A 144,179-nucleotide genomic window follows, 5' to 3' on the forward strand; every position below is an offset into this window, starting at 1 on the left:
CCATCCACTATTCCCCTTTTCCCTGCTTCTTCTTTAGTTTCTTTTTCCTTTGACTAAAGCAAAGAAAATTAGTATTCCCAATATTGGCTTTACTCCACTATATCAATTCTATATTCCACCATCAGATTAATATTCCTGAATCATAGTTCAGATAAGTAAATATCCAATTCATTTGGGTCATGATGGCTATGCTCAAATTTACACACTTTTATGTGGCTTGTACAGCCACTATCATAGTCCTCCCGCATAGTAGACTAATTATAAATACACCTCAAATGAATAAATGAAGGGATGAATGATGGAATGAAACCTCTCTTCACACTAACACGTTTGATTATATCATAGCAATAAGTATATTACAGACACAATTATATAAATGCTGATATTATAGAACCTCTTAATGTTTGGGGGTTTTTGGTCTTGTCCTCTGGTATGTAGCCCCACATCAAACAATGAATGTTAAATGTTTCATATTCTTCAAGGCTCAAATGAAATTTTTACCTTCTCCTTGATGGTTTCTAAGATGATTTCAAGTAAAGTCAAACTTTGCACCCTTGTATTTCCCTTGCCATGCACATCATCACTGTCTTCCTTGAAGAGTTATTTCGGTATGCAATCGGAGTGTTCTGCTTCTACTACTTTTATACATAGTCATATTGACAATAGTTTCTGGATTCTACTCCTGAGCACTTACCTCACCACCACAAAAATGGGAACCTTCCTGCAAAATCGCTATTCCCAATGCATTTCTAGATGTCCCCAAAGGTATGCACACCAAACTTACTAAATCCAGTTCATTCCCATTCCCAGACAATATTTGACATGATCTGCCTTTGCTGGTTCCGCTTACACTTATTACCACTTAAAGAAGCCCACTGTTCATGCCCATTTTGAGAAAAATACTGAGTATGTATTTCAACTTCTCAAGGCTCTCAAAGTTTCTGATCTCCAGAGGTCAAATTAGTGAATGGTCTAGAGCCAAAAATGGAAATAATGATCTCCCCCTAATTCTAGGCCTTGCCCACATCTGAACTTTAATAATGCAGTACTGTTCAAGTATGAAAGCTCTAGTAAAAAAAAAACAAACATACTTTTATCTTCTAGTCTTAACCCACTCACACCAAGAGAACACTCAGCCCAACAAAGGCAAGATTAGCTGAGCTTTTCCTAGACCAGATTATTTTGCAGGACAAGAATCTCATGGTCTGTAAGCTATCAGGGCTCATGCCAGCCCAGGGCCTGAAGCTCACTGAAACTTTGCTTCCCTAATTTTCTTTCCAGAAGATGAGGCTTTCATCTCCCTCTCACAGTGTCAGGTTATTTCAGGATTTTTCTTACGCTGACTTAATCAGTCAGTTACATCTAGGTAGAGTAGTCCTTAACTTAGTAACCTGTTTCCCATTTCCCCTTATCTTGATCTTTTTCTCTAAAGACTGTGTGTGAATGGATGACTATTTCTAAATGAGTTTATCATACCTTTGATATATATTTTTCTGTATTGTTCATTCTGCCCAGCCCTAGACCTTCCAAATTTCTCCTTTCACCATTTTACCAGTATTTTTTGTCTCTCATTGTTCCCCAGTAAACATTTTCACCCGCAGTAGTCTCATTGCTCAGTCCATAAAAGGTAAGCATCTGTCTCTACTCTCTACAATTCTCCAGAACTTTGCGAATGCTCTTTCTCTTGCTACAAATGCTCCTTCTTCTTCCTCCTTCTTCCACTCCATCCAGAGTCTGTTCATCCTTGATGATATCCTTGATACGGTACTACGTATCATCTTCTCTGTTTTGCCTCTACTAAGCCACTGAATGCTTTTGACTTCTTATCATAACGAGTGTATTTTTTATTCAAAATAAAAAAAGAAAACTCTGTGGCAGGGTTTACACCGTATGCCTCTTTCATATTGATTATGACATGATGTGATGACAAATGCTCATTAAATGGAATGGGGCCAATCCATAATAAACTTCTTTGGGAAGCTATCCTAGGATGTGATGTTTAAAAGTTTGTAAATATATATCATTTAGCCTAGACACTTGTGGCAGGACAGAACATAAGGGATGTGACCAGAACCTGGGGAAGTAAACTCAGGAGAGTATTCCTGGTATTAGATGCTGATTTGGATGGAAGTTGGAAGATCATAAACAGTTTAGGCCAATGGTTGGTTGTAAGAGGCCCAGAATAATAGCAGGGCGTGCCCATGGGCAGGAAGAAAGGGGAAATGACCCTGCGGCAAAAGTTCTCAGAGGTCCTGGCACGGAAAGAGGAAATTCACTTCTGATGCATGTGCTTGAAAAAGACAAGCTGTCCCTCTTCTTCAAGTTTGAAAAGCTATCAAATCAGAAGATTGAAGAGAAGAAATTATTTGAATTTTCATTTCCCTCACAGGCCCTAGAATCAAATAAGACACTTACTAGGAGCATTGAGAAATGTCCTCTTTTGAGACAGAAAAGCCATAATTTTAAATTTTAAGTTCCTAGCAAGAATTTTTTTTTGCATTTTAGGCAATTTTCCATTAGATCACAAGGTGTCAATATAGTTATTAGAAACCAAATATGCAACCTAGATAGACTAATAGATTCTATTTTAACCCTGATCATTCCCTCAGGAGTCTGGATAGCTCTTCCGAGGAAAGGTTACTTCTTCTTTTAATTATATTTAGTTTTAGAATTAATATTTTGGAATTACTTCTGGCTTCTAGAGCCTATTCTACCTTAAAACCTTATGGGTAATTCTTATTTCATAAATAAGGTGGAAATCTTGTAGCATCAAAGCTAAGGAAGAAAATAAAATCATGGAACCTAATAGCATGGCCAAAATGTAGATGTGCTTATTGTATTCGTTTTCTAGGCCTTCGATACCAAAGCCTCACAAACTAGGTGGCTTAAAACCACAGAAATGTGTTGTTTCACAGCTCAGGTGGCTTGAAGTCTGAAAGTAAGGTGTTGACAGAGCCATGATCTCTCTGAAACCATAGAGACATCCTTCCTTTCCCCTTCCTAATTTCTGGTGATTTGCTGGCAATCTTTGGCATCCCTTGGCTTGTAGCTGCATCAGTCTTACCCTTCATCTTCACACACATTCTCTCTCCCATATCTCTTTGCTTTCACATAGCCATCTTCTTATTTTTTTTTAATATTCATTCATTTATTTATTTTGGGGGTGAGAGAGAGAGAGAGAGAGAGAGAGAATCCCAAGCAGCCTTCACACTGTTTGTGCAGAGTCCAATGGGGGCTCAAACTCACAAACCGTGAAATCATGATCTGAGCCAAAACCAAGAGTCTGATGCTTTAGCCGACTGAGCCACCCAGGTGCCCTTACATGGGCATCTTCTGATAAGGGTGCTGGTCATCTTGGATTAGGGACCTACCCCACTGTAGTATGATCTCATCTAACTTAACTAATTTCATCTGCAACAACACTGCCTCCAAATAAGTTCACATGTTGAGGTCCTGGAGGTTAGGATTGCAATATACCATTTTTCGGTGGACACAGTTCAATTCACAACAATTAAAAATCAATGGAGCTGAGTGACCCACTGTGTTTACAAGGCTACAAGGTTAATACTGATACGAAAGTTCTAAACATATTCAACATTTTCAGCAGCAGATACAAAGGCTGTAGCTCTGCAGGGGAGGGATGTTGATAGAAATAGGATTCTTTGGGATGAACAAGCTTTCAAATTATAGAAAAATTTTGGAGAATAGGAAGTTCTATATTTTAGCTATGTCAGTGCTTTAGAAGGAATACATATTCAGTAAATTATTATTTAAATGATATTTCTTTAGCTTCATATTGACCATATTTCTCATATTTCTTTTGGGGCTTAAGAAAGAAGAAGTCATGCTGAAACTATGACATCTTCTGCCAGAAATAACTGCATATAAAATCTACAAGGCACCAAACAAGAGGTTACCATGGGAAGATAGGCCAAAATAATAAATTCTCAAGCTAAGAATAAATGAATAACATCTATGCTGCTTTCATTACTTTTGTTCCCTGTGACAAAGATAAAGTTAATTATTCAGAGATAGCAAAGAAGAGTGTTTATTAAATGTGACATGCTAGATGCAATTCTGGATTGCAGTATATGGTGATACTAAAGATCAAGCAACTTTTAATCGGAATCAAATATAATTTTTAATTGAGTCCATTTATTGCACATGTGAGCTGTATTGAAAATTCTCTCAAACCAAAAACTCAGTAAAGATTATTGCAGTTAAAAAATGAATCTAATAAGCTGGACCTTTTGTGTTCTTTGCTCAGATTCCTTTCAAAGCGGTAACGTCTTAAATCAGTTATAAATTACCTTTGTTAAAACTTAAAAGTTGATTTAATGTTAAATATATTTCTCTTTGTAAATTTGTCCTCTTTCTTTTTGACCTCTAGTTTGTTTCACATTCTTCACCTTTGTTAAAAATAATCCATTGATACACTGTGTCTATGTGATGCGATGACATCTGAATGAAAGATTTGATATTTGTCATCCACATGCTTTGCCTTCTTGATGCTGTCTGGATATTTGGCCTTGTACTTACAAACCATCTGGGTTTGTTACTATTCTTTCCACTTTTCACCCAGATGTTTTGGCATTGTGTGGACAAAGCATGTGGTATTGTCTATAAAATGTAATTGCATAAAAGTAAATAACACTATGTAAGCAACTAAAGGAGCAACATTTTCCCATGTACAAATCTTAACATTTTCTCCTCAGTAATACAGTCGGGGAAAGAGAGATTTTCCTTGCTATGTTTGAAAACTTTAAATTTCATTTCTGCACAATAAAAATCAACTGTAAAATGTTCTATCAAATTCAAAGGAAATTTCTAATATTTTCATTCCTAACAGAAAAATCTGTGATTTAAGGTATTTGTAATTTTATGTATAATGAACTTACTAACTTGAATTTGTTGTATCTATGGAAATCTGACTGTAAAAGTCATAACAAAATATATTTAAACTCTTCCAAATTAAATTCAGTGTTATAGGAAAAGTTATCTAAACCATATTTTATAAAAATCTGTTGTAGAAATCATTCATACACACACATATATTTTCCTTAAACATTTGCTTAAATCTCTAATACAGATACTTATTTTCATAATTCTAGTACCAATGTACCTATACATCTTGTACTAATGCTCTAGTAGAGAAAAAAAATAGGATACTACTCCAGATTACCACAGCAACTAATATTTCTGATTAGATTTACTTTCAAATATCCATATTATTTAACGCGTGAAGTTTGTATGTTGTATAATAAGCAAGCATTTCCAAAGAAAGAACAAGGTAAATGTCAGCTAATCAAAATGTGATAAATACATCCTAGAAGCTTCCTGGGGTCACTTCTAAATTCTTTGCAAACAAGTGAGAATATATAATCTTATGAGTTCACAGTGCATTTTGGCCAAATCTTCCTCTTCATGTGGCATGAGAGTCTCATTCAACTGGCTCAGTGCATCTCTGGTGCGATAGGTTTAACTCTGGGTCCAGAATTTAACGGTGGTGGGTGATAATAAATATGAAGAAGACATTGCTTGAGATGGGCATAGACTGGAAGCCCTAATTTATAAGTATTTCCGAAATCAAATATTTAGCTTAAAAAAGATAAGATTTTCACATTAAGAGAGAACAGAGAAATAATGAGAAAATATTCTTCAAATACTTAAGAGTTATAATAATTAAAAGATATTAGAAGTTATTTATGTATTCAAGGACACAACTGGAGCTAGAATATTAAAAAATAAAGTTTGCTTCAATACAATTGAAGAATTACATGATTTAGGGAGTGGGCTTCCTGTCACTAAGAGATTCATGTGGCAACTCAAGTGAAAGTTGAGAAGTTGATCAGATGATTGCTAGGTTTTGCTCAAAAAATCTTTAATGTTTTCAGTGTCCAAAATCTTGCCCAACACATAATTGGTGGTTAACACTTAGGTAACGAATAATTGAATGAAGTCTAAATGTTTCAGGTATCACTGTTCTAATGAATCAAGCAGATTTGTTGTGATCGTAATTTCGCCATTTGCACCCTCCAGGGCACTCCAATTGAATACAATGTGAAAGTTACCTTTTGGTTTGTACAACCAATGGACTCTTTTAGAAGCTAATTATCTAAGACGAACCAGGTAATATGATTTTATGTGGTGGCAAAGTTTTGAGGTCTGTGGGTAAGATAAAATTAGATTCACAATTAGCAAAGAAAATCTACTACCTTAAAGACCAAAGTATTGTCACTCAAAATCCAACAAAGAGAGTGTTGTCCATGGCACTAAAACAATCTGTTCAGCTGAGTAACAGATGAAGTAGCTGGCTTCCATTTAGGGGATATTGTGAAATAAAAACACTCATATTTTAAACTTTACAATAGGATTCAGTTTAGCAAGATGTGCCCAGTATAGGAGGGCCTTGAGAATGGAATCTCATGGTTAAGCACCATGTTCCTGATCATGCTTATTCAGGAAAGATGCACAATAAGGGGGATTGACCACATTGCATAAACATGAATTGCTATTTCTCTATCTCCTTAGCTAAATAGTTGATTTTGTTTAAGCTAAATATATGCATGAAAAAATTTCACCCGATGACCTTTAAAAAATGTAATTGCCTCATTGCTATCTACAGGAACTGTGCATGTTTCTCCCAGTTTCAGACCCAAATAACTCCCATGCACACACAGTCATATCGCTTAACTGGAGTCACCAGGCTACCATAATGAAGATAGAGTAGTCTCATTTGCAGAAGATTTACCCTTGATTCATTTGAACAAAAAGAGAAACTTTTTCCCTGTCACAAACATAGAAATGAACTTTTTCAAAGGATTACAATTCCAAAACTCCTCTCCCATTGAAATATTCCTTATAATCCCTCCTTTTTCATAAACTCCTTCATAATTGTAAAAAAAAAATCACTTCCCCAAATAAGCAGTAAGGGTATTATGAAGGGATACCCATTTATCCATGAGGTCTTATCCTAAGCGCTTATTTTCCTTTTTTTGATATGTTATGATATTTAGCACCAGACAATCATCCCTTAAAAGGTTGTCATCTCAGTCAGTGCCCTCTCTACATCTTGTCCCAGGATATATTCCTAAGAGTGGTATGAGTCCTTACCACATGCAGCATAAAATACCAAAGAAAAGGCAAAAACTAAGCTTAAATAGATCTTACATCACATAGAGGAACAAGATTTCAATTCTAATTAATTATTTTCCAAATGCAAGAGAAAACTACAAATTGTTCTTTTTTTTATCTTTGTTCTCACATTTTTTTTAAATTTTTTTTTTTATTTTTTAAAATTTACATCCAAATTAGTTAGCATATAGTGCAACAATGATTTCAGGAGTAGATTCCTTGGTGCCCCTTACCCATTTAGCCCATCCCCCCTCCCACAACCCCTCCAGTAACCCTCAGTTTGTTCTCCATATTTATGAGTCTCTTTTGTTTTGTCCCCCTCCCTGTGTTTATATTGTTTCCCTTCCCTTATGTTCATCTGTTTTGTCTCTTAAAGTCCTCATATGAGTGAAGTCATATGATTTTTGTCTTTCTCTGACTAATTTCACTTAGCATAATACCCTCCAGTTCCATCCACGTAGTTGAAAATGGCAAGATTTCATTCTTTTTGATTGCCAAATAATACTCCACTGTATATATTGTACCACATCTTCTTTATCCATTCATCCATCGATGGACATTTGGGCTCTTTCCATACTTTGCTTATTATTGATAGTGCTGCTATAAACATGAGGGTGCATGTGTCCCTTTGAAACAGCACACCTGTATCCCTTGGATAAATGCCTAGTAGTCCAATTGCTGGGTTGTAGGGTAGTTCTATTTTTAGTTTTTTGAGGAACCTCCACACTGTTTTCCAGAGTGGCTGCACCAGCTTGCATTCCCACCAATGTAAAAGAGATCCTTTCTCCACATCCTCCCCAACATCTGTTGTTGCCTGAGTTGTTTATGTTAGGCATTCTGACAGGTGTAGGGTGGTATCTCATTGTGGTTTTGATTTGTATTTCCCTGATGATGAGTGGTGTTGAGCATTTTTTCATGTGTTGGTTGGCCATCTGGAAGTCTTCTTTGGAGAAGTGTCTATTCATGTCTTTTGCCAATTCTTCACTGGATTATTTGTTTTTTTGGGTGTTGAGTTGGATAAGTTCTTTATAGATTTTGGATACTAACCCTTTATCTGCTATGTCATTTGCAAATATCTTCTCCCATTCTGTCGGTTGCCTTTTAGTTTTGCTGATTGTTTCCTTTGCTGTGCAGAAGCTTTTTATTTTGATGAGGTCCCAGTAGTTCATTTTTGCTTTTGTTTCCCTTGCCTCTGGAGACGTGTTGAATGAGAAGTTGCTGCGGGCAAGATCAAAGAGGTTTTTGCCTGCTTTCTCCTCGAGGATTTTGATAGCTTCCTGTCTTAAATTTAAGTATTTCTTCCATTTTGAGTTTATTTTTGTGTATGGTGTAAGTGGTCCAGATTCATTCTTCTGCATGTCGCTGTCCAGTTTTCCCAGCACCACTTGCTGAAGAGACTGTCTTTATTCCATTGGATATTCTTTCCTGCTTTGTCAAAGATTAGTTGGCCAACGTTTGTGGGTCCATTTCTGGGTTCTCTATTCTGTTCCATTGATCTCATTGTCTGTTCTTGTGCCAGTACCATACTGTCTTGATGATTACAGCTTTGTAGTATAGCTTGAAGTCGGAGATTGTGATGCCTCCTGCTTTGGTTTTCTTTTTCAAAATCGCTTTGGTTATTTGGGGTCTTTTCTGTTTCCATACAAATTTTAGGATTATTTGTTCTAGCTCTGTGAGGAATGCTGGTGTTATTTTGATAGGGATTGCATTAAATATGTAGATTGCTTTGGGTAGTATTGACATTTTAACAATATTTGTTCTTCCTATCCAGGAGCATGGAATCTTTTTCCATCTTTTTGTGTCTTCAATTTCATTCATAAGCTTTCTCTATTTTCATCATATAGATTTTTCACCTCTTTGGTTGGATTTATTCCTAGGTATTTTATGTTTTTTGGTGCAACTGTAAATGGGATTGATTCCTTGATTTCTCTTTCTGTTGCTTCATTGTTGGTGTATAGGAATGCAACCAATTTCTGTGTGTTGATTTTATATCCTGCAACTTTGCTGAATTCATGGATCAGTTCTAGCAGTTTTTTGGTGGAATCTTTTGGGTTTTCCATACAAAGTATCATGGCATTGGCAAAGAGTGAGAGTCTGACTTCCTCCTGGCTGATTTAGATGCCTTTTATTTCTTTGTGTTGTCTGATTACAGAGGCTAAGACTTCCAATACTATGTTGAATAACAGTGTCTTGTTCCTGACTTTAGGGGGAAAGCTCTCAGTTTTTCCCCATTAAGGATGATATTAGTGTTGGGTTGTTAATATATGGTTTTATGATCTCGAGGTATGCTCTTTCTATCCCTATTTTCTTGGGGGTTTTTATTAAGAAAGAATGCTGTATTTTGTCAAATACTTTCTCTGCATCTATCAAGAGTATCATATGGTTCTTGTCCTTTCTTTTATTGATGTGATGATCGTGTTAATTGTTTTGTGGATATTGAACCAGTCCTGCATCCCAGGTATAAATCCCACTTGGTCGTGGTGAATACTTTTTTTAATGTATTGTTGGAGCTGGTCAGCTAATATCTTGTTGAGATTTTTGCATCCATGTTCATCAGGGAAATTGGTCTATAGTTCTCCTTTTTAGTGGGGTCTCTGTCTGGTTTTGGAATCAAGGCAATGCTGGATTCAAGAAAGAGTCTGGAAATTTTCCTTCCATTTCTACGTTTTAGAACAGCTTCAAGAGAATAGGTGTTATCTTTTCCTTAATGTTTGGTAGAATTCCCCTGGCAAACCATCTGGCCCTGGACTCTTGTTTTTTGGAGATTTTTGATTACTAATTCCATTTATTTACTGGTTATGGGTCTGTTCAAATTTTCTATTTCTTCCTGTTTCAGTTTTGGTAGTGTGTATGTTTCTATGAATTTGTCCATTTCTTCCAGATTGCCCATTTTATTGGCATACAATTGCTTATAATATTCTTTTTTTATTGGTTTTATTTCTGCTGTGTTGGTTGTGATCTCTGCTCTTTCATTGTGGATTTTATTTCTTTGGGTCCTTTCCTTTTTCTTTTTGATCAAACTGGCTAGTGGTTTATCAACTTTGTTAATTCTTTCAAGGAACCAGCTTCTGGTATCATTGATCTGTTCTACTGTTTTTTTGGTTTCAATAGCATTAATTTCTACTCTGATCTTTATTATTTCCTGTCTTCTGCTGGTTTTGGATTTTATTTGCTGTCCTTTTCCAGCTCCTTAAGGCATAAGGTTAGATTGTGTACCTGAGATCTTTCTTCTTCTTTAGGAAGGCCTGCATTGCTATATACTTTCATCTTATGACTGCTTTTGCTGTGTCCCAGAGGTTTTGGGTTGTGGTGTTATCATTTTCATTGACTTCCATATACTTTTTAATTTCCTCTTTAACTGCTTGGTTAGCCCATTCATTCTTTAGTAGGATGTCCTTCAGTCTCCAAGTATTTGTCACCTTTCCAAATTTTTTCTTGTGGCTGATTTCGAGTTTCATAGTGTTGTGGTCTGAAAATATGCACAGTATGATCTTGATCTTTTTGTATTTACTTAGGGCTGATTTGTGTCCCAGTATATGGTGTATTCTGGAGAACGTCCCATGTGCACTGGAGAAGAATGTATATTCTGCTGCTTTAGGATGAAATGTTCTGAATATATCTGTTAAGTCCATCAGTCCAGTGTGTCATTCAAAGCTATTGTTTCCTTGTTGATTTTCTGATTAGATGATCTGTCCATTGTTGTGAGTGGGGTTGAAGTCTCCTACTATTATGTTATTACTATTGATGAGTTTCTTTGTGTTTGTGATTGATTGATGTATATATTTGGCTTCTTCCACATTTGGTGCATAAATGTTTGCAAATGTTAGGTCTTCTTGGTGGATAGACCCCTTGATTATGGTACAATGCCCTTGTGCATCTCTTGGTATAGTCTTTATTTTAAAGTCTAGATTGTCTGATATAAGGCTGACTATTCTGACTTCCTTTGTTGACCATTAGCATGATGGTTCTCCATCCCCTTATTTTCAATCTGAAGGTGTCTTTAGGTCTAAAGTGGGTCTCTTGTAAACAGCATATAGATGGATATTGTTTTCTTATCCATTCTGTTGCCCTATGCTTTTGATTGGAGCATTGAGTCCATTGACGTTTAGAGTGAATACTGAAAGATATGAATTTATTGCCATTATGATGCTTGTAGAGTTGGAGTTTCTGGTGGTGTTCTCTGGTCCTTTCTAACCTTTGTTGCTTTTGATGATTTTTTTTCATCTTTTCTCCCCTTGGAGAGTCCCCCTTAAAATTTCTTGCAGGGATGGTTTAGTGGTCACAAACTTCTTTAATTTTTGTTTGTCTGGGAAACTTTTTTATCTCTCCTTCTATTTTGAATGGCAGTTTTGCTGGATAAAGAATTCTTGGCTGCATATTTTTCTGATTCAGCACACTGAATATATCCCACCACTCTTTTCTGGCCTGCCAAGTTTCTGTGGATAGGTCTGCTGCAAACTTGATCTGTCTTCCCTTGTAAGTTAGGGACTTTTTTCCGCTTGTGGCTTTCATGATTCTCTCTTTGCCTGAATATTTTGTGAATTTGACTATGATATGCCTTGTTGGTGGTCGGTTTTTGTTGAATCTAATGGGGGTCCTCTGTGCTTCCTGGCTTTTGATGTCTGTGTCTTTCCCTATGTTAGGAAAGTTTCCTGATAGAATTTGCTCACATAACCCTTCTACCCCTATTTCTCTCTCTTCCTCTTCTGGGACCCCTATGATTCTGATAGTGTTCCTTTTTAATGAGTCACTGATTTCTCTAATTCTTAAATCATAGTCTTTTGCCTTAATCTCCCTTTTTTTTTCCTGCTTCACTATTCTCTATAAGTTTGTCCTCTGTATTGCTGATTCTCTGTTCTGCCTCATCCATCCTTTCTGCCTCTGTATCTATCTGTGATTGGAGCTCAGTTACAGCATTTTTAATTTCATTCTGGCTATTTTTTACTTCTTTTATCTCTAGAAAGGGATTCTAATCTATTTTTGACTCCAGCTAGTATTCTTATTATGATTCTAAATTCTGGTTCTGACATCTTGATTGTATCTGTGTTGGTTAAATCCCTGGCTGTCGTTTCTTCATGCTCTTTCTTTTGGGGTGATTTCCTTTGTTTTGTCATTTTGAAGGGAGGAAAGGAATTAATGAGGTAGAAAAATTAAAATTAAAAAAATTAAAATTAAAAAATTAAAGACACACAACACAATAATCGAGTAATTGATGCTAGATCCTACGGGTGTTTTGGTTTGGGTATTGAAAGTGGTTTGACAGATTAGAGAAAAAAAATGATGGGGGGCAAAAAAAGAGGAAATCATTTGAGAATTTGAAAAAATGAATACACTGAAGTAGACTAAAATGAGATGATGGGAGTAAAATAGAATTTGAAAAAATATACACAGAAGTAAAGAATGCAGTAGAGAAAGTTAAAGAAAAATATTTTTAATAAAAATTAAAAAAATATGAATTTTTTTCTGTATCCAAGAAAAACAAAAAGAAATGAAAAAGAGAAAAAAGGTAAAAAGAAAAAAGGGAAATCATTTGAAAGTTTGAAAAAGTGAATACACTGTTGTAGACCAAAATAAAATGATGGAAGTAAAATAGAATTTGAAAAAAATTACATAAAAGCAAAAAATATAGTAAAAAAATTAAAGAAAAAAATTTTAATAGAAATTGAAAGTAAAAATGAAGTTTTTTCTTTCTGCTTTCAAGAAAAAGAAAAGAAACAAAAAAGAGGAAAAAAGAAAGGAATAAAAAAAGGAAATTGTTTGAAAATTTGAAAAAGTGAATACACTGTAGTAGACTAAAATAAAATGACGGAAGTAAAATAGAATTTGAAAAAATACACAATAGTAAAAAATATAGTAATAATATTAAATAATGTATTTTTAATAAAAATTGAAAATAAAAATGAATTTTTTCTCTTTCCGTTTTCAAGAAAAAGAAAAGAAGTATAAAAGAGAAAAAAAAAAAGAAAGAAAATTGAATAGATGGACCTGCTAACAGATTGAAGTAGGACTGAAATTACTTCCTTTTCCCCTAGAAGTCAGTCTATGTAGCACTTTATAGTCCATAAACTAAGCCAGCGGTGACACGTCTTCTTGAAGAGTGAAGTTGGCCCAGTTGGGTGGAGCCCAGTGTAACGGATACACTCTCCACTAGATGGCGCTGCTAGCCTACTGGGGTGGAGTGTCGTGGTGCTCTTAGGTGTGTATGCGCATGCACAGGAGCCGTAAAAATGTCACCACCCAGCTACCAGTCTGTTCTCCCGGATTAGCAATCGCGCACCTGTCCTTTGTCTTCAGCTTTCATCTACTCCCCGCTTTTTCACTCTCCGTGTCCAGGCCCCAGGCTGTACCTCTCTCCCGAGTTCTGCCTCAGATGCGGCCGTTTTCCCCCGCCCCTTACCTCTGAAGGACTGAGGCTTTGACCCGATCGGCCCCTCTTCGGGAGGGTCTCACTGAGCAATGGCCGAATGAGCACTGGCCGAATGTCGGCTGCACCCAGGAACGCTTGCTGGACCCTGCTGCTGCCAGTGCCCCGAGACTGCGGCCAGGTTCCAGCCCGCCAGAAAAAGTTCGCGAGATAGTGTAGCAGCAGCATTTCAGGGATTATGGAAAATCACAACACACATCTGGCACCAGGCTTCACCCTTAAGGACCTTGTTCCAGCACCAGTGAATGTGGCCATTTTCTGGGGTCTGCTGGGACCAGGTGGCTCCAACAGTCTCTACCAAATGTCATTCCAGCAGTGGAACCGCTTTTCCCGTGTGGCTCGAGAATGTCCCAGACCCCACTCTGTTCCTGGGGATTCGCCCTTCCCACCAGAGCACAGCCAGGTATGGAGCTGCGGTGTTGCAGCCTTTGTTCTTGCCTTGTTTACTGTCTTAATGGAATTTAAACCCTCTCTTCTCTCCTTTCTCCCTTTTTAGTTTAGTCCCTGAGGCAGTTTCCAATTTTCCACTTTCTCTCCAGCTGCTTTTGGGGAGGGGTGCTTTTCCCATATTCTCTCCCCCCCACCCCATGTCCATCTTCTCTCCGCTTGCAAAAACACCTCCCTTCCTGCGCCTTCTCACTCCCCAAATTCAAATTCTCTCCACGACATGTACCTGCTGAATTCTGTGGTTCAGGTTGTGCAGATTGTTGTGTTAATCCTCCAATCAGTTTTCTAGGTATGTAGATGGTTTAGTGTTGGCCTGGCTTTATTTCATGGACACGAGACACACAAAAAACTTCATGGTGTTCTGCCATCTTGGCTCCTACCCCTACAAAATGTTCTAAGATGGAAGGAAGAGCACTGGGCAAATACTACAAATAAGAAAAGGCTCCATCCAGATGGGCAAATTGCCCTATTCAAAGAGAAGGGACACAATCAATTCACTGAGGCAGGAGTGAGATTTCCACTGTGTAACTTTGCCCTGCAACTAAGGAGACAGACAGTAAAACACTCCGCTCTTTTTTGAGTACTTAATTATTAAATTTGATAATTAATCTATTTATTCAACTATTATTTTTGAAGTACCTTCTACATGTCAGACACTGTGCAAGCACAGGAAAAACAGCATTAAGTAAGATAGATTTGGTCTTCATTTGCAACAGGCTTGGATATTTGTAAGATCTGATGGGGTTAAGTGCATTGGACCAGCTAGTGGACCACTCCAGCAGACAAAGTCAATATCCTGCTTAGGCACCAAAAATCAATCTATTAGGAGAAGTATGCTGTTGGTTTTGGATGAGCTCTTTATTCGCTCTAGAAAACCTCGAAGAGAGACAGGGATAATTGAAAGAGCATCCCAAGGGAGACTCAGGTTGACCTGCAAAAATGGCCACCGGTGGGAGATCTCATATATACTCTGACGGAGTTTGTTAGGAGATTGAATGCCATTGTTTAGCACATTTTTCCAACCAAATTGTACACATCTAATCTGCATATAATTTTTAAAATAGCAGTCACCACCACTCACTGAAGAGAAAATTCTCAAAGTATTATTATCAATGTCTATCAAACTCTTCAGTGGTAACTGAAACAATGTGCTTTTTGATTTAGGAGTTAACAATTGGTCATGTAAGGTATCAAAGAAGGCACTTGAAGTGGTATTAGCAGGATCATTGAGATTGATAAAAATTGCCTGGTGGAGGCCATCCAATTACTGCTTGATAGCGTAGAACTTATGCTACATGCTCTCGCTTTGAATCAAGTTTAGTTTTTTTCCCCAATGTATGTATGTATGTTTGTTTGTTTGTTTATGAAAGAGAAAGAGGCAGAGAGAGCGAGAGACAAAATCCCAAGCGGGCTCTCTCTGTCAGCACGGAACCCAACGCAGCGCTGGAAGGTAAGAACCATAAGATGATGACCTGAGCTGAAACCAAGAGGTGGACGCTTACCCAACTGAGCTACCCAGGCACCCTTCAAGTTTAGTTTCAATTCAAAGTAAGGCAAGGCCTTGATCTGCCCAGATGTCACAGAAGGTTGTACTGCACTGGACATTGTAAACATTCTGATACAGTATTTTGAGGGAAAAGTCATCCTCCTCATATGGAGAACTATGATATAATGTTCAACATAAGGCAATGATAGGGATAATAAAGGGTGTGCTTAGATGTTGTCTCCACAACATAACACTGGGGCACAACTTGGAAGAAGAAATAAAAATGATCAGAGTTATTATGATTCTCTGAAAAATGAAACATTATCACAATACTGAAGGCCTGCCAAAGATAAAGAAAAGAGAATGTTTGAGGGCCTCTTCTACATTGCTGTAGGGGTCTTGGAAGCTGAACTTTCTTGGCTTCAAAAGGACTTTTTTTCTGGGGGAGGAAATAATAAAAAATATTGGATTCAAAATAAAAGCTGACTGCACCAGGGATTTGCTCCCCCATTCTGGCTCCATTTCCCTTGACACTTTCTGTAGGTGTTTCAGAGACTTCTAAATTGGTGTCTGAATCTGTGCATGACCTATGCAGTCCTCCTCAGGTATTCATTTGACAAATATTTACGTGTTCATACTGCATCAGGCACAGTTTTAAGCAAAGAATAAAATACAGCCATTTGCATAGTGACTGCTCAAGGCTTACTTGTTGATTGGATGTTCTCTGGGTCTAATCTTTCTCCTCTATAACCTGTTGATATCAGTCATCACCTTACAGAGTTGCTTTTCTATTTTTAAAAAATTTTTTTCAACGTTTTTTATTTATTTTGGGACAGAGAGAGACAGAGCATGAACGGGGGAGGGGCAGAGAGAGAGGGAGACACAGAATCGGAAACAGGCTCCAGGCTCCGAGCCATCAGCCCAGAGCCTGACGCAGGGCTCCAACTCACGGACCGCGAGATCGTGACCTGGCTGAAGTTGGACGCTTAACCGACTGCGCCACCCAGGCGCCCCCAGAGTTGCTTTTTAAGTCCTTTCCTACCACTGCTGAAGCACTAAGGTGACAGTGAGCATCACTTGAGTAATCATCCTAAGCTAGTTTAGCAATTTTGTGAGAGATGGTTTTAATTTTTAAATCTTCTTTCCTTTTTATATTTGTTATGTTTTTACCATAATGAAGACCACAAAGAAAACAAAAACAAAACAAAAACAAACAAAACTAGAAAAAAAAAAAAGAAAATGGTTCTTCACTGCTCCCTCCAGAGTAGCTTACTTTACATCTGTGGGTCCAAAATTCTTGACCCATTGTAAGATGAGGATAACAATAGCTATCACGGTTACCTACCACAAAAACCAGTGTAAGAGAACATTGGGAGAGTATATATCACAGTACTTGAGATGTTATAAAACACCATAGAAAATTATAGAATATTATTGCTCATTTGAAATGCCACAGAACAATCAAATACGTGTTAGAGAGTGATGGGAATCATCAGACCTTTGCAACATCTCCGTTTTGACTTGTGACTCTTCCTGTTTTGCCAACTCCCATTACCACCCTGTGCTTCTTTATACAGAAATCATACGCTCAACTCTCAGGTCTCAGTTGAGGTGTCCCCTTGCCCAGAAAACTTCCTTTGCACTGCCTGTCCCTGATTCATAAAGAACAGTCACCCGCCTCCATAGGCAACAGTGCCCAGTTCCATCAGAGCATATCAACCCTGACTCATCGTCACTTACCCTTCCTGGGCTCCCACTAGAATGACATTAAATCCACTTTTATCTTCTTGGTGTTCTGCAGTTAATCACTTACTCAAAATGAATATTTTACCCCCTACTATGCTGCTCTTATTGTTTTTAAGGATCTTTTCTTTAGCTGGTTAAAATTTACTTGTAATTTGATTAAAATCAAGCTTAGGCAAGGGGAGAGAATAGTGGAATGTCATTACCTATAAAGTGCTTCTCAGGGCTGCCTGAGTGGCTCAGTTGGCTAAATGTCTGAGTTTGGCTCAGGTAACGACCATGCAGTTCATGAGTTCAAGCCCCACTTCTAGCTCTGTGCTGAAACTCAGAGCCTGGAGCCTGCTTTGGGTTCTGTGTCTCCCTCTCTCTCTGACCCTCCTCCACTCGCTCTCTCTCTCTCTCTCTCTCAAAAATAAACATTAAAAAATTATAAAAAATAAATTAAAAAAAATAAAATGCTTCTCAGTAGAAGAAGAGATCATCATCATTATTGATGACACGTGCATTTATAAAGCACTGATACTTTTGGGAAAAGTGCCTAAGTTCAATACACTTCAAATTTCCATGTTTTCTACAGAAAAAAAATTATCAAGAGAAAAGGAGGTATCACGTTAACCTTAGGCTGTTTACTAACACCTCAAAGTCTTTATAATCTTGAGAAAGCAACAGAACTATGTTAATTATATGGCTAAAATTATAATACATTATTTTTATTTTTTTATTTATTTTTTGAGAGCAGGGGAGAGGGGCAGAGAGAGAGAGAGAGAGGAAGAGAACGAAACATAAGCAGGCTTCATGCACCATGAGATCATCACCTAAGTCAAAATCAAGAGTCAGAAGCTTTATTGACTCAGCCACCCAGGCGCCCTCCCCCGCCTTGTTTTGTTTGTTTGTTTTGCTTTTGTTTTTGTTTTTGTTTTTGTTTTTTTGTAAAGGGAATTTTATGTCACGTTTACTGGGTCCTCCCCCTCCAAAAAAAAAAAAAAAGAATTTATATCTACCCAGAATCTCAGAATATGACTTTGTTTGGAAATGAGATCTTTGCAGAGTTAATTAAATAAGGTGACATCATAATGGATTAGGGTAAACAATGACAGGGAGATGGTAGCCACATGAAGATAGAGTCAGAGATTGGAGTTATGCTACCCCAAGCCAAGGACAGCCTGGGACCAACAGAAGCTGGAGGAGGCAAGGAAGATTCTTCCCTAGAGACTTTTCAGGGAGCATGATACTGCCAACAATTTAATTACAGATGTTTAGACTCTAGAATTATGAGAGAATATATTTATTTCGTGTTAAGCCGCCTGGTTTGTTTTAAGCCACCACTTTGTTACGGCAGCTCTAGAACACTAACACGCCATGCTAAAGACTTGTGGAGACTTTGTGAGATTGTCGGGACCACTGTTATTGTGACTGGCTGAGCAAAATATGTAAGTAAGTACATAAAAATATAGACAATAAATAAATACAGGTTATTTCAGAGAAAGCCTCAAGCACCTGATCAGGTAGATAAGAAATGTCTTTCTGAATTTTAAGAAGCTAAACAGTGATGAGGGATGAACAGAGGGCCTTCAAGGCTGTGAAGGAAAAACATCTGCAATCCAGAAAGTGAAGTTCAGCCAAGGACTTAATAGGCACCATTTGGGCGACAGGAACAAAGTATTGCAAACAGAGAACACAGCATAATTCTGTTAAATTTGTGCACCTGCGATTCTGTAGTGTTCTAGAACGTCAGTCGTGTGTATAGTCTTTTCAATGCTAGTCTTTCGTCTTTTTCACAGGTCTTTCACCTCCTTGGCTAAATATATTCTTGGGCATTTCATTCTTTTTGATGCAGTTGTAAATGGGATTGTTGTCTTGATTTCTCTTTTTGATAGTTTGTTATTAATGTATAGAAATGTAGCAGATTGGGTGACTGGGTGGCTCAGTTGATTGAGTGTCCAACTTGTGATATCGGCTCAGGTTATGATCTCATAAATTGTGATCACATGCTGATCATGGAACCTGCTTAAGATCTCTCTCTCTCTCTCTCTCTCCCTCCCCCCTGCCCCTCTCCCCAGCTCATGTGCTTCCTCTCTCTCTAAAGTAATTTAAAAAAAGAAAGGAAACATGACACATTTTAGTATATCAATTATGTATCCTGAAACTTTAATGCATTTATTCCTTCTTAAAATATTTCTGTCATACATATGTCAATCTTCCTTTAATTCTTCATTTTATCCACTTTTTGTTATAAATGATACCTTGAATGATTTGTTTTTTAACTTTTATTACTTTCCCTTTCTTTTTTAATAATATGTTTTTTTTTAATGTTTATTTATCTATTTTGAGAGAGAGAGAGCACACGTGAGAGATGGGCAGAGAGGGAGAGAGAGAATCCCAGGCAGACTCTGTGCTGTAGAGCCCAACAAGGGGCTCGATCTCACAAACCATAAGATCATGACCTGAGCTGAAATCAAGAGTCAGACAATTAACTGACGGAGCCACCCAGGTGCCCCTATTATTTTCTCTTTCTGTGGTCAAGTTAATATGAACGCTTTGTGGAAGTTTAAAAATTAGCTTATCAGGATATTTTCTCTATTCTAGAGTGTCTTTCAGAAGCATCAGTTATAAGCATTCTTCCTTACCATAACTGCTCCTCACCCCCAACAATGAGTCTGGTCCATTGTTTGGTCATACACAGCATGACTCAGAATCTGTTCTTTAGCTCACGGTTGTGGATTATGAGAATGGAACCACAGCGGCCCACAGTGTGTGGTGATTCATGATGACTCTGCTATAAGAAGGACTGATAATATATCCAACGTAGATCATGTCTTGTTTTTGACTGTATCCTCAAAGACTTAACACCTCTGGTCTATTACGTATCGGGTTCTGATAAAGGAATGAGAGACCATTTAAGAAAGGATTATAGGGTTGATCTTTGTAAAGACAGACAGTGATCTGGGTACTACTTGGAATTTTTAGAACTATTAAATATAGGGACAGGGCTTGAGCTCCTTGTCAAGATAATATCCTCATGGTATGTCGGAGCCTATTGCACTGTCAGATCTAGGTTTGGAAATAGTACTGAGCGTTTCAGGGCTGCAGTAGGTAGCTATTTTCAACAATTAGCAGAGTGAAAGAAGATAAAAAGGGAGATATGGGGTCTCGGCTTCTTGCTGGTTTTGAAAACCCTGTCATGAAAAAAGTTATACACTACAAAGATAGAGCAGAACTCAGAGGTTCCATGTTTATCAGTAAATTTGTAGGTAAACTCAGAGGTTCTCTTCAGGGACTTGACTGAGGAGGTTAGTTTGATTTTACATTGATAAATGAAAGGTGGTGACCCAGAAATTCAATGTGTACAAGGAGAACTCCTCAGAAAGAGGAACAATGAATTAAATAAGATGAACTGAAATTATCTGACATGGCAGGTATTGTCTATTTTCATTAACGTGTTTTTAGGGCTTACTGAAAACAGACACTACACTAGGCACCAGGACACAAAGCCTTCAGGGACTTGCTGCTAAAGGAGTTATGGCGTGTGACAGGATTATAAACAGCAAATTGCAACAGTGTGATCATTCATTCATCCATTCATGCATTTAGGCCACAAATGCTCATTAACACCTTCTATGGGTCAGACATTTGTACCAGGCTTTGAGAGATGGAAAGACATGGTCCACGCCCTCAAGGAATTCATAGTGAACAAATAATTACAAGTGCTCTAAACAACTAAAAAGAAGTGCAGCATGCCATAGGAAGATTTAACATGTGAACAGACCTTATCTTGGTGGCTGAATAAGGTTACCTGAAGGAAGGCTGCATAAGTTGAACCAGAAGGATAAATAGGAGTGAAAATTTTGGGGAGTGTCCAAAGCAAAGGAATAGCATGTAAAAGACCTGCATTAAAAAATATAAACTTCTGGGGCGCCTGGGTGGCTCAGTCGGTTAAGTGTCCAACTTCGGCTCAGGTCACGATCTCCCGGTCTGTGAGTTCGAGCCCCGCGTCAGGCTCTGGGCTGATGGCTCAGAGCCTGGAGCCTGCTTCGGATTCTGTGTCTCCATCTCTCTCTGGCCCTCCCCCGTTCATGCTCTGTCTCTCTCTGTCTCAAAAATAAATAAAAACATTTAAAAAAATAAATAAATAAATAAATAAACTTCTAGGGGCCCCTGGGTGGCTCAGTCGGTTAGGTATCCAACTTCAGCTCAGGTTATGATCTCACGGTCCATGAGTTCGAGCCCTGCATCAGGCTCCATGCTGACAGCTCAGAGCCTGGAACCTGCTTCAGATTCTGTGTCCCCCTCTGTCTCTCTGCCCTCCCCAGCTCACACTCTGTCTCTCTCTCTTCTCAGAAATAAATATTAAAAATTTTTTTAATTAAAAAAAATTATATATATACTTATAAGGGTGCATGGGTGGCTCAGTCAGTTAAGTGTCTGACTCTTGATTTTGGCTCAGGTCATGATCTCGTGGTTGTGAGATTAAGCTGTGTGTCAGGCTCTGTGCTGGGCACGGAGCCTGCTTGGGATTCTCTCTCTCTCTGCCCCTTCCCCATTCTACCTCTCTCTCTGTCTCAAAATAAATAAATAAACCTTAAAACAAACTATAAACTTCTAGAACTGAAATGTATTCTATTTGACTCAACCGTATATTTTTAAAAAGATAAGGGAGATAAAAGAGGCTAGGTTGGCAGGCAGGTGCCAAATCATGCACCTTAAAAACTTGTTAAGAATATGTGCTCTAATCTTTAATTCTTTTTTTTTTTAATTTTCTTAATGTTTATTTATTTTTGAGAGACAGAGCATGGGCAGGGAAGGGGCAAAGAGAGAGAGGAAGACACAGAATCTGAAACAGGCTCTAGGCTCTGAGTTGTCAGCATTAGAGCCTGATGTGGGGTTCTAACTCATGAACTGAACCATGACATCATGACCTGAGCCGAAGTTGGACACTCAACCGAGTGAGCCACCCAGGCGCCCTTAATCTTTAATTCTTAAAATCTAAATCCGTATAAACAATAAGCAACCATTGAACCAAAGAGGTGTAAAATGACTACATGTGCATTTTTAAATGTCACTCAAGGTGCAGTGTAAGATCTGAGTTCTAGGGAGTCAAGAGTGGAAGTTGGACAACCAGTAATGAAAGTATTATAGTGTCCATGAGAGAGATGATGGTTTAGACAAGGACAATGGTGCTAAGAGAGAAGCAAATGGCTTCAAGGGATATTTAAGAGTTAGAATTTAGAACTTTGGTGGCTCATTTGGTTAAATGTCCAACTCTTGGTTTTGGCTCAGGTCGTGATCTCATGGTTTGTGAGATCAGGCCCTGTGTTGGCACTCTGCATGGAGACTGCTTGGGATTCTCTCTCTCTCTGCCCATCCCCTGCTCATTCTCTCTCTCTCTCTCTCTCTCTCAATAAGTAAATAAATAAACAAACAGACATTAATAAAAGTAACAGAATCTTTAAATAAAAAAAGTTAGAAGATTGGTGACAATAGATTGAGCAGATGAATGATGGGGAGACTAGAATGATTCTTAAATGTCTGACAAACAATGGGTACCTGCTGTGCTACATGCTAAAAGAGGAGAGGAGTTTGTGGCATGTTAAAATGATGGTAAAACAGCAGAGCCATGATCTGAACAGGCAACTCCAGGCCAGTTGGTGCAGCATCAGTCTAAACTGCCTATAGGTGCAGAGGTAAATCCTAATTTTCCACTTGTGGAATTGAAGTCTTTTTTATTGTTTAATTTCCATCCCTTTCTTCTGTGAAAGCATCTTTCGTCAATTTATAAAATGTTGTCATATCACCCCCAAAGCTGCAATGTTTATACTGACCTCACTACTCTGGTCTAATGAAAACCATCTGGGATTTTTGAATGTAGGACTAGTATCTAAGTCAATCCCTCTTAGATGGAGGTGGACATAGATGAGAACCCTGGAGGAATCGACTGCCATTTCCTTGTTGCAGAGGAAGATGGTTCACGTAAGAGAGTGGGAAACGGGATGGGGACATTACCACTCCCTGTGCAGAGCAGCAGTAGCCACTGGAGAAACCTAAATGATTTAGTGAATGTTGTGTATGTATTAGTTAGAAAGAATATTAAAACACAGACACACAGAAGCATAGAAACTTATGGTCTGAAATGAAAGATATACCAAACTATCCTTAGCCCATGTTGCCAGAAGAAGCAAAGGTGACACTACTAACGTAACAACATTACATTGACTGGCATTACCTGCTTTCCCCTCTCTGTTTCTTGATGTCTCCCTGATATATTAAGAAAACAAGAAGCTCTACTCTTGTTCTGTGCTACTCAAGAAATCTCACCCTTAAGGATTATTTCCTATACATCCAGTTTTTGGTGGTAACCTAATTCATAACATTTTTATAAATTTTTTTAATGTTTATTTATTTTAGAGAGAGAGAGAGACAGAGCACAGTGGGGAAAGGGCAGAGAGAGAGGAAGGCACAAAATCCAAAACAGGCTCCAGGCTCCAAGCTGTCAGCACAGAGCCTGACGCGGGGCTCGAACCCTCCAACCATGAGATCATGACCCGAGCCCAAGTCAGATGCCTAACTGACTGAGCCACCCAGGCGCCCCTAATTCATAACATTTTTAAAATGTTTTATTTATTTTGAGACAGAGAGAGAGAGACAGAGACAGAGCACAAGCTGGGGAGGGGCAGAGAGAGACGGAGACACAGAATGTGAAGCAGGCTCCAGGTTCTGAGCTGTAAGCACAGAGCCCCACATGTGGTGGGGGTGGGGACTCAAACCCAGGAACCTCAAGATCATGACCTGAGCCGAAGTTGGATGCTCAACTGGCAGCCACCCAGTCGCCCCCATCATAGCTCTTGAACATAGAAATGATTGTGTACGTTGTGGTTTGGGGGACTATCCTATTCTTAAAAGACCTCAAGTTCTACTCCAATATACATGATTTTGGAGAAAGTTAAACCTTCATAAAAATAGCTAAATAGGAGAAAGAGCTACTGATTTACATTGTTGCTTTTAAGTCCTGGAGAATATATAGAGATGCACCCCATCTAGCAATGATCACAACTAACCCTCTTTCCCAAGTTTCAACCTGGTTTAGGAAAAATGGTTCACTTTTTTTCCCTTATACATACAGATCATTTCAAGATTCTCATAGAAAAAGTTTTATTCATATATTGCCACTTTTTTTTTTTTCAACGTTTATTTATTTTTGGGACAGAGAGAGACAGAGCATGAACGGGGGAGGGGCAGAGAGAGAGGGAGACACAGAATCGGAAACAGGCTCCAGGCTCCGAGCCATCAGCCCAGAGCCCGATGCGGGGCTCGAACTCACGGACCGCGAGATCGTGACCTGGCTGAAGTCGGACGCTTAACCGACTGCACCACCCAGGCGCCCCTATATTGCCACTTTTAATAGTTTGGGCTATCCCAGGGCTACCAAACTTGCTGGGAATTGTCTGCCTTGGAAAATCAGTGAGTATTGAAACCAACCTAGATCTCAGCTGACCTATCCAAAAATAGTAACAAAATCACAGGTTCTGCCCAGCATTTGTGTTTATTTAGGCAGCTGTGTGACTAATTGGAAATGAGATGTGCTCTAAGTTAAAATACATCAGATTTCAGAGATTTCAGCTGAAAAAATAAATTAAATAAATAAATAAATAAATAAATAAAATCATTATTTAGTTTTCAATATTGACTATATGTTCAAATAACATTTCAGATATATTGGTTTAAGTAAAATATATCATTAAAGTTACAACTATTTTGTTTTACCATTTTTAATGTAACTACTAGAAGGTTTAAAATCTTTATTTTGAATTTATGTGTCATATTATATTTCTATTGGACTGTCAAGTGGCTTTTTGCAAGGGATTAAGTGGAATTATCACAGATTTTTAAGTATGTGTTGTGGGAAGGGTACGTTATGACAAGATTTGTTCTTTTGGTTTTTTTTTTTTTTTTTTTTTTTAGAAATTAAGTGACAGAAGCATATTTGGATAAGGGAAAAAACAGAAACATGGAAATCAGTTATCTGAGTTTTATAAGGGTCTAAACAAGAAATGACAGGAAACTGAACTGTATTTGTGTCCTGGAGGAAAGGTAATGGATTTAAGGTATATTTTTGGTTTAGGATTGGGAGCACTTGGGGTTACGTTAAATGTTTTGATTTAGGAAATTTGGGGAATTAAGAATGTTATCTCCAATGTCTGAGTAGATGTGGTAATGTGATAATGTCTTTAACGAAAAGACAAAAGGCCAAAAACAAATTTCTTATATCCCCAAAGGGAACAAAAGAACTGACTTGAGTGTCAATGGCAATTGGTCAACTAAAAACCAACTGTCCTACAATAGCTTCAAGTAGTTCACCCCAATTTAAAATCCTAAATGTAGTGAAAAGATTTAGTAAAACATCTAATAAATTTCTTCTTCCCAGAAGAAGTTTCTGGGAAGAAATTGGTAAAGCAAAAACTTTTCCCTAAAGCAGAATTTTCCTTCCTTCCTTCCTTCCTTCCTTCCTTCCTTCCTTCCTTCCTCTTTCTTTCTTTCTTTCTTTCTTCTTTTCTTTCTTTCTTTCTTTCTTTCTTTCTTTCTTTCTGTCTTTTCTTTCTCTCTTTCTTTCTCTCTTTCCTTCTTTCTTTATCTCTCTCTTTTTCTTTCTTTTGTATAAAGAAATAGTATAAGTGTGATATACAAGCTAACTAAATATAATTACATTATTAGAGTTGTAACATCATAAATGAGCCATTCAGACCTGTAACATAAATAAATTGAACTTTCACAATGGGTAAGTTAGAAAGGGGAAATAAATATGTTCAAGAGTGGCTACTTCTTGGGGTGCCTGGGTGGTTCAGTCAGTTAAGCATCCAACTCTTGATCTCAGCTCAGGTCATGATCTCATAGTTCGTGAAATCGAGCCCTGTGTCAGGCTCTACACTGCAGAATGGAGCCTGCTTTGGATCCTCTCTCCCTCTCTTTCTGCCCCTTTCCTGTTCACGTGCTCTCTCTCTCTCTCTCAAAATAAATAAACTTAAAAAAAAAAAGATAAAAAAGAATGGCTACTTCTTTAAGTCAAAAATTCAAATAATTGCAATTAATCTCAGCAGAATTATTTTTATAGTTTATGTTTCCTCATATTACTATGCTGATTGGATTGAGCAAATACTATGTTGAATCCCCAAATGTAATATTGAAAGAAATATTAATTGCTTCTCTCATGTAATCAACCAATATTTGCCTTGTACCTACTATATGTGCTGACCCTTTGGGATACCATAGTGAGTGGAACAGACTTATTGTGTCTCATGCAGTTAGTAGTTTAAGCTTGAGAGAAAAATCATTATTTGTAGTATGTTTTATAAGTGCAGTAATGAATGTGAAGTTGCTATAGGTGTACTTAGAAGGGGCATGTAATCCAGGCTTGGAGAGTGTCTGAAAAATCAAAGTCCTCTCTAGAGAAAACAACATCTATATTGAGAATCAAAGGAGTAGGATTAAGCTAGTTAATAGTTACAGGTGGAATGGAATGAGGACAATGTGCAAATGAGCTAAGAGAGAATGTGACGCATTCTGGATTTAGGAAATTGGTGATTTAGTGAAACATTGAGTCTATAACGTTGGGTTGTCATTCATTTAAACTGGAATGAATGGGAATCACATTAAAAAGGGCTTTCTAAATCATAGTAAGAGTTAGAGATTTTTTGCCAAAATCTTCTATTTTCATTTTATGCCTTTGATACTGTTTATTTTTAAAGTACATGTTCCCTTTTTAATAATAAAAGTTCCAGTAAGAACAAATTACATAACTTCCAAAAAGATAAATCTCCATGTATTAACTTGGACAGATGTCTGGACTTATTTTTAAAGAAAACAACTGGTTGTACCACAATTTGTACAAAGTAAATTATGCTTTTGTATGCAGAGAAAATTTCAGGAAGGATAGCCACAAACTGTTTCTGGGGAGTGCAATGACTACTTCTGGGGCGTACATTTGGGTGAGTTTGATGGAGGAAATGTATGCAATCTAGAATGATTGAGCGGGTGTAGAAAGAAATAAGGAAATGTTTATCATCCCTATAGTGAACAAGAAAGAAGAAAAAATGTATTGCAACACTTTAAATATGGTAGAATTCTAGGTATTATTATTACTGACAAAATTTTAATGGATTAAATAAGCCCATTAAAAACCAAATGGCAAAAAATTACAATAGATTTTAAAAATCCAGCTAGCTGGTGTCTATAGGTGACACATAAAATACAATAACAGAAGTAAAAAGGAAAAAATGTGAAAGAGAAATTTTGAATAGACCTCTAACAAGTATAAAGATTGAATTAGTAATTTATAAAACTTTCTATAGAGAAAACTTCACTGGTGAAATCTACAAACACTTAAAAAACACTTAATTCCAATCCTTCACAATTTCTTCCAAAAAAATAGAGGGAATACATCTCAACTCATTCTATGAGGCCAGCATTATCTTTTATCGAAGCCAGATAAAGATAACGTATGAAAATAAAACTACACAACTATATCCCTTATGATTATATGTACAAAAACTCTTGACACAATACTAGCATACTAAGTCCAGCAACATATAAAAAGAATTATATACCGTGACCAAGTAGGATTTATTCCAGGAATGCAAGTTTTATTTAACATCCAAAAACTGATCAATATAATACACCATATCAATAGAATAAAGGCCAAAAACCACATGATCTTTTCTTTTTTTTTTTTTTTTTAATTTTTTTTTTCAACGTTTATTTATTTTTGGGACAGAGAGAGACAGAGCATGAACGGGGGAGGGGCAGAGACAGGGAGACACAGAATCGGAAACAGGCTCCAGGCTCTGAGCCATCAGCCCAGAGCCCGACGCGGGGCTCGAACTCACGGACCGCGAGATCGTGACCTGGCTGAAGTCGGACGCTTAACCGACTGCGCCACCCAGGCGCCCCCCACATGATCTTTTCAATGAATACAGAAAAAGTATTTTACAAAATTGGATACCCTTTCATGATAAAAAGATTAAAAGAATGAGGAATATAAGGGAACTTAGTCAATCTGATAGAATCTCTGAAAAACCTACAACTCATATCATACTCCATGGTAAAAGAGTGAATGTTTTTCCCCTACAATCAGGGAAAAAATACAATAAACAAATAAATAAATGTGTCTGTAATCATCACTTGTATCCAATATAGCACTGGGAGTTTTAGCGAAGGCAATTAGAAAAAAAAAAGTAATGAAACACAGATTGGAAAAGAAGTAAAACTATCTCTTTTTTAATGTTTATTTTATTTTATGTTATTTTATTTTATTTTATTTTATTTTGAGAGACACAGAAAGAGCATGCACAAGTGGGGGGGAGGGGCAGAGAGAGGAGAGAGAGAATCCCAACTAGCCTCCATTCTGTCCATGTGGAGCCCAATGCAAGGCTCGATCTCATGAACCATGAGATCATGACCTGAGCTGAAATCAAGAGGCAAAAGCTTAACTGACTGAGCCACCCAGGTACCCCAGACATAAACTATATTCGCCGATAATACTATGTTGTATATAGAAAATCCTAAGATGTCCTCAAAATAAGTATCAGAACTGATAAATATACAAGATTGCAATATGCTAGATCAATATAAAAAAATCTACAGAATGGTAGAAAATAATTGCTAACCACATTTCTGATAAGTCACTTATATCCAGAATATATACAGAACACCTGCAGCTCAACAATAAAAATGCATATACCCAACTTAGAAATGGCTAAAGGATACAAATAGACATTTTTCAAAAAAAAGATAAACAAATGGCCAATAAGCATATGAAAAGAGGATTAACATCATTAGTTACTTGGGAAATGAAAATCAAAACTGCAGTGAGATACCACTGCACACCCACTAAGGTAACTATAGCAAAAAAAAAAAAGGAAAAAAAAAAAAGAAAGGCAGATGATAATAGGTATTGACAAATATGTGACTAAATTGGAAGCCCCATACATGGCTGATGCAAATGTTAAATGAAGCAGCTGCTTTGGAAAACAACTTGGCAGTTCCTCAGATTTTTAAACACAGAGTTACCATATAACTCAGCAATCTACTTCCAGATATATTCCTACGAGAAATCAAAGTAGTGAAATATACACAGGCAAAGATTTATACATGAATGTTCATAATGCAGTGTTATTCCTAATGGCCAAAATGTGGAAACAAACTAAATGCCTATCAACTCATGAATGAATAATCAAAAAAGATATATTAATGCAATTAAATAGGATGTGGCAACAATAAAAAAAGGAGTAGTGATATATGCTAAAACATGGATGAATCTTTAAATCACTTTGCTAAGGGAAAGATGCCAATCACAAAGACCACATATTGTATGATTCCATTTATACGACCTGTCCAGAACAGGAAAATACATAGAGAAAAAAAAAAAAAATAGGTGAGTGGTTGCCTAGAACTAGAAATGGGGGTAACAGAAGTGTCTGCTAATATGTGTGAGATTTTCATTTGGATGATGAAAATGCTGCTGTGTTCGGAGAACTTCCTTAAGCCTTTACTTCAGGGTAAATTTACTAGCTACAAATTCTCCTAGTTTTTCTTTATCTGAGATTGCCGTGTTTTCCCTTCATTCATGAAGAGTAGTTTTCATCACATTCTACATTGACAGTTCTTTTCTTTCAGCACGTTTGAAAGATATTTGAAATTGGGAATATTGAAAATATTGAAAAATGTTGAAAAATATTGTGCCACCTCCTTTTGGTCTCTATGGTTTCTGGTGAGAAATCCACTGCTGTTTAAACAATGCTACCCCCATATACCCCACCGACCCTGTAGATAAGGTATCATTTCTCTCCTACTCTTTTCAAGATTTTTTTTTCTTTTATCTTTACTGTTAGAAGTTAGACTATGATGTGTTTTGGTTTGAGTTTCTTTGGGATTATAGTGTTTGGGATTCACTCAGCTTCTTCAATCTGCGTGTTTATGTCTTTTGCCAAATTGGGAGAGTTTTCAACACTAGACACTAATTATACTTACCCCTATATTTTAACATGAAAAGACTAGCATATTCTCTTAATAGTGGAAACTAAGTACAGATGTTCACTGTAAGTACTCTTATTTCACTTAGTGCTGGAAGTTGCAGCCAGTGAAATAAAGCAATAAAGCAAATAAAAGGCATATGAACCTGAAAGATTGAAATAAAACTGTCTGTCCTTGAGATGACATGATTGATTATCATCTTTGAAGAAAATCTCAGGTAATACACAAAACAAAAGAAAAACAAAACAAAAATCTCTCCTAGAATGAATAAATGAATTCAGCAAGGATGTAGGGTGCAATATAAACATACAAAAATCAGATGTATTTCAATATGCTAGCAATGAGTATATGAATAACCAGAATAAAAATGCAATGCCATAAACAGTTGCTTGAATAGAATGTAATACATATAAATCTAACGATATATATACAAGTTGTATGCTGAAAAGTAAAAAAATGTTGATGAAGAAATAAAAAAAATATTTAAACAAATGGAGAAGCATACCATATTCATCAATTGGAAGACTCAGATAGTAAAGATATCAATTATACGCAAGCTGATACACTGCTTTAATGCAATTCTTAAAAAAAAAAAAGATGTGATTTTTTTCATGTAGATATAGACAAGAGTTTTCTAAACTTTATATGGAAAGGTAAAGAAGCTACATCAGCTAAAATAATTTTGAAAAGAAAAAAAGAATAAAGTGAAAGAAATCAATCTTCCTGATACCAGTACTTATTTTCTAGCCATAGTAATCAAGATTGCAGTATTGGCTGAGGGCTAGACAAATCTATCAGAGGAACAGAATAGATACCCTGTAATACATCTACACAAATATGATGAATTAAAAAAAAACGTTTTAAAATGTTTATTTATTTTTGAGAGAGAGAGAGCGAGAGAGAGAGAGCTAGCAAGTGCACACAGGCAGGGGAGGGGCAGAGAGAGAGGAAGACACAGAATCTGAAGCAGGCTCCAGGCTCCAAGCTCAGCACAAGAGCCCAGCGCGGGGCTTGAACCCATGAACCATACGATCACAACCTAATCCAAAGTCAAACACTTAACCGACTGAGCCACTCAGTGACCAAGTGATTTTTAACAAAAGCGCAAAAACAGTTCAACAGAAGAAAGGTAACCTTTTCCATCAATAGTGCTGGAATGACTAGATACCTATAAGCAATACATTCACACATATATCTTACTTTAAGCATGACACCATATAAAAATGACCTGAAATTGTTCTAAATTCTTCACATCCCCACAACACTTTTTCATCTTTTTTTTTTTTAATTAAAGCCATCCTAAAGATATCTCATGTGGTTTTGATTTGTATTTCCCTGGTAATTAGTGAGACTGAGAATCTTTTTATATACCTATCAGCCATTTGTACATCTTCTTTGGAGAAATGTCTACTTGAGTCCTTTGCCCAGGTTTTTTTTTTTTTTTAATTTTTATATTAATTTTTTTTTACATTTATTCATTTTTGAGAGACAGACAGTGAGCAGGGGAGGGGCAGAGAGAGAGGGAGAAACAGAATCAGAAGCAGGCTCCAGGCTCTGAGCTGTCAGTACATAGCCCAACATGGAGCTGGAACTCATGGACCATGAGATCATGACCTGAGCTGAAGTTGGACACTTAACCGACTGAGCCACCCAGGCGCCACTCTTGGCCCAGTTTTTTAATCAGGTTATTGGATTGTCGGCGTTCCTTATGTTTTAGAAATGAAACCCTTAGCAGATTATGATTTACGAATATTTTCTCCTATTGTGCTGGTTGCCATTTAAAAAAAATTGTTTTAATTTATTTATTTTGAGAGAGAGAGACACAGACTGTGTGAGTGGAGGAGGGGCAGAAATCGAGAGATTGAGAGAGAGAATCCCAACCAGGCTCTGCAATGTCAGCATGGAGTCCCATTTGGAGCTTAAACTCACAAAACTGTGAGATCATAATCTGAGCTGAAATCAAGAGTTGGACACTTAACCAACTGAGCAACCTAGGCGCCCTTGTGCTGGTTGCCTTTATACTCTATTGGTTATTTCTTGCGCTGTGCAGAAGCTGTTCAGTTTGATATAGTCCTACTTGTCCAATTTTGCTTTTGTTGCTTATGCCTTTGGTATTTATACTGGTATGCCGGTTTATATAAACTTATCAACTCAGCAAAACCTAAAGTCTTTTTTTCCTTCCATCCACTTGCTCTCCAGCTTATAATAAGTCTATCGGGATAAGCAGGTAGGACAATTAAGAAAATCTGCAATTTTTAAAAATTTCTTTATTGTTTTCATTTTTTGCTACACATTCTCAGCTTAAGAGAAGAATCACTAAAGTAAACTGGGCAAGTTAGTATTTAATGAGTTGCCATTAAATTTTTTTTTTCAACGTTTATTTATTTTTGGGACAGAGAGAGACAGAGCATGAACGGGGGAGGGGCAGAGAGAGAGGGAGACACAGAATCGGAAACAGGCTCCAGGCTCTGAGCCATCAGCCCAGAGCCTGACGCGGGGCTCGAACTCACGGACCGTGAGATCGTGACCTGGCTGAAGTCGGACGCTTAACCGACTGCGCCACCCAGGCGCCCCTAAAATTTTTTGAGATCAAGTTAATTTTTAAGAACTTATTATGAAAATAATTTAAAATTATATATATTATATATGATATGTATAATTCCATGAGACTTAAATGGGATGATTTCCATATGGAATGCATTTATCAAGCACTACTATAGTTTTAGATACTGTCTGCACTATTAACGTTTTCTCTATCCAATCCATAGACAAAATTTAGGACAAGTATCTTGACGTTTTAGATAATATTCTGTATTAGTGTGTTGAGTTTGCCATAACAAACACCACAGACTAGGTAGCTTAAACACCAGAAGTTTGTTTCTTACATTTGTGGAAGCTGCCAGTCCAAGATCAGGGAGTCTACAAAGTTAGTTTTATTCTGAGGCCTCTCCTTGGCTTGTAGATGGTCATCTTTTCCAGTGTCCTTGCATGATTGTCTCTCTCTGCATGCATGTGTCTGGGACCTCTCTTTGCATGTCCTAATCTCCTATTATTATAAGGACACTGGTCATATTGGGTTAGAACCCACCCTAATGGCCTTATTTGAACTAAACCATCAATTTGCAGGCTCTGTCTTCAAATGCAGTCACATTATGAAGTACTAAGAGTTAGAACTTCAACATGTAAACTTTGAAGGACACATGTTCTGATATCTTCAGTCACTTGCCATAAGAAACAGTGACTCAGTTTAGTAAAATTATTCCTGGTTTATGGTAATAATCACATTTTTAAAATGAATCTGAAATCACAGTATTACTTCCTCCTATAATTAGGGCTATGAGTGGCCTGGCTTCTGAGAGTAAGAAAAGATGAGGATCAGGTCTGCTTCTTGCTTTTCCCATCATGAATCCTACCTTTCTTCCACATCTTCCTAACTCTAGCTTGTGATTTTATCCAGGATTGTACTCACCATTTATATTTCTCAAGGATGAATCATGTCCCAAGGCATGTGTCTATAAAACTTCAAGACACACATGCCATGTTCTCTGAATGATTTTTAAAAGTCCATCTTTTGGGGTGCATAGCTGGCTCAGTCCATTAAGCATCCAACTCTTGATTTCAGGTCATGATCTCATGGTTCATAAGATCAAGCCCTACTTCAAACTCCATGCTGTCAGCAGAGTCTGCTTGGGATTCTTTCCCCTCTATCTCTCTCCATCTCTCTCTGTCCCTCCCCTGCTCATGCTGTCTCTGTGTGTGTGTCTCTCAAAACAAATAAATAAACCTTAAAGAAAAATTAAAAAAATAAAAGTCCATCTCTTGACTTGGGATGAGAAGGGACTCCACACAGCCCTGTCTGTTGGAGGTGGAGTTGAGACTCACACGACACTAATAACTCTTCTAAAGATCTTCTGCAAGTGTATAGTCCTCTTCAGTCTTCCTAACCTCTTTCATAAACTGAAAGCAGTAGTCCATTAAAAGAAAAAGAATTAATATCCTGATTTCTCATTTTTTACATCCTACATAGTGATCTCACACCTTACAGTAGAAAATTGCATCTTTTCTTTGGGTCTTCAAAGTAATTGAAACATTAGAGGTTTTATCTTAAATAACTTGCTCCTTAGCTATTATCATGCCATAGGATTTGTGAATTTTTCCAAAATAAATGTTTTTAAAAGGAATAAAATAAATAGGTCATACTTCTTCCCCTTGCCATGCAATCATATGTCTAAGACAAATGTACAAATAATAAAATTAGTATGTAATAATTTCGTTATAGGAAAATTATTGGTTAAAATGGAGCTAAAAGACTCAAAATACACATTATTCTTGAAATAATTTTTTTTGAAAATTAAGAAAGATAGAGATTGCCACAGATTTACTAATGCATACAAAGATTTTACCTCTTCTAAGTCATTTAAGAATAGTAAGCATCATGGAAATAATTGGAAGCTTAGCTCATGAATAAAATGATGCTTTGATATTCAGTCTCCCTCTGAGGTGAATTTAGAGGGTCTGAATGTTCATATTTAGAATGCAAGTTAGCAGTTGCAAGGACCCGTAACCAGTGGCAGAGATGGAAGACGAAGCCACGGTCTTGCCCCTTTCTGTTACTGAAGGCTATGTGTCTATATAGAGGCGATGGTGCAATGCACAGATGGTTAATCAATTCCAAGTGTTCTCCTCTATCTGGCAAAATGCCACTCAAACTCAAACTCAAAATGACACTCAAAAAATGATAAAATGGTAATTTGGCAACCTAAGGCATCTGTTATACACTCCTGTCATCAAAGAAAAGAGAAAGTATGTCCATTTAATTACTCGTTCACTTACTCAATTCACACAAAAGCTACTAAGCACCCATTACATGCCAGACAGGCATGAGACACTATAGTGCTACCCAGAAGCATGTTGAGATCTAAAGTACCTTGTATAAGACAGGTAACTTGACAGGCATTTGTAACCATTTTTCTCATTTAATTCTGTGTGTGTAAGCACCGTGCAAATAACCTGCTATCTAGAGTCACTGATATCTTTAATCCCTAGGTTCAGCATTGTTCCACTTCTGGATTCTGACCAAGAAAGACCATATTCAGAAGGTCAGTGGTGATGGTGGAGATAGGCATTGAGAGTTATCATTATTACTATAAGGCTGCTATTTTGTACATCAAGAGAAAACCTCTAGGCAGCTCCATGGTCACTGAGCCATAGCATTCCCTCATACTTGCAAGGTTTGCTTGACTCTCATAACTGGGCCTGTCTTAGTCTCCTGTTTATATTCCAGCCTCCTGTGTACATAGAGTTTACTTTTAGGAGTTCACAGTCAGGTGGAAGAGAGAATCATATCTTTGAAAATCAATGGAAAGAGGTGTGAAGATAGAAAGATAAACAGATGATAGATAGATAGATTACACTTAAGTTTATATGTTATTTATATATTGTTCCATTGAGCAAGAGGTAACTGTGTGGTGAAGTCATCAATACTATAAACGTTATGGTTGCTGCTGTGATTGTTTTCTAAAAAGGAGAAATTTAAAAGAAAATAAACCTGCTAAAAGAGAGTGCTCTCTAGGCAACATAACAGCATTTTAGGATTAAATTACCTAATATTTTCTACCTAATTGCAGAATTCTATAGGGACCATACAACATATATTTAAAATGTATGTGAGGGACACCATTCATTAAAAAACAGGAAAAAGTAGTGGAAACTTTATTAAAAATTGACTAATAGGCACTTGAGATAATTGAAATGACAGCTTGTTTTGACAGCTGCAAGCAAAAATCTACTTGTTCAAAACAGTGAGTGTAAATCTTCTTAATTTCCAGAAAGAAAAAATGATGTACAGGTTTAACTTAATTCAGTCAGCTCATAAAGCGTAATAATAAAAGGCAACTCTTCACCTGACTAGTGAAATTCTGGTAATTGGAGGTCCTGCCAATCACTGCCCAGTGGGGCTGGATGTGAAGACCTTTGAAGGCCCTCAAGTGGAAGAGTTAATTTCCTCCAAGATCCTCGAGGAAACGGAAATCAACCCAGGAGCAACCAAATATCCCCAGAATAACCTTTTAAAATACCACTTGGTATCAAATTTGGAGATCATGAAACACTTCCAGAAGTGTTTGTCACCCAAATCTCCGAACAAATAGAAAGAAGTGAAAGCACATTCGTCATCTATGCCATGGCCCCATAGGCATTTTGTAAATTATTCTGTAAATGCTAAAGAATGAAATTTAAAAAAAAATAACAGAGGTAAGTTTTCTAATCAACAAAACAAGTCAAATCTCAGGTCAAGAATAATCCATGTAACGTTAAAGTGCACCGGTTGTCCTTAATTAGGACATGGCTTCTTTATTTTACTACATTTATATTCATAAGGGAAATAAAAAGGGGAAACAAAAGCAGTTTATGAATCAAATCATGGCTTTTCAAACTCACTTTATATCCGATTAAAAAAGGAAAAGTGAAACTTAGCTGTCCAGCCTCAGGATCTGAGCTACATGCTTCCCTGATGTGTTTATTTTATTTTTTATTTTATTTTATTTTATTTTATTTTATTTTATCTTATCTTATTTTATTTTATTTTTTTATTTTATCTTATTCCATTTCACTATTTCATTTCATTTCATTTCATTATTTCATTTCACTTTTAGATTTAAATAGTCATTTTATATGAGACACAACCAGTTAAGAATTAAATTTCATGTTTATCAGTTTTAACTATCCTTTTGCTAAGAGAGTATACAACTGAACCTACCAAAAACTAAAACCAATTCATGAACGGGATGTGATTGTGTATTTTTAGATTTTATCTACACTCTATGTGGGAGAGTTTGGTATAAAATACATTTGTTTAAAATGTTACAGAGCATAGAATTGCCAGGAACAATTTAAGCTCCATAAATGTTTCCTCTAAATTGAATCCAAGATGGCTGAGAATCCTATAACACTGTGTGGAATCCAATGCTTAGTTTTTAAATGAAACAATTTCAAAAATTGGAGCACTGCCATCATTTACAGCCATCAGGATCACTGTCATACTAGAGAGCCTTGATTTTTCTGCTCATTCCTAGTTCACCCACACTGAAAGTTTTACTTGTAATGCGCACAGTGAAGCAGAAGGCTGAAAAAGTGCGTGGTTTAGATCATTTCAGTAAATGGTCTTTTCTGTTCACAGGTAAATCTATTCCCTTACTTAAGCCATAACCTTTTGACCTTAGAAGTGAAAATGTTCTGTTAGTTAAATTTCTCAAGGCTTTTTAAATCACTCTGTATTCATTTCTTTGTTCATAGTTAAAGATTTACATTGTATATATTTAATATCTTATATATAAACAAGGGCCATAAATTATTGATTGCTTAACATGGTCCATGAATGAATGCACTTTTCTCAAAGTAGACTGATTTTATTATTAACAGAAGAGAACCAACCTAAATCCTTAATGTCTGTGAGGTGTTACACAGGAAAAATGCTTTTAAAATTTAATAACAACAAATGGGAATGTGCATTAAGTTAGATTGTCCCTGGTGAAAGGGCATTCCATTCAAAACTTTTATTAACACAAAGAGTTGTGTTAATATATTAAATGGTGTTAAAATGTGCAGTCACATTTATAGAGATATTATAATACCTATTTAACCATTACTCTAATGATATAAATTAATTTTTAAAAATTCACAAGCTAATATTTGTTTTAAAAAGCAAAAATGGAAACTAAGAGAACAAATTAGATGTAGATAAGTACATGTATAATACATAAAGATGAACTAAGGAATTCAATTGATGCCAAAAACAATCTGGAAATTCCAGAATGCAGAAATTGACTGCTGCTTCAGATTTAAGATGACAGTAAAGATCAGATACAGAGGGGAGCCTGGGTGGCTCAGTTGGTTGAGCATCCAACTTCGGCTCAGGTCATGATCTTGTGGTTTGTGAGTTCAAGCCCTGTGTCAGGCTCTGTGCTGACAGCTCGGAGCCTGGAGCCTGCTTCGGATTCTGTGTCTCCCTCTCTCTCTGCCCCTCCCCCACTCGTGCTCTGTCTCTCTCTCTCTGTCAAAAAAAATAAACATTAAAAAAATTTTAAAAAAGAGATCAGATACAGAGACAAGTGAACCCATGGAATGGGGAAACTGTAACACTTAACTGTATATTGTGTCTAATACGTAAAATGAGGAAAGGAGATGGATTTGCATTGAAAGGTAAAATACATGGTAGGCTAAAAATACATTCTAGGGAAGGATTGCAGCAAAGGTGAAAGACATTCCTCTACTGCAAGCCCTGGACACGTGGAAGTGCAAGTAGGGAAACTCAAATTCTTAACAAGTTCAGAGATAGTGGAAGTGGACCATCGTGATTATTAGGAACAAGGTTGGCCATTCATAATAATAATTATTATTGAAAGAAACAGCTGGGCCAGTCAGCTTTTCTCCCTAGTTTTTCCTTTCCCACTTTTCACAGCCAATATAAAGAGGCAGGCAGCAGTAGCATTAAAGCTAAATGTGGAGGAAAACTGTGAAGATAATAGCAGACTTGCCTGGGGAGGTTTAGAGTGGGTGTGCCTTCAAGAGAAGCAGTAAAAGGATTGACATAATTTTAGAACTCTACAACAGGCACAGACAAAGAAAAACGAGCAAAACGTAGCTATTTACAAGACAACAGCATACTAAACATTTTTATACTAAAATAAAGTTTGTTATTATGTTTTCACTTTTACTATGTATGAGATATAGGTCTAAATATTTTATATGTAACTTATGACAACCCTATGTTGAAGATTCTATTATTTATATTTAGCAGAGAAGAGGCACAGAGAGATAGAGTAACTTCTACCAAGTCATGGAATTTATCAGGGCAGAGCCAGGATTTGAACCAGACATACTTGTTTCCAGAGCCAGTGTGCTTAACTCTGTGCTACTTCTCCTTTGTGATGCTGGGGGAGGGACAAGTCCAAGCCTGTCTTCCACTCTCCCTACTTTATTTCCTGAAAATGAATTATGCATGCAACAGCCCCTTAAGGGATCCCAAAGTCACTTTAAACTTTCTTTTCCGGGGAAGGAAACTTTAGGAAGTGAACCTAAAACTCTGCCCACGAACCCCCTTCTTTGGCGAACCCAGTTCATTTTATAGCCATGAATGACTTAGAAAGCATTATTTACTATTTAATGGAAAACAACAACACAAAAGAGAAGAATAAAGAGAAATAGAACTAGTGAATATCCTCACAGCAAAGTGATTATTTAATACCAGAAGAAAAACACAGTAAAAAATATTCATATTATCTCCTGGTATATAAAAATTTAACAGCTTATTTCATACATAGAATAAATAGATACTTCTATGGAAAAGGTGCAAAGGCACAACAGAGAAAGAGGTGTTGAAATTTAAAATGTGACTGATAATTTTTTTAAGTCAGTAAGATTGAAAAATAAAATGGAAATTTCAGAAGGTCAAATAAGTGATCTGGAAGGTCAAAATGTGGAGATTTCTCAGAACAGGGGAGAGGAAAAATATATAATTATTAAAAAAAAAAAAGAAATGAGAAAAAACTTAAGAATCAAGAAAGGGGCGATTAAGGATGGCCAACAACCACTTAGGAATTCCAAGAAAAATAATTAACCCTAACCCTACCCCAAAATGGTATTTATTACTATTCAAAATGATATCTATTACTGTTAAAAACTCAATACTTAATGAGTGAAATGAATGAATGAACACATATTTGCTAGTTGGTTAAAATTTAAAAATTTCAAGAATGAAGTACAAAGCCTACCAAAAGAGAAAAACAAAATGAACTAGCAAATACACACACAACGAAACACATAAAAAAGAAAGAGAACCATTGCCTTCAAACTGGCATTAAGAATGCCAGATATAAAAACACATTGGAGCAAGGCATTCAAACATCTAAAAGCAAAGTTTCTTGAAGGTAGATTTTTAGACTGAATTTCTCATTAACAAAGAATAAGGGAAGATTAAAACATTTTAATACATACACTTTAATATGTAACAAAAGCTTGGCATCCATGTGGAATTTAATGAAAACATATCCAAATATATACAGCATATTGAATGAACATTCTAAAGAAAAATGTAAAATATATGAAATAGTGATCTTAACTCATTATCCCATGAAAGACATCCAAAGAGGATAGCTGTACATGGACCTAGCAAGTAATTCTTGTTTAAACTAAAACAGGAAGATACAGGCTTCATGAATAATATATATCTTTAATAAGAAAGTGGAAAACATGCAACAAATATTTTATTAAGGGACCGCCTCCTCCTGTATCTTTTCTAATGGCAACAAAAAGGCAGAACTGCAAATTAAAGCTAAGAAAAACAAAACAATTATGACCTTAATAAAAAAACTAGAATATGATATGGTTCTGAGCTGTTGAAAGGAGAATGCATCTGACACTGATACTTTGAAAATTCTTTGGAAAGCAAAGTTTAAGGGAATAGGTTATAAATCCCATTCTAAAGACCCATAGAATAAAAATATTTGTACACATATAAATGTTTAGTAGCTTTCACAATTCAGTTAATCAATAGGTAAACTGCATTGAAGATTTAATTGTGGGAAAATAAAAACAAAACAGATGCAACAATTCTGAAAACATCAATGTGAAGACACAAAGGAGAGGAATAAGAAAGAGTAAGGAGGAGGGAAGTATATCTATGCTAATTTCCTTACTTTGCAAGCTATGAAGTCATTAGAAAATCTCTAAAGAACATGGATTAAGAAACTAGAAGTATAAAACAGAAAATTAAATTTACCACTAAATTATTTAAAACAATAACAGGGGGACAAACCATAAGAGACTCTTAAATATGGAGCATAAACAGAGGGTTGCTGTAGGGGTTGAGGGAGGGGGGATGGGCTAAATGAGTAAGGGGCATTAAGGAATCTACTCCTGAAATCATTGTTGCCCTATATACTAACTTGGATGTAAGTTAAAAAATAAATAAATTTAAAAAAAAAGAAAAAGAAACTATAGAGGCGCCTGGGTGGATCAATTTGTTGGGTGTCTGGACTTAGGCTCAGGTCCTGATCTCACCCTTTGTGAGTTGGGCCCTGCAGAAGGCTGTGTGCTAACAGCTCAGAGCCTGGAGCCTGCTTCAGATTCTGTGTCTCCCTCTCTCTGCCCCTCCCCCACTCATGTTCTGTCTCTTTCTCTTTCAAAAAAAAAACATTGAAAAAAAAAACTATAAATGAGTGGAGATAGTATTGGTAGGCTTGTGTGTGAATTTTCTCATTTTATATACTGTCTTACTTTTTGAAACTGTAACTACAGTTGCCCTTTGAACATTAAGGGTTTGAATCGAGTGAGCCCCCTTATAGGTGGATTTTTTCTCAACAAATACAGTACAGTACTGTAAATGTGTTTTCTCTTCCTTACGATTTTAATAGGACTTTCTTTCCTTAGCTTACTTTTTTGTGAGAATATAGCATACATGACACAAAAAATACAAAATGTGTGATAATTGACTCTTTATGTTATCACTAAGGCTTCTGATCAACAATAGGTTATTAGTAGTTAAGTTTCTGGATAGTCAAAAGTAGTATGTGGATGTTTCACCATACAGGAGGTAGGATCCCCTGACTCCTAAGTTGTACAAGGATTAATTACACATGGATATACCCACACATACATACTAGTGTACATAATATATATTTTCATAATTATCTATATAATTATCTGGATAATGAAATCTAGAATACTAGCTAGTATAACTGCAAGAAAGAAAAGTTCGCCTTTAGCAAAACAGCATTGCCTCACCTGACCGAGAAGTACGGAGACTAATGGGCTGGAGCTGGTTCCTCACATAATGTCATCAGTTCCTGACTCATTATATCCTGGTATGTATAATTTTGATGATAAAAGCAGGATGTGTCCACATGGTGGCAAAATGGTCACCAAGAACGCCAAGCTTATGTTCAATCCGTCAAGCAGGCCAACATTCCAGTAGTCCTGTGATAACCCAGTAGCTCCACAAATAATCCCAATACTGACTCTCCTTGGCTAACTGAATGGAAATAATAGTAAACATGTATTTTATCATTTACTAGCTGCTTGATGCTATTCTAAATCTTAGGGAAGAGAAACAACTAGCACAGGTTTTTATGGTTAGTGAATGTTAGAGCTTGGATTTGAACTGAAGTGGTTATACTCCAAATCTGGTGATTTTAATCAATATTCCACATACTCATATCTGAACTGATTGCTGTAATCTGTTCACCAGGCCTGGGTCACCTGTCTACCTCTACAGTGGAGTGAAGTCAGTACCCCTGAATTGTATGGACTGAGAATAAGACAGGATAGTTCCTCCAAAATTGCTAGACAAATTAAAAAGTACTTCAAATGAGCTGGAAAAAAAAAAGAGAGAGAGAGAGAGAGAGAGAGAAAAGAAAACAGATGAAGAGTGTGAAGCTAAAAGAAGAAACCAATAAATGAGGGAGAGGGAAAAGGACAGAGAGAAGGAAAGGGAGAGAATTAGGGAGAGGGAGAGGAGTATATACAGGCTGGTTTCCAAATGGTTTTTCAGTGTCTGATTCCAAACCCTTATGAGACACTAATCCTCTTCTGACATTGGTTCAGTGATAAAATAGACCCCCTTGTCATCCAGTATTTTTTTTTTCTTTTTCTTAAGCTAGTTGAATAAGCCAGTGTTGATTACATTATTAGAATTTGGTCTTGGCTCTTATAAGTTTGTAAGGGATATGCCCTTTGGAGTAGAATATGAGATCCAATGAAATATTTGTATATCTGTTTCAGGACTTCTTGAATAAATCTTTTTTCAAAAATTAAAAATAATTGAAGCAATAATGTTAAATCTGTGTAGTGTGATAAAAGTCACTCTCAATTGTTCATTTACTCTACCATTTACATATTCTGTGTTTTTACATTAAGAAAAATTATATTGGAATATTCTATAATGATTTTAAATATTTGCAAGTTAAAGAGAAATGAACTATCAAGCCATGAAAAGACAGTGGAAGAAAATAAATGCATATTGCTAAGTGAAAAAAGCCAATATGAAAAGGCTACATTGTGTATGAATCCAACTATATGACATTCCGGAAAAGGCAAAACTATGGAGATATAAAAAAGCAGTGGTTGCAAGAGGTTGGAGTTGGGGGAGAGATGAATAGGCAGAGCACAAACGATATTTAGGGAAGTGAAAATATTCTGTATGCCATATTGATGACCCTATGCCATTATACATTTGTCCAAACCCATGCAATGCACAACACCAAGAGGAATTCTAATGTAAACTATGGCCTCTGGGTGATAACGATGGGTCAGTGTAGGCTCATCAGTTATAACAAATGGAGCACTCTGGCGAGGGATGTTGATAAAGGGAGGCTATGCATGTGTGGGGGGCAAGAGGTATTAGAGAAATCTCTGTAGTTTCTTTTCAATTTTGCTGTGACCCTTAAACTATGCTGAAAAATTGTCTTAATTCGTAAATAAACAAAAGGGAGTAGGCAAGCGAGTGCAAGTGACTTTTATACCTCATCACCAATACAAGGGAAACATAGGCACGTCGGGTCTATCTGCGATTTTGATGTATCAAAGAATAATGCGTGGCAACATGCTGTCTGGTGCTTTTCAGCAATTGGATTGGAGAGTTAGATATATCTACTCTGAATTCCAAGTCTTTCACTTATTTGCTAGGGAATCATATAAGTTACTTAAGTTTTGTTTATATTTTAGTTTTTTTTCCGTCTGCAAAAGTTGACATGAAGGACTGTCATGAAGATTAATTAAGATAAGACATATAGCATATATAATCATAATTCAAAATAAAGTCTTAAAAATGTTTGTTGTTCTAATTTTCATGAAGTGAAGTGTAAATTCACAATTTATTCCTAAGCAAACAGATCCTTTAATAGAAAAAAATAAATTCCAAGACTAACCTATATCAGGTCGTATTACCACACATGTGTTATAGACCAAACAAAAGGCAAATTAATATTTTGTGTTATTTGTCCTTGTATTCACACATTCTCTTTTTTTTTTTTTTTTTTTTTTTAAGATTCTGATTGAGTGGATTTGATGCAGGGTTTGGAACTTGCATTTTTTTAAATTTATTTTTTTTATTATTTTTAAAGTTTCTCTATTTTGAGACAGAGAGAGCACAAGTTGAGGAACGGCAGAGAGTGAAGCAGAGAGAGAATCCCAAGCAGGCTCTGCACTGTCAGCATAAAGCCCAATATGGGGCTCGAACTCACAAACTGTGAGATCATGACCTGAGCAGAAGTTGGATGCTTAACTGACTGAGACACCCAGAACCCCTATTTTAGTATTTTTTTTAATGTTTATTTATTTATTCTTGAGAGGGAGAGGTAGAAAGCAAGCAGGGGAGGGACAGAAAGAGAGGGAGACTGAATCCCAAGCAGATTCCATGCTGTTAATGTGGAGCCGATGTGGGGCTCGAACCCACAAACCATGACATCATGACCTGGGCCATAACCAAGAGACAGATGCTTAACCAACTGAGCCACCCAGGTGCCCTGTATTTGTGCATTCTAAGTTTCAAATTGCAGCAAGGTGTAGATAGACAGAGTCAGGAAAACATAATGAGAGAGAGTGGAAAGAGCGAGACAGAGAGAGATCCTGGACATCCTGAAGAAGTCATTGTGAAGGCTCCATCCTACTGAAGAAAAATAACCTTACTCTAGTTACACTGCACATTTAACCTTTAATTTTCCCAGTGCAAAAGGGAACGCTAAATATTTCTATAATATATTCATTTCATTCTCTCTCTCTCTCTCTCTCTCTTTTGATTCTGTGAAATCTACCATAGTTTATCACTTGGATTGTTTCATTATCTCCTTAGCATGCCTCCCCATCCCCATTCTTGATTCTTCTAAGCCCTTCTTTATAGCTACATTAATCCCAAATGGAAATGTAATCACCATCTCCTCTGCCTAAAAACCATTGCTTTAAGAATAAAGAATATTATCATTAAAATATAAATCTCCTCATTGTCTGATCCCTGCTCTTCCCTGTTTCCTCCTCCTCCTCTCTCTCTCTCTCTCTCTCTTCTTTTTTATGTTCAGAAAAATAAAGTACATTAAAATGTTCTACTAATTATTTTAAATATTTAGGGCAGTCTTGTACTAATGACACTGTCAATTTATTACAATGTTAGTCGGGGTACTGAACTCGGAGACAGTTACCCAAGAAAATGTTACAAATTTGTTCCTTCAATTTGAGGCACATGCGTTGTATGCCTTCCAGCTTCAACGTTTTTGCACTCCGAGGACATGCTTATTTCTGAGCCCGCGTTTAGTTGGAACAGTTTAATTGCATTCATAGGCCAGACAGATCATTGGATCATCTACCCCAAGAAGTCACACAGTCTCCAACAACCCTCATTTCTACTTTCTTATTTACCTCTCTGCGACACTGAGATCTATCAGACAAACTAGCAAACAAAACAACTAGTAAGAAGTAAGATTCAGTCAACTTGGTCAAGGGTTCAGTCTGGTCCACAGAATTCAATGTTGAACTTTCTCCATTTTGAGATATAAAATGAAACTGTGAAAACTTCAAGAAAAAATAATCCTTAATTTTGTTACAATAGATTATGTTTTAAGTTTCTAAAACAATCCCAACCTAATGACTAGAAAACAAAATTTTAATACTAGTAACATGAAGAAAAGTGCAAAGCATGATAGAATATCCATAAGTAAGATGGATTAAAGTGGGTAGCTGTCTGACTATACATCTGTGTGAAGGTGGAATTTTAAAAGAAGTGGATAGCATGGGATCATTATATATCTCAGGGTGTAATATCTTGAATGCAAATTTTGAATAACTTGGATATGTGGCCAAAACTGAAATAAGCGTTTTTCTCTTTTGAAAGGCACAGCTGTGGAATTTAAAGATGAGTTATAGGACTTGCGTTCCAAAGTATTTGAGAATTACAGCCAGCATAACTTCAAAACATAAACCGATATAAATATAAGGAAGGAATCAAGCATTTATCCTGCTTTTCCTATCTGAACTATAGAACTGGGTAACCGAAGAGTAGATGAAGGAAAATGTCTCATCATGAGAATATTTCAAAAAACCCAGGAAGAAAGAATGACAGAATTTCAATTTCAACATCTTTTAAATTCTAATTAATTAAAGGATTCAAGGATTAAGGGCTTTTAATTTTATCAAAAGAGACAATTGGTCATTAAATACCTCCCGTGATTCCTCAAGGGGAATACAATACCAGGTATAAAGCAGATTTGGGAAAAAAAAAAAAAAAAAAAAAGCTAGCTTGAATGTGATTAAGCCTCTCAACTCAATTACAAATTTGGAGAAAAAGTAATAGAACAAGTTAAACTACAGAGGAATGCAATCGGTTATATCCTATAGGACAGATAACCTGGGCTCGTTAACAAATAGATTTCAGGAAAGAGAAATGATGGAGGGGATTCTATAGATTAAAACAGGGGTGCCTTGGGTGGCTCATTGGTTAAGCGTCCTACTCTTGATTTGGCTCAGGTCATGATCTCACCGTTCTTGAGATGGAGCCCGAGTGGGACTCCTTGCGGACAGCAGGATCCTACTTGGGATTCTCTCTCTCTCTCTTTCTTTCTTTCTCAAAATAAATAAATAAACTTTAAAAATTTTAAAACAAAAATACTTAAAAAAACCAGACAAAACTAAACTTTGATGTCTATCAAACACAGTAGGATGATAAAGTAAGGAGGTAGCTACTATAAAAGTTTAGAGAAATAACTCAGAGAAGAGAGAAGGGGCTGTGATTGGGCCTACATAGGGATCCTTGGGATGGCTTGGGAGGTTTTATTCCTTGACATGAATGGTGTGTAAAAGAATATTCACCTTGTGACAATTAGGTAACTACACATTTGTTTTATGAGGCTTTCTATGTTTCTTATTTGAGAATAAGAATTTTTTTTTAATAGGTCTACTAAGAGCAGACAGAGGAAATAAGTTATTTTGATATAGTCTTGAATTTGGGATCAAATTATAGAATGAGTTAATCCCTTTAATTAGCAAAATACTGAGTACCCTATCCCTAATAATCTGTTTTGTTCTAAGGGTCTAGATTGTTGTTTACAGGATGTGGCATAGCCCTAACTCTTGTTTTAATGTGAAAGTACTTTGTGTTTTCTATTTCCTTTGTTTCTTTAATTAAAATGAATATTCATGAGTTGAAATTTTAGAATTTGGAAAGTTAATTGGGATAGCTGCTGATAATAAGGGTTAGAATGGAATATATACATAGGTTGGTAGGCTATTAAGATTTTTAATATGTTCCGCCTATCTCCACTGAGAATTATAAAAATTATCTCCAGATTTAATAAAGTACCTTAAACCCTTCACAGAAAAGCATATAAATGCGCAGCGAGCCATAACAATAACAATGATAATATGTCCTGTTGCCCAAATAAAACCATGGTCAGTTGACCAAGACTGATGAATTTGTTTACAATGGGAAGATTGAGATAAATAGAAGCCTAAAGGAAACAGCAGAACGAATAAACGGGAGGCAGTTTGCCACCTTAAATATCACAGGAGTCCAGGAAAGCTGACAATTATTAGGTACGTTAAATATTACTAATATTTACCCAAATGTTGTCTGCCTAACACCTGAATCACTTACGACACAAATAATCCCAGACATAGCTGGATTTAGAGACATGTTTATGTAACCATTTCAAACTTGATATTTTATACCAAAATTAAACATAAAATATGAATGTCTTTTAAGAAGTTTTAATTAATAAAACCTTCTTTCATGAGGAAAATATTTCATATTCAAAAACCATTCAAAGGAACCTAATAAATCCTTATTTTTCCTGTAGCTTCTCTTTTGAAAATTGTTTCAACTGATGAATCCACTAAAATATGTATATGTCTATACACGAGTAAAATTTGCCATAGACATGTTTTATATGATAAATACAAGGCAAATGAATGCCTCTTAAGCCAGAATAATGTATTTGGTCAGAACAAGCACAGGGAAAGAGAGAAGGAAGTTGATTTAGAACACCCCTGAGTTATAGGCCCAGGGGTTGGACCCATCAGAAGAAGACTGCTCATATCCCCACATCAGATGACAGCAGCATCAGTTGACCTCCCAGGCCAGGTGTGGCTGTGCCCAGCAAGCTGGCTTCAATATCTGAACACAAGGCCTCCATGGCTCTTGGTCTTACTGAGACCTTCAGAAAATGGCCCTGTTTTTCTTGTTTAATCTGGTCTTGGAAGCAGACCTCTCTGCCTGAGGCAACATTTCAAAAGAGCTGTTTATGACTCCTCTGGCATCTTTCTGTCCTTTCCAGACTCTCCTTCATCTATGGAAAATCCCTTCTCTCAGTTCTGTTTGTAAGAAACTCATGCTGACATGATTTGAGATGAGAAAAATTCTTAAAAGAGAGGGAGACATACTGGTGAACCACACCAAATGAATCATCACATATCTTAAAGAAAAGGCCTTTGGGGCACCTGGGTGGCTCAGTCTCTTAAGCATGCGACTTCGGCTCAGGTCATGATCTCACAGTTTGTGAGTTTGAACCCTGCATCGGGCTGTGTACTGACAGCTCAGAGCCTAGACCCTGCTTTAGATGCTGTCTCCCTCTCTCTCTCTGTCCCTCCCCTGCTCACACTCTGTCTCTCCCTCTAAAAAAATAAATAAACATTAAAGGAAGGAAGGAAGAAGAAAGAAAGAAAGAAAGAAAGAAAGAAAGAAAGAAAGAAGAAAGAAAGAAGATTTAAAAAAGGCCTTTAAAACCAGAGTATTATAGACAAGATCATAGCTAACAAATGTTAAAGGAGAAGAAATGTTAAAGAGAAAAATCAAGATACTGGTCATGAATAGCTTTGAGGGTTGCCTTGATTTTACTTAAAAGCAATAGGTAATTATTTATATTAATAACATAAGATTATTAATATCATAATATCAATGCTAACAAAGAGAAGTGCTATATCCTAGAAATCTTTTCTGAGACATGAGAACTGTAGAGTCTTATTCATTAATGCTGTTCATTAACAGGATTGAAAACTGGCAAATGTGAAGGCATCTAATAGCTGTGGATGTTTCGGGACATGTAAGCCTTTCATTTGCACATTGCTCCATTTCCCAACCCTTTGCTCTGCTTGGTATTTTAGGAAAATATTCTCTCCAGTACCTTGGACAGCTGAGTTTGGACTAGTTCTGTAATGGGCATACTGGAGGACATAGATAGTTTCTCATTATTGCTCTGCCTTACAGCTTGTAGAGGAAGTTGGATCTCCCTCATGGCCCAGATCCTACCTGGGCAGTTTAGGCACATGGTCTGACTTCCATATTCTGGCTACTCCACTTTTCCTTTAACCATTGGGATTTTCCACCTTCCTACTCTTGCTAGTCTGGTTTGCCTACTTGCTTTAAATTGTCTAGTTGGATTCTCGTTTCTTTCTTCAGATCTAATTTATTCAAATTTTGCCTGATTTAATTCTCTATACTTTGAAAAACCTATCATGTTTTCTGTTCTCCTGAACAGAACCAAAGGAATTCAGAAAGTATTAAAACACCATGCACCGTCTGCATTCAATGAAAAGAGGCTTAAGCTATCAAGACATCATTTGAAATAATTCAGCTTATTTTGTGTTCCCATCTTCCCAGTCCTGCTGCAAATCAACATAACCATAACACCTTGCTGGGGAAGAAGAAACACAATGGACGGTGCATGTCCCACATGTAATGCTACTCCCTAGGGCTCTGCACTGTATGCACTCACACCAAAACCATGGGGGAAGACAGCATCCAGGCAATAATAAAGATTTGATGGAGGAATCTCCAGGCTGTCCATGCTGTGTAAATATTTCTTTATGAAAGAAAGAAAGAAAGAAAGAAAGAAAGAAAGAAAGAAAGAAAAGAAAAAGAGAGAAAGAGAAAGAGAAGGAGGGAGGGATGGAGGGAAGAAAGGAGAGAGGGGAGGAGGGAGGGAAGGAGAGAGGAAGGAAGGAAGAAGCAGCATGTATTTACTTTACAAAGTATCCTATTTCTGATGCAAAAGGAAAAAAAAAATGGCTGATGGTAACATATTACCTAAAGGAGAGAAACTCCACTAGATGCCAGAAAGATGGACTAAAATAGGCTCAGAAAGCTTGAATTCAAGCCCTAGTGTTAATCTTTACTTTCTGTGCAAGCCAGAAAATAGCACTGAACTTCACTTTCCTCATCTGTGAAAGAGGAATAGTAATGGTAATGCCTATCTTACAGAGATGTCCTAATATTTAAAAGTTACAGCCTCCTTGTCAGCTATGTGGGAGTTACTTCTACCTGAAAATGGAGCTATATTTTGCCAGGGGGCAGGCAATCACTTTCAGTACCTCTGGTGGCCTTTCTGTGAGAACAGAGCAGGTGGCAGAGCAGGTAAATGAGATTTTGAATCTGAGGCTAGTCAGTGGAGGTATCAAGTGAAGAGAAGTGACAGGAGGGCCGGGAAGGGAAGGACACTGGGAGAAAAGCAACAAGGGCAGAAGGAACGTGGTTGGGAGAAAACCATTAATGAGATAGCAGGAAACTCTAAAACAGGGAGCAGAGTCTCACTCAACGCTCTTTGCTTTGCCCCAACATCTAAAAACAAATTCCTAATTTTGAGAAAAGGTTAAGAAAGGAAAAATGGAACTTAGAGCAAGAAGAGACCAGAAAATTTAAGGTCTCCCCTTCCACCTGGAAATTTGTAGGAGTCTGAGTGAGGACTACCGTTGGCCTCGAATGCGGGTTGATTCCAATTCATTTAAGTCTCAAAGAACAAGGAATCTTGCCAGATAGGTCTTTATATAGAGATGAACCAGTTTCACATGAGAGAGCACGTGACAAACAGTGCAACACTAGACAGGACTCATTGTTTGTAATGAATGTTTTCCTCAATTAATTTGTAATGGTGATTTCAAAAGCTTTCCTTTGTTTAAACCTTTCATTAGATAAATGTTTCAATTTTTAATTAGTAATCGTCAGGCTTCTATTCTGTGTAACCGTTTTACACATAGTAGATTACAACACTAAACCCTCCCTTGGTTTTTAAAGCACTCATCAAATAAAAGTACATGTAGGACATTGACGGTGCCATAATCTAGGCATCAGGCAGTTTTCTACCATTATAGTTAATTGCATCTTCGTTTGACTAAGAGCCACTCAAATAAGTACCATTCAGATGTCATTTTCAGAGAAGATCCTGTTTTCTTTCCCTGACTGCATATTGGTTAGGGAGGTTGCTTTGCAAGCAGTGTGCTTGACTCCATATCCCAGTGAGTCTGTCCCAATAATTGCTTCATTAATGGAAGATCACTTGATATTGGATATCTTCATGTAGCTTTAAAAGTCTCCTAAAAGCAATAGGTTCCTCAGTGATATCACATTTTACGATCATTGCACCTGTAATAGAAAACGCATGTAAAAAAACAGTGCCTATCCAATCTCTGTATTGGAAATGCTTGTCTTAATTAATATGCATTATTTTGAAAAAAATATATCAGTTAATATATAGTTTGTTAAAATAAATGTGCATTGCATTTAGACAAGTTGTAACTCCATGACTGTGATGTTTTGACTACAATGAGAACCAGTAGAATTTAAATGAACTGAATTTTTTTCCTTATCGATTTTTTTCCCCTTAAACACAGGCAAATATACAATGTAATATCACATATTTCCCCAAGTAGCTTTCTCTCTGATAATATTTTTTGAGGAAGATCAAGAAGCAATACACAGATTGTCATTTCTACATTTTCTGTATTTCATATGTTCTTTTTTGAATCACGACTCAAGTAAACACATGGTGATTTTCCCTGCCTAGTTGAAAGATACATCTTCTAAGTCTAGTGATATTTGGCATTTTAATATTTCTTATCAGCGATGCCATACAACCAAGTAAGCTTGGTTACCTTTAAAACTATTTCAGCAGGGGCGCCTGGGTGGCTCAGTCGGTTGAGCGTCCGACTTCAGCCAGGTCACGATCTCGCGGTCCGTGAGTTCGAGCCCCGCGTCGGGCTCTGTGCTGATGGCTCAGAGCCTGGAGCCTGTTTCAGATTCTGTGTCTCCCTCTTTCTCTGACCCTCCCCTGTTCATGCTCTCTCTCTCTCTGTCTCAAAAAATAAATAAAAACGTTAAAAAAAAAATTTAAAAAAAAAAAAAAAAACTATTTCATGTTTGGAATCAGCTGATCACGGATATTACTTATTCTTTTGTTCATTTTGTAGTGATGTGAGATGACAGGTATCCTTTTTTTGATGGAGTAGTGGTTTTCCAGCAAGGTTAACTGTCTTGGGCATATTCTATAATGTGAATTTGGCTTTTAAACTTCCCTTTAAAAACATAGAAATAATTTCTATGACAGAAAATCTCCTTTAAGAGTTTGAAATATATTTATATTTCATTTTGGAAGGGATTAAGCCAGAGGTATGCTTAGGGCTACAGCGTGCTAGAAATAATGCACGTAATGTACTTAATTAGAATGACACTTCCTAACTTCTTAGCAATTTTCTATCTCTCTTCTCTCCCACCATCATCCCCTTCTCATTCTTCGTACCAGGATTTATTTTTCATCCCTTTATGAGGTTATGTCATTTGAAATGAGTAAATATTTGCACTTCTTTTATGATTGGCAAAGTATACTCAACATGCTTGTGAAGCAGTAATTAGCAAGGTACATGACTGTCTGTTAAGAAATACTGACATATTTTTAAAAAATAAATCCAAGCAGCATATCACGTCTCACATCTCTGTATTGGGAGTTACCTTCTAATGGAACAGCTCCCTAGACTAAGAATGTCACAGCAGAATGCAGAATTAAAACGCAAACAATTTTGCACCATGGCTCTGCTTCTAGTATCTATTTAACTCTGAGCTTTTCTTTTTTCTTTAAAAAAAATTAATGTTTATTTATTTTTGAGAGAAACAGAGAGACAGAGAGACAGAGAGGGAGAGATAGAGCACAAATTGGGGAGGGGCAGGGAGAGGGAGACACAGAATCTGAAGCAAGCTCTAGGCTCTGAGCTGTCAGCACAGAGCCGGATGCGGGGCACAAACTCACCAGCTGTGAGATCATGACCTGAGTGGAAGCCAGTCGCTTAACCAATTGAGCCACCCAGGTGCCCCAATTCTGAGCTTTTCTATGCTAAATACATATTCTCCTCACATAGTTGAAATTAATATCTTATAAATATAATCAGTAAAAGGATTTTCATCAGAACTAAAATTATAAATGAGAATATATCTTAACTTTCTCTTAGTACAAGAATTCAAATAGTGTTCAGTAAGCCTGAACAAACATGTTTGTTCAGGAAGCTGATTCCCAAGCTGCGTGTCTGCTTTCTAGTGATAGGAATGACTTATCCTACAGGTATATACGCATGTGTGCTTTGGAGTGTATTATAATACATATCAAAGTAAAGGGTCAAAAACATCTCAATTTCTTATGACGAATTTAAAAATTCAGTTTCTTTTAAGTATGTACCTCACTTCAGCAACTTTATACTGGGAGAATTTCAATCATGTCTTCAATACAATAAGATTCATTGACTTTCACATTTCTGTGGGTCACATATCGGTTTTAGCTATGTCTGTGAACGGTATGATCAATGGTACATTCAGAGGTTTTGTTTGTTTCTTTGTTTACTCCTTAAAATCGATTTATTATATTACAAAAACAGGGTCTCCAAAGTTCTTGCACACAAAGTAATATAGCCACATAGTGAAAAACAGAAGTAACAGAAGGAGAAATAATCTAAGAAACACAGGGGATGAAAAATGGAATGTATTTGGTTGACATTTGAAATGGGAAAAAGAGTCAATGAGGCAGAGAGATTCAGAAAGTTACTTCCAGAAGAAGTAGAGAAAGTTTTCACGTTGATGCCAGTAAGATTATGTCAAGGGACCTAGAGAAAGCTGGTATCATGCCTCAAAGGGGAGCTGGCTTGATGGTCTAGGGAATGAAGCTTTTATACATGTTCAGGCAAGTGTCTGGAATACTTTTTTTTATATTGAAGTATAATTGACATACAAGATCCTATTAGCTTTAGGTGTCTGTCATAGTGATTGGATTTTTTTGTATATTACAAAAGAATCCCCATGATAATTCTGGTTATCATCTGTCACCTTACAAAATTATTACGATGTTATTGACTATATTGCCTATGCTGTACATTATAGCTGCATTAATTAATTTGTTTTAACACTGGAAGTTCGTACTCCCAGTCATAGAGCCTCACACCATTCTCAGCCATATAGAAAAGAAGATCGTTTACCTGAAGACTTTATACTACTTGAGATAGATGTGAGGGCATTAAAAAAAGAGAAGGCTTTCTTTTGGGACCTGCAATATTTTTGGAGAACAAAATGAATCAAATCAGTTTGTATTGTTTACTCACTACATCTCTGTAGCTGAGCTGGGTACGGTTTCCTTGGCATAGAGTTTACCTCTCGCAGGAAGCTCATTGGATGGCCATGCGTCTTTATTCCACAAGCCACTCCTGCCAAATTGAAGAATGGAGTCAGTTATTTTCACAAGCAGCCTCCTTGAGCATGATTAAGGTCTCATGCATGTATCACAGATAGGTGGACCAATCTGGGTTTCCTCACAGGAAGAAACAGATGCTCTCATTTAGCCCTGAAACTGAACTGGAATTTATGTTCATTATAAAGAAAAAGCACAGGTAACTAATTCATTAAAACTTACAGAACAATGGTGAATAGGGCAGTATTTAGGTATCATTTATAAGGTGAGTAACCGATTCTCCTTGTTCTCAGATCTGTTATTATTTTCATATTCACAGATATAATAACCTCTCCTGGGTTGAATTCCTTGAATATAGCATGTTTTGAAATGTTTTAGAATCTTTTATTTTAAAGGTTACAGATTAATATGCGAGAATTTCATCTACTAAATTAGCAGTATAGACAACACAGAACCTCTCAGTTGTCATGTGCATCTTAAAATCTGTAACTTCCTTCCTGTTTCAAAGTTAAAATATATATACACCTTTAAAGTGTCAAAGCATATATTCCCTTTCCCACCATTATCCTCTAAATCACCTCTCTCTAGCTCTCTGTTTTTTCTTGTCATCGTGTGTTCCCCACATATGGCAATATCAATGGAATCTCTTTTATCATTTTTTTCTCCCTTCACTGCTCACTATCACTGTGGAGATCAAATACATCTTCATCTGTGTAAATTGTTCATCCTTAAAATTTTTTTTATATCCTTTGCAAGTGTAGCCTACTTTTGATCAGTGAGGGGAATGAGTCTCTATCACCTTCTCTAACATAGTTTTAACATTACAGGAAAAAGAGTAGCTGAATTTTATATCACTATCGCTTCACAGTAATATTCTTTCTATCATAATCATTTGTTGTTTGGACTTTTAAAAAAGCCAAAAAGAAAAGTTAGCTTTTTCATATTATCCCTATGCTCATAAATTAATTTTTATAGTACTAAAGACTATGGGGTAAGTTGTAGTATCCTGTTAAGTAGGAAGTACTACATGCTGTCAACTTTTACCTTTTCTTCTTTATATGATTTTGAAAATCCAGATTTTATTTTTTAAGTTTTTTTATTTACTTTTTTTAAGTTTATTTATTTATTTTGAGAGAGAGAGAGAGAGAGAGAGAGCATGAGTGAGGGAGAGGTAGAGTGAGAGAAGGGGGGGAGAGAGAGAGAGAGAGAGAGAGAGAGAGAGAGAGAGAATCCCAGGCAGGCTCCTCACTGTCAGCACAGAGCCCAATTTGGGGCTTTATCTCACAACCTGTGAGATGATGACCTGAGCTGAAATCAAGAGCCAGACACTCAACTGACTGAGCCATCAGGTGCCCCAATCCAGATTTTAGTTTACTCTTTAAGTGTTCCCAAGTTTTTATTTAAGTTTCAGCTAGTTAACATGCAGTGTAATATTAGTTACAGGTATAGAACTTAGTGATTCATCATTTCCATATAATACCCAGTGCTCATCACAAGTGTCCTCCTTAATCCCCATCTTCGATTTCACACATCCTTGACCCACCTCCTCTCCAGTAACCATCAGTGTGTTCTCCATACTTAAGAGTCTGCTTCCTGGTTTTCCTCTCTTTCCCCCCACCTCTCCATGTTCATTTGTTTTGTTTCTTAAATTCCACATATGAGTGAAATCATATGATATTTGTCTTTATCTGACTGACTTAGTTTGCTTTGCATGATGCTCTCTAGCTCCAACCATGTTGTTACAAATGGCAAGATGTCATTCATTTTTATGGCTGAGTGTTATTTCACTACACACACACACACACACACACACACACACACTACATATTCTTTTTTTTAAATTTTTTTTAAAGTTTTTATTTATTTTTGAGACAGAGACAGAGCATGAGCAGGGAAGGGGCAGAGAGAGAGGGAGACACAGAATCTGAAGCAGGCTCCAGGCTCTGAGCTGTCAGCACAGAGCCCGACGTGGGGCTTGAACTTACAGACTGCAAGATCATGACCTGAGCCGGAAGTCGGAGGCTCAACCGACTTCCCAGGAACCACCCAGGAACGCCTAACACACTGCATATTCTTTATCCATTCATCAGTTGATGGACATTTGGGCTCTTTCCATAATTTGGCTATTATTGATAATGCTGCTATAGACATCAGGGTCCAGGTATCCCTTCAAATTAGTATCCTCTGGGTAAGTATCAGATTTTAAAAACACGTCCACTAAGACTCTAAATTATCAAATAGTCTGTTGTATCTGGCTTCTTTTACATGGGGTTATATCTTTGAGGTTTATTAAATTTATAACATGCATCCATATTTTGTTCTTTTGAATTGGTGAATAATATTCCATACTATGGATAGACTACATTTGGATTATTCATTCACCACTTAATGGACATTTAGATTTTTTCCAGTCCTTGCCTGCTATTAATAATGTTGTTGTGAACATTCACATAACACATCTTAGTATGGACCTATTTTCATTTCCTTTGGGTAGATTCCTAACAGTGTAATTGCTGGGTTGAATGCTAAGTTTATGTTTAACTTAAAAAAAAAAAAAACAAAAAAAAACCCAAAAAACAACTGTCAACTGTATTACCAAATAGCTGTACAGTCTTGTATTTCCACCAGAAATGTATGAAGGTTTCAGTTTCTCTGTACCTTCTCCAATACTTGAGAGCTGAAGTGTAGAAGTCTTACTGCCTCAAGATGTTTGACCACCATCTATGATCTATCACTGTTTGAACATTTAGCTATGCAGACATAGAGGTTGCCCTTAGGAATCTGGGCTTAAAACAAAAATCAAGAGGGAAACAAACAAACAAACTCAGAGCAAAAACATCAATAACCACACATTGTAGAGGAGATAATACAGATTTTATCCAGGCAGGTAAATAAATAAGCAAACAAAAATACAAACAAACAGACACAAAACAACAGATTAAGGAGTGCACTCAAAGTTCAGGATGGTTTTTAGAATCTCTATCACTTTTGTTTACTGTTGGACCCCCTGCATGTATATTTTCAGGCACCTTCAGCCAAGGATTTTGTGGGTAAGTTTGGCCTACTCTGATCTCTGCAGTATATTAGATTAGGATCAACCTGAAATTGGTGGGAAATTAATCAAGTCCCTATGGTTGTCACATCTACTGGAACTCCTAGTTAAATCACTCACTGGGTTGCAGGTCTGTATTTGCCCACACAGACCTGCAACCTATACCTAGCTGAGCTTCTGGCCCTCATTGTTGGCTTTTCCATTTATGACAAGACTCCAAATCAACTGAGTGCTCTCTTGCAGGCGGGCTGAAGGTATTGGTTTCAAGATCTGCTTTGATTGAACTTTCTCACCAACAGAAGGGGACAGGAAAATGGTAGCAATCTCAGGGAAGCATACCATAGACTCCTGCTGCTCCTATGCCATGTTTAATATTTTATTTTATAAACTCTCCTCAATTTGTCATCTGACTTTGATTTCAGGAGTGCTGAAACGATTTTTTTTCAGTTTGTCTACTTTTATAATTGCTTTTTGAGAAGAGAATTTGTTGATGCCTCCATTTCATTGTGCTTCCAGAAGTTAATCTTCTGGGTTTTCTTTTATCTTTCCTAGAACACATCTCCTGAAATCATCTATGAAGATGGGGGTCCAAGTAAATTATGATTAAATATGATGGGTAAAAATATGTTTACCTCTGTATGCTCTCCTTAGAAATGACATTAAAGTGATTAAAATTATCTAAAAGTCTAAAGAGAAAGAAAATGGAGGAGGAGATGATAGCAGACAAGTGATGTCAAAGGAACAGTGGACTCAGCAGGTGACAAAAACTGACACGTCAGATTCCAAGGCAGAAGTTAACAGGTAGCAGGTGATTTCTTCTATAGAACCCAGAAGATGCTCAGGAATTTGAGGGGCCAGTTACCTGGAACCCAACTGCTCATCAACAGAGGAGTAGATGAGTGGGCTCTGATATAATCTCAGAAATGAAATTGGCATCAAGCAAAATGAAGTAACTATAAGAGATAAATATGGAAACATTTTAGTAATATATACGTTAAAGGAAGTATGAGATTATATAGTTTAAGATTCCTTATAAAATTAAAATAAACTTTAAAAATACACATATGATTATATATGTATATATATCATAGGTGTGTATATATATATATATATATCACATGTATGTGTGTGTGTGTATACACACATATATAAATAAATATAAATATAAACATATAAATATAAATATAAATAAATATATTTCTCACAGGTAGCAAATATGGCCTGAGGACCAAATCTACCTTTTTTGTATGGTTGTTCCTTGAGCTAATAATGGTTTTTAAAAACATAGTGGTTGAAAACACATTTTGGTGTCCATAATACAGATTTATTGGAACATAGTCAAGCTCATTATTTTACATTATATCTATGGCTGCTTTTGCAGCATAATAGCAGAGTGAGTAGTTGGGACAAAAAATCGTATGGCCCATAAAGTTATATTCAGCCTTTTACAGGAGAAGTTTGCCAAACTCTGATACAGACAGACAGCTACATAGATACAGAGATACAGATGCAGAAATACAAAGATACATAGAAACACACACATATGTACTCATATACGTACACATATAAGGACGTCAAGCTTAAACATATAAATGTTTTTATGTTTACATTTATAATTTCATATACGTATATTTAAATGTATAAATGTAAATGTTTTTATTCATAAACATATAGACATTTATAATGCTTATAGATAAGATCATTACAATTATGGGACTCGAGAAAGTAGTTGCCTCAGATGAGGGAATATCAAGAAATGGGTTGGAGAAGGGTCATATAGCTGGATGTAAGTTGTTGTCAAGTTATTTGATTTTTATGTTTGTTTGCTTATTAAAAATAGACAGACAGATAAATAGATAGATAAAAGAGACAAAAGGCCCAAGTGTAAACCAAAGATGACATTGTTCATAATAAAGGAATATGATTAACCCAATTATGTGCGCATGACAACCATTTTTTAAAAAATTTCTTCATAATTAGCAGTTAACCCTCTCAATATCCTTGCCCACCTTATACAATTGCGAATAACTCCTCCCATCCAAGAAAAAGAAGTTTTACTGTTTGGATAAATGGAATAAGAAGTACTACGTATGGCTAATGTTAAGGAAGAGGAACCAAATAGAAAGTGGGAGAAATAAAAGAACTGGTCTCTTTTTTTCTACTCATGTAGCAAACTTTTTGTTCTCCAAACATTGAATGACTAATTACTCTCTGGCAAAAATTGACTAGCATTCCCCTCCCAACAACAAGAAATCCTGTAGATATGAGCCCTTGGTGGTAAGGGTAGTGTATTAATTTTCTGTTCCTGCATAAAAAATTGCCAGCAACTTAGTGGCTTAAAACAAGACAAATTTAGTAAAATGGTGCAGCCTCTGTGGAAAACCAGGCAGTGGTTACCCCCCAAATTAAACATAGAACTACCCTAATATCCTTCAGAGCCACTTTTGGGTATATAGCAAAAGAAGTGAAAGCAAGGACTCAAGCAGGTATTTGCACACTTATGTTCATAGCAACATTATTGACAGTAGGACTGAAGTCTACTTGTCTTTCTGGCTATCAGCTAGAAACTGCTCTCAGCATCTAGAGGCCACTCAATTCTTTTCCACGTGATCTGTTCCTTCTCAGCAAGTCTCCCTCATGCTTCAAATCTGTCTGACTCCTGTTTATGCCACCAACTGGAGGGTAACGGTCTGATTTTAAAGGACTCATAAGATTAAGTTAGATATACCTAGATAATTTCCCCATTTTAAAGTAATGGGTTTTTACCTCAATTTATCTGCAAAATCCTTTTTGTATGTCATGTAACATAAATACAGGAGTAACACCAGAGAGTAGAGACTCCTGGGTGCGGGGGCGGGGGCATTCTATAATTCTGTTTACCACAAGGGGCATCTTGTAAAAAAAAAAAAAAAGCTATTTCTTGGCTTGGCTCACTAGTAGATGAGCCCTGCCCCATACATAGTATTTCCAATCAAATTTTTAATCCTCATACAAAGTGTCATTGAAGATTTGAGGAATGGAAAAACAAAAGAAAAAAAAAGGAAAAGAGGTTTTAAATGCATTTTATAACACAGAGGCAGTGAACAAAACAAAACAAAACAAAAAACTATCTCATGAAATTAAAAGGATGAAATTATTTAAAACACATAAAGTTCTTAAAACCATAATCGATTTAGGTCACTATTACCATGTTATTACATTCATGAAATAAGAGCGTTGAAACCATAAAAAAAGGGACACTCATAGACCAACAAAGAATTCATACATACACACTTATCTAAGAACATAAGTGAGGTGCCTGGGTGGCTCAGTCAGTTGAGCATATGACTTCGTCTCAGGTCACGGTCTCAGCGGTTGACGAGTTTAAGCCTTGCATCGGGCTGTGTGCTGACAGCTCAGAGCCTGGAGCCTGCTTCGGATTCTGTGTCTCCCCCTCTCTCTCCCCCTCCCCCACTCATGTTCTGTCTCTCTCTGTCTCAAAAATAAAATAAACATTAAAAAAATTAAGAACATAAGTACATATATGAAATATATACATATCTATCTTGCATATATACATATCTAACATAGATATATAACATGTATATACATATCTAAAATATCTATATCTATATATAAAACATATTTAAAGAAGGCATAGAAGAAAAATAATGCTGAGGAAAAATTACCTAAACTTATATATAAAAAGCATCATCATCGGGGCGCCTGGGTGGCGCAGTCGGTTAAGCGTCCGACTTCAGCCAGGTCACGATCTCGCAGTCCGGGAGTTCGAGCCCCGTGTCAGGCTCTGGGCTGATGGCTCAGAGCCTGGAGCCAGTTTCCGATTCTGTGTCTCCCTCTCTCTCTGCCCCTCCCCTGTTCATGCTCTGTCTCTCTCTGTCCCAAAAATAAATAAACGTTGAAAAAAAAATTAAAAAAAAAATAATAAAATAAAAAGCATCATCATCAACAACAAAAAAAAAAACCAAAAAAGAGACAAAAAAATCCAGAAGTTTAAAGATAAGGACAATAAAGAAACTGTCCAGGAAATATAAATTTTAATAGGGAAATTCCAGTCATAGAGAAAAGAGAAAACCAAGGGGGAGAAATTATCAAAGAAATAATATATGGATATCATCTCTGTTGTTGGGGCATGAGTTTCTACATCGAAAGGTAACAGCGCATTTTAATCAACATAGTAGAATTTTAAGAGCCCCATTAAAATACCTTACATCATTAAAATTCAAAATTCCAGGAATATAGGAAAGATGGCAATATTTTCTAGGGATGAGAAGAAGTGGAGCGGCAAAGATTTGGGAATCAGAATAGCATTAGATATATGAGATATAATACTGATATCAGAAAGAAAATGGAATTATGCTTTCAAGTTATTGAATAAAACAACTTCTCACTTAAAATTCTATATTATGCCAAAAGATGAAACAAGAGTGATGGCAGAAAGATATTTCATGCCTGCAAATTCTTAACATGTCCTTTTCCAGGAGGTTACAAAACAAAATCCAAGGGGAACAATGAAATCAGAGAATGATGTGGACTCAAGGGAGATTGTCCAGTACAGGACAGAAATGAAGGCTATTCCTATCCAAAGGCAATTTTAGGAAGGCCGCTGGGCTACTCTGCATGTTAGTACTACAAGTTTTATGGGAGCCACATAGTGGGCACAAGGAGGAATGTTTCCCCTCCCATGCCTTCCTTAAATATTGAAACTGAAAAGATTTTTGATATGATGATATAAAGTGGAATTCTTAAAAATTCTGAGAGTAATATTATTTAATATAAACACAAATTAAATTAAATTAAATTAAATTTGTTAAATTAAATTAACAAACATATATCTACTTGTTCCATTTTCACCCAAAAGCCCACATTTGTTTGTGTTTTATATTTCCTGAGAAAACGTTCTCATCTATACTTACTGACCATGGACCATGTTCTTCTTTGATACCTAAGTATTGTGGCGGTTGATATATCATCATTAATTAAAAGTAAGATATCACAGGTGCAGATAAAACTTCAATTAGCAATTTATGTTACTAGCTTTAAACAAATTAAACTCTTAAAAATCTCTAAGAAAAAAAACATTCAATATAATTTTAATTAGTAAGAATATTTAATTTAAATTACTTAATCAAAATTTTCAGTGTTATTTAGCATAATGTTTACTGGTCTCTTCAGCATCATTTTTCTCTGAACTCTGCATCTTTTTTTGGATATTTTAATAACGAATCTTATTTTAGCTTTTAGAAATAATTACACATACACGGGTACATGTAAAAACATCTGTACCTACCTGCATATCCCTTAATAACATATGTCTATTCAATTTCAAGGGCAAGGAGTTGGCACCTGGGAAACTCAGGTTGAATGTCCAGTTGACAATCTGGAAATGTCATCAGGTACTCTCGAAGAATGTTTTCCAAACAGTCAAATCTGTTTTCCACTCTTTCCAAGTTGCTGGCACTTGTCATCCTCCTCCAGTAAAACTAAATCCTTTTTCCATTCACCTGGCTCAGTATTGCCTCACAACATTTTCTGTCCAGCTGCAAGAAATGTTGCCTCTCCCAATTGCCAATTGTTTCCTCAGCCAACACATTTTCCTCCATCGCTTCTTTACAATACCTCACTCTTATGTAATGCTTTCTTAAGTAGGCTGTCAAAGTCCTTCCAAATATACTACCTCATTAGTCTTCTTGATAATTTTATAATGAGCACAGGCATGGACAAACCCAAATTTGTCAATGAGTTGGATTCTCAAAAGTCATTTGGATGTTGGCTGTTTGGAACCCAGCGACAAAATACCGAATTTGGATCTCAGCACAGTCTAAATATGCCTTCATGCACATGTAACTAAAGTACAGTTCTATATGCGTGATGCTATACAGATGACCCTGTATGGTTCATGATGTTTCTGCAGGATTACAAACCAGTTGGATGATGAATCCAACTGGGGATTCCAGAAAAACATTTTCCTCTGCTGACTTCCTGGCAACAGAGTTTGGAAATTCTTCATTCAATACTACCCAGTTCTCATCTTTATACTGCATAATAGGAGAATTTGGAGAAGGGCTGATTCAGGGTTATGGTGGAATATGGGAAATGAATGTGGAAGCAAAAAGGTAGCAGTGAGCTGCAGAAGTTCTGGGGCTAGGTTTTTTATCTTATGAGTTCACTGCCTTGTTTTTTTTTTAACTTTTGGTTTCCCAGGATTTGGCCCTTATGTACTATTTTCACCACCAACTACTTGACACTTTCCATCAAAGTTTCTCACTTCCTTCGTTCACTGTGAACTAGAAAAAAGTATGTACTCTCCTTCTATCTTCCTATGCATGCCCACAAAAACACTTTGAAGATAGTGTAAATTTTTCTAGTAAATATTTAAAACATCAAGGAGATAAAGACAAATTTCATAAAGGGAAATGCACAGCTGTATATTGGTGGTCATGGTGGCTATGATATACATGAAATCTTGGTATAATGCTGTTCTATTTTTTAAAGAAATGCCCAGCCTAAATATTTCTCTAAATATTTTAGAGAAAAAACTCAGCCTCTTTGGCACATTATCACAAGAGAAGTGCAGATCCTGAAGCCATGAGAAGGGAAGAAATTATTATTTATGGTGAGGACAGGATGAGGTCATCCATCCATGGAGTTGAGTTAAGAAGAGGTAGATATCACAAATGAATCACCCCTAAGTAGTTTTGAAGACAGAGGCTGAAAGGAGAAAGAGAGAATGAAAGAAAGAGAGGAGAGGAATTTTGTATATGCAAATCAATAAGTAAATGTGCATTGAGAAGGGCCTCAAGGTAGAGGGTTCAGGACTTAAAGTATTTAAGGGGCATATAGTAATATGGAAAATGGGTAGTTGCTAGATGTGATACTCACAGGGTCCTTATATTTCCCTCTTGTTGATAATTTTCTGAATTTTTCCCGTCACAGAAAAAAACTAGAAGTTATGTTCTGTGGTAGAATGTTGTTTTTTTTCCACAATTTTCATAGCTGATTTCATATACTAGCAAGTTTCAAGTTCTGGAAGTTCTAATTATTTTTGTTTTGATTTTCTTTTTGTGAAACATTGTTTTGTGAGGCTGAGAATTTGGGACATTATGCGCAGGCATAGTGAAGCAAACTCAAATGCAAGAAGGGTGAAATACGATATAGACAGTATCCTTTACCACTTCTTCCTCTGATGCTATGTCACTGAGGGAAAAGAAACAGATGGCCTTATGTAATTTCTTCCCCTTTTCTCTTATAGCCATTCCCTTACCAAACAATTCACCCTGTCATCTGGGATACCAAGTGCAAAAATATTGCTAGGTGTTTTTTGTTCGTAATAACAAACAACGTTTGTTTGTTTCTAATAACAAGGGTGGGGAAGAGGAGAGAGAGACGAAGCAGGAGTCTCAGCCTTTAGAGTTTGAGGAAGAGTTTCTGTTCCATGGATCTTCGGTGTTTATTCCCGGGCTGAGTGTCAAATATTTTAAACGGGGAAGGTCTTGGAGGTTACCTACTCTGATCTCTCATTGAAGCGATGAACACAGATCACTTGTGTAACACATGGGAACGGTTTAGATATGATTCCCAGAAAGAAATGCTGCAAGAAATGTTTTTTTCCAACAGCTTAATGGTTTCACCTAAAAAATAAACAAATTTGAAAAACCAAATCATCTACAGAGAAACTTCTTTCTCTAAATTTCATGAATTTACCATTAAAAGTGACTGGAATCCTCAGTAGATATTAGGGCTTAATAGTAGTAATCAGAGGTATCATTAATAATTATATACTAATGCTCCAGTTGGTACATAAACACATGATTCCTGGTCAGTAGGTATAAATGAGGCATAAACAAGCACATCTGGAAGGTTCCGGATACATAGTAGGTTGATTGATTGATAATAAGTAATGGATCACATTTGGTCATTTGAATTAATTTGGAAGGGAAGTCAGCTGTAAATAGATTAAAAGTAGAATGCTTAAATATTAAGAGTAATTAGTTAAGTTTCAATATAGTTTTAACAATGGAGCTGGAGACTTTGTAGGCACTCAGAAAATCTGATTCTGCATGCAGATGTAGATATTCTAAAGAATTAATTTATTATGTATAAATTCATTCTAGGAGAAGTACCACATAAACTGTAAAAATAAAAATAATGTTATACACATCTGTTTTTTAGAGGATATTCATTTTGCAATACAGCTTCAAACATTTTTTAGTCTAATCACATTGCTTAAAATCAAACAATGGAAACCTTGTCTTTTAGTGATTTTTATGCTTTCTTTAAGGGAAAAATTTTGCGTATGAAATTTGATAAATTGAAAAACTACTCCAATTATTAAAAAAAGGAAACTATAAATGGGTATTATCACCCACTCTCCTTTTTATATGGATCATTTGGTTAAAGAATATTCGTATCTATGTCTCTTGTCCAGAGTTCTATTTTTTTTTTTATTTTTTTTTTTTTAGGCCTTTTAGACAACACTGCAATCTATAAGCATAGCATACACTGTAAACTGATGATGTGTTGGCTGTCATAGAATTGCTATGCGTTTGGTTTTTGTGACCAGGTCACTGTCTATGTTTCAGCATTGAATTTCAATGCACATCTACTCCACTTAAAAGTCTTTAGAGCATGGTGATAAACTGCTAGGAGCATAGACTGTCTAACCATAAAATAGAGAAGCCAAAAATGTGATACTTCACCCAATCCATTTACCTGCCAGTTTAATAGTGTATCTCATACTTTGTTTTTATTTAAAATATGTAAGAGTTTGAGGTTTCTGTAGGATGGATGGCATATATATATATATATATATATATATATATATAAATATATATATATGTATATGTATACATATATATATATTTTTTCTGAATGGTGCAATATTATCTTCAATGAATCATTAGATGGTCATGCCATAGTTTAGAATACCTACCTGGAATGGATTGTAGTACAATATTTGTGAGGTCGTTGCCTGGTGTTCTCCTTTGATATGCCAGAGAGGATGCCTTTAGCCTGTTTAACTTCCTGATCCTTGCCAGTATAATATAGACCTTGCCTTATTAATATAGACCTCTATTGTTGCTTTTACATAAATTAACATTTTCCCTTCCCAGTAACCACATAAGGTAAGTAATATTAGTCCAACTTGACAGATACAGAAACCACAGCTCAGGGAGAGCCCACAAGCTGCTTCAATTAATTATTTGAATCTAGATCTTCTGACTCTACAGAACATCTTATTTTCTTTTTCTTTTTTAATGTTTATTTATTTTTGAGAGAGAGAGAGACAGAGTGTGAGCAGTGGAGAGGCAGAGAGAGAGAGAGGGAGACAGAATCCGAAGGCTCCAGGCTCTGAGCTGTCAACACAGAGCCTGACGCGGGGCTTGAACTCACAAACTGCAAGATCATGACCTGAGCTGAAGTCAGACGATTAACTGACTGAGCCAACCATGTGCCCCAGAACATCTTATTTTCAAAATGCCATATATATTAGGATGATATTTTGATTTGAATGTGAAGATGTGATTAATTGGGTTTTGAGTCATTTCTAGAGTCATTTCTTTTTGTTTGCTACTTTCCTGCCAACATGGAGTGAAAAATTTTAATGCTTTGAAAAAAGGAATTAGCAGGACAGTCTAAGTTTGTAGCAATAAAATTCTTATGCAAAATCAAAGCAGAGTAAATATGTTTCTATGACACATGACTTATATTGATGCTTTTATGATGCATGATTTTTATAAAAAATCCTTGTCCCTGACTCTACCGTGATTTAAAAAAAATTTTTTTCAACTTTTTAAATTTATTTTTGGGACAGAGAGAGACAGAGCATGAACGGGGGAGGGGCAGAGAGAGAGGGAGACACAGAATCGGAAACAGGCTGCAGGCTCTGAGCCATCAGCCCAGAGCCTGACGCGGGGCTCGAACTCACGGACCGTGAGATCGTGACCTGGCTGAAGTCGGACGCTTAACCGACTGCGCCACCCAGGCGCCCCTCTACTGTGATTTTAAAGCATATACGTTATAAAATGTTAGTATATCTTAATTAAGTGATAGGTTGAATCTTAAGCTAACACAGTACGATCAGATGCAAATATTCTCTTGTAAGGAATACTAAGTGTGATTTCTAGATAGGGAGGTTGTATTTGGAATTCTCGGCATCTACTATTCTCCCACTGTCAAATGGATCATTACATTTTCAACACTTAATTATCTGTTCACCTAAATTGTGTCTTATTTAACTTGATCATTTAAACTGCTAATGTGACTTTTTTATGTTCATCTTGTCTCTATATAAATGAACTGCTATTTTCTAACTTGACTCTGGCTTAACAAATGAAATCTGAAATTTATAAAGTGAAAAGGGAAAAGCAGAAACTTTCCTTTTCTTTTTCACTTGTAAACGAGAGTGGTTCTCAGTAACTTAGCCGCTAGACCTTGGCATATTCTTTGGACTAGGCATTGGGTCACTCCCATTTTTCATAGCTTGTCACACAATTAACTAAATCATTAAAATGGAACTAGTCCATTGTGACAAACCAAAAAGACTAAGAGCCTGCCTAAGGCGCTACACCGTGCGGCTGTTTAAGAAAATTCCATCTCTTCTAAGTTAGTGATGGATAACGTGACAAAAATATTCTGATTAAATTCTAACTTTGGAATACTTAATAAATTAGTAACAGCATTAGAAGTGCCACTTACATTCACCTGTCAGGGAGGAGCACTGCAGTGCTGATCTTTTTGCCCTTTGTCTGCCTTCCCAGGAGCCGCTGGCAGCTGAGGGGGTCACATCTTATGAAGGTCCCAGATGACAGGGAGGTAAGAGATGAGGTTCCTTTGTAATGCCTCTGTACTTATTCATTTTTTCCCTTCAAATTCAGAGTAATTGAAGAACACAATGCTTTCCTTTGACAGATTGAAGCCTAACATCTTTCTTCTTCATCATCTCTTGGTCTTTTTTTTTTTTTTGTATCATGGAAAAATTATTTACTTTTATTATTTTAGGGCACTTCTCAGGGAGGCTTTTCACCATAGAAAACAGATGTGTGGTTTGAAGCAATGTTTAAGATGGATTTAAGCAAAATTATAATTTCTCGAAAGATTGTTGAACGACAGCTAACGTTTTTGCATGTGTATTTCCCACTAGGGTTTGTGGCATATGCAAGTATGAAATGACACATTTATTTATTTTTTTAACATAGATTAATTAAAACTAATTTCAATCATTGTTGTAATTACTTTTTAGCACGGTTATTCATATATTGCTGTAGATTGTATGTTTTTGCTCACAAACACTTAAAACACTTACGTGTAAAAAACATACTGTACTAGAAGTTACAATATTGAGGTTTTAATCCTGGTCTTTTTTTTTTCTTTTTTTAGGTTTATTTATTTATTTTGAGAGAGACAGAGCATGAGCGGGTGAGGGGCAGAGAGAGAGGGAGAGAGATAATCTCCCAAGCCAACTCCTCACTATCAGCATGGAGCCCAGTGTGGGGCTTGAACCCATGAACCGTGAGATCATGACCTGAGCCAAAATGAAAAGTTGGAGGCTTAAATGAGCCACCCAGGTGCCCCAATGCTGGTCTTAACACTAGCTACATGTGTGAGCCCCACCGGGCACTTTACCTCACTAGATCTAAGTTAAACTTTTAGTAAAATAAGGGAATAGGTTGATCTTTAATTTTACCCCCCAGTGTAACCACTCACAAATATCAACACTAATGATGAATAATTAAAATACTGAATTACTAACTTAAAGGCAAATATCTAGGTCTGTCATATATAATTTTTATTGTTTATATATCTAAAAATTGGGAATTTGTTTGTACAGGTATATCAGACAACTTTATGAAGTAATGTGACTAGTGAAAGTACCTAATTTGGTTTCAGGAGAAGATATGTTGAGATCTAACGCGAAGGAGAATGGCTTTTTTTCCACAGTGATGAGCCTCCATTTTAAAGTCAGGGAACAGATCACTGAGGCGTTTCCTCTATTTTGATGAACAACTGTGCTTTTCTTTTGAATCTATTATTCTGATCTGGAGTGATTTCCCTGCCCTTCTCAATACTGGTCTTGAGTTTCCTAATCTTGGGTTACACAACCTGTATCTACTCTCATATGGGTAGAACATTGGCTTCACATCCAGACCCACTTCCAATGGTTTCTGTTTTTTTTTCCTTTTTAGTTTGCTTTCTTTGTATGCTTTCCCTATCCCAACATGACTTCCGTATTTCTGACCATCATGATAACTTGACAACTATCTTCCTGATTTATATAGTGGCTTAGGAGAAAAACAAAATTAAATTCTATCCTTGGGTAATTCCAATTCTGGATAATAACAATGATATTACTACCACTAATGGAACTACTACTAATGGTAGTAACAGTCATAGAAAAAGTTCACAACAGGTTAAATTTAGCAGCCATTTTCTCACCCACCATACCACTCACACTGACCAGGTGAGGACATTTCCTTCAACTGAGTCACCAAGTAATGTAAAAGGGACTTCCAACAACACTATATACCTATACTAAGTTACTAGGTTAAAAATAGAATGTTCAGTTAGTTGTGAAAAGAAGAGTATTGTGATTGTATTCCGGAGAGGGAAAAATCTTCTGAATAACTATGCAAGTCCTCAGGAGAAAAACATTTTTTACCGCCAAGTGTTTCCAGACACTCTCCAGGGAATTTATGACTCTTATTTGCATTGTCCTTTTCATCACAGTATAGTTAGCATCCAAGTTTCTTTATTTTTTATTGTTTTGTGTCTCTGTACTATAGTGTAAGTATACATCGTGTTGTATTCATCTTTGCATTCTAGTCCCAACACAGGTTTGGTCACGTGATTGTTATTGTTATGGTTGTCGAATGAATGAATCCACATTGTTGGAAAGGCAGTCCAATCATCATTTTAAAATAAAGCCTCAAACAATTGTTGAAAATTAATTATGCTGGGGAATTGTTGTAATTTATGTTGAGACATGAATTCCCCAGCATAATGCAATCAACAAAGTAGGTGCATAATACATACGTATTGAATGAGTGTATAAATTAATGAATAGGTGCATAAAATGTAACAACTAAAAAGATTCCAGCCACCACCAAGATTAAAAAAAGAAGAAAGAGAGAGGAAAGAAAAGAAAATGGAGGGAAAGAAGGAAGGAGGGAGGAAGGAAGAGATGGAGACAGAGAGAGAAATTAAGGATGTGAAAGTTTTGCTTGGCAGCAAGCAGCAAAACTATTGAAATAGAATTTTATTAATGATTATTTGGGTATATCCAAAACAAAATGCAGAGCAGTAATAGCTTTTGAAATAAGATGCATATAATTTTAATACCTCATAATAATAGAAAAAGGAAGCAGGTTGTCTAAGAGGACCCCAGACTTCTATCTATCTTGCTAAACTAGACCAAATGGTTGTGCCATTCATGGAAATGGGAGCTTCTAAACAAGAGTCAGTTTATGCAGAAGGATCAGGAGTTTGACATTAGATGAAATCTGAAGTACCTTTGAGACAGGCAGGTGGAAGTGTTAAATAGCCAAGGGAGAGGTGGAGAATGAAGAATGTAGGCGTGAGAGGTATTGGCAATTAAATGGTAATTAAAGGTATAGGTAGCGATGAACTGGAGTAAAAAAAATGCACATGTTGAGAAGTCCTTATCTATTCATTTAATTGTATACCATTTCATACTATGTGTACAAAACTGTAAATTAATTACTCTGGTTAAAACGTTTCTGAATAATCAATGAGATTTTATAGACATCTTTTCCCCCTCTGCTTTTTATTTCCTATTATTAATATTTAATATGATTAAAACTTAGATAAATATCTGTACTCCCTCAAATCTTTGCGTACCCTCCCAAAAGTAAAGGTTTGTTTTTTTTTTTAATGTTAAACTGATTTCTTTCTGCATTCATGTAATTTGTTTCTTATGTAAATTCATGTTTTACCTACATTAGCACCAGCCATTGGAGGGGAATTATGGCATCACCAGCTCCTTATTCTAAAAAATGCTACTTTTTAAGGATATTAAAATTCATTGCTCCTCAGCTAAAATTCCATTTGTTGTAAAACAAACTAAATTGGAGAAGCATTAAGGCGTCTGGAAAAACATTAGTTAAGGCAACAAAATAACATTCTTTAAAAAGACTGAATCTCACATTCAAAAATCCATCGGGACAATAACACCTTTCTGTTTATCCAGAGTTGGAGTTTATTCACTATGTTACACTCCGAGCTGACTTTTCCACACCTTTTTCTATTTTGGTTCTGGCCTTCATCTTTAAACAGTCCCCTTGGAAAGGTAATTCTTCTGATACAGAAAAACAACAAAGAGGGGCAAAACGTGTGGAAACAATTTCAAGAGTTGATGTTGTCTACAACCATCATTGATGATAAACAATGGGATTTTTCCTTCCCCGAGAAGATTTTTTTTTTCTGAAGCTTCCTCTTTGAGATTTTTAGATTTAAAGACAGTTTCTCAAAAACCAGCTGTAATGTGTGAGAGCTAGGCCACCCACAGTTATTTTCAGAGAAACAAAGAATGGAAAATACCTAAGAAGGACACTGAAATGTGCCAGTATTTCAGAATTTTCATGGCAAATTATCAGTGTAAGTTTTCTTCGATTCCCGAATTCTCTCATGCTTCTTCAGATGGTGGTAATTCTTCTACTTAAAAAATCCGGTTATTTGTATCTGTTTGTTCACAGTTTGCTGAAAGTAAGCAAAATTAGTGAATAAAATTAACTATTTACCCTCTGTATCTTCACTATACTGTCAAATTTCCGATGACTTCATTTTGTTACGTTTAGTCCAGTTTTTTATTTTATTTTTATTTTTGAGTTCTCTGCAGCAGGAGTCTGGCCTGAATTCCCCAGGTTTCAATCCCTGGAAATGAAAGTTTATAGTCCTTTTTTGGTCTTTAACGTTGCTGGATATCTCTGCCGCAGTGGAGAGTGCTGATTTTCTTCTAAAAACTATCTATTCATTTGACTCCCATGGCAGTATTCTCTCCAGGTTTTCCACATGTCTCTGTAGTATTTTCCTCTCGTTCCCCCCACTCCCGTTGCGAATGTCCATACTCTCCCTTCTACTTGCTCTTTAAATATTGTTAATACTTTCGGTTCCCACCTTGGCTTTTAGCATTGCTTCTTTCTATTCCCTATAGATGATTTCATTTCCCTCTTCACTTTAATTATTGTCTATCTGCATGTAGATAACTTTATTTCTCGAGCTCTGATTTTTTCTGAGCTTTAGGTCATAAGAATATTATTATTATTTACTTTTGGTCATAATGTCATTTGGATAGCCCACCTTCACTTTCACTTTGCCATGCCCCAAACCACTCTTCCCCCTGCATTCCTCACTTCCGCACACCTCGCTCACCATGTCAGAATCATAGGAGCCACCCCAGAGTCCTGCATCTCACACTCCCACATCCTGCCAACTTGACCATGTAAATACAAAGACTACTTCTGTCAAGCTCCACCCTCATGTTGACTGCCCAAGTGTAGGGCTTACCATTTTTCTCACCTTATTTTTTCCAGTAGTTCCTTACAGGAATCCTTTGTTGAAGTACCCAGTTGTAATATCAAGACATTCCATGAATTACCATACCCACTTATCATCCATAAAAAAATTATCTCATTGCTAAAATAATACAAAGGTAAAACAGTTTATGTTATAAATCCTTGAAAATAATACACATATTAATTCTAAGTTTATTGTGTTCAAGAAAGGTAAAATTTTGATAAAGAATCATGCTTGGGGCGCCTGGGTGGCGCAGTCGGTTAAGCGTCCGACTTCAGCCAGGTCACGATCTCGCGGTCCGGGAGTTCGAGCCCCGCGTCGGGCTCTGGGCTGATGGCTCAGAGTCTGGAGCCTGTTTCCGATTCTGTGTCTCCCTCTCTCTCTGCCCCTCCCCCGTTCATGCTCTGTCTCTCTCTGTCCCAAAAATAAATAAACGTTGAAAAAAAAATTAAAAAAAAAAAAAAAAGAATCATGCTTAATAAATTGTTCAAATTTTATTAACTGGAAAATTTCATTCTAGCATAGATAGTGTTACATTTTGGGGTTCCAAAGCATCTTAGGTATATTTTTTGTGACAATTGGGCAAAAAACATCAAATCATCTCTTTCAGGAAACTAACGTTGTAGTTTCTGGTTTAGCTAAGCAGACCTCCTCTCTGGCCTTCTATTGCATTCTGCCTATACCTATTTTAACACTTAGGCATACTATATGGAAATTTCCCATTTATGATTTATGTATTGTCTTTCCAAGTGTACTGTAAGAAACCTACCCATTTTCTTTTTTCTCTGTTTAGTTCTTGTCCAGTGTGTATTAGGCACTTAGTAAATGTTTATGAGCTCACATATTAGAACCAAATATATATGTGTGTGCATATATATATATATATATATACACTTAATGTTTATTTACTTTTGATACAGACAGAACGTCAGTGAGGGAGGGGCAGAGAGAGACGGAGACACAGAATCTGAATCAGGCTCCAGGCTTTCAGCTGTCATCACACAGCCTGACGAGGGGCTCAAACTCACGAACTGTGAGATCGTGACCTTAGCGAAAATCAGATGCTTAACCCACCGAGCCACCCAAGCACCCCTAGAACTAAATGTATACTGTTAAGTAAAGACACTAGTTCCTAATCCTTAGAGAATCAAACATGTTAATTTCGTTGACTTTATCTATGTGAATAGCTGTCACTATGTGATATGACATGGGGTGTGTGTGTGTGTGTGTGTGTGTGTGTGTGGTGTGCAAAACCAGTATTTTACATTTTTCACATTAATGAGGAAAAATATCATTATGTTAAGGCATGTTAGACCAAGGGTTAAAGCAAGAATTCAGTGTTCTGGCACATATTTGTTTATATCATATAAGGACACAGCACTAATATGCTTTGAAGTGATTATTGCTGTGATAAAACACTAAAAAAAAATTATAATCCAATGTGACATGGGAGAGTGAAAATGTAAATGAAAGCAGAACATGCAGATTGTTTTTACGTTGTACCTGCCAGTCAAGCTAAAATTTTATGAAGAACTGAGAAGCAATTTTCACTCATGTACACTGTATCATGTAGGTCATATTCTTTTATGTAAATCCCTTTCACTGGGGTGTTTAAATTTCAATATAAACATAGTTCTAAAAAGTATGGCTTTTATTTCTTTCTCTCTAATTTATTCTGAGTTTTGGAAAGCAAGTGTGTTATCCAGCATGACACCTGTTAGGGGCACTGCTTGAGTAGGTATGAATGCTGGAGCTGGATCTGTTTTGTGTAACTGTGCTATTGCAGGGCACTGTCCTTCCCCATCGTACGTGGTCCCACACACAAGGAACAGGAAGATGAGACTCAGAAGATGTGTATGAATTCACAGGTGAAATTTTGAAAAAGAAGATAGAAGTTTTACTTTATTCCTTGGGAGAGTCTACACATCCATCAGCGTTAAGCCTGTTTTGTGTCTCATCTTTGCAGAGTTAATTGACAAATTCCACATTTTCACATCCATTTTTTCCCCAAACACCCAAAGTTTCCTGTTATGAAAATCTCTCTTTGTCAGTTCATTATAATTTTGGACACAGTCTTTGTCCATTAGCCTCTTCTCTTTTTAGGGGAATGTAACCTAGAACATTCCTAGACTCTGGCAGGATACGCCATTATTGACTTTCAGCCTATGAAAGAAACAAAACAAAGTAAAGAAAACATCCCAAATACATAGGATTTATCCCTAATTGTTCTTATGGTAGTAGATCATGGGATGTGAATTAACCATGGGAAACTTCAGGTCATTTACTATTTATGAAATTTCTATTAATATAGCATATATTATTTTCATTATTTGAAATTATGTTAAGATAAATGCATGTAGCACACTCCTAATTAAATCTAGTGACTTCTTTTTAGTTCTTAAAATTCATTTATGCCAACATACATACTTTAAAAGATTTTGGCATTCGGGACCCAAGCAGGTGGAAGAGTTTGTATTACATTACTCAATATTTCATTTCGTAATTATATTATCCCTAGTTGTAAAAGAAAACAGAAATATAAGACAAGGCAACTGAAAAGAGTTCAAGGGTGCCTGGGTGGCTTAGTCAGTTGAGTGTCTGACTTTGGCTCAGGTCATGATCTCACGGTTCATGAGTTCTAGCCCCACATCAGGCTGTGTGTGCTGACAGCTCAGAGCCTGGAGCCTGCTTCTGATTCTGTGTCTCCCTCTCTCTCTGCCCCTCTCCAGCTCATGCTCTATCTCTGTCTCTGTCTATGTCTCTCTCTCTCTCAAAATCAAATAAACATTAAAAAAAAGAAAAGAGCTTCATGAAGCAGGGGTTTATAGAGGTGAGGTCAGGGTCAAGTGATAGAAAAAAACTGGTGAAGTATCTTATTTCTAGAAACTTCATTCTATATATAAGCATTATTTTATCAAACATAACAACCCAACTAGTACTCTCTCTCCAAATGAGCTTCACTTACAGCCTCTTCATCACAGTTGAAGCCAATTTTATATTTCAAGCTTCTCAATCCCCAAATCATTGAATCATTTTTGATTCTTCTCTTTGTCACACACTGCATCTAATCAATCAGGACAACCTGTTGACTCCATCTTCAAAATGGCCCCAGAATCAGAATGGTTTTTACCACTTCCACGATTCCAATATCAAAGTCCAAGCCTGGATTACTCCAACAGCCTCTTAGTTGGTCTCCCTAATTGTACTCTTTTTTTTTTTAAGTTTATTTATTTTGAGAGAGAAAAAGAGAGAGAGAGAGAGAGAGAGAGAGAGAGAGAGAGAATCCCAATCAGGCTCTGCACTGTCAGCTCAGAACCCCATGCATTGTTGCATCTTACAAACTGTGAGATCATGATCTGAGCCAAAACAAAGAGTCAGATGCTTAACCGATCTAGCCACCCAAGCACTCTAGTACACTTGTTTTCTAATAGACTGTTTTCAAAACTCTCACTGTAGTCAATTTAAAGGGTGAATCAAATCATGTTGCTTCTCCACTCAGAACTTTGCAATGACTCACTTCACTAAAAGTGAAGAAGAAGTTCTTACTTAGCCTATAGGGCTCCACACAACCTGATCCTGTTTCTTCTTTGATTTCACCTGATTCTTCTGTTCTCTTTTCTCTGTATACTCTGGCCATCCTGGTCTTTTCCTTGAGCAAACAAGCCATATCCTTGTCTTCTAGACTTTGTAGCCCCATTACCTTGGCCAAAAATGTTCTCCCAACACTCCTGTCTGAAATTCACATGGCTAACTCACACACCTGTTTTAAGTCTTTGCGTATATGTCATTTGAATATATTATTCTGTTGTCTCTGGCTTTTACTGGCTGTAGTAAAAGATTTGCTACCCATCTCGTTGTGTTCTCCTATAGATAATCCATATTTTTTTTTCCTGCATGTTGAATTTACAAACTTTTTTTGTTTTGTTTTTAGTGTCCTCCAGTGTCATCACTGTGTGTCCAAGTGTCTCTACCTCGATTGGGGTCAGTCATCCTGAAGTCAGGTATCTCATGAATTCTGAAATATAACTCTGTAAATATTACCTCTTCCTTATTTTCTATTTTCTTCTCTTGAGTTTCTGGTGGAATTTTATTGGAATTTGTCATTCTGTTTTCTATGACTTATAATCTACCTTTTATAGATTCCCAGTTTTATCTCTCTGTGTTTTCTGGATGAATTCTTCAGTGTTTACTAAATCTTCAACTGTGTCTAATCTCCTCTTTGATTTACGTACTGAGTGTTTAATTTCAAAGACTGTATTTTTTAATTTTAAAATACTCATTGGACTTTTGTCAAAGCTGACAGGTCTTATTTTAAAGTCTCTACACGAATGTTCTGTTAAACTAAAGTTACATGATAACATGGTGACTGTTTCTGTTGATTTGCTCAAGGTGGATTTTCATGCATTTTCTTATTTCATAAACCTGAACCTGAAAAAGTGTAATGATAGAAGTTGAGAGTTGATGAATAAATGAATTTTGACATGGGACAGAAACAAATTCAGAACTTTTCCAAAGTTTTCTCTCTTGCTATTCTTAGTCTAACCACAAAGATATTTCACCAATAAAGTCCTGAATGAGAGCAGGTCTGAGGGTAGGTCTGAATGATAGCAGGACAAATCCAAGAGAGACAAATTTCCTTCTGCTGCAGGCCATCTTCTTTTTCCCTTCCCTACTCCACAACTTTCTGCAGAAGTAACTCTTAGTTACCTTAGCATTTTTGTGGATCTTAGATCTAATTTATGCTGCTTGCCCAAGGCCTCACTCCTTTGTATGCTTCTGTGATAACAACTCTAATTCTAGGTTACTGACATTAACGATCCTTTTTCCACCTCCCCCAGACTCTTATTGCAGTTTTGGCCCCCGTTGATTTCATTAACATATTTTTCAACTCAACTGTGCATTTATTATTTTTTTGATGTTTTATTTATTTGAGAGAGAGAGAGAGAGAGAGAGAGAGAGAGAGAGGAGTGGGGGAGGGTCAAAAAGATAGGGAGAGAGAGAGAGGATCTGAAGCGGGCTCTGAGCTGACAGCAGTGAGCCCATGCAGGGCTGAAACTCAGAAACCTTGAGAGTTAACCAAAATGACCTAAGCTAAAGTTGGATGCTCAACCAACTGAGCCACCCAGGTGCCCCTCAACTCTGCATTTAAAAAATAGTTGTTATATATATTTCAGTATTTGTAGGCTCTATGGTCTTCCATATTAAAGTATTACAATATGCTAGATAGTCTATATTCAATGTTCTGTGATTAAAAAAAAGAATAATAATTCATAGCCCAATTTATCTCTATATATTTTACATTTTTATCCACTAGCATTAGTAGCTTTGTTCTAAGATTAGATGGTGTTTATTCAATGAAATCTGGTTTAAAATAACAGACTCTTATCTGCCTGCGTTCGATTGCCATCGTAGTTAAGTTCAAATATACCGGAACCCCTGTTTTTCTTCAATAAAATAGGTATAATTCTATGAGCTTCTAATTTTATAATTAATTATCCAAATGATTAATATGCTTATAAAAATAATCTCTTACAAAATATAGTATATAAATATGCCACATAAACAATTGAAATTTCTCATTGACTTCTTATAGAAAAATAGTTATTCCACATGCCTCCATGGCAGCAAAGAACATTGGTGCCTACTACGAATACTTCAGACTAGACAAGAAGACGCAATCCAGTGTGCCTGTCCCTGCATGTGATGGTGTAAAAGTCAGGGTGAGATATCAATATAATACCAAGTTTTAAACCTAACTAAGGGTCTATAAAGGGTGTTAGCAGCAAACCTTTTTTATTCTAAAGGACACTGAGAAATAGGGCAACACTCGTATAGGCTTTTTGGCCACCTGTAGAGTGCCACTAAGAATATTACCTTTTGGGGCACCTGGGTGGCTCAGTCAGTTAAGCGTCCGACTCCAGCTCAGGCCATCATCCCATGGTTCTTGAGTTCCAGCCCTGCATTGGGCTTTGTGCTAACAGCTCAGAGCCTGGAGCCTGCTTCAGATTCTGTGCCTCCCTCTCTCTCTGCTCCTCCCTGCACGTGCTCTCTATATCTCTCTCAAAAATAAATGAACATTAAAAAAAAAAAAAGAGGATGTCACCTTTTGACCTTTCCTACAAATACTGGATCCCAACCAGTTCAGGGCCTCGTGTGATTTTATACCTGCTACAGAGGTTTTCAATGTCCTCTACATCTGAAGCAGGTATGTTCTAATAGATTATTCAAGTAGCTGTTCAAATTGTAGGACACGGGCTACAGCTAAGCATTATACACAAAGACAAACCAACCTCCAAACAACTTGACTAGTGGGAAAATAATGTGGGCTTCCCACAGGATGACATCCCTAAAATGACCCTCTTGTCACAGTAGGTTCTCCAGACAGTGTCAGCATAACTGCACTGTCCCTGAGGGATGGGAGTGTGAAGGACAGCCCCAGGCCTTGCAGGGGAGAGGTTTCCTGTACAAAGCCAAATGGCCTGATTAAACCACCCCTCTGTGCCTTTAGATTATTGAACGTTTTGTTCTAACCAGCTAAACTGACACTGTAATGGTGCCTGAGGTAATGCTACATAGCTGAGCATTGCCAAGGAATAGTCCTCGCCTGTGTATAAAAGGTGGCAGCCAGCAGGTAAAATGTGGGCTGAATTAGGTAGCAGACAAGGCAGAGCTGAGCCAGAAACACAAAGCGCATTTATTCACAGACCTAGGCTATTCTTCTAGAAAGGCATTGTGGACAAAACTGCTGTTCTCATGCTGATTTTCTCTGTTATCCCTTTACATTCTGACAACAACATTGTCAACAGAAGCACCATCCAACATGGGCACTTCTATGTGTCTGCCCCTTGCCTTGTTTTTGTAACCTTAAACTCTAACTGCTTCCCATTTCTTTCTCTTAAACAGATACATGCAGAAGGAAATCACCGGACAAATGCCTGGGTTTGTAAAAGGGCTACTATTCCATAATGGAGCTTTGGTATTTTTCTAAGGCTTTACTGTCTTTTCTTCTTTGTTTTTATTTATTTTGCATTATATTTGGCATCGATGATAAAGATCCAGACTTCAGTAAGGCAACTTTCCTTGGTGTTTTACATTTACTGACTTAACATTGACGTGGCTTAGTCTTATCCATATGCTTCAGAATATTAACCTATGTGCATATTGTTCTCATTTTTGTTACGTGGTGAAATGAACCACTGTTTCATGATGACAGTGGCCAGGTAATTCCAGAGAAGAGAAGAAATGATTTCACATGCCTTAGTTCTGCCTTCCAAGTGAGATTATAAGCTACTTCACAGCAGAGGACATAATTCTTCTATATCTTTTCCACACAGCGCTGGCTATTTGTATGCTAGTATCTCTGCCTATATACATTCTCACCTCCATATGCAATCCCTGCTGTACTCCACTGAGAATTTATCCTTCTGAAATACCGCTTTTATCATTAACTCACCTGCTTTAAAACTTTCAATAGATCCTTGAAACCTGCAGGATAAAGTGTGCAATTCATCATCACATGTATCATTTCAGTCGTGTTCCTCACTGGTCCACACCCAAACATTGACAAGATTGTGCGTGCCTTTGGTGGTCTCCAATACTGGAAGTGGGCGGCAGGGGAGGGCTGCAGTTGGGGATAGGAGGAATAAAGCTCAAAACTGTGTCCAGCAACAGTCCATGCTGGCCTGCAGTGGTGTAGGAGCAGACACTGGGGCCGTGGCTGCGAAGCTGGAAGTTTACACGTGTAATTAAGAGCAACCTTGAGACTAAATACTCTGAAGGTAGGTGGCTTCCATTTCCTAAAGCTGGAAGTGGGATGTGAAAAGAAGGACAAGACAGTCCAAGGAACAGTGTTTGGATTATCTCAAAGAGTGTAGAGAAAACAATTATAAATCCTATTTTATAAATTTCATAGCAGACCTGAAGCTTGACTCCTTATTGTTCATTTAGGAAATGCTACTATTCGCTGGTAGTGAGCTCTTGTGTATATGTGTGTTCTTCTGAACAACAGCAAAACTAATTACTTAATATGGAGATTTTTGAATATTAAAATCAAGTAATGCATTTTTCCCAATTTCAGAGATAGCATGGACATGAAAATAAAAATGTTAACCAAGGGGCGCCTGGGTGGCTCTGTCAGTTAAGCGTCTGACTTCAGCTTAGGTCATGATCTCACGGTTCATGGGTTTGAGCCCTGCATTGGGCTCTTTGCTGCCTGCTTCGGATTCTGTGTCTCTGTTTCTCTGCCCCTCCCCTGCTCACGCTCTGTCTCTCTTTCTCTCTCAAAAATAAATAAACATTTAAAAAAGTGTTAACCAAAATGATACTTTGAGAAATGATTGGATATTTTTAATCCGAAATCAAAAAGAATTTAGGAAATTCTTATTATGGTATTTAAATAAATGCGTGCTATTGTTGAATTGTAAAGAAAACAGAGTCATCGTCACCATGATATAAATTAACCCAATGAAATTGAAATTAAAACAAACATAAAAATAGTGGAAAGACACTGAATTATAAGGCAAGATATACATATAACCTTTAGAGACTAACAAATGCTTTCTTCATTTGGAATCTAAAAATTAAATGTCACACTTGACTATTAAAAAGAAACATAGGTTTATTCTGATATAATTTGTTAACAAACGCACAAATCACATACACCATTTCTGTTATTTGATTCCTGCTTTCAGCTCTCTGGATTGTGTTGCATATGTAGTACTAGCATGATTCAGTTAATTGGTTCGAATCGGCCCTGGCTTCTGCTCTTTAATTGTCTGTGCCTCCATGATTAGTGTTCCTTCTCTATTAGTCTGTTATTCAGGAACTCAAGATTTGTGTATCATGAAGTGATGATAACATAGAGACAGTTTCAAATACAAGAAGATTCTACAGAAATTAAAATGTTACATTTAAGTCCTATTTTCTTCATTCTCACGAGGAAGGGTGCTTTACAATAAACATTTTTGCATTTGCTGCTTTGTCCGATACAGACAAAAACAGACCGCATAAGCTATTTTCTCCTGAGCGTATGATTAATGAATTATCCCCTTATCCCCTAATTGCCATATAGGGAATGGAGTTGCCTGTGGGAGATTAATAAAAAAATCCTTGAGTGAACAGTTAGTATGGCCTGTCTAATATTTTGTGTGAGTTAGTTTCCAAACATGCAATTACCAGCCACGGAACACTACCGCACAGAACTAAGAAAAGAAGATATACTCAGGAGGCATTTTCCTTATCTGGCATGCAAGTAATTGTTTTTGTGTGGGCAATAACAATTTGATGCTGATTGAAGGTTCTCCTTTTTCCTCCTGATTAAAGGTGCTTCTTTACTTTTCTTTTTCATGAGGCTCAAATCAGAACATGATTATGCAAAGGAATATATAACAAGCCAACAGGTAAATGAGTATCTTCTCCATATTCTCAAAAAAAAAAAATCACAACTACCGATGGCAAAAAGAGAACATAATGGAGAGAGGGTTGGACCAGGAATCATAATATGGAGGTTCCTTAACTGACCTTCCACTAAGCTCTTTAAGCATCAAACCGTCCAAGTTGGAATGTCACTTAGAAGTCACGTAGTCCAATTTTCATTCGATAGAGGAATTCTTTAAAATATCGCCAAAGGAGGCTTTTCAATCTGGTTCACATCTTGGGAGCTCATCCCCCATAACACAGCCCACTTAAATGAAACAAGTGAAAACGATTCCCCTTTTACTTTTATAATGACTCCTGGTTCTGCCCCTTTAGATTCACATGGAACAAATCAAAACTCTTTAGCAATTGCTGAGCCTTCAAATATTTATAAATAACTTTCACAATAACTTGAATTCTCTTTTAAATGTGAAACTCAACACTTTAGAATCGTATACAAGTCTCCAGATGTGATCTTTCGTTTAACTGTTACTTCTTTTTCTTTCAGTATTTTATTTAATTACTTTAGAACTCATTAATTTTCTAACTCGGTAGATTTTTTTTTTTCAAATGAATTCCATTGAGTCTAGGTCTGCTACATTGTTGTTGAAAAGGTGTGCACCAGGCACCTGGGTGGCTCAGTGGGTTAAGCATCCAACTGTTAATTTCAGCTCAGGTCATGATCTCATGGTCTGTGGTTTCCAACCCCGAATGGGGCTCCACAAAGACAGTGTGGAGCTTGCTTGGGACTCTCTCTCTCTCTCTCTCTCTTTACCTCTCCCCTGTTCACTCTCTCTCTCTTTCAAAAATAAATAAATAAACTTAAAATTTTTTTCTATTAAAAAAAGTAAAGAAAAAAGAAAGGAAAGGAAAAGAAAAGAAAGAAGAGAAAAGAAAGAAAAGAAAAGAAAAGAAGAGAAAAAAAAAAGAAAGGAAAGGAAAGAAAAGGAATGGAGTGCACCAAGATTGGCATGTTTGCTAAGAAAGGTGACCCAAATTACATTATGCCAGGCATTGAGGCTTTTCAAAGCAGTTGCCACAGTTTGAGATCTTTAGTGTTCAACTTGGCATATTGAGAAAAACAATATTTTCAGTGCCACACAGTAGGTTGCACTCACATGTTTATTAAGTTACAAAGGTTGATATAACATACAAAGCCATTTTCTGCATGTCCAGTGAATCATACAATTTTTTTGAAGAAATTTAAAAAAATTAGACTATGGCCACCTTCTAATGAAGTCACCTACTTTACTGGTATTTTGAAATCAAGAGCAGTAGAGTAGATCTCAGATAATCAGTTCACGAGCTTAGGTTTAGAGGACAGGTTGGAGGGAAGTTCTGACAGCTATTTCATCCAAGTCAATGAGAAGTCTAGTGAGCTATCCCTGCTCAGTAATAGAGTTTCTCTTCCAGGTTAATAAGATTATTCTGTGTCCTGGCTGCAGGGGCTCTCTCCTGTGTGAAGCAGTGGATACACAACACCAACTTTTGCCTCCTTAAACCCCACTGATGGGCCACTGGGTGGCCCAGTTGGTTGAGCATTGGACTTTGGCAACTCAGGTCACAATCTCCTGATTGGTGAGTTTCAGTCCCACATTAGGCTCTCTGCTGTCAGTGCGTTGTCCTTTCAGATGCCCAGTCCCCCACCCTCTCTGCCCTTCCCTGCTTGCGAGCTCTGTCCCCAAAATAAATAAATATTTAAAAGAAATAAATAAGTAAACCCCGCTGATGATAGCATTGCTGTTTTCAGACTTTTTCCCCCTATTAAATAAATTAGGTCTTTTTTGTTTCTTTTTTTAAAGCATTTTAGCTTTTACTGTAATATTGACTTTATTAGTCAAGCTCTTAGACTTCTTAGAATGATATTCTTTTTCTTCCTGATCATATCTCTGCTAGTTATCTGTTTTAATTAAAATTCAAGATTTAATATGTGTCAATACTTATTTCCATCTTCTTATTTCAACCTCAGGTCCCATACTGAGGTTTTTGTCATCCAGGGCAGTAGTGGACGACAGATTTGTGCACTATTCATAATATCAAGCATATCCTCTAAAGTCTAGGTCAGTGTCATCTATGAACTACACCTTTTTGTTTTTCTTTTTCTTTTTCTTTTTCTTTTTCTTTTTTTTTTATGTTGTGATCATGGGCCAACCAGTTAATCTGAGGGATTCAATTTTCAAATCTATTCAAGGAACACAGTAATTTGAATCATTTTAACTATATTTCTCTATTGTGGAGTCTTCTCTTGTTTGGATAAATGTGCAGTTGCACTTAGAACAATGAGAGAAGATGGAGCTTCCTGTCCATTAGCCAGATTTGCTCTAATTCAAGAAGTGATACTAGAAAATACAAAAACACAACCTGGGCAGACTTTCTAAACATGTCACCAAACAAAGAGTAATATGAAGGAAAAAGGAACATTTTAGATAAGAAGGTGAAATTACAAAGATTGGAGAAATCAGAGCTGAGACAAAGACTAAGAGTGGAGAGAAGGATGTGAATCCTGGCATCATTTTCTGAGCTGTCCTTTAAAGGATTCTTTAGCTACGGATGGCATATACCCTGATGGCTTTAAGTGATAATCTTAAACTTGACACTAATTCTCTTTTGGGGGCCCTCACCTCTGAATGTTAATTTTTCCCCTCTATTTTTAAAACCTGTTTATTTTTTTATTTTGAGAGAGAGAGAGAGAGAGAGAGAGAAAGAGAGAGCACGAGTAGGGGAGGGGCAGAGAGAGAGAGGGAGAGACAGAGAATCCCAAGAAGGCTCCACGTTGCCAGAGCAGAGCCTGATATGGGGCTCAAATGCACTGAGCTGAAGTCAGATGCTTAACCTACTGAGCCACCCAAGCACCCCTCTTCTCTAATTAAAACAAAATTTAAATGTTTATTTATTTTTTGATAGAGACAGCGTATGAGCAGGGGAGGGGAAGACACACACACACACACACACACACACACACACACACGCACACAGAATCCAAAGCAGTCTTTTGGCTCTGAGCTGATAGGAGAGAGCTTGACATGGAGCCAAACCCATGAACCATGAGATCATGACCTGAGCTTAAGTCAGACACTTAATGACTGAACTACCCAGGCACCCTTACCCATTTCATTTTTTTTAAGACAAGTATGTCCTTACATATTCTTTGGTTAAAAGAGGGATGCCTGAAAATTTATTATAATCAGTGAGGCACACACCAGAGATGAAGGTGGTATTGCTTAACTCAACTACATCACTTACTATCCATTTTATTTTCTTAATCTTGAATTGGATTCACATGTTTTCAGTGGCTTAGACATGGCAGAGAGCAGTGTATGATGGAGGAGAATTGAAGTCATAAGGTCATACAGCAAGTATATTTTACAATTCAGAAAAGTTGAGTTCCTCTGCCCTTCATTATGCATAGATAATTTATATGAATGTGAAGCAGAACCAGGAAATGCTTCCCATTTGTTTTCCCTTGCCTGAGGTATTGATAAATACCCTCTATGAGCTGGCCCTTGGCAATCTGGAATGTGGCTTAAAGTTCTCCCAGAGTAACTAGTAGTTTCCTCAGGTATTTTCTTTCTGCTGAGTATCATTTTGAGAGAGAAGTAGCTAAGATACAAACCATAGTTACAGTGAAAATAAATGTACTGAGTTATAAAGTCTTCCTGGGGATGAGGTAGACCAAGTCCATCTACCTCATGGATAACATTACAGAAGTATCTCCAAATAACTGGTTGATATATTCCATGATGGTCCATTCACCTCTGGGTGAGTTTGTTGACAAGTATAGGCAAACTGACAGAGATGTGAAAAACAAAAGCAAAAACAAAATATATCCACCAACCGATTCTGAGAAACAGAAGAGAGATTCTGATGCATCATCATATCACTTGAGATTTGAGGATGTCAAAGAGTTCAAACACAAGGAAGGTGGCGGTAAGTGACTATTGTGAGAGGGGATTGAAAGACAGCTGTTGTCAGAATGTAATGCCCACGTCCATGTGAAGGAAATATGCTGGAGTTAGAAATCTAAGCGGGGAAAGAAGTCACAAGAGCTTTGGTAATGCAACACTTCCTGTATGTGAACACTGGCAATAGAAGATACTACCTATTTTTAGACTTACCAAATGCTATATCAGTAAAGGCTTTGCCTATGCTATTCTACAGTCTGAATGGGTGAAGCAGCATGTCGGGCAACCTGTTAGCACAGATTAAAAACTCTGGTCTGATTATAGAGTTGCCAGTTTCAATAACAGAACATGAATGAATTCTGGGCCTCATGGGGCCTTCCCCTCTTGGAGTTGCCCCTGACCACTCCTTAGGCTTGATTATTTCTCTTAGTGGCAGTTGTGTCTTGAATTAGAAAATTTCCTAGGATTAGCTACTTATGTGGACTAAGAAATTGACTGGGGTAAAATTAAGAGTTAGGGGTAAGATGAACCCTGCCATCTGGGTCCTAGCTATTGTTAGTGATGACAGAGGGATCTAGAAGTTGGTAGATCATAACCACTCAGCAGAGAAAAAGAGGAAACAAGAATTGTATACAGGTAAGAGAGGTTAAGGTGATTCTTAAGGCTAATGTGGCAAAAAAAATAACTTTTGAGGTATTGTCTGAATCTCTCCCTCCTGTTCTTTCCATTTCTCCAATTCTAGTAGATAGCTCTGTATTCATATATCAGAGAAGGAATGTGAGGGATAATAGAAAAAAGTTTAGATTTTGCCCAGTTTTGGTTTATGCCATAATGAGGTGAGAGGGAAGAGAAAAAAGGGAATAAGCATGTTAAATGGTCCTTAGAGATAAGGCTAGAAGTGATGGGCCATATAGACAACATCTTGGTAAATGATCTTTTTTGAATGGTCTTGTTTCAGTTGTCAAACCCATTGGGAAATGGAAACATCATTTGCTACTGTTCACCTTGTGGCTAGACCTATATTAGCCGCTCTTGTCATAGGTACCTGATAAAATCTTCCCTTGCTCAGCATCGAGCTCTCAGATTTATGTCCACCCAGCAGGAGTGGGCCAATCTATATCTCTTCATTAAATGAAGTTGTCTCTTGCCCCTGTCTAGTTTATCTCTTGTAGAATTTTCCCATAATCTCAATTTGAGAAGCCATCCATAAACCCTTGTCACTTGGCAGGACAGTTGGAAGGAGAAGGTAGCACATCTATATTTAGTGAGGGCTGAAATCAGCCTGTGGTCAGACAATAACTAGATACAAAAACTCTACTTTATAGTGATAATGCCATTTACTTAGAGATGAGAAAGAATAGCTTGAGGAGATGACAATGTTGTCTATTTTAAGCATTGAGTTTGAGATGCATCAGAACTTCTTTTTTTTAAATTTTTTTTTTCAACGTTTATTTATTTTTGGGACAGAGAGAGACAGAGCATGAATGGGGGAGGGGCAGAGAGAGAGGGAGACACAGAATCGGAAACAGGCTGCAGGCTCTGAGCCATCAGCCCAGAGCCTGACGCGGGGCTCGAACTCCCGGACCGCGAGATCGTGACCTGGCTGAAGTCGGACCCTTAACCGACTGCGCCACCCAGGCGCCCCGAGATGCATCAGAACTTCTAAGTAGAGATCGGCAATAAGCAATTGGATGAATGCATTGAAATCTTACCACAGTCTATGGTTTGGAGATGTATATTTAGAATTTAACATCTCTTTAAGTTATTTCTGAAGAAAGTTGAATATGGATATCTGAAAGTTGAATATGGATATGGATACACAGTGAATAGAGAAGAGAATAGAGCAATAGAGAATAGTGAATAGAGAAAAGAATCAAAGTGTTGGGAACACAGACCTTTATGTAGAAGGAGATAATGGTGTCACACTAACAAAAAAGGATATGTGTCATGTGTCAAATACCAGGGCAGTGGGACAACGCCACCAAGCGTTCAGTGAATTTTGAAACCAATCATTGACCTTAGTGTTCGATGTTTTTGGAAGAACATGGTATGGATGTTTGACGGCTCTAAGCTGTAGCATGAGCAAGGAAGTGGAGACCATCTTGTTTTAAAAAGCAAGGATAATCATAGGTATATAGTTAGTATACATAAAGGAAGTAAAACGAAAGTTTGTATTTTAATAATAAAACTTCTCTTTTTCTTAAATTTTCTTTTTTTTAACATGTATTTATTTTTGAGAGAGAGAGAGAGAGAGAGAGAGAGAGAGAGCTGAGAAGGGACAGAGAGAGAGGAAGACACAGAATCTGAAGCATACTCCAGGCTCTGAGCTGTCAGCACAGAGCCCGATGTGGGGCTTGAGATCATAACCTGAGCTGAAGTCAGATGCTTAAGCAACTGAGCCATCCAGGCATCCCTATCATTAAAATTTTCAAGATGAGCAGTTCTTGGGGGGTATTTCTATGTTGAGACAGAAAAACCAGTGAAGAGGGAGAGTTTAAAAATGCATGTGAGATAGTATAAACCATATAATGCAAACCAGGTTACCTTGCAAAATGAATTTATGTGTGTATCTGTGGGCTTGCATGAAGTCTCTCTCTCTCTCTCTCTCTCTCTCTCTCTCTCTCTCAAGCTTTTATAGGGATCAAACCTGTGGCTTCAGCAACTCTGGCAGGTGAACTATTGCTCAGGTGACTTGTCCTCTCAAAGGTGCATTAACCATTGATGCCACTAGAATACCACTGGTCCTGCAGTGGATGCTGTGGATCTATAGATTCCTAAATACTTGTTTATGTGTGCCCTCAGATGCCAAAACTTAGGGGAATCTTATTCACCTGTCAAGTTATTGACTATTATTTATTCAGTGATCTTTCAAAACAGAGCTGTAAACAGGCTTTGCAATAACTACTCCATTTTAAAATCATGTCCCCCAAAGACCTCAAGTGCAGGGCTAGAAATGTGTAACCACAGATCTCCTAAACTCTTTTCTATTCAATTGTGTCAGTTTACAGTTACTGGTAATGTTATATGCAAGTAAAACTATGATGCCCTATTTTCTTCGCTGCCAAATCTGAACTACAATTTAGCCTGACAAATGGGCAAAGGTTTCCAGGTACCACACGGCTGGTATCTGTGTATTGGAATATGATGAACCCATATTGTTTTTAAATCCATGGAGGTGCTCGTCAAAGGTGCCTCTGCGAATTTTGCCGTGAAAGTCTGGGAATCACAGGCAGTATTACTCAGTTCATTTATGAACAAATGTGGGATAGCAGACTGCAGATTCTAGAGAAGGTATTAATGAATCATCCCCCAATGATCTTCCAACGACCCATAGGACTTCAAAATGAATCATATGACCTATTTTTTTAATTAAAAAATGCATTTTAAATGAATTATTTATGAACAAGTACAGCTGTAACCTTGATAATATTAAACTGTTCTGGGCTGTTGAAAGGTATCTCATAGCAGTGACTATTCATAGTCAAACATGCAGAATGTATTAATGTAGTCGGTGAAAAATATGAAGTGGTCTCTGAAGAGGGTGAAGATAAATGAGCCTATCAATTCATATTGCCTTCTTGCCATAGCCAGTCACCAAAGATTTGTGCAGAAATATTTTATTTTGGAGTTATTTGTAGTCTGCAAGTATCTATAATTCTGTCCTTCAAGTTTTACAATGTGACTATTTAACACACTATAAGTAATCAATAAAAGGAATATTGGCTATGCATCACACTTTCCTTAGGGATAGAATTAATGAACATGGCATTTTATTTAAGATCATTTTGGTGATCTTTCACATCTGAGATAAATTGAAAATTACTCTGACATTGGGAAAACAGAGTATTTTCCAAGTGCTAGCCAAAGCTATGTTGTTTTTCAGACATAAGTGGTAACAATACAGAATGAGGTTTTGGTCAGGAACTCAGGCCACTTCACCATCCAGATAAATTTTCCTAATCTATTTTACACTTTCTAAATTAAGCATTTCATTTTAAAGGTATAAATTGAAGATACTAAATTATTGTCTAATATATAAGATTCTTAATTAAAGTGCATATTATGTGCACAGGAAAAACCAAGGACGATCTAGAGTGGATAAAAATTAGTAATGACAAAAAGAAAAGGCATGAGCATCACTAGGCAAATTGAACTTGGTGGAGGCAAGCATCCTTTTCTTGTTTTCTACTTTCAGTAAGAATTTAGAAATCTTGGGAGCTAGAAAGGAGCTAAGACAAAGCACCATGTAGACAACTTAATTAGAATCTGAAATATATTGACAACTTCCTCCTCTTCCTCTTCTCCTTCTCCATCTCTTTCTCCCTCTTGTTCTTCTTGTTGTTGTTACTGCTGCTGTTTTTCGTTCGTTTGTTTGTTTTTGGTGCAAAAAGGTGATTTTATTAAAGCATGAAGACAGGACCATGGGCAGAAAAAGCTGCACTGGGGTTGTGAGGAGTGACTGATTATACACTATGGAGTTGGTGGCGGGGGGGGGGGGGGGCGGTTGGGGAGGTAAAGGCAAAAGGGAAGCCTCCAAAAGGACTTTCATAGGCTAAAGAGGACTCATAATATACTGGAGGCCTAGCTATTGTCAAGCTAAGGTTGTTTTTTCTCTAGCAAAGCACTAATATTAAGACAGGAGGGAGTTCCTCAAGGAATGTTCTACTCTGCCTATCTAAAGTATTTGTCAATGGGCTGCAGGTTATAAGGAAATTTACTTTTCCCTACCATTTCCTTCTTTGCCTTCTTTGTTCCCCACATCACTATAGAGGGTAGTGTGATGTTAGGAATCCAGGAAACTGAGTCTATGGGCTTCTGGAGGCTAGGCTATTAATAAGCTTGACTTTTTCTTCAAAATTACTAAGACATTTGTAAACCAGTGGAAACTCATGAAGATGAGACATTCCATCTTCAGGAACCTTAAAGATTTAAGGGTAAAAAGTTTTAGGGGGGATGTGATGAGGGAGCATAAGACAAGCTGACACTCTGCAAACATCTCCCCACCCAGGTGGGATATGTGTGACATTCCTCAGACACTCCTGGCTTCCCAAGAACCAAGGAAAGGGAAAAACCAATGGCTAACTGATAGAGATCACAGTCATTCAGGACATGAAATATATGGACGTCTAATGCAAAAACGTTTACAAAAATAGAAACGAAATAAACTAATTATATTAACTGAACAAACACTGTAAGTTAACACAGGAAAAGTTGCTTTATCCACACTAATCTTCGTCCTTTATAACCAGCATGCAGGGCAGTAGTAGTATCCCATTTTAGGAACCAGTAAGCTAAGCCTCTAAGAACTTAATAATAATAAAAATCTAGACCAGTACTAAGAAACAGCAGGGCAAAGATGAAAAGTCAGGTCTGTCTGCGTGACCCAAGAGGCTATCCTCTTCCCACGGCACTGTTTCTTATTAAGATTTGGAGGCAAAGATGCTCTGAGGAGGAGCTTGTATCTCTTCTAGAAAAATAATATTTACACACCTATAAGCAAATTCATCCTCTGTTAAAATGGCATATGTGTACATGCAGTTGATGATTTACAGGCATGTATACAGGCTTATGACTCCATGATGTTCACTTTATGAACTAAAACCATAAAGAAGTTTCCCATAGCTGCTTTTTAATTTTTAATTCTCTGGTCATATCTGTCTATCATCCTCTTTTTTTAAATCTTAATTTGCATGGGACATGTTCACATATGTTTGGCATGATAAAGATTTCACAAAGTTGTTATTTTAGGATCTCCAAATCATGAAGCATGATTTTTAAGCCAATATATTTAGAATGGCCCAACATTTTTTTTAATTATACAGATTGTCTTAATATGAGATAGTTAGTGATGTTAATTTGAACCATATATTATTGCAAGTTGTGTAGGTATAAAATGGTTTATTTATAACAATTTTATATAGTTTATTCATGTAATTAAAAAATAATTTTAGTTGTTTTAGGTAAACTCTATATTGCTTACATTAATAATGATAATAATAATTAACAATTACCATAATTTTTCACACAGTTTACACCAAAAATTCACATATTTGGAAACACTCAGATTGACAAAATTTAGGTCATTATTACCAGGTGTCTCACATAATATAACTAGAGGATTAAATGTAAATTTTTTTTAAAAATCCAAACACTTATATTTTGTGTCTGAAATAGTAGTAGATAGTTGAATAAATTCTCCTTATTCTTTCTCTATTTCTTCTTCTTAACTTAAAACAAACCAAAACAAAAACAGAAAATTAACAAAAAAACCCAAAACAACTAAGATTAACTCCTCCAAAAGACAATGGATGTAACAGACCAATTCCCTCAGGAAAGCCTCTATTTATGATGCAGTCACGTGTATTGACCTTTCAGTAAGACACTTTGATTTTAATTTATCCTTTATAAATAATTTATTTATGGAGAGAGACAAATATAATAATGAATATATCACTAAGGAACTATATAAAAGTCTCAGTTATTATTATGGACAGACTTATTGGTCAATTGCAGTTGTTTTTCTTACAAAGTTTTTAAATACTGTATGTATATATATATATAGGCTAATGTCCTATTGGTGTAGATTATACTAGTGTTTTAAATATATAAAATCCAGGGCACCTGGGTGGCTCAGTGGTTTAAGCGTCCGACTCTTGATTTCTGCTCAGGTCATGATTTCATAGTCATGCAATCAAGCCCCGTGATGGGCTCTGTGCTGAGCATGAAGCCTGCTTAAGGTTTTCTCTCCCTCTCCTTCTGCTGCTCCCTGGCAAGTACTTGCACTCTATCTCGCTCAGAAAAATTTTAAAAAATGTTTCTATATAACCAATTTGAAAGACAGACATCTCTTAAAGTCTAAGAAAAGATCGTACATAATCATATATGAGTTCATAAGGTCTCATTAAGTGAAAGTAAAATATTAAAGACAACCTCCCAGGTTTGTTGCCCTGCTGAATATCCCCTCCTAATCCGTTCCCTACCTTCTGTTACTACTGCTGCTGCTGTGCTGTCGCCTACTTTTTTCTCCTTCTTGTCAAATAGCTTACATTATTACTGCAATGGAAGATTGCAAAAATAACTGCAAATTCTTTTCATCAAGAGTTGGAGTTCATTTTTTCATCCCTTGCAATTGAGTAGGCCACGTGAGTTATCTTTATATAATGAGACATTAACAAATGTGAGTCAAATTAATCAAGTTTTCTTGACCTCAGCAGTATTGACATTTTGGACTCGTTGCTTCTTTGTTGAAGGGACGTTGTCCTGTCCTGTTCACAACATCTCTGCCCTCTCCCCACTAGATGCCGGTGGCAACTCTGACTATGTCAATCAAAAATGTCTCTACAGACATTGTGGAATATCTCCGGCAGGTAGGGGAAAGTACCCCTGGGTTGAGAGCAACACTGATGTAGAGTCTTGATAAGAGCTTCTCTTAAGGGTTTGCTCTTTCATGCTGTGATCCTGGATTTATGCTGGAATCCTTAAACTACCAGGAGAATAAGCCTGAGCTAACCTGTTGGAGGATGTGAAACCTTGTGAAAGAGAATGAAGGCACTCTGGCCAAGAGCCTGTCGGTCAGAATAATCTAGACCATCTAGCTGAGGGTACTGCACAGAGATCAGCTGACTTGATCCAGACCAGAAAAAGCACTCAGCTGACTTAGAGTCATGAGATAAATAAGCAGTTGTTGTTTTAGGTCTTCAAGTATTGAGATGGTTTATTATACAAGCCATACAAATTGTATTAACAAACTATATACATTTGGAGTTTTATTTAGTTTTCAGTGGTATCTGTTTTTCTTCTGATGGACACTATTTAATCATTAATTATTATAGAATCAGCCAAGACAATATACTGATGAAAAATATGTAGTCCTGGGGCGCTTGGGTGCTCAGTCGGTTAAGCGTCCAACTTTGGCTCAGGTCATGAACTCGCAGTTTGTGAGTTTGAGCCTTGTGTCAGGCTCTGTGCTGACAGCTCAGAGCCTGGAGACTGCTTCAGATTCTGTGTCTCCCTCTCTCTGTGCCCCTGTCTCCCTCTCTCTGTGCCCCTCTCCTTTTGTGCTCTGTCTCTCTCTCAAAATTAAACATTATTTTTTTAAAAAAATGTAGTTTTAGAGCCAAACTGACTGAGTTCAATCCTACCTATACCACTTTCTATCAGTACTACCTAAAGAAAGTTCAACTTATTTTGCTCGGTTTCCACATCTGTAAAATGGAGTTAATAAAAGTTTCCAAACAATAGTAAGGGTTTTGTTAAACAAATATGGTCTAAATCATCTTAACTGGGGGGAAGGGTGTGTGTTTCTTTATTTCCACCACTGATGAGAGGTTTAGAAGCTTAGATATACATTTATCTTCTTCTCTATAGACCATTGCTTTATAGTGTTGTATTTGAGAATATATGTGACTTTTTGACTCTATACAGAATATATTGTTACAGTGGAAATCTCTTTCATAGATGAAAAGAATATTTATAAACCCCAAACTATTAACAAACCTTAGTGTGTCCAGTTCAAATTTAATAAGAAAATTACATAGGAGTCTGGATCAGATCCCTTTCTCTGTTCTAGTCCAAATATCACTCCAGGGTGATATTATTTATTCCAGATGTGATCACCCTATGGATTCTACCAACTCTGGGCTCTGAAAAAGATCTGGTTCCTAAGTAAGGAAAATCAAAGTTGCCCGTATTCATATAGTAGGGGCTTGGGAATCTTGTTTCCATTTTTCATATTCTGTCTTACCTCATGATTGAGTTGTGCCCTGGAAACTCCATTTGCTGAGACAGTGCCATTTTCTGCTGTATGAAACTTCTGATCTCAATTTCTTCTCTGGCTCTTTTTTTTTTTTTTTCCTGTTAATGGACTTCCTAGACCTGTTTCTTACAAGGATATCCACCTGATATCAATCCCCTGAGATTCTTATTGTCCTCCTATTTATTTCTGCCCTGTTTACCTCTTAAATGCCCTCTCCTTGTATATGTCTGGGTCTCCTAGTGTCCTCTAACATGTTTGAAATTCTTATTTTTAGGCTTTCAGAACTTGTCAACCAGATCCAGTTCTGTTCATTTCTGAAAATATTGGAGCATCTATTATATTATCTCTAATTGTCACAACAACCCACCACAACTCTTTTTTTTAATGTTTATTTATTTTTGAAAGAGAGAGAGAGGGAGTGAGCAGGGGAAGAGCAAAGCGAGTGGGGGAGGAACAGAGAGAGAGGGGGACAGAAGATCTGAGGCTGGCTCTGCACTGACAGCAGAGAGCCTGATGGAAAGCTCAAACTCAGGAACCCAGGAACCATGAGATCATGACCTAAGCCAAATTCAGAGGCTTAACTGACTGAGCCACCGAGGTGCCCCAACCATTCACAACTCTTAAAACAAACAAACAAACAAACAAACAAACAAAAAAGTCATACAAAAAGTATCACTGAACTCTGATTTAAACCCAAAGTGCCAGGACTCTCTAAATTAACACTCTACTTGTTCTTTTTCCCTCATATCTTATCACTCCCATTCTGGCCAACTGGCAAAACATAGAATCATTTTGACGGTTTGAACCAAGCTGAATAGTCACTATTTATTTTTTTTAATTATTTGTATTATTTTTGTATGCAATAGGGGATTACTAAAAGTTGTTCAGCAGAGAAGCAATAGGATGAAAATTATGTTATGGAAAGATTAATTCAGATTAGATTGAGGAGGAAGAGAAGAATAGCAAGATATTATAACAGTTCAGATCAGAGGCAATAAGGTCCTGACACAAAGCAGCAAACCATTAGGGAGCCAAAAGAATCAACCAACTAACATTTAATGCTGATGCCTCTGGCATGAGTGAGAAGATAAGGAATGCCAATAGTAATTATGAATTATCCCCAAATGACTATATTGTTGAAACCCATTAAAATATGCTGAGTTTAAGTTTTTAGTTAGTACATAATATAATGAAATATCCATGCAAATTTATTTTAGGTGCTGGGAATAAATCTTTGGTAAAAGCATTAGGAATTCAAAATATTGCTGAATAATTAAAGACTCTAGGTAAGCATTTATCTAGTTTTTAAAAATATATATATATTTATTTATTTTTATAGCCCTAGGGAATGCATGCTGTCGTTGTCTAATTAGTTGAGTACAAGGCTGTAAGGTTGGTGAATCATTGCCATAAATGTTCATGTCTTCATATTTTCGCACAGATATTTCTTGTAATTTTGAACGCCCTTGACCCTCCTCTTTTTCCCATGGGCTACCTTATTTTACTGAAAGATGCAGCCCAACTGCCAGATCATCTATGAAAACTTCCTTGATGAACTCATTGAGGAAACGCTTCATTGCTGATTTAGGTATATATAGAACATTGGCTTATATGTTGTAGAAGAGAAAAAAAAAATTCCCTTTACCCTTCTGAATTCTTAGAAGAGTTCCTGTAATAAAAGATTAACAAGAGAAAAAGAAACAGAGGTTTAACATGTATACATACATGTAATGCATGTATGAAAGAAAACCCAGAGAAAATAGTAGCTCAAAGAGGTGGCTTTAGAATTCAGGATTGAGTATTACCTTAATAGGAAAGGGGAAGAAGGATGTAGGCCTCTTAGGGGAGACTAAATATTTTTTTACAAAGCTTAATGGACCTTTAGAAGAATAGATAGGAGGTATGATATTTGTGACAAAGTTTGTCTGGGTGTGGTGTTGACTTCTAGACTCCTTTTCTATGATAAGAGTCAGTGTTGACTAAACTCCTGGGAGGGATTGATGACAATTAAGTTTCTTTTGGGGGATTTGTCTTCAGGCAGATAAGAATTCAGAGAAAGCCTCTCCCTGTGTCTGCTGTTTCCAAGTGCCTACAGCTCAAAACAATCAAAGTGGCATATTTTGGGATAGCATGTCCTGAACTTTAACAGTCATGTTTTGGGGAGACATATTCTGTTACCCTTCAATTTCCATTATTGCTCTTGCCTGGTTATATTTTACTTGCTATGTGTCTCCCCAGGAGGTTCAGTGATCTTTAAGAACATAGAAAGTGCTTTAGCTATCTTTATTTTTCACTTTGATTACCACTTATAAGCCTGAGGTCCCCAATATGTCAGAGTAGAAGGTAGAAGGAAAATAGAAGAGAAAAAAAAGACTAGATTTTTGAATCTCCTGCATACTAAATATTTTTACAAGTAGCAAGCAATTTGCAGCCAGATTTTCCTCCTTAATATTTTGTGTAGCCAAGATAAATTTTGTGTTTAGATACTTCTATCTATTGCAGGTGTCTAAAAGTCCCCAAAATCCATACTCTCTTATACTCATCTGGATTTGTTAATTTGTGATTAATCTGGCATTTAGGGGTGTTTGAGTTGGCGACCTTTGCTTTACATATATGCTATGATTTCACATATGGTCCCAAGAAACCTGCTTTATTATACCAACTTTATAGATGATGAAACTGAAATTCTTAGATACTAAATAATTTTTCCAACACTGTTCTATTAATCTTTCTAGTGAAGATGAATTTGTTTTAAATAAAATCACTCATTTCAGGCACTTGTAACTAAAAGTTGCAGATTAACTGAAGGAATGCAAGCTATTACCATAATACATTTCATTTCAGTTGGTGGATATGCATAGTTACATTTGAACTATCAGCTCCAACGCTTAATAGCTAGTTATAAGGGAACCATGACCAGTGTGAAGATCTGGAGCTATGGCTTAGTTACATGCATAAGCTTTATAGAGAAAATGAACAAGAATGTTGCATAAAAAGTCTACACCTCCCTAGGTGCTTTATTAGTAGTCATTGCTTCATAACATGTTATCTGACCTGTGAATAGTGTCAGTTGCAATAGCAATAGTTAGGGTTATTATACTGAGAAAGAATAGTATAATTAAAACATGGGGAGGGGTGAAGGGTAAATCAGGTATCATTTAAAGGCAGATCATCTGTATTGATTGTCTTCATCTCAAGAAGACAGGTTTGCTTCCAGAATTTATAGCTTGTCCCACAGCATTTGTTTGAACTTAAAAATATCTGACAGGGACCACGTCCTCCCAAAGGTAAAAGTCCGGTTGTGCTGTTATTCCCAGGGAGGATATTGATATTGATACTGATGTTCGGAGTTGTACTATCACTACAATGGGATGTGAGCTCAATGACAATTCAGGAAATGAAGGCTGTTGCTATCCTTCAGGCTGAAAGTCAAAAGCACGACAAAAGGGGAAGTATAAACTACCATTTTCTTTTAGGCTTAACTTCTATTATAGCTAACCTAAATATGAAGTCTGTAGTGAAAGGTAAACATATCTATAACATCGTTAATATTGGTGATCAGGGTCTCTGATCATATGTAGAGAAGTATGGTAAGGTGTTTTTTAAAAATCTCTTCATAGTTAAAACGTGTTTCCTTTTCAAGGATGAAACTATTCTTATTTAAGAAAATAAGCCATTGTTTTTTTTAATGATAATGGTAATGAGCCATTTGGGATAGAAGTTTAGGTGCCCATGGCAATGAATAGGCTAGAACTAAATATATACATTAAAAAATCTATGCATTTTTCCGTGTTAACATATGAATAGCAGTTTGGAGACAGAACAGAGTCTAGAGGAAAATGGGAAGGATGAGAGCATTCATTTCAGAGAAGTACAGTACTGTGAATGTAGTAGTTTCAAAACGTGATGATCAATACTGTATTAGAGTATTTGCATTGTAAATCTCCCTACCTGATCAAAACCTTCTGGAAATGTAGCTACTCCAAACAAAGTCATGTGAGAGTGAAGTATTTGTAGAAGAGGCTTGGATACTATATTTCTGTAGATCGCCTTAAGAACAGAACTGCTGGGGCACTGGGTGGCTCAGTGGGTTAAGTGTCCCACTCTTGATTTTGGCTCAGGTCATGACCTCATGGCTCACGGATCTGAGCCCTGCGTGAGGCTCTGCACGGTGTGGGGCCTGCTTGAGAGTCTCTCTGTCTCTTTTTCTCTCTGTCCCTCCCCCACGTGTGCTCTCTCTTCAAACTAAATAAATAAACTTAAAAATAAAAATAAAAAAGAATAGAACTACCATGTACTGGACCACAATAAGATCCATAAATTGAAATGATTAAGCAGGAAGAGCAAAGCAAAGACAGAGAGGACCATAAGCCACAATCCTTTCTTGCCTTGAGAATTTTCAGAAATTTTCAGAAGGTCATTGGAATTCTATAATGTGGAATAGCATTCCAATTGATACTATCTAGAACTGTGATGACACAGAGTAAATCCGAGTAGGAAATTAAAAAAGAAAAAAAGAATCACGCCTCTTATTTTTTTTTTTTTTGAGAGACATTGGAGGATGAGCTATCTTAGAGAAGAAGATGATCCAGCTTTCCTACTTCTTTAAGAAAGGCTACCAAAATAGATTAATTCATTTTCGTAAATTTTCTGAGATTTTCATGTAGGATCTTAAATTGGAATGTAAAATGGATGACGAAAAGTCAGCTGAAATAAAACCGTTTCTTTCAAATTAGAAATAGTTAACTCTAATCAGTTAAAGAATATATCAACAGATTAATTGATAGTCTAATCAGAAGTGAGTTAAAACTTTCAAGTAAGGTCAGAGGGCAAAATATGCGTGAACAGACTAAAATACTGACCTGAAACTACATCAATGGATAAAAATAGAAAGTGTTTTATCTCCTCTGCTTCTTTTAATAACAAGGATCAGATCAAGCAAAAGGCTGCCTTTGCTCTTCGGCTCCTTAAATCAGAGACTTCAAAGAATTAAGTCTCTGCTCACATCATTAAGTGATACAGGAGAAATCTAAGTGGGCTTCGGCTTCAGAGGCTGAGTGTCCCTTCGTCCTTGATCAGCTGGTGAGTCCTAATACTATTTGTCTCTGTCAAGCCCGCACATCTCAGCACCTGCATTCCCGAGTCCCTACTTGGTCCATGTTTCTGGGCTGAAGGGATGCTCTTCAGAGTATTGACTACTGTGAGCTTGACAAGTTTGCCCTTTTGACAAGGTGAAAGAGGTCATTATATCCACCAGTGGGATCCACAAAGCAATTCGTAAGGAGGTTTGAGCCAATATTTTTACAATTGTACATCAGGGATATTTTGAACACAGACAAACCTTGTAAACAGTACAGGATTTTTTTTTAAATTGTTTTTAAAATATAGCTATCAACAGTGTTTGTGTTTTTAATTGCCCACAGCACTATGTCAGTAACACTAAATATGTAGTTTACTGATTTATATGAAAATGACAAAAATAATTACTGCATCTTAAGTGCAATTCTCAAGAGATATTCAGCTGAGAAGTAGCACATATTAACAAAATAACTGTTCGCTGTCTAAGTTAACTCCTAAAACAGTTAAGAAATGTAAACAGAACAAGGTAGAGAAATTTTTTTCAGAACTATTCTTGGAATAAAATTAATATTTCTCAATGATTACTAGAACATGTTTAATCTTTGAAATAAAAAAAAAATTGAATCATTGGTCTGGTCTTGACCCTGACTAAAAGATTCATAGTGTAATGAGAGAAAGCAAAAAAGAGAGAGCAAAATTAAAATGATTTCATAATTCATTTTTAAATTATTAAAGATATTTTGTTCTCTCTGTTGTCACCAAAGTCAAGAGAATGCTTTAATTAAAGCATTCAGAATCAAAGAACTGTGTTGCTGAAATACATTTAACCAATTTGGTTTAAGATGTTTTATCATGGTTCCAAGTGACTTGCACAATGCTAACATTATTTTTCTAATGTACATGTTTTAATACACAAACAGCAATGTTTTCTATATAAAGTACTGGGGTCTTTATAAGTGTTTCCTAGACCAGTCTTACCTGGTATGTTGCATGGGGACTTTACATTTTTACATTTAAAAACACAGTTATAGAATCATTAGTATTCCCAAAAACTTGTGAAAAGCAACCAAGCCCCCTCACCATTTTTTTCCACAGCAGGTTTGTAAATTTCTAGGGCACTTGCATTTGCCATGAAATATTGTAACAATGAGCACTCCTAAAGTAATTAAACTGGGATCCAATAGAAGTATTCTTTCCTGCAGTATTTTGGGGAGACCTGGAGGGCTGTAGTTTACTGACTTATTTGTTTAGAAGATAAAGGAAGAACTTCTAGAATATTTGTGGAATATATCTTCAATGGTAGAAAAGCCTTAGGAGGACTCTTGGATAAGCAAATACGAAAACCCTTTCTAGAGCGTTGTTAAGAAAGCTGTACTATTTCTTCTTCTCTTTCTCCTTCTTCTTGTTCTCTTCTTTCTCTTCCTCTTGAGCTTGCCTCTTTCTCTTCCTTTTCTTAAGCTCCGTCACCCCAGAAGCTGTCACAGAATTGATTACAAACATCATGTTTTCCCATGGAAATCGGTCCCACATTCTACAGGACAGATCATAATGAATATGGAAGATCATAAAAGAAAAAATTAAACCCAACTGCATGATCTCTTTATCTTCTACAATTATCATAACTGAGGCCTCCTCACAAAATTCATGTGGGTAACATATTTTATTTAAGAGAATGTGTAATCCTGGAGTAAATGCTTCTTTAAAAGTGACTTTATTTCTTTACAAAAATGTCAAGGTCTTGAAAGACGAAGAAAGACATGGGAATGATTCCACATTAAAGGTGATCAAAATGATATGATATTAAATGGAATGTGTAATCTTGGGTTGGATCCTAGACCCCCAAATAAATACTCTAAAGGACATCATGGGGACAGTTGGTGAGATTTTAATATACATATTATAGATTAGATGACAATTTTGTGTCAATGTTAATTTCCTAAATTTTATACTTGTATTGATGCTATGTAAGAGATTTTAGAGAATACTCTTATTCTTTAAAAATATACACTAAAGTATTTAGAAGTAAAGGGGAATCATTTGTAATTTAATTACTCTCAAATGGTCCAGGAGAAGGGGGGATAAAAATAAATAGATAGGCAGATAGATAGATACATAGATAAATAGATACATAGAAAGAGAGATAGGTAGATAGATAGATAGATGATAGATAGATAGATGATTTTATCCTTCCAAAATAGTCTATTTGTAAAGGGACATGCCATTAAAGCATCCATAAGGAAAATCTCTATATATAAACAACACACTTCCACATCCTGGAGATGGGGTTCTAGTTTCACTAACAGAATCCTTAATCAGTGGATAATATTTGTACAATTGATTGTACATGGAATCCAGGGAAACCTCAAGCTTCTACAAAGCGGAAACCAAGAAATGCCACCTTTTAATTGAAGTGTTTCTGCTCTTTTTATCCCTGGGATGTTTCTTTCAGGGGTGTGGCAGTAGCCCAGGTAGAAGCAGAAAGACAGCAAAGAGTATGCACCCAGGAGAGTAGACCCACCTGAAGCTTCCACAGTACGTTCGAGAGTGAGAATGACCATGTGATATACTGTTCAAGCCACGCAATTATATGACAGAGAATGTTGAAAATAATTAAAAAGTTGATAATTTTTAGGGGCGCCTGGGTGGCGCAGTCGGTTAAGCGTCCGACTTCAGCCAGGTCACGATCTCGCGGTCCGTGAGTTCGAGCCCCGCGTCGGGCTCTGGGCTGATGGCTCAGAGCCTGGAGCCTGTTTCTGATTCTGTGTCTCCCTCTCTCTCTGCCCCTCGCCCATTCATGCTCTGTCTCTCTCTGTCCCAAAAATAAATAAACGTTGAAAAAAAAATTAAAAAAAAAAAAAAGTTGATAATTTTTAAATGTTCACTTAAAGGAAATCCTGTAAAATAAGTTAAAAGTCACAAACTATTTTCAAAACTGAAGTTATTCCTGAAAATATACATCCATATACAATAAAGTGATTGGTAAACAGTATGTGGACTAGCTGAAAGTAGTAATTAAAATAAACAAAATAATTTTACTAAATATTCCACATAGCCTTAACTCTGTCTCTCCTATCATGTCATTGATCCATTTGAAGGAAAAAAAAATTTTTTTTCCATTAGTCTTTTCCACATAAAATCTTCAGTATTTTTTCCAAGTTGACTTTTATTAACAATAATTGAAAATTCTTGACACCCCCATTGGACTTTTCTCTGTGGATTATAATATTTTTACATAAGACTGTTTATAGATATTTTAGTTAGGGAATAGCTATAGATACCGAGGTACTACATAGCTCTGAGAAAACACTGCTAAACAGAGAACATCTCCGTTGTCTTGTTTTCTCTGCAGAAATGTGCGACTACTTCAACCGAAATGTTTTCACATGTACTGTCTTTTTTACTTCATTCAAAATACTTTCCTTTGACATTTTTACATGACAAACCTCATCAAATGAATTGTCTCTATTTTGCGATTTGCTTGAATGCTTCGCCAAATTCAGATGTTGTAAAATTGTATTCCCTGTCACTTCATTCTACTCTAATTTGGGGTATAAATTCATCCAATTAAACACAGGACCCTCCTCACAATTGTTTTCAAAGTTGAGGTCTCCAAAGTACAATTATAAAATTTGAAAATTAAAACACTCATTTTTTGAAAACTTACCATGTGTGTGTCTGTCTTTATTTTTCCCCAGCTTGATTGAGGTATAATTGACATGTAGCATTGTGTGAGTTTTAAGATGTACAATGGTGTTGATTTGACACACTCATATTTTGCAAAAGGATTATTGCCATCACTTTAGGTAACACTTCTATCACGTCACACAATTACCATTTCTTTTTCACAATGAGAGCACTTAAGATCTACTCTTTTGGCAACTTCTGAGCATATACTACAGTATGATTAACTATAACTACCATGGTGTACATTAGACCCCTAGAACTTATTCATCATATAATTGGGAATTTGTTCTCTGGACCAGCATCTCCCCATTCTCCTATGCCCCAGCCTTTTCTGGTAACCATCATTCTAGTGTCTGGTTCTATGAGTTCAGCTCTTTCAAATTCCACGTAGAAGTGATAATATACAATTAGAAGTAGCCTAATATGCGTGTAATTGGAATCTCTCAAGGGGAGAGGGCTGACAGAAAAATACGTGAACAATCAGTGGCCAAACATTTTCCAGATTTGATGAAACAATGATTTTATGTATGCATCATCCCATTTCTTCAAAATGGAGATTCAAAATCCTAGACGATTTATTGTGAAGTGGTTAAATTATAATCAATAATAAAATTAAAAAATACAGAGTTTACATAGGCACGATATGTGACAAGAAACTGTTGTTTACAAGAGTTAAGACCAGGATTCCTGGGTGGTATGGTCGGGGAAGCAACGGACTCTTGACCTTGGCAGGAACAGGAAATGATTAAGCAGGAGTGCTGGTTTAGGGGCACCTGGGGGGGTGCAGTCGGTTAACCATCTGACTCTTGATCTCGGCCCAGGTCGGGATCTCACAGTTCCTGAGTTCCAGCCCTGCATCGGGCTCTGCGCTGATGGTGCAGAGGCTGCTTGGGATTCTGTCTCTCCTTGTCATTGCCCCTCCCCTGCTTGGGCTCTCTCTCTCTCTCTCTCTCTCTCAAAATAAATAAATAGACTAAAAAGGACAAAATAAAAAAAAAAAATAAAAATAAATAAATAAACAAACCCACAAGAATTAAAACAGAACTTCTCAGCGTCTACTTTTCCCCATACCTATCAGTTCCGCTTTCACTGGTCATTTTCCGCTTTCCCTCTGACCTGGCTCACTGGCAGGGGCTCTAGCTGGCAGGGGCGCCCTCCAAAGCATGATCCTCTGATTCACCACGTGGCAGTAAGGCCCGCAGCGTCACATATTCCTCCCCCTTCCACCAGAGACCAAAAGGAGGAGAGAGCCCCTAGCCACTTGTGAACGGATGCGCTTTATTTGATAAGCAAGCCCTTGGCGTGACCACGTTGCCTCCGAAAAGGGTCAAAAAAGGAGTAGTAAAACGAGGCCTCTGTTCACCGTGTATGCGTCTCACACATTACAGGTGACTTTTAGTACAAGTGGAGATCTACTAAACCCATCCTGACCTATTTGCGTGCAACAATTAACGCAACAACGGCGGCCACGGCAACAGCAACAATACTGGAGTGAAAACTGAAAAATCTAGAACAAATGTTAAGAAGCCTTAACCAACATTGCCACAGCCGTTCTGAGTACCCCGTGTTCGGAAGTTTGCAGTTAGAAATCATTGTATTTAAGATGCTGCGATGCCTTTGTAGTTTAAAAAGATTGACACATTTTTCTGTTTATTATGTTAGTTTTCAAGAGGTCTAGGCAGGTGTAGCTGTGCTTCACATTGCAAGATATCCTAGATGAAATGATCAACCTTTTCTCCCAGGGATTGATAGATCTTTAAATAAAATTATTAATTTCCTGTGGCTTTGAAATTTTGTTTATGTGAGTTGATTCCTTTGTGACACAGTACTATATGCATTTTTTTGATGGAAGGAAAACTATATCTATACTTATATCCATGTTTTTATAGCTACAAATAAAAATAATATACTCAGTATTTCAGAGAGATAATCTATACAGTTTGGAAAATTTTGTGTGATACTGTCTTCCTTAGGCTCATTTTATTTTGACAGTTAGGAGAAAACAATATTATGATAATTTACAGAACTGAGTGTATCTGAGAATCACAAGCAAGATTATCTTTCCATTTTTATTTAGCATAAGCTCAGAAAATTAATGTAGTTAAGGTACTGGAAAGATCTGAGAACAGATATAAAATATGAGGCAGAAAACTCATCCCTAGTGAGCTGACAGTCTAAATGAGGAGATAGACACACACACATACAGACGCACATCACACACACAAATGGAGACCACATTTACAGAGCAACATATTAAACAATGACATTTACAATATTAAACATGACTAAATACTGGTGGAAGCTGCCAAGTGAGAGATGGCAGATGAAGTTCATCACCAAAGACTTCCTTGATAAAGTGAAGTTTAATTTCATTTGTATAAAATACCTCTTATACTAAAAAAAGTAAATCCATGAATGTCTTTGTGCCTGTTTTGATAGCAGTTCCTGATGTCCTTACTCAGCCTTCGGGCATCAGACTGAAAAGAATTATATTGATGGTCCCTACTCCTTACGTTCAGCAGTGTTAATATGGGGGAGCATATTCTTATCCAAGTGACTGACAGTAAGTGGGCCACGGGCCATGACTCATACTTATTTAGCTAACACTACCTGACAGCCACACTTTGGAGGTCAGCCAAAGAAATTAAGGAAAGGGGGCATTACATGGACTTTCTTTTCCCTAAAATAATCAAATAGAATGGAGACACTGAGGAGAAGCTGTTTTCACAACTTTGAGTTGAGTACCTCTCACATCAAATTGGGCAGCGTTTCTAGGATTACAAAGTGATGACGGAAAAATAACCCTTTTATGGTAACAGAAGATGCATTCATTTATAAGGACTGCTTGACTTACCTTCTTATAATGAAGTGTCCTAGGATGGGCTTTATGCTTTTTTCCTTGTATTTTAAAGTCTGTAGGCTGGGTCTGAGACAAAAGTAACACAAGCATCATATAAAAAATAATGTGCTCTGTTTGTTTTAAATATTCACATTATTCATCCCATTGGTTAGAGTAAAATATTTGACACATCATCTTTAGGAAATATTGCACACTAACAGCTTTCACTGAAGGAATGTGCTGTCAAAGATCTTTAAAAGATTCAAGGCTTGGTATTTGGTGAGACTCTCTTTTACAAAGCCGAGAGTGATACCGTAATGAAAGGGATTATTTTGATAGGAATTAATCAGTAATAAATATCTTTCCATATCTTCAGATATCTTCGTAATTGTGAGCATCTTGGTGTCCTCAGCTGGGCCAGTGTGTCTCTTTTCTCCCTGTGTCTTTATTCCAGCCATTATTCTGTCCTGTTATCTGTTCTTCTCCCTTCTTCTCTGTGACACAGTCTATACTTCTTCCAAAAAACCATTCTAACTTCGTGATTCAATCTGGCCAATCCCTTCATCAGTGCCATTTCAGTATCTTTGCACAGGTTGTACTTATTCAGATATCAGTGGGTAATTTCTCTAGCACATTTGTTCTTTCCTTCATGACACAAGTACTTGTTGAACTCAGTTCTATGCCAGACACTCTGCTCAGTGCTGGAGAAACAAAGAAACACAGCACAGATGTACCATTCTTGACTTTTCAGGACAAAGGCAAAACCATAAGTAGATAATCCCAATGTCACGCGATGAGTGCTAGAAAAAAAAGAGGCTTGGTTCACAGCAGAGCAGTGCTCCTGGTTAAGGAGAGAATGGTCAGAAAAGCCTTCAGGGAACACACAAAGGGGCCCTGCTGAACTTTAAAGTTCAGGTAAGCTCAGCCCTTGAAGATGGTAGGTAAGAGCAGACATTGCTGGGTAAGAAAGCGGCCTAGACTCTAAGGTAAGACTTATGTTAAGTGACCATGGATAATTTGTAGAACTACAAGTCATTCTGGGTGACATGACAGGGTAATAGAAAATGTGTTAATGAGTGGCAAAAATCCCAGTTAAGGAGGGAGTCAAGAATGAGATTATTTTAAAATTAAACACAACAACAACAAACAACGACAACAGTTAGCATTCCAAAAGGTTAGGAATTTATTTTAAATGGTATGTGAACCATTTCATTTATGCAAAATTGTCATTGTGTCTAATCTGTGTTTTAGAACATTATTGTGGCTACAAAGAGGAGAATGGATTGATGGAGGCAAGGCCTTGGCCAGAAAGAGAGTTTTTCAGGTCAAAAAGATGGGGCTTAAACTAAGGTTGTAAAAGAAATTAGAAGGAAATAGTTGGATTTAAGACTTGTAAGGATGTAGAATAAATTGAATATTTTTGTCAATTTGAATGTAGACTCTGAAGGCCAGATTCAAAATGTTTCATGAGTCTTCTGTTTGATCCACAGGGTTGACAACCAGGTGTTCACTGAGATTAGAATATCAAGAAAGAAGCTATATTGGCAATAAAGGAAGGAAGAGAAAAAAAAAACACTGCTTTTGGGTTTAAACTTTAAACTTATTGAGTTGGAAGTGTCTGTAGAATAATGAAGAATAAATAATCAGTAGTGGACAAATATGTCTCTGGAAAGGAGAAGATTAATCTGGGGCAGAGAAATCGGTATTAAAAATTTCAGAATATAAATGGTGAAACACTTGAGATGGATATATCACCCGAGGAAAACTTGTAGTGGTACAAAAAAAAAAAAAAAAAAAAAAAAAAAGAAAAGAAAGTTCAAGTGCAGAACTCTAGCGCTATAAGGACAAACTGACAAGAGTCTATGAAAGAGGCTAAAAGGCAACAAACAAGAGTACTAGAGAAAGAACAGTGGAATATGATATTCAGGGAGCAGAAGAGAGGGTTCAGAAAGGAAGAGTGATTGAGAGAGTCAAATGTCAAAAGCATAAAAGAAACCTAAGAAGTGAAAAGCATCCCGCGGTTTTAGAATCCATGAGATTCCCTTTACAATAGCAATTTTAGTGAAGATGAAGGAATAGAAAAGAGTTTTCATGTTGAGTTACAAATGAGAGAGTTGGAAGTAAAGAAATTGCTTGTAGAGAACTCTTAGCTTTCTTGTATAGAAGGAAAAGAATGTGAACAAATGGCAGTGGTCTCCCTCAACCTTGGGTAGCCTGCCCTTCTGTTGCCTCGTTGGGTGGGTGGGGCCAGAAGAGGGTGTTTGTGACCTGAGTGGACTCACAGACTACTTGTCTCTGACACAAAAGCTGGGAAAATGGCAGTTCTTCAATCCTTGGTTAGTAATAGTACCTACCACAAAGAGTAGTGGTAAATAATGCATTTAATTACTAAATGTCAATTTATAACCTCATCACATTCATTGTTATTTAATACCTGTACAAACTGGCATGATCATAGAGATAGTAGGTACCAACTTGATTGACTTTTTTCTTGCCTCCCTAAGGGAATATAAGAGACTTTAATAATTTATTCAATAAGTCTTTTCACAGCTTCTCCCGTGTGCTAAGGTTGATAGTGGATGATTTTTGCTTCATGTTATTGATGAGGCTTCGAAAGCTTAATCTCTTCTAAAATCACACAGATAGTAGATGACAGACCTGAGGATTACACATAGGTCTTTCTGACAGCAAAGCTTCATATAATATTGGGAATATTCCCAATATTATATGACAGCAAAGCTTCATATAATATTGGGAATAGAGTAATGTCTCTTCTTTTAGGAATGACACACTATGTCACTAAAAGAAGTGTCACTATGTGTCACTTCTAAAAGAATAGACAACTATTATTCCACTCCCAATATTATATGAATAATTCAGTTTGTAATAATGATGGAATAGTATTAATATACTGTATTAGTTGGGCAGGGGCTCTGACATCAGGGAAGCCTGCATAATCTTGACTCCAAACCACAGCTGGTTTCAGTCCCTCATGTTTAAAGGTGGGATGATAGTAGTAACTTTTAAATGTATTTAGTGTAAAGATTTAAAAAGCTAATCTGGATACAATTCTTTACAAGGTCCATCACAAGGTAAAAACTCTAAACCCGTCACTGGTAGTGATAATAGTAGCAATAATATTACTTGTAGTTATATTTTGTGACATTCTTGATTTACCGAGGAAATAACTATCCACACAAGGAAATTATACTGTGTTGCCAAATTTGGGTAATAGAGTCAGTCAACCAGTAAATTCAGCCACGGATAGAATTTGACATGTAACTTCTTCTGTTAATTGAGTGAAATTGCTCGAGATAGTTGACATTTTTTCTCACAAATATTCAGATCATCATTCACCTAATTTCTTTCCTTTACCTGAACCTTTGTTTTTTTTTTCCCTCAAGCCTTATTTCAAATTTATTGCTTATATCAGAAGTTGAATTGGAAAGAACATATGTAAAATACCACTCTATTTTTTTTCTGCCATTTTTAATGTATTGACCCTGTATTTGTGGTCTCAAGTGACAAAGCTATTTATTTTTTCCTAAGTGTTTAATATTCATTTCATTTCTCACATGTTTAATCCTCTTCAGTCAGTTCTATTAAAAAGGGATTAAACTTTACTAAACACAAGAACAAATATTTTAAAAGTTGTTTTCATTTTCATTAAAAGTATAAGCTTTCTAGAATAACTTAGAGTTTAAGAAACAAAAATGTGAAGGGAATAGGGGAAATTATCTAAATAGTGACATTGAAATCGTATTTATAATGATTGCCAGCCACAGCCACATCCACAAATGACATGGGGAGGAAAGAAAGCTCAGATGGTTTGTGAAGGGGGGGGAGTAAGGAATATATTTACACATTTTCCATATAACTGCTTTAGCTAGAATTATTTTTCAATATTTGCTGCAAGTTGAAAAGGTGGGATATCTAACACAAAGATGAACACATTATCACCTTCTTCCATCCGGAAGCTAACCTAGCACCAGTACCCGTCTTCCTTATTTGTTTACTAAACAATCTCTTTCTTCATCTTTCAAATTGGTATGCTCTCTGGCTAGCTAAAATAGCTGTGTTGATTAAATACATTAAGATATTTGACTGGCGGGTGCCTGGTACAGGAGGCGTCCTCCTCACCACAATTTAATCTTTTGAAATTATTTGCCTAAAAGATTCTGAAACAAAATTATAATAACCTTGAACCCTCTGAGACGTTGATATCTACATAGAGACACTTATTAGTCAGTTCTGATAGTTTTAAATGCCACCAATGAAACTTGAATGTGAAGCAAAGAGACCAGTTATGATAGGGTTTGGCCAGTTGAGGAGATGTTTCAGACTTCTCATTTGATCTCATTAGGCTCTAATGAGATCTGAAATATTGCAGATGTATACTAGATTTGTCACAAGTTAAATTTCTTTTGGGTGTCCATTTTTATAGTCCATCACTCTCCCCAGGCACAGACTAGGAGTGGATTTTCTACAACCAAAGCATTCAGTCACATGGAGCTCAACAATCCCACTCAACATACTTGGTTTCCGAGAAATAGAAAAACAAAACGTTTTCAGTTTTACGTTTTTATGTCTCTTATGGGTCAGAGGTACTTAAAACTGAATGAAAGTGAAAAATAAACTGTGGCCTTTTCCCTGGAGAGTCCACAAGTCAGCTATTCCCTGGCTTAAAGTTTTGGCCGTCATCCCTCAGGGCCTACTGCCTTCTCTGGGTCTATTTCCACAGCTTTACAGATTTCATGGTGTTTCACAGGAATTTCTCCCCCTGCTTCTTTTGAAGGCTGCCTAAAATTGAAACGTTATTTTCTTTCAAATACTCCTTTTATTATCATTGGATATTATGCTTACTTATTTAGAAATCATATGTCCTAAGTGTATTTACTAGTGGATAAAAAGACACCTCCATCCATAGCTAATATAAATACTCCACAATTGGTTAATTACAGAAAAACACCTGGAGGTCCTGCTGCTTCTAATTGTCACTGTCCCATGGTAGGTGATAGTCATATACAAAAATAGGAAGTGGCCATCACTTTGAATGAGACTAACCATGGAGTCCTAAAGTAAAAACATTCATTAGCCATCTGTTCAAGGTGAGCTATGGCCAAATCCTTTCTTGTATGAATAAAGTTCATATGCTTACTTCAATTATTATTCTTCAAAACTGGCTGTTGTTACAAAAGACATGAAAATATGAGCTGGGTGGATCTCATCTCAGAAATGTCTAATTTTATTAAATTTTTAAATTATTTTTATCAATTTGAAAATTCAAGAGAAATCAAAATTTGGAGAGTGAAAGAAATAATGAAAATCAACTTTTTAGGTATGAGTAATTATTTGTTTTTCCTATTGTTTCCATTGAAAAGATGGCTGTGACATTAAAGGACTTAAAAACATACTTGTTCAAATCCAAACTAGGAAATAAAATTGTTGGTCAAATATATTCATTAAAGAATTTCAGACTGATATTAAAGTATAATCTACCTACCACAAAAAGAAAAAAAGAAGAGACAAATTAGCACCTTTTTGTGCTATATGACAATTCTACTTTTAAAATCCCACACACCAAATAGCCAGTCAGTTGATTTACGGACTTAAAGGAACTTCAAGGTCAGAGAAAATCTCCAATCTATTGTCTGCTATTATAAACATTAATTGAATCACTAAAATGGCTCTTTCCTGTGTGAGGAAGTATATTTTTAATGTCATAAAAAATGGAAATCACAATTTATACAGTAGTCATGAATGGAATATTTTTAAATAGATATTTATTATGGAGGTAATGGATTTTTAAAAGTGCATGTTAGGTAAAACCAAATAATGTATGTTTCAAAAATAAATTCTAAGAAATGCAATATTCCCAAACTATTAACTGTTAGGAGCAAGATATCATGCTATACAAGCCAGAAACTGCCACTTTTCATTTAATGTAAGACACCATTGAAGGTAAGATGTATTATTATTTTATCTACCTCTAAGAGATTTTAAACTATGCTTCCAATTGAACTTTAGGCAATGCTTTCATTTCACTTAATTTTTTCATACTTATTGAAGATATTTTTGCATTTAGTAGAGACTTTTAAAATCATATTGTTTACAAACATACAAAAGTAATATAAACATCAAATATATGGGCCTACAAGGTAGTAGTACAAATATATTCCAGTTTCAGAAATTTTAAAATGTGAAAAAAAACATCTTAAAACAATGAAAAAGTACATAATATATTATTTATTATTACACAGGTTAGTCAGAGTAGAACATTATTCATTACATATAAAAATAAATATGTGAAATGACTTTTTATTTAAATATAGAAGATATTCCATATATAAAAATTTGTCAATCTAAATAATACACAATTAACAAGAAGGTGTGTTCTTGGTCATTTAGATATGTGTTATCTAGATGCACCTGTAAAACTTGGTCCGCCACATTCCTGCAAGTTGTCCTTAGCACTCACAATGAATAAATGCTATTTAAATGGAAACTGCTTTAACTTATTAGAACCTAGATTACTTCATAGTTTTTCTATTTCATTTGTCGAAAACACCTTGTAAAAAATCTTTGCTAGTAATGGTTAAAAGCGTTCATGTCAGTGTGCAGAGTATCTCTATGATTTTGGATGAAAAGTATTTAATAGAGAAGTTAAATAAAAACTGCAAAAGCAAGTTAAAGAGCTATAAGTAGTTCGTAGGCCTTAAGTTTTCCATAATCACCATATCTCCCACTGTATTAATTTGTCTTCTCTCTCTAAGGCGGAGAAAAGAAATATATATTTATATATATATGTACATATACATATATATATACATACACACATATACGTATACACATATATATGTATATATATATATAGACAATATATACACAGAAATATGTGTACATATACATATATACACACATATATATTTATATATATGTGTATATATATACACATACACACACACACACACATATATATATATATATACACATATATACATATATATATTTGAAAACTATGGCCAGTTATGTTGCTTGGCAACAGACACCATGCTTTTGGGTGGACTTGAGCCTTTTGCTTCCACAAACTGTTAAAATTAAATGTTTCTTGAGAGTGAGGTGTTATATTTGTTCTCTTTTCTTTTTGGCTAACATTATTCATGTGAAATAAATGCCCTCTTTAGTTCCAAATTTTAGTTCACTGAGAATTAGTTATTATCATTCCTCTACCTAGAAGAAAAAGCCATGTATAATATTTGAGCCTCTGCAAAAGCTTCATACATTATGCCTTCATAAATTAAAGCATATAATCATGAGAGACAGGGATCCTGGGAACAGAATGTGTGTGGCAGAGACATTGGTTTTAATAAGACTTTGAAATTGTCAAAATTTTAGTATCAGGTGGAAGCCTGCAGGGTCAAGAGACAAGATGGGGTGTCTGCAATTGGAAACTCCTGTGTTGAGATGTGAGAAAAGATGAATGAGACAGGCTTATGAAAGAAAGATCTCTAATGGAAAAGAGACTCTAGGAAACAAAATGGATACACATGAAAACCGTGAGAAGGGCAAGACCTCAGCAAAAGATCTGAGACAAAAAGAAAATACATAAACATGATCTGGGAAACCCTGAAAGGAAACAGACATTACCAGAAAATGAGGGCGGTTTTCTCTCCCCCACCTCTTTCATGTGAGGGGTGACAGCTAATGTTATTTCTCAAGGACAGTGATAAAAAACAAAATTGCAGAGGGAGCTGCATCCTGCAGAGAGCAGAAGAGTTTTACTAACAGTCCTCTGTGTGTAAGCACTACATAAACAGGAAAAAAAATAGCATTGCTGGTCCTCATGGCTTTAGACAAAGTGCAAAACTTGAAGGCCACACAGAGAAAACAGGCGAAAGCGTACAAAAGACTAACAAGGCATCTAGATCCACAGTGGCATCTCGAAAATGTATACATATGAGAAGACGCTGCATTTAGTGGCACTGGCTGTGAGGTAAGTCTTTGTCAGACCTCTAAAGGAAATCGTCAGAGATCAGTAGAGATGTGATCAGCTGCACCAGGGAACTTAAGCAAATTCCTATATATGTTTCGAGAGCACTTAGCTCCCTCATGTACGCTAAAGAAAACAGTGCTGTCAAGTATCTTTCCTGATGCTCTGATGTAAGTTGACTCAAGGTAGCACAGGTATATGAGCCCCAGAGCTTCAGTTTGGCATGCAGAACAGAAGGGAGTAGGCACGCGACAGTGGTGACAAAGGTGATGGATGAGTATTTTATGGCATCATGAGAACTGCTTTTTAGTACAAAAATACAAAAATGATGTAAGGCGTAATCGTTTCTTTTTCTCCCCACATTTTATCTTTCTCTCTCTCTCTGGTCTCTTTTCTTTTCTTCTTTCACTTTTTTTTTGGATCTCTACTCCTCATCTTAGTTCCCCAGGATATAATCATTGATGATCATTGAAAATCAAACATTTTTTTTTCTAATTCTGTAATGACTTTTAAAGTGTTCTTTTCCTTGAAATGAGTTTAATTAAAGTGGAACTCTATTGTTGTGGTGAGTGACATCAGAGATTTTTTTTTTAGGTCTATAGTAAATCTCTTGATAGAAGTAGATTATATCAGGGATGCCTGGGTAGCTCAGTCTGTTAAGCGGCCAATTCTTGGTTTTAGCTCAGGTCATGATGTCATGGTTTGTGAGTTTGAGCCCCACATCAGGCAGCCCAGAGCCTGCTTGGGATTATCTCCCTCTCTCTCTCTCTCTGGCCCTCCCCTGCTCACACTGTCCCTTTTTCAAAATAAACAAATAAACCTAAAAAAAAAAAAAAAGATTAGATCAAGGACACTGTGTGTGTGTGTGTGTGTGTGTGTGTGTGTGTCTGTGTGTGTCTGTGTGTGTGTGTGCACGTGCCCGCCGGTGTGATGTTACTTGCAAACATTTTAAAGTATAACAGAATTTTTATAAGAAATGATTGGATTGAAAGTATAAACATCAAATGGATTTCATATTTACAACACTGTGTTGAGGTATTCTAGTGGTGTGAACCTATAAATTATGATCACGTGTCTGAATTTAATGTGCTTCAATTTCAAGAGAAAATTTCATCACATATGGTGGAATGATTAGGCACACTTCTGGCATGTGTGTAAGATGATTCTCAGAGAACCCTATCTGCGTGTAGATTTTGGAAAGACAAGCCAGTGGGGCCGAATTAATATTTGTTATTGCGATTGCTGGATTATTGGTTAGCTTTTCCTTGTCTCTTGAAGAAGCTTTGCACTAATAGAAAACCACAGGCCATTGACTAAACAAATGCTTCAGGCAGGAAGCCAGAAAAGGAAGAGAGAGTACTTATTCCGATCCAAAATTTAGGTATGAGGTCTTATTTCAACAATTTTTTTTCCAGAACTTTTAGTCTATTCCTCAACATTTGATTAATTTGAAGGGTACTTTGACAGTGTCATAAAAAGCTTACATGGCTACAAAGAACACAGATTAGAGGGATTGTTTCAATTGAAATGGAGAGAGTGAAAATGTTCACTGTCTGGGGGAGCCTGGGTGGCTCAGTCAGTTAAACGTCGGACTATTGGTTTCGGCCCAGATCATGATCTCGTGTTTCATGAGTTCAAGCCCTACATCGGGCTCCAAGCTGACAGTGTGGAGCCTGCTTGGGATTCACTCTCTCCCTCTCTCTCTCTGCCCCTCGCCACTCACTCTCTCTGTCTCCCTCAAAATGAATAAATAACCTTAAAAAGCTTTAAATGTACACTGTCCACAATCTTTCCGTATCCTTTCCTTATAGAAAGTAGGTAGTGCAGGTAAGGTTTACTGTATTTTTTTGCAATGCTGTGAAAACCACAACTGATGTTCACTAGGATCAGAAAAGTCCCTGGAATATCATATGAAAGTATTACACACACACAGACAAGCATATACGATCTCATTTACACTTGTTAATTTCATTAAATTACAATTTGTATCATACTATTAACCCTGCTACATGAAATGAATGCACAGGAACAGGATTTGAAAAAAGAAAAAAAAAACTAAAATTGTAGAAAAGGAATAAAGGTAGAAATTGCAATTATAAGGATTAAATTTCTTTGGATATCACTGTTTCAATCCTAAAAAGGTAAAGAAAAAATAGCAGGTGAAACTCTCCAGATTACTAAGAAATTTAGTTTTTGGGGCTATGTTTTAGATAGGTTAATATAGATTTTCAAAGATCTCATTTCCCCCAAGAACCTCCAAGAGAAAGGTCAACATAATTATCTCAATTTTCATCTCCAGACACTGGGGTGAAGCTGTCAAAAGCCTACTTTTTCTGTGGTTCGTCCACATATTGCTCCTCTGTGCTATACAAGAAATTAATACGGGCTGTCAATATACTTGGACCCAAACAGTAAAGGGCTGTCAAAAAGTCTACTGTGTTGTCAAATTTGTTAGGGAACTCTGGGGCCTGCCTGGGTGCAAAAGGACAAGCCTTTAATTTATTGACTTTTAAAAACCTTACTGTCAGTACCTTTGTGGGGAGTCACCAGTCTTAGGGCAGTGATTGTGGGTCCCTGTGAAACACTGGTCTCACCTGTTCAGTTAATACTCTCTTCATTTCCAGGGAATGCATGTGCTGTGTTACTAAGGAAATGTTCCTTATGTTTTCTTGCATTCCTATTTGGCTTTTGCCTGCTGCTCTTATCTGTGTGTAGACTGTGCTTCACGTATACCTGCATCAAGAGATACCGTTGGTTTTCTTTGAACTGGCGTGAACGGCAAAATTTAGGTAGCATTAAGCATTTTAACCTCACCCTTCTTTCTGGGCACTTTAATTCTCTGAGATCAGTTTACACTCTGTTTGTGTCAAGTATAAATCACTGTAGTACCTGGTATGACTTTATAAATATAGTGGGAACTCAAGGAAAGGTTGGATCTGTTCTTTAGCTCTTTAAATAGTGCTCTCAGCACACAATAGCTCAATGGAGGAAAGAGAGAGAAGTAGAGATGCAAATACTACTCTGATGTAGATACCATTTAATATCTCACAAAGATCACTTACCACAAAGTACGGTAGCACCAAGATTGAAACTCATGTCTTTAAGCTCAATGTTGTTTATGTGGCACTAGCCAATTGAATAGTTTTCCTAGGGCTGTACTTGGTTCCTAGGGCTGCCATAACAAAGTAACACAAACTAGCTGATTCAAAACAACAGAAACATATTCTCTCATGGTGAACGTCCTTCTTTGTTTCTTACAGCTTCTGGTGGACCCAAGCATTCCTTAGTTTCTGGCCCCATCGCTCCAATATCTGCCTCCAACTTCATCTGGATTTTTTTTCTTCATGTCTTCGTATCATCTTCTTATAAGGACACCAATCATGTTGAATTAAGGGCTCCCCTTATCCAGTACGACCTCATCTCAACTAACCACGTCTGCAATAATTCTAAAGAAATAGAGTTCTAGGGTTAGGACTTCAACATATATTTTTGAGCACACAATTCAGCTCATCACACCTTCTAAAATATTGAAACCTGCAATTACATTTGTAACATTAAGCACATATGTGTGAAAGAGAGTATAAACCTAGTGGCCCAGAGAAGCATGTGTGCATATGGTAGCAAAGAAACTTATGTCTTATGAAACTTATGTCTTATGAAACTTTGTTGCAATGTACCTGGCATCTACTGGACTGAATTCTTTATTGCCTGTAAACAAATGGCCCAACAAGGTAATGGGATTTCTAGTAAAATAATCCTCATTGGCCGGTCTAGCTTGATTTCTGTTTTGTCTTGTTTTTGCTAACATATTCTGCTAATATTAATGTAAGCATCATAATTCAGAATTATCAGGGAGACAAAATTAAGTGTTCATTTGTTATTCTGTGTAAAACTACACTTGTTTGTCCTTTCTTGGAATTCTGTAAAGGACAAAGAATCCTGTCTGGTTCCAGTCATTTTTTTTGGTGGTTTGTTCCCTAAGACTTAATACCAGTCATATGCACACTTAAATGTTTGGGAATGCAATGGGTAATATTCTGTTTATACGGTACATAGCTTATAATTTCTACTGGCCAAAAAAACTTTATTGCTACATTACTTAATGTCTGTGTTGTCAAAGAATCCACCTGCACCCACATGTTTTTCCTTTTTCACACAATACAATAAAATCCAACTCATTCATTAAAAAGGGAAGGGGGAGGTGATTTTTTTCTCTCAGAGTAGCATATTCACACACAGACATATGAACATATGAATTCTGACAGAACTGCTTAAAATTACTTAAAATGATCCATTCATTCATTAAACAGATACTTAATGAAATTTACTATGTGCCAGACACTCTTCTAGATGTTTTGATAGATCAGTGAACAAAACAGACAAGAATTCTCACCCTAGAGATTTATATTCTAGTGAAGAAAGGATAAAAGCTTATATTAATCTATGAACATACACACACACACACACACACACACACACACATATATAATTAAAGAGAGCAAAATCAGTTTATTTAAAAAAATTTTTTTTCAACGTTTATTTATTTTTGGGACACAGAGAGACAGAGCATGAACGGGGGAGGGGCAGAGAGAGAGGGAGACACAGAATCGGAAACAGGCTCCAGGCTCCGAGCCATCAGCCCAGAGCCTGACGCGGGGCTCGAACTCACGGACCGCGAGATAGTGACCTGGCTGAAATCGGACGCTTAACCGACTGCGCCACCCAGGCGCCCCGAGAGCAAAATCAGTTTAAACTAAAAAATATTTTATGTTGATCATCTACTAAATAATAAAGAATATTCAAAAACTTGGATTAGGAAATTCCCTTCATATTTGAAAACTTTGAGTATAACTTATATTTTTTATGGTTTCCAGTGAAATATGACGTCAATATTTCATAAATATTTAACAATGAATAAAATTACTCCAGCAATCCAATGACTTACATTTAGCTGATACTTCTCTCCCTCTCTCTCTCTCTCTATATATATATATATATATATATTTTTTTTTTGCATGGTTGCAATTGTAGTGGATATAAGATTGTGATTTTTAATTATTTTGCTTAAAATATTTCATAAACTGTTGCTTCATGTTTTTTCATAGTCTTAATACTCATCATATTCATAGTTGCTCAACTGATCACATAACTGTGACTTAATATGTCCTTTTTTTAGTTCATTTATTTATTTTGACAGACAGAGCATGAGAGGAGCAGGGAGAGAAGGAGAGAGAATCTGAGGCAGGCTCTCCACGGTCAGCACAGAGCCCGATGTGGGGCTCGAACCTATAAACCCTGAGATCATGACCTAACCTGAAATCAAGAGTACCATGCCCAACCAACTGAGCCACCCAGGTGTCCCTAATATGTCCTTTTTTATATTTAGATTTTAAAAAACCATTTCTGTCATTATAAAAGAATGTTAAAAGAGCCTTTTACATAAATTATTTTAATTTCTTCTTTTGATTTTTTTCCCCTTATGACAAGATAAGCGATTTCTCTGAATAAGGGTTGAAATGTTTTATAGTTCTGGCAACTTATTGATAAATTGCTGTTGAAAAAAATTACTTTATAATCTTCAACATTATGACTTTTAACTGTCACAGCACCTGTCAATCAATCAGCACACACTTCTATCCGTGTGACATGTCTGATGGCCACTTTTTTCATTAGCGGAATTAATGCATTCACATTGTAAATGGTTGAGTGGAGTTTGGCCAGATGATAGCTTGTGTTTTGTATTTCCTCTCAGTAAAATACCTGCTGCAATTTTATTCTTTAAAAATATTTGTTATTATAATTGTGTGTAATAATGATGAGTATTTTCTTACCGGAAGGAATTCCTTCATAAGTAGCTAAACATTAAGCTATGGTTTTGCCCATTTATATTGTGGCAAATATAAACACAGGTCATAACAAATGAGGAGCCAGGTTGAGGGTTATGGGTACAGTGGGCAAAATTTACACTGCAGAATTAGCTAGGGATTAAAGTTGTCTGTGTCTTCACATTTCTTTTCCAACTTGCTTTTAGTATTGCTTAAGATCATTCACTAACCAGTCACCAGAAGTAACCCCTAGATACAAAATGCAAAATGAAGCAGAGCGTTCTGAAAGAAAGGCAGAAGAAAGGACTTCCTCCTTTCACACATTGAAAAACAAAGCATGTTTCGTGAATCATAAGATAGCAACGTCTTTACAAGACAAACATGGTCATGGTAGACACTATATTTTAGTGTTTTATGAGTATATAAAAAGTGAATTAATGAGATCATAAAAAAATCTTTTGCTTTCAAAAATGAATTGATAACATTTAAAATGCAGCAAATAAAATCTAGAATTCTGTCCAGTCTGAGAAGGTAAATTTTTATTTGGAACGATATAGGGCAATGAACTTGATTCACATTGTAAGTAAAATTATTTCTACTGCATTTGCAGGTGGATGACATATAGAAACAAGAGGAATCTTGTCTTATTTGTTAAACGATGGATTTCTAAGAAAAATTGCAAAACATTTGCCGAAGACATTACTAAATGCTAACCTGACACAAGATTGATTTGTTCGTTGACCCGTCTATTAACTAGGAATCCTAAAATACAGATACCCATTTTCAGAAGACAAAAAAAATTACCTTTAAGGTCATTACTTTTTTTTGTTGTTCTTTTTCTTCTTTATCAATGCTATTATTTACAGCTCCAAAGCCTTAGGTCTCTGAGTTTCTACTTTTCTTCCCATGTCAATGATTTGTGGTATTAGTGCAGATCATTGATTCTGCACTGCTGAGCTATCCAGCTTATGGCAGACAAAGGGGTTGGGGGTGTGTCTTTAAAATGCCCTTTACTTTCAAAATTCACATTGGAGAAATGACACCTCTGGTTTTATAACTGTGCAGCTTGCACTGTGTTGCATAAAATGTTCTCCCAAGTGGACAAGGTCACTTGCTTTTGGGAATAATTCTCATTCTTTGTGTTCAACACGGGTTGAAAATATTATTGCCTCCCTTTGCAGTCTGGGTCTTGAAACTATATTAGGCAATAGAATATTTTGTGTTTTTAAGTGAAAACTTATCTTACGTATTTCCTGATGAAATAAATATATGCCAGGAATTTAGCAATAGGTGCTTCATCATTTAAGCATTGTGATGCTAACGATGTTAATATCAGAAGTAACCAAACTTGCTGCAAGATAATTTATGCTGCTGCATAACCTACCATGTTTTCAAGAAATGGTTCTATGATTTTAAAAATCTGCAGACTCAGGCTTTATATCTGAAAGAAGTAGGAAGTGAAAGACAAGGTGATAAATGTGTTAATTCAGTTAACAGAGAGATCACTATCTTATTTATACAAGACTGACAAAGATAACCCTACACTATTCCCTATAAATTTATAGAATCATAGCATTTTGCAACTGCAATTGTCTCTTTCTGGAAGGGTCTTTCACTCTCTCCACTTTTCCTGGCAACCTTCTACCTATTTTCTCAGACCTCCTTTTTTTTTTTTCTTCCCCTTTAGGATTAAGTTTGTTCCCCTACTGGGAGTCCCCACATCAAACACATCTTCGTTGCAGTTCATTTCTCCTCCATTAACTCTGTGAAGCGGTAGGTCATGTCTGTCCTGTTCATCACAATATCTTCAGCACCTGCTACTGTGGTTTGATTTGGTTCTGAACACATGCCCTGGATTTAGACTGCTGGTTTTAAATCCTAGCTCAGCCACTTAGCAATCTTGTGACCTTGGCCAAGAGGCTTAACCAGTCTCTGCCTTAGTTTTCATCTTTAAATGGAGGTTAAAAATAGTACCTACTTCATGGAGTTGTTGTGAAGATTAAATTATTTAATACCTTGCATAATGTTTAGAATAGAACTTGTCTGGAACACTATAAAACTATAGCAAATGGTAACTATTGATATTGCTATTATCATTCTGTGAATACTCATTAACTGAACATTGAATTTATATGTAATAAGCATCTTATATGCAGGTGACATTGTTCTATTGATATAAATAAAAATATTTTAATAAATAGTTGGACAAAGCCAGCCATCCTTTTATTAAATGCTTTACATTTAATTGCTTAGCAAGTTAATTCATTAATTAGGGTGATGGTCTGAAACTCTGTTATCTTCAAAACTTCACCACTGAATTGTAGCATCCAAAATCTGATATATTTATTAAGAGTTTTTTTGTGGTATTAACGTTCACTTTATTTTTTTTATTTTCTAATTTTAAATTTAATTTTTATTTTAATATAATTATTATTTTTAACATAACTTAAAATAAATTAAAAATATTCTGTTCATAGTTACAGGTGTAGAATTTTGGAGCCCCAATCACTCATTTCTCTCTATGATGGAGAGAACACTACATTTTGAGGGGAAATATTGGCCATGCCCAGAAATATTTCTTTTATCTACTTTTTATAGAGATCTGGATTCCAGGTTAGTCTTCACAATGTACGCAGTATACCTTTGCATCTACTTCTTACTCAGTTGGTTTTCAAATTACTTGTAATTATTCTGGAATTTATCAATGAGTGTAATCTCAAACTCTCTAATGTCTAATAGTTCTCACAAGTGCAAGAGTGAGAACTAACAATCATGGAATACAACAGAAGGATGCATAGTTCAAAATCAATTTTTGTAGGTAACCTAATTTTATTCTTGAAATAAACTAATTCATTAGGAATTTCCACACCATTTTCAATAGCCTGGACCTTTAGCATTTACGTGGTTAGCATACATTGAAAAATGCATAATGACTTCACAAAATATATTACTATGTCTATTAGAGGAATGTTTCAGTTGATTATTTCATATCACATATAGATATCAGAACATAAGAAGGAAATGTATCTCTGGTCTCATTATCAAGATTACCAATGATCCTTTTGAACAATTGATTTTTGCCTTATGGACACTGTGATTCATGTAAATAATTCACATATCCCTTTTGGGTTTGTGGCAATAAAACTCAAAAGCAAATTCATAGCCCACGTCTTGCTATTTCACAAGACTTTATGGGATGCATTTGTTGTACATTCATAATCCCACTTCATCCTACTTTTCTATTCCTGTTTTTCCTTTCTCAAATACTCTCATTTTCCTATTATAAATAGTTTTGTTTTTTTGTTCAGATGTTTCCATCACGTCAAACAAATCTGGAATAAAGTGAGGCAGAGACAAACACCATTTAGGATTATGGCTAATGATGTGGACAGAGATGGGTTTAGAGCATTCCAGATGATAACAGACTAAACATTGGTCTAAGTCCAACTTCCTATTTAGTGTTGTGAGGTTATTCGTTAAACGTCTTGAATAGGATCACAGCATTACGTAATTATCATCATGTGTGCAGTTTGGTTTCTGTAAAGTATCTGCTGTTAAAATCTGAATTCATTCACCAAATATACTATTTCTGTATTGCTCAAATGAGCTGCCTTTTACCCTCAATTTCTGTTAGTGAATTTCATTAAATCAGGAAAAATTTCACACGTACCTCCTTCTTCAGCTGTCTGGGACAAAGCTCATTCTCCTTGATGTAGCTCCACTGACTTAACAGAAGCTATTAGCCAACAAGGGTTGGCTAACTTGTTCCTGTTTTTCCTAAAATAAGCGAAGTTGTTACTTGCTTCGCCTGTTTCTTAATTAAAATTATTTTAAACTATTGGCATTTTAATTCTCTTTGTCGAATGACATTTCAAGGAATGTATGTAATATAGCAGAAATACACCACCACCAACAAATAAACATTACTTTTAAACTTTTAAACAGTGTCAGTGTTTTCAATGGAAGCAATGAGACCACTGAAGGATAGGAAATCCTTCTGCTTTCTATGAAGCTTCCCTGACTCCAAAGATAGTTCTCTTTCCTTTTTAAATCTCTTTAGAGCTTCCTTTTAATATCTTTAGTTTTTTTGCTCAATGCTAAGTTTTTAGGCATAATAAGAACAATGTCTGTATTTCATTTCATCTTTTATTCTCCATGTATTCTTGCACAATAAATTACGAATGTATCAGTGTATGAACAAGTAGTGTGTCTTACTTTCTAAAGGTAATATTAATTGGTAACAATACTCTCCCTTTTTGAAAATATTTCGACCTGAGGTTTGCTATAATTCTGTAGGTACACATATTAAGATCATTTAGAATCTTAACAATTGTATTTCCTACTTCTAAACACATAATATGAAAGTTTCTGGAGTAATTTATTTTGCCTTTATTTCATGCTCTTTCTTTCTTTCTTTCTTTCTCTCTCTCTTTCTCTGTCTCTCTCTTACTTTTTCTCTCCCTTCCTCCCTTCCTTCCTCCCTCCCTCCATTCTTTCTTTCTTTTTTTTCTTTCTTTCTCTCTTTTTTTGAGAGAGACAGAGAGACAGAGCATGAGTGGGGAAGGGCAGAGAGAGAGGGAGACACAGAATCTGAAGCAGGCTCCAGGCTCTGAGCTGTCGGCACAGAGCCCAATGCAAGTCTCAAACTCACAAACTGGGGGATGGTGACTTGACCTGAGGTAGGAAGCTCAAGTGACTGAGCCAACCAGGTGACCCTCTTTGTTTCCTGCTTGCTTTAATTTGTAGTTATGCTAAAAAAAATAAGTAGTAGGAAAGGATGAGATAATTTTAGTTTGAAACATTTTTTCCATTTATAATAATGGTATTTATATTTATAAAACTTTCTGTTATCACTAACATGCACACCCATAATATATAAAGTTTATTCATTCAAAAATGTTAATTAAGCACTGTTTGTTTTGTATACAGTGGGGCTACAAAGGTAAATATGATATAATTTCCTGATCTTTTAGAGTGCATAATCTACTAGGGAAAAGAGTAGAATTATTGTAAATAAATTATACATATTTACTATGAAAGGGAAGAAAAATTGTGTACACATTATTACATAAGCATAAATGAGTTGGAGAAGAACTATTTGTGTATTCTACCTTAAAAGGTGAAATATATACTATCTAGGGAATCAGAAAAAAATATTTTTGACCCAACTGAAAGACAGAAACGTGTATTACAAGCATAAATTAAAAAAAATAACTCAATTCACTATTAAGAATGGCCTACAGAGATGCTGTACATCATATGGAATCAGGGAAATGCAAATTAAAACAACAAGGAGATGCCACTACATACCTATTAAAATGTCCCAAATCCAGAACACTGACAACACCAAATGCTGACAGAGCTGTGGAGCAACAGGAACTCTCATTCACTGCTGATGGGAATGCAAAATGATACAGCCCCTTTGGAAGGCAGTTTGGTGGTTCCTTACAAAGCTAAACTTACTCTGACATACAATTCAGCACTTATGCTGCTTCGTATTTGCCCAAAAGAATGGAAACCGTGTCCGCACAAAAATCTGCACACACATATTTACAGCAGCCTTATTCACAGTTGCCGAATCCTAGAAGCAACCTAGATGTCTGACCTTCAGTAAGTGAACGGATAGATCAATTGGTACATACAGATAATCAAATATTATTCAGCACTAAAAAGAAAGGAGCAATAAAGCCATGAAAAGACATGGGGTAACTTTAAATGGATATTCCTAAGTAGAAGAAATCAGTCTGAAAAGGCTACATACTATATATTGCAACTCCATGACATTCTGGAAAAGACAACACAATGGACACAATTGCCAGGGATTAGGGACAAGGGAAGGAGGAACAGGCAGATCACAGAGGATTTTTAGGGCAGTGATGCCACTCTGTATAAAACTATAATAGTAGATACATGTCGTTATGCATTTATCCAAACCAGTAGAATCCACAACACCAAGAGTGAACCCCAGTGTAAACTGTGGACTTTGGGCGATGATAATATATCACTGGAGGTTCATCAACTGTAAAAAATGTACCACTTTCGTGGCGGATGACGATGATACGGAAAGCTACGTCTGAGTGAGAGTGGAGGTACATGGAAACCCTCTGTACTTTGTGCTCAGTTTTGCTATAAACCTAAAACTTCTCTAACAAAATACAGTCAATTAAAAGAGAAAGAATGGACTATAATTATGTTGTTTATCAAAAAGAATGTTTATTATTATTTTTATAAACAGGGCAAAGTATGTGTATAAAACTCAGTAGATATGGCAACCACAGGAGGGGACAGCAACCTCAACAACCCATCGCCCAGTATTTATTATTGTGATGCCCTAGGCAGTGGGGAATTTTCAGATGGTCTTTCCTCTACATTTCAGAATTAGGAGTAACAATAGGTTGGTAGTAAAATTTGTATCCTCTTGTTTATGTACGAAACACATTTTACTGTATAACTTTGACAAATGTCTTTAATCAAACAGCATTGCTTCAGTCAAGTTGAGAATGAGTATGAGGCTGCCAGTAAGCACTAATGACCCTCTTATCATTTAATTCACTTCATAAATCTCTACTGGAGTCTTAGAGTTTACAGTCTAATTATATGTTAGAAGTCATCCAAAATTCCCTATGTCAGGCTTCGGTTTGCCTTTATTCAGCTCCTTGCATTTCTGAGGTCAAGCTTCTGAATAGATAAATGAGTTGAACTAAGTAGTTTGATTAGACCTAAATAGTTTAGCCTTAATTTCCTGCCATCATGGAGAATTAGACATTAAGGCAAATGAGTGAGTTTAGTTTTCATTTGATTTCTGTGAAAATTACACATTCTGTGGCAATACATACTTGTGCATGAGATCTCTCATCCATAGACCCAACTGGGAACTGAGGTTTATATGAACTTGTTCTCATCTTTCAGTCACACCTGATTTCCAACTATGGCATACTGACTAGAGACACTGAGTGTATGCAGATGAATCTATTTAAAAATTGAATGCCATATGGGGAAGAAGGAGAAAGAAAAACATTCTTAGAAGGGTGATGTAGCATTCTGTGGCATGGCTCACAGTGGTGTGAAAGGAACACCATATGCCGTATGCTGACTTAACTATTTCGTTAATTAATGTGTAACAAGAAATAAAAGTCACCTCTGTCACTCAATAATATGGGTGGGAAATTCATACAGTGCCATATTTGTTAAGTGACCAGTTTACTTTTCACAAATAAAAACTAGGGTTGACCATCACACCAACCCTACGTCTTTAAATTATCACAGTCTAGGGGCGCCTGGGTGGCTCAGTCGGTTAAGCGTCCGACTTCAGCTCAGGTCACGATCTCGTGGTCTGTGAGTTCGGTCTGTGAGTTCGAGCCCCGCATCGGGCTCTGGGCTGATAGCTCAGAGCCTGGAGCCTGCTTCCGGTTCTGTGTCTCCCTCTCTCTCTGCCCCTCCCCCATTCATGTTCTGTCTCTCTCTGTCTCAAAAATAAATAAACGTTAAATTATCACAGTCTTCATGATGTATCTAACTTTGCAGGCTTATTTTCAGAAACCAAAATATGAAAACTCGAAATTTTCATCAAAATGGCCATTTCTGAACCCCATGAACCAATGGCTAGAATTTGATACATTTTTCTTCTTAAGTGAGTTTTGTCAAGTTGGTGGGGTTTTTTGGTTTGTTTTGTTTTGGTTTGTGTTTCCATTTTGGTTTTTATTTTTCTCAATGAGCTGACTTTGGCCTAAAGTCTGAATGCAGACTGTTTGAAGTTCTCATCAGCTAGGCCATCTGCCCCAGCAAGCACCATACACGTTTGCAGCTGATAGTCCTCTTTGAGTGTGCCCTGTTTCCATTTCCATGTATCAGATATGAGTGAAATTTTATGTTCTGTTTTCGTTTATTGTTCATTTTCTATGTGGGGCTCACCAAAAAAAATGCCACATGAATACGGTCTTTAAATTTATCAGACACTCTTTGGAATCTAGCTAATGGATGGTATTAACTTGTTCTCTTTAGTTTTAAATTCAGTTTTACTTTAGTGTCTTTAATAATACATACAATTTTATAGGCAAGTGAACTTTCAGGGAAAATCTAGTCCCCTCTAAAATGTCTGTTCCAATCTGAGCAGTGTAGATTTGCCCCATTCCAATATTCCATGTGTATAGTATATTTGGGGGGTTTAAATTTTGTTAGGATGGAGGAACATGGTAGACACTGACTTTTTACTGTTTTCCAGTAAAGCAGTAATTTTCTGGCATGCGGAAGAATGTTAGAGCAAGAGTATACTTTCTATGTTCTATAATGAAAAAACTTGAAATCCTGGTTAATCACTTTTGTCTCTACTTGCTGTCTTTAGCACAGATGATCTTAAATTTTCTCTTTAAAGCTCTTCAAGGTTGTTCATATGGCATTCTGTCTAAAATCTTCCTTTCTGTTTACCAAGTTGGGATGTTACTTTTTTTTTCCCTGCAAAAGTTAAAATTATGGTTTTATTGACTGAGTTGAGGAAGTTTATATTTTCCTCCTTTTTTTTTTTTTCCTGAGGACAACAATTGATCAGAGAAGCACAAAATGATGTTCTAGTTCTTTTTGTCCTGATTGCCCAAATGGGCAATTTCTGTAATCTTAGACTTTGGCTCTCTGTACTATTGATTGTTTCAAAATGACTGTTGGATAGGAGTTGCAACGTAGGTCAATGCAGAACTATTTCTTAACCTGAATTTAGCAATCTTGTTTTGAGTTTGGCAGTGGAATTGAAAGACATCCCGGCCTCCCCGAGAAGGTATGGCTTACAAATGGTTATTCTGTTCTAGCAAAGGTAGATAGCATTTTTATGAAGTTGCAATAGAGCAAAGTTAAATGTGTTGAATTGGAAATGATTCTAAATGCTAAGCTGCATTACTGAAAAGAAACCAGCAGACCCAAATTGCTTATCATTTTTTATATTTATAAATTCTTTTGTGCGACTGATTTACTATGGCTTTTGCTATTTATGCTCATTCAGTTTCTAAGTGTCTGGAACTTGGAATGGGGCTGATGAGTCACATTAAGCATTCTCATACTCTGGGACAGCAAAGACGTAACAGCACACTTAATTGCACTCATTTAACCATTAAGCCTTATTTCCAAGGGCTCTGCCAGTTGTCAGGTGCACTATATTACAGTCCCACATGGCATGTGACATCTTTGCTACTTGCTGCATCTGGTTAGAGCCCTCCAGTAAATGCTGGTATCTAAGCTAGTGAAAGAGTCCAGGTGTAGGACAATGATGCTCAAGTGAATGATGGTGAAGCACTAGAAAAATAACCCTAGAGACTATATCACATCTGATGAGACGGGACAACACTTTTTCATATTAAAATGATCACAGTCATATGAAGTAGCAGCATTGTTTATTTTAAGAAATGTGAGCATTGGCCATTTTTCAAAAGACTATTTTTATAGTTACTAAACATACAGTATTCTGTTAATTTCACAAATTTCAATGTAACTATTTCTATTCAGACTTAGTGCTGGGTTAATGAATTAGTGGACTTAAATCACTGAGGTTTCACTAGAACACAGAGATTTCTCGATTCATACTTCTTCCTTCCTGTCACCAATGAGAAGATGATTTGGTATATACAAATGATCACTAGAACCTCACAGGTTGCTTTTCACCTTTTCTCTACTTAAAACTATAGCTACAGTTTTTGTAAGCAAAATAAAATAAAACAAAGCATAGTAGACTAGAAAAGATATGTCTGTTTATTTCTTCTCTCTGCATATCATTTTATTCAGAGGTATCTATGTCATCTCAATACAATCTAAATTATTAAGGTACTCAGCGAAAAGAAATGCATGTACATGATGGACTGGCTAAAAGGCTACACAATTTTCTAATTCATCTTTTTTTTTTACCCTTTCAAGTAACTTTAGAAAACAATCAGATCAGGTGGAGAACGGAAATAAAAAAATGAGCTTCATATTGTTTTGAGGAAAGATTGGGGTAAATCAAGTGCTGTTGGCAGTCAGCTGTTTTCCATCTTCATCAAGGAGAGAGCAGCAGAAAAGGCTTAAGCTGCAGAGGGAGGAATTGAAGTTAATTATAACACAACTGCAAAAGTAAAATGCAAGAAACAGCAACTGGAGGAAATCTTGGAATTTACTTTTTCCCTGAAAAAAATCATTGTCTCTCATCATTTTAATGTTTCATATCAGTAGAATCTATCAGAGAGCAAGCGTATTAATATAACTTTAAAGCAACTTTATGATGGAATTGATGGAAACTGGATAATTTATTAATGATATAGAGTAAAATACAATGCCCTTTACAGAGATTACTCAGGTTTGGTATGACACTTCTATCATGCAGGCAAAACAGGGAGTTTTAGTGAAAATTATTTTGACTCTCCAGTAAAGGATACTATTTTCAAGAGATTTTAGAATCTATAAACAAATATATAGTCCATGTTTATTATTACTAGAATCTGTATTTAAATTTAATTTATTTCAAAAATGTTAGAATAGTTAAAATCACAATGCTTTAGCAATTTAAATAATCATTGCAATAGCACAGCCAGAATCCAGGCAGGAGGCAGGTGTCATATATGCATGTGTGTATGTGCATTGTAATGTGGGGATGGGTTTCTCACAAATACATTACTATAAGTTGCTATAATATCCAGGTCCTTTCAATATATAAAATTCTCAGGCTGTGTTTAATCAACTTATAAAATAATCTATAACCACAATATATAATAATGCTTATTCTCTCTCCTTTGTCTCTTTATCCCAAGTCTTCCCTCCCTTCCTTTCCGTGTCTTTCAAGATCAAACACATTTGATAATACATTTAGTCTAAGTTATCCACTGTAGTAGATGGTGAGAATACAGAGGTGGTAAAATTCAGTTTAACCTCCAAAAGCTCATAGCCTGATGGAGGAAACAGGCTTATTGTAGAATGCAGTAAAGATATGTGCTGTAAATTTCAGAAGCCTAGAATATTCTGGATTATCTAAAATGGACCATCTGTGAGGTGGAAAGTATCAATTTTTGACCTGAGTCTGTAATGAGAAACTATGCTGGGGATATGGATTTGGAGGCAAGAGAACAACCTGTGTGGTTATACTAGAAGCTGACTTAGCTAGTCTCAACTAGCATCAGGTTTCTGGAGAAGAGGAGGGAACCCAGTGAAAGAGAGACTAGAGAGAAGATGAAGGTTTAGAAGCGAGGTTTGAGGTCTTTTAGGAAATGTACTCATAGGAACTCCCACTTTTCGCTTTTTAAAACTCCAGTAGCAGGAACTTTTTTGTTGTGTAAAAATGGAAATATTTTCTCAACTTCCTTTTTTCTTTTTTTTTAATTTTTTTTTAATGTTTATTTATTTTTGAGACAGAGAGAGACAGAGCATGAACGGGGGAGGGTCAGAGAGAGAGGGAGACACAGAATCTGAAACAGGCTCCAGGCTCTGAGCTGTCAGCACAGAGCCCGACGCGGGGCTCGAACTCACAGACCGTGAGATCATGACCTGAGCCGAAGTTGGCCGCTTAACCGACTGAGCCACCCAAGCGCCCCTCAACTCCCTTTTTTCTTATGTAAGCAGTGCATGTTCACTATGAAAGTAACATACTAGCAGTCAGATTAAATCAAAAGGGGTAATAAAAGACAAAATTTTCACCACCCTGTAGCACGTATAAATTTATACACAAAAAGACCCCTCTATTTTTAAAAATGTGTATTTATTTATTTCAGATTCGAGTGTAGTTGAGACATACCATTACATTAGTTGCAGGTGCACAACATAGTGATTGGACATCTCTATATGTTCTGCCATGCTCATAAGTGTAGCTGCCATCTGTCACCATACACTATTACATTACCATTGACTGTATTCCCATGCAGAACTTTTTATTCCTGTGACTTATTCATTCCATTAACTGGAAGCCTGCACCTCTCACTCCCTTTCACCCATTTTGCTCATTTGTCCCAAGTCTCTTTCCCTCTGGCAGCCATCAGTTTGTTCTCTGTGTTCATAGGTCTGACTCTGCTTTTGTTTCTGTTTATTCACTTGGTTTTTAGGTTCTACTTGTAAGTGAAAATATATGGCATTTGTCTTTCTCTCTGTGATTTATCTCACTTAGCATAATACCCTCTAGGTGCATCCGTGTTATCTCAAATGGCAAGATCTCAATCCTTTATATGGCTGAGCAATATTCCATTATATCTATCTATTGATCTGTCAGTCTGTCTATCTATGCTACATCCTCATCCAAATGTCCTATTAATGGACATTTGGGTTGATTCTGTATCTTTGCTATTGTAAATTATGCTACAATAAACATAGGGGCACATATATATTTTTGAATTAGTGACTTCATTTTCTTTGGGTAATATGTAGTAGCGAAATTACTGGGTCATATGGAATTTCTTTTCTTTTTTTTTTTTTTTTTAGTTTTTTGAGGAATGGCTATACTGTTTCACACAGTGGCTGTGCCAACATATATTCTCAGCAATAGTGCACTAGGGTTCGTTTTCCTCCACATCCTCACCAATACTTGTCATTTCTTATCTTTTGGATTCTAGCCATTCCAACAGGTGTGAAGTGATATCTCATTTTGGTTTTGATTTTCATTTCCCTGCTGATTAGTGATGTTGAGTGTCTTTTTATGTGTCTGTTTGGATTTGTATGTCTTCTCTGGAAACCTACTGAGTGGGAGACAATATTTACACATGATATATCTAATAAGGGGTTAATATCTAAAATATATAAAGAACTTAGGCAACCCAACACACACACAGACACACACACACACACACACACACACTCACACACAAATAATCCAGTTGAAAATGGGCAGAGTACCTGAATAGACATTTTTCCAAAGAAGACATACAGATGGCAAAAAGAAACTATTCCATTTTTTATCTTCCTGAGTCCCTATAGATTTTTCTTGATGGTTTTGACCAGGGTTTTGCTTGTCCTTGAGATACTGCTATACAGAAAGTCATTCCATAGCCTCTATCTGTCCTCTTGTACTTGACGAAAGCACACAACCCTCATGAGACTTTATAAGAGATTTTGCTGCTAGCAACAATGGGCAAGAGAAACATTGAATGTAAAGGGAAAGTTTAAAATTGTCAAGAAATCTAACTCTGCAAAAGTTGTTTCTGTTCTTCTAACTTGCTGTATGACTTTGGGCATAGTATTCATTTAACCATATATTTTTTTTCAAAAAATGACCATGTAACATAAAACAGTATTTTCAAGTCCCTAATTTTATTTATTGGATTATGGAATAAATTAAGTACCAAGTTTTATTTATTTAAAAAAAATAAAACAACTTTTATTGAGGCCCTAACCTGGCTCTTCCGGGAAGCTTTTATTGCCAGGATTTAGTGTTCTTGCATTCTTCTACAGGACGTGGCAAAACTTTGTGATATTTGTCATTCCATTTGTTGACAAGTTTATGTAGTTTCTCTAGCTGGCTGGACAAATACCTCTATTGGCCTTTTGTGTGTCCAGACTGGAGATGTATTCTGAGGAAAATGTTCTTTGCAGAAAGAGGAAACACGTTTTTTTTTTTGTGGTTTTTTTTTTTTTTGGTTAATCACATAGTAACATCTTTATTCCCCAAAGTCACCAAATATGCTCTATGATCCAGGAAGGTTGGCTCCTCTCTAGCTCCTGTCACCTTCCTTGCCTCACTTGGAAACTTTTAGGTGAAAAAGAAAACAGAATGAGACCAAATCCTGAAAAAAATACTAATGATGTGTTATTAAATAGAAAAATAACAAAGTCTGTGAGAAAAAAAGGAAGGAAGGAAATGTTCAACTCTTGGCATTAGGGAAAAAGAGGGGAGAGTGTCTGGTAATGGTTAATCATTTATAAATAGAGAATGTGAGAGTTAAGAACTACCTTAATCCTTAACCATATGTTATTTAGAAGTCTCATTTTCAAGAATTGTATGATGAAAATGAAATCACAGTTAATGCATAATATTTCATTTTTCACTTCATATTGTACTTTGAAATCATTGAAAGATAAAATTTATTTCAAAATAATGAATCTGTGACCAACTCTCAGAGACTTATTCTTTCTACTGAGGAATGTACTTGCCTTACAGCTAGATGATAGTCTACTGCCTTCCATTTGGCAGAAGTTTATATTCTATTAGCAGAATTGATAACTTCTCTGAATGGAGGTCACAAAATGATTTCTTGACTGAAATATTTTTACCATGGTCTTATCTGAAATATCAGCCTATACACTATTTTTGTCACAATTATTTTATTATAAGGAGAAAGACAGCATGATTTATTAAAATAATCAGAGATTCAAATCCCAGTTTTACCATTTTCTCTCTCTGAGATTATAGAAAAATTATTCTGCCTGTTTGAGCTTCAGTTTCTTTGCTACAAAACAGAAGTAATAAAATATATACCTTAAAAGATGATTTTGAAGATTACATTTAATAAACGTAAAATCCTTAACACAGCACCTAAAATCTGGCAATAAATATTACATAGTATCATTCATCTATTTTCCAGTGTGTTGTATTACTTTTTTAACTTTCCATGTTAAAATGCAAAAGTTAACTGTACACCCATGATAAAAGAAATAATAAATATTATCTACTTACATCTTATCCTGAAAGTGTCTGTGAAAGTACTTTTATAAGGTTCTTATTTAATCAAAGAGCTGTGAAATGATAGGGTGCCTAAATTTTAACCCTTGATACCAGAAATATTGAGGGAAGACATCTACCATGGATTCAGATCTGTTGACATTCACAAAGGGCTGATGGGAGAATGTTGAGTTTAGGAAGGACAAAATACTGGAGAATGGATGAAGTAGAAGTCAAAACTTCCTGATATTCTATGTGACTTAAATCTCACCATACAAAGTAATCTCAAAGTTTTTTTCTTAATAACTGTGACAGTGGATAGAAAGACACCTTTCATGAGAAAAGAGAGCTAATGTAATGACTTTCATCTTTGTGGAAGGGAAAAAAGAAAACAGTGAGTGCAAAACTGATGGGAGAACAAAAATTAACTGGGACTAGCCTTAAATATGCCATAAATACACTGTGGGTTATGAAGTAACAATTCAGTACAAAAGTCTTGTGTCATAAAATTATTTCATGAGTGTTGCTAGCAGCAAAATCTTTTAGAAAGTCTCATGAGGGTTGTATGCTTTCCAAGAGGACACAAAAAGGCTATGAGACAACTTTTTGTCTAGCAGTGGCTCAAGGACAAGCAAAACTCTGGTCAAAACCATCAAAGCAAATTTTTAGGGACTCGGGAAGACAAAAAAGGAATGCTGCATCCTCACATGATTTCACATTTCTCCATGTGTGAACACAGAGAGATCTCCAGTGTTTGTTCCTTTTCTTATAAGGGCATCAGTTCTATAGGATTAAGGCCCCACACTTATGACTTCATTTCACCTTGATTACTTCCATAGAGGTCGCATCTCCAAATACAGCCACACTGGGGATTAGGGTTTCCATGTATGAATATGAGGTAGAGACAAACATAACATTTCCATTGTCCATAACATTAACTTTAAGTAAGTATGTTAATTTGGCTTCCCCTGAAAGTAGAGCCTGAGAAAAAGACTTGGTAGATTTCCCTGGGAGACAAGTACTGAGATAAGAAATTATGAGATGATCTCAGAAAGCAGGAGTGTAATTATGGAGAGAGTGAAGCAGAAAATGTCAATGAAGGAGTGCACTAAGATGCTACCTTAGTAGCCACCCAGGTGTTCCATGCACATTGATTTTATATCCTGAGACCTTACATGTACTGGTTCTAGCATTTTTTTTTTGGTTAAGTCTTTCAGGATTTCTACATAGAGTATCATGTCATCTGCAAATAGTGAAAATTTGACTTCTTCTTTGCCAATTTGTATGCCCTTTACTCTTTTTTGTTGCCTGATTGCTTAGGCGAAGAGTTCCAATAAACATGTTAAATAAAAATAGAACTACCCTACTATCCAGCCATTGCACTATCAGGTATTTACCCAAAGGATACAAACATACAGATTCAGAGGGGTACATGCACCACAATGTTTATGGCAACATTATCAATAATAACCAAACTATGGTAAGAGCCCAAATATCCATCGATTGATGGATAAAGAAGATATGGTGTATACACACACATGGCATATTACTCGGCTATCAAAAAGAATGAAATCTTGCCATTTGCAACAATGTGGATGCAACTAGAATGTATTATGCTAAGCAAAATAATTCAGTTAGAGAAAGACAGATACCATATGATTTCACTCTGATGTGGAATTTAAGAAAAAACAGATGAACATATGGGAAGGGAGGGAAAGAGAGGAGAGGGAAACAAACTACAAGAGATTCTTAACAATAGAGAACAAACTGAGCATTGATGGAGGGAGGTGGGTGGAAGATGGGCTAGATGAGTGATGAGTATTAAAAAGGGCACTTGTTCTGGGGCGCCTGGGTGGCTCAGTCAGTTGAGCATCTGACTTCAGCTCAGGTCATGATCTCGCGGTTTGTGAGTTCAAGCCCCGCGTCGGGCTCTGTGCTGACCGCTCAGAGTCTGGAGCCTGCTTCCGATTCTGTGTCTCCCTGTCTCTCTGCCTCTCCCATGCTCATGCTCTGTCTCTCAATAATACATAAACATTAAAAAAATAAATAAATAAAAAGGGCAGTTGTTGTGATGAGCACTGGGTATTGTATGTAAGTGATGAATCACTGAATTCTCCTGAAACCAATATTGCACTGTATGTTAACTAAAATTAGAAAGAAAGAAAGAAAGAAAAAAAGAAAGAAAAAGAAAGAAAGAAAAGAATGCTATGGTGCACTAGCCAAGCACACTCCCTTCAAGTAGAGAAGGACTTGGCACAGAAAGAGAAAAGATATGCAATCTGAGCTGAAGATGGGATGCTGACAGCCAGCACAAGTGAGCTGGAGTTGCCACTTACACTGCAGCTGATGTCCGAGGCGAGCCAAGAAAATGGAGCACAAGCACAAGAGGTATCTATTTAGTATGAGTCTTTGCTTAAATACAAACCAGCAAAAGTTAAACTGGTCTGCACAAAAGTCCATATTAACTCTAATGAAAGAGTAGAGTTAATAGTCACATTGTCTTCAAAATCAGAGGAATCGTTTTGCATGAGAACTGGCGGTAGTATAGAAAAGGAATGAATGGATGTGAATTTCAATTATCTAGTATTGCATACTGACTTAAAAGAACAACTATGCTATTATTTCTTATGGTTCTGAAATACCAGACTCAGTTGGATGGTCTTCTGCCCCTCTTGATGTTTCCCAGGGCTTCAGTCTTTCAAGGGCTACAGAGAGCTGCAGTGGTTCAAGATGGCTCTCACCTGAATAGCAGTCGATGTTGACTGTCAATTAGAAGTTTGGAGCTTTGGGCCAGAGCACATATACACAGCCCCTCCCTGTGGCTTGGGCTTCTCATTGCAGTCCATCTAGGTTTTAACAAGTGTCCTGAAAGAAAGGAATCTGAAGCTCTCAGACTTTCATAATGCTTTGCTTACATTCAGAAGTCTTTTGATGGTACTTCTTGGTGTTGTATTGTTCAGAACAGTCACAGGACCAGCCTGGATTCAAATAGAAGACCATAAACTTCACCTCTTGATGGGTGGAGGGGCATGCATGCAAAAGAAGAATATTATCATTTGCAACCATTTTTCTGCCCTATCTAGCATAATAGGATAACAGGGCCTGTGAGTTTTCATGACAATTAAATACTAAACAATTCCTTTTCAAGGTTTTACTATTTGGTTAATGCTGTGCTTAATCATGTGTTCATAGCCCATGTTTTAGAGGAAGACCCAAATCCTCTCCTACATTGATTAAGGGCAAGTGGGGAGTATTCTAATAGGATTTTTCAAAATATGGTATTAATATCTACATTAGAATCCCCAGCATGCATTTTACATAATATGGATTTTTAGACATAACACACCTAATGAGCCATGGCCTTTAGGATTGTCCAAGAAATCAGCATTGTAAATCATGCATGCTAGGTACCTATGACAAAAACTACTGCTAGAAAGATAAATTCTATGTCTTCCATCCAGAATGGAAGAGGGGAGGCCACTGGGGCATGATAGCTGTTCTGTAAACTAAAATCTTGGATAAACATTTAGTTAGCATGGAATGAGAAGCATGTACGAAGTTCTAGAAATTAGGCAGGAACAGTGTTTTCCTGGAAGCAAGCCCATCAGTCCAGAGAACAATCAGAAGACATGGGATTATGGCATGACTAGCTTAATCAATCTAACATCTAGAAGAAGACACATTTGTGAAGGATTTGAATATCATACTAAGCAACAAACTTCATGTTGAAGGTACAGGGTAGTCACTGCAAGGTTTTAACAGGAAGTGTCATATTGAGGTGTATGATTTAGAAAAGTTATTGTGTCCACAGTTTAAGCAGTTTAGAGACAGAGATCTGGTAAAAGAGAACAACAGTAAAGACTACAATTGATAATGGCCTAAAATAAGATAGTGACCCATGTAGGTAAAGGTTATTAAACCATTAGAGTTGCTTACATAAGAACAAATCACTTTCCTAATGGATTTGTACCCCCACCAATGGTTCTGTGAGGACATCCAACAGTCTTGAAATGCAGGTCAATACATGTGATACCAAACCAATCTACAATCGATAAAAACATAGTCTCGTTGCCAGATTTTATGGCAAACTGAACAGTTAGGTACCCAGACATCAGATTCTTCTCTTAAAAGACTTGCCTATTTTTTTTTCTACTGCATATCCAAAGGAACATCAGCTATAAATGTTCTGGGAAAGATACAAAGCCTATCTTTTCAGTTGATTTTATGGATGGGCAAAACCACACCCCATTTGTTTCACTTTGTTTTTCCTATTCCCTTTATGGAACTTTATGAGGTATAACCATAAAGTAATGGTTTTCTTATGTAGCTCGTAAACTGACTCTGAAGGCAATTCCAAAAGAGATTCAACACAGTTTTGAGCTATGGCAGCCCTATTAAAATGGAGGACAGTCTCCTCGGGTGATTACTCTGAAGAGAGCAACGCTCATTGGAATGTATTTCTCTGGGATGTTGGTTTTAAAAATACCCTTTCCCTGTCTTGACCCTCACATACCTACTGATTTTCTAAGTATTCAATGAGGATTTATTAACTAATTTATGGTTATGCCTTATTTTAAAAGAAAAGTGAGAGTTATATTAAGGAACCTGTTTCTTCCCTCTCAGCAAAAGTCAAATAGGTTTCTGTCTGGAGGGCTTTTGACAACCTCTGTATTCCTGATGGACACATAGCAGGCCTGTGGCTCATTTGCACACCCAGGAGAAAAGAATGCAGTGGAAGCAACCACACTGGGCCTAGAAATGCTGAGGGCAAAAAGCAAGATCCGAGCAACTCTTGGAACAGTCTCAGCAACATGAAATATATGCTGACTCCAAATGTGTATTTCCATTCTTTAAAAATGAGGCAGTCCTGATCCCTTGAAGAAGAAAGCTAAGGAAATCAGGCAACTTTTATTGACTTGCGGAGGGGCTATTCACAAAGGTAGTGCACATAAATCTGTGCGTGGCTCTAAGCCCTTGCTTCCTGAGTATATACAGACACACCATAGAAATGCTCATTCTTCCTCCTGGTCTTCCTCCAGTCACTCTCTAAACGTTTATTCTCTCACACACCCGAGAGAGGTTGCGAACATTACCGACATCATTATTCTGTCTCCTTCCAAATGCGTTATGGTTCTACTCTCATCAAGGAAGTCCTAACTCTCAGCAAAGTTAGTGTCTCCCCAAGTAAATTATGAGTTGCCCAAGCAAACTTGGGTATTACAAATTGATGATATGCAGATTCTTCTTTCAAAAAGGATTGGCTTCAAAAAGTAATCAAGTTCCGATCACTGATATTGCAAGCTCCAATGTAAGCTTCTGAATTTTACAATGCAATTCTGGTCCTAAAGTATTCCCTGCTTCAGTAGGTGGGAGCACAGCATCTGTGCATTGTAAGGTATCCTCTTTCTTCCGGAGTCTGTGCGTATCCACAGAACTAATGTTACAACAGCTTTGTGTTCCTAAAAGCCTGCAGTCATCCATACCCATTTTCTAGGCTCCTAGGAGAATTGAGCTTAGCATTGGAAAGTCAGTGATAGTAATTATAATGAATTATGTATTGACTGGGAGGAGTGCTATCAATAAGCAGGATTTTTGAAAGCAAAGGTAGGTATTCTTCAATGCATGTACATTGGGTTGAGGTAAGAAAACACAGACATATAAATTAATGAAAGACGTCTTTGGCCAATAAGTGAGACCTCTGTTCAAAACACTCCTTTACCTTTTTATGATAAAATGAGGCATTTATGTGATAAAATGAGATGTTCCATGCTGGGGAGATGTGAGCGTGTGAACGTAAGGGGCACAAATAGTCTGTTTATAATGGAGTGATTTAAATACTGTACCACTTAAACATACATTCTAATTTTTATTAGTCTATTTTTTAATGTAAAAACTACTTTTCTTGCCTATTTTGTAACTTGAAGCTGAGATTCACAAAGAGCATAAAATACAAACGTAATGCAGACACATATACCAATACATACTCTATTCACCTCATTTCCTTGATAATAAATCTAGAGCAGAGTGATAATAAGGAGTACTTTGACATGCAAACACTACGTAAGTGCAAAGCAGATTTTTTTTTTCTTCAAGGGCTAAGAAGTCATATTAAAAATCAGGAAGGTTATAAGATAAGCAAGGCAGATGATTCCAAGGCATATTCATGGGACAAGTCACACCAGTTTGGATGTTTTCAAAATGGTTATGCTGTTGCTTAAAAACGAGTGTTTCTATGACACATTTTGTTATCAAAAACTTCATCCAGCATAGGATTGTGTTCCATGATTGGATTTCTCCTTTCCCATCTCACTTTGGTGAATAGGCTGAATTTACTCAGAGAGTCTAATTCCCTGCAGTGTGGATCTCCCAACCAGAGGGTTTTAGCACAATTAGGCTATTTGGCCAGTGTTTGGGAGCTTGGATTCTGATGTCAGACTGCTTGAGTTCGAATTTAACTCTGGCACTTTTTAGTCCCTAAAAGATAAGGAAGTTACTTAACCTTTCTGTGCCTCAGATTCCTCCACTGAAGGTAAAAATGGATTCTATCTTATAACGTTGTTATAAGGAACAATCAACTTGGGGCGCCTGGGTGGCGCAGTCGGTTAAGCGTCCGACTTCAGCCAGGTCACGATCTCGCGGTCTGGGAGTTCGAGCCCCGCGTCGGGCTCTGGGCTGATGGCTCAGAGCCTGGAGCCTGTTTCCGATTCTGTGTCTCCCTCTCTCTCTGCCCCTCCCCCGTTCATGCTCTGTCTCTCTCTGTCCCAAAAATAAATAAATGTTGAAAAAAAAAATTAAAAAAAAAAAAGGAACAATCAACTTAATATATGTGAAGGACTTAAACCCATAAAAAACACTTAGAAAGTATTTACACACCTAAGCAGATGTACTTACACTCATGCTTATATACATGCGCATGTATGTCTATGAGCTAATGTCATGCTACTCATTGAGAAGTTTCTGTATCTACAGAGGCAATTGATATATCTGAAACCTGAAAAAGTGGCCTAACAAAGGAATATGTGTTCTTTTTTTATATTAAATATAATTTATTGCCAAATTGGTTTCCATACAACACCTAGTGCTTATCCCAACAGGTGCCCTCCTCAATGTCCATCGCCCACTTTCCCCTGTCCCCCACCCCCATCAACCCTCAGTTTGTTCTCAGTATTTAAGAGTCTCTTATGGTTTGCCTCCCTCCCTCTCTGTAACTTTTTTTTCCCCTTCCGCTCCCACCCTGGTCTTCTGTTAAGTTTCTCAGGATCCACATATGAGTGAAAACATATGGTATCTGTCTTTCTCTGCCTGACTTATTTCACTTAGCATAGTTCCCCTTTATCCGAGGTTTCAGCCACCCGAGGTCAACCACAGTCCCGAAGCAGAAGCAGATGATCCCCCTTCTGTTGTATTATCCAAAGATCAGTAGAAGCCTAACGTTGTGTCACAATGGCTATGCCATTCACCTCACTTCATCTCATCACATAGGCATTTTATCATTTCATATCTTCACAAGAAGAAGGGTGAGTACCGTATATTGTGAGAGATAGAGAGATTTTGAGAGAAAGAGACCACACTCGCATAATTTTATTATGGTGTATTACTGTACTGGTTCTATTTTATTAGTTATTAGTTATTGTGTTACTCTTACTGCGCCTAATTTATAAATTAAACCATATATATGTATATATATATATATATATATTTATCAAAAAGTATGGTATATATAGGCTTTGGTACTATCTGCAGTTTTAGGCATCCAGTGAGGTTCTTGGATCATCTCCTCCATGGATAATGGGGGGGTCTACTGTATGTAGAAAATACAGAATACAACTAAGTTTATGCCATTTCTCCTTGTTTGCTGCAAGTTACAACTATTCTGGTCCAGTGCCAAGGAGAGCCAAACTTTATCATTATCTCAGGCTGAAATTGTTCAAAGGAGCTTTGTTCCCTATGACTTCCTAACCTAGGTATCACTGTACCAAGATAATTGGAAAAGTATAGGCTATATTTCAGGTGATGGGCAGAATTTTGCCACTTATGTGTCACTTTCAGAATCTTTAAGGCATTCAGAGACAAAGATGACATTTTATCAGACAAATATCATCATTTTATTGTGCACTTAAAGGTTTTTGTGGAAACCGATCTCACTAGTTTCTATCACAAACATTTTTTTGAATGTTTGACAAATATTTATCATCAATTAAGAGCCAATCACTCTGATAGATAATGAAAGTACACAGATGAAAAGCTTGTTCTCCACCTTCTCTGAGATGTTATATAGGAATAGTATAGTGGGGTCACTCCTGAAGAGTGTTACTGTGTACCTTACAATACCAATCCCATGATGCCTGGAAAGTGAAAGTCTCTCTCCACATTAGTTTACATATTAGAATGTATGCAAATTGGATATTGATCAACTGAACACTTTTTAAACTAGAGTGATTCTTAACAATTGACTCTATAAAAATATAGGGTATTATTCAAACTATGTGGTAAAATTTGTGTTTAGAGGACTTTTAATTATTTGTTCGTAGAAGTTAACAATTATCAATTAATTTATATTTTCATGAATCTTAAATCTAAGACTAAATTTTAGACTCCTAAAATTTACTTTCATGTCATGAAAAGCAGCTTAATCTTTTTATAGTTAGAGCTTTGATTTTCAAAAAACCATGATTACAAACATATCTTCATTTTCTTGCCATATGCAGTTCTAGATAGGAAGAAAATATTTGATCTTGAGTTCTTTCTGACTTGTTTTAGTTTATGTATTATGCAGTCTGACATTTTGCAG

The 144,179-nt window shown here is 36.5% G+C and overlaps 1 long non-coding RNA gene across 1 annotated transcript; it reads left to right on the forward strand.

The window, feature by feature from the left end:
- The first annotated feature begins 18,400 nt into the window (after nucleotides 1–18,400).
- LOC125166752 (uncharacterized) lies at nucleotides 18,401–80,292 on the forward strand. The gene is made up of 5 exons (XR_007152525.1): nucleotides 18,401–18,664; nucleotides 68,540–68,594; nucleotides 77,242–77,311; nucleotides 78,904–79,030; nucleotides 80,214–80,292. It is a non-coding gene; the product is annotated as an uncharacterized LOC125166752 (long non-coding RNA).
- Nucleotides 80,293–144,179: the final 63,887 nt, after the last annotated feature.

Source organism: Prionailurus viverrinus, chromosome B2, assembly GCF_022837055.1.
Source record: "Prionailurus viverrinus isolate Anna chromosome B2, UM_Priviv_1.0, whole genome shotgun sequence".
NCBI classification, from domain to species: Eukaryota; Metazoa; Chordata; class Mammalia; order Carnivora; family Felidae; genus Prionailurus; species Prionailurus viverrinus.